At 41.2% G+C, this 111,181-nt stretch overlaps 1 protein-coding gene and 1 long non-coding RNA gene across 3 annotated transcripts; one reads left to right on the forward strand and one right to left on the reverse strand.

Moving 5' to 3' along the window:
- Nucleotides 1-1,318: 1,318 nt before the first annotated feature.
- On the reverse strand, nt 1,319-86,817 carry nova2 (NOVA alternative splicing regulator 2). Of its 2 annotated transcripts, XM_031739974.2 has the most exons (5): nt 85,934-86,817; nt 83,196-83,264; nt 66,162-66,305; nt 29,549-29,715; nt 1,319-11,178 (listed from the first exon to the last, which is right to left on the reverse strand). In XM_031739974.2, the coding sequence occupies exons 1-5, from the start codon at nt 86,088-86,090 to the stop codon at nt 10,156-10,158; spliced, it is 1,560 nt and encodes a 519-aa protein (XP_031595834.1). In that variant the 5' UTR covers nt 86,091-86,817; the 3' UTR covers nt 1,319-10,155. The 2 variants fall into 2 exon arrangements, with proteins under 2 accessions (XP_031595834.1, XP_031595836.1); XM_031739976.2 differs by lacking the exon at nt 83,196-83,264.
- On the forward strand, nt 5,019-17,746 carry LOC120443670. The gene is made up of 3 exons (XR_005615583.1): nt 5,019-5,095; nt 17,202-17,390; nt 17,489-17,746. It is a non-coding gene; the product is annotated as an uncharacterized LOC120443670 (long non-coding RNA).
- Nucleotides 86,818-111,181: the final 24,364 nt, after the last annotated feature.

Consider the following 111,181-nt stretch of genomic DNA (forward strand, 5'->3'; position numbering starts at 1 on the left):
TCTTTATTATCTTTGATGTAATTTTTATTTCGCTTCTATGGAACTATATCTGCCACTTAAAGGAAACATGTAGCTAACCATCATTACAGCTCAGCTGAAGTTAACATTTCGAATGTCTTGTCACAGGTAGATGCACGTTTCCTTCCACAGTTAGCAGGTGTAGTTTGGCAGAGAGAAAATACTTTCTACATAAAATTATTCACAATAAGTTTCTTGTATAACAGAGAAGGACATTGCTGTTTTTTGGTAAATGTAGCCTATCTCCTTCATTATTATTCAAAAGATATCGGACTTCTGTACAGCTAATATCTTCCAAACTGTTCAAGTCACATTCAAAATTTTTAGAAAGTTAGACAGCACCTGTCTTTTTGACTCTCATGGTGTTTTGACTTATCAGTCACAGAAACTACAGTAAAGCTGTTTGCAGCGAGGGTTGTGGTTTCCTCAGAAATATATGCACACAAATGTGAATTAAATCTACGTATGCATTTTTAATGCTGTGAGCACCACCACGGACTTAACTCTATTCACCTCCAGCGTTTTGGAGCATAAATTATTGACAGATATTGCACTTGTTGGGCAAACATTAAATATGGGTGAACTGATCCTTTAAAAGTCAAACAACCTGAGGGACACTTGCCTTGATTTAAGGAGCGCTAGGTAATAATCTCAAAGGTGAAAACACCTCGAATGAACGAAAGCAAGCGTATTTATCCCCAGATCTGTCAGCATGTAACAGTAGATTGTGACAGTAGTATGTTATCAATGGAGAACATCACATGGGGCTGACGTGGTGTGCAGCAAAGGATGGCGCAGGGGGAAGGCGGTAGTGGTGGACAGTGATTGGTTGATTTGGTTGGTCAGGTGACTGAAGGGGTTATGGACAGTCGAGTTGAGTCAGATCACATGATGAGGGTTTGCAGCTATAACGTCAGGAGGTTCCATCAGGAAGTATGGAAGCCTGACAAGTTTTAGCTTTTGGTGGACACTGGACACAACACCCACCCCGAACCCCCCCCTCACAGACCCAACAATCGCGCGCACACACACATCCACACAGACTCACGCAGATTCACACGTGTGAGCAGACAGACACAAAGATACAAGCACACGTGTACCGTATTTTGCATAGACACACAAATAAACACAGGTTCGTTAACTTACACACGTTCACGACACACGCTGCTCACACACACCCTCGCGCGCGCACCTCGATTCACCCAAACACACATTCGGTCCCCACCCTCAGACTTGCGATGTGTTACTGTGATGATGCAGAGTGTGGTGGAAGGTGAAGAATAAGACAACGGAAGACAGGTGATGCTAAAATGAACATTTATAATGACTGCTGTTGCTGTCGCAAAATAAGAATCCTTAAAAAAAGACCTCATATATATTAGCACTAGATTGCCCACTTCACTGGTAATCCACAAGTCAAGAAACACAACTCACTAGGTTTTTTTCTCTTTACAAACACAATGCTACAATTACATTAAATATTCAGTAATCTTTAAGTCAGTTAATGAATGTTGTTAAAAGCAACCACTAAATACTAAAAATAAAAACAAAACAATTATAATATTAATTCACCTTTTTCCAGTCGTTCCCTTTTTCTCGTTGTGTTGTTATTTATTAATAGTATAATAATAATAGTCTGAGAAATAAATAGCTCATGTGGTGTTCTCTGGGCAATGGGGCAGGCAGCATAAATCAAGAGTGGAGCTCAGAGCAATGCAATGAAATGGTGGAGTCTAATCTCACACAGTCACTTTAATACTTTCAACATGTCTTTGATGTGGAGGCGAAATATGGAGATATGATACAAGTTTGGTTCTGCAGGCAGCGGAGTGGTTGAGCGGCACCTGCAGAGGTTAATCATCTCTAAACTATCCTTCTATGTTATGTAAACTAGGACTGTATTGCACAAAAGTTAGCAGCTCATCTTCCTCAGTTTGTAGCCCGGGAGGAGCTTAATTTCTTCTTCTTTTGTTTTTCAATTTTCCTGTCTCCGCCTCCCTGTTTTTGTTTTTTTTCTCCGACTTGGAGGAGCTGAGTCGAGCCGTCTTCCACGATGATATGTCTCTAACATGACCAAGCGTTTTCAATCACTATGGCTTGATGATTAAAAAGATACTAGTGCCACTACAACTCACTGTTAAGAAACATCAACAAATGTACAAAAGCAAGCCTACGTTGAGAATGGCTCGGACTATTTCTCAAGATTAGTATTATTATTTGATGAGCACACTTATCTAAAAAGTTTGCTAGCCGACATGAACGCTAAACAGCGAATACAGTAGGTAAATCAACACTAATAACAACAGCACAGGTTAACACAGTAGAACTAGCATAGCCGATTATACAGGCAGACCTAAGTATCGGATACAGAGGATGAAAAGTGTTACGATCGTCTACCGCGTCCACTAGTTTCTCTTTATGCTGCCCGCCCCTTTCTGCTCAACACTTCTCTCTTTACACCTCGGCAAAAAATCTGACAAAATATTTACAATGAGAGAGAAAAAAAATGAAATTGTGGAGAAACAATTGTTTAGTGTTTTATCCTTTTTTTGTTTGTCTGCATTTTTTAAAATATTTTTTCTTCCTTTCATATGTTTTTTTTTGTTCTTTTTTGACTTATAGCTCAGAGAACTGTCCCCAATGATGAGCAACAAACAAACAAACAAAAAAATCCAATCATATCAGCTAGCATTGCACAGTCTCAGAGAGGTTTTGGGGATGGAATGGAGAGTTATCGTCCAAACAGTTGGATGAACACAGAAGGGGGGTAGGAGGAGGAGGAAGAAGGTCAATAAAGTTCATGAGGGGGTGAAAGTTCAAAAAGTTCAAGAAGACAGAGGATGGCTGCGCAGCTGACGGTGCGTAAACACTCCCCACACCACTGCACTGGGGGCGGTGCATGTGTCGGCGTGCGTGGTTTGGATGTTAAACAACAACAAAAAAAATCATCATTAGAAAATGGAGTTTTTTTTTTAATCTTTCCCATCGAGAAAAATCAAATGGAGCAAGAGCGAGAGGGGTTATAGAGAGAGAGAGAGAAAGGTGGGGTGGGGGTATAGAAAGAAGGGGGAGGTGAGGAGAGTGAAAGGTGCCCCCAACACTATGGCACACAATCAATGAAGTCCCACAGGCTGAAGAAATGACAGAATTAGGAAAGCAGCTGGCATGAGCGGTAGGGCTTTTTTTTTTTAAGGTAGGTTGAGAGGCAGGACAGTAGGTAGGTAGCCAACCTGCAGAAGGGTTAATCCTTGTCGGGTTTAGCTCTGTGGGGGTGGTGAGGAGGAGGAGGAGGAGGAGGTGGTGGTGGTGGGGGGCAAGGTGCTGTTCAGTTGAGGCGTCATGAGCGACATCATGTTATGAGGGCGGAGCATGCTGGCTTCATGGGTGCTTCCAGGATGGATGTCCGACACACAAGAACAACTCAAAGAAACGCTTGGAATGGTAGTAGTAGTAGTTGTTGTTGTTGTCTTTTTTTTGTTTTGTTTTGTTTTTTTTCCTCTCTGTTCTATTTTGGCACTCGAGAGAAGAGACTCGTGGGAGGCGGAGGAGGAAAGTGTGTGTATGTTTGGGCGAGGAGGAGGAGTGGGCAGTGAAAGTGCAAAAAAAGAGGGCATGGAGGATATTGTGTTTGTGTGTGTGTGTGTGTGTGTGTGTGTAGGGGAGGGTGGAGTAGGGTAAACAGGCTACATACAGAAAATGGCATTTTGTTAAAACTGGTTTGGGTTAGAGCATACAGTACAAATCAAAACCAGGAAAAAATAAACAGAGAAACGAGAGAAGGAACAGAAAAACAGTGATATGACAAATGCAGTCTACAGTTGCTGGTGCTTCGATGGGGCCCGAGTTGGGGGAGGAAGAAGGGTGGAAAAGGGGGTGGGGAGCGGGGTCCCAAAAGATGTCTTAGATGTTGTTTTGAAAAGGCGGTGGGTGTGGGTGAGAGTGGGTTTGTGGAGGTAGGCGTGGCGGTGGAGGGTAGGCGGGGGGCAGAAAACAAGAGCTGGGGACTATGTCAGAGAGCCACACACCCACTGAGAAGCAATGAGGTCACCTGGCGAGCAGGTTAGATTTGAGTTTGCATTCCTCTACAGTAAAAACAAACGCCAACAAAAATAAGACATGAATAAAACATGGCTAGCCGGCTACGCCGCAACACAGACACCACGGAGCGGGCCTAAAGCAGACAAACTCAGAGGGCGGGAGAGAGAGAGGAGCATGCACATCTAAATACAATGCTGAATGAACACCTACAGTAAGGCTACCATCTACAGTAGTCTCGCACACTGACCCCCACCTCAGCTCGGCGTGCCGTGCACTGTAACAGCAGAAGGTTTAGTGCAAACGTGTCACTGAGGAGCAATAATGGAAATCCCGATCGTTTCCCCATCTCAGTTAGTTTTGTGAGCAGCGGGCCACTTCCCATGACAATATCTGTCAGTATACGAAGCATGACCGCACTACAAATCCGGAGAGAGACTTTGGCAAAAAAACAAAAAAGTTTGACACCGAAGCCAATAGCATCTAATTAAACTGAACTGGGAAACTTAGGACAGAGAGAGACAGAGAGAGAGGGGAGGAGGGGGATCAGGATTCAAAACCCACACTGGCAATGTTCAGTGCTGTTTTTTTTCTCTCTCCCCGAGATCAGAGCCTTGGATTGCATGTTAAGGGAGTGAAAACACAATCTGTCCCAAATTCTGCAGCGAGTCACCCGAGGGAGGCAGGCGGTGCAGCACACAGCCTAGTGTGTCTCTGCGTTATTTTGGATTTAAAAGTGAGGGAGGGGAGCTTTCACCTCTTTCTCACACACTGTCTCTCTTTACGAGTCTCTCGCGACCACGAGGGGCGGGACCAGAGATGCTCCATGTCATATTTGAGGTCAATAAGGTGCATTTCAATGACAAGACAAGCCAGAGCTCAGAGCGTGGGGGCTCAAAGGACAGACAACATATTAATACTGAGAGCCTGACAGAGTGCGTCGAGGGGTTAGTAAGGTTAGATTACAGAGACACACTAAAACACATGTAAGCCTCTACTGCACGCCAGTGGTCAGAAGAGTGATATGCAAACTTATGGAGAGGTGAGTACATTCATGGACAATCTCAGTCTATTATTTGAAAATAAATCCAGATTTTTTTTTCTTCAAAAAATTGTTCGAAAGTTAAGTAGGAACTGAGAAGCGTTTAGTCCAAGCTCGCTCAACAAGTAGCAAAATAGTCTTAGGTTTGTTCGAGAGTTTTGTTCGTATCCCTCTGAGGAAGGTTAGACAGCTTAGCGACAAAATACTCACTCGGTCGTGACATCGAAATCAAACATCGTCTTCACCTGCAGCAGGTGGACCGGGACTCGACGCGACTGCATCGAAAAACAACGAACATCTGAACGCGTGTAAAACAATACCAAAATGCTCTACCCTTATCGGCATGCAAAGATTTGTCTCCGAAAAATGAACAACACACACTTCCTAAATGGTTTTTCTTTTTTTTTGTTTCTTTGATTTTTTTTGTCCACGCTTCACTTTGATATCATGCAATATAGACGTGCAAAAAAGATAACATCTATTTCCACAAAATACATCTTCATCGTAACTATAAAAGGCTGTGTTTAAGAATGCTATCTAGTCACATTTTTTTTTAGCATTATTATGCTAACCTATCGCTATATTGATACGTCTAGCCCCAGAGTCATAGTGCTGTTGCATCCTGGGAAGAGTAGTTCCCAGAGGACAGGCTAACACTTGGCTAACATGGAGGTCCCTCGTCTTGTGGCAGGAGTGAAGAGGGATTGAACAAACTGCTATACTGAAGCGCGTTGTCTGTTAGTGTACCTAGTTCTCAAAAACTGACCGCCTTCCTATGTATTGATTTATAAATATGGTTCATTTGGCACTTTTCACATTTTCTTAATATAAAAGTATGTCTCCTCTTACCTAATGTGATTTAAATCAACACATTTACAGTTCTGTTTTGGCACAGGTTTTACTTGTTCAGGTTAAAATTATGCTCTTATTAACTTATTGTCAGCTTATAACAGAGCGTGTATTACACTGCCGCTTGCAACTAGCCTCTCCAGCTAAAGGACAGTTTTCGATATGTTTTTACTTTGTATTCTTTTTCTTGTTATTATTATTAAATAGCAGCATCTTCCACAAATTGAAAAAAAAATTACTCGTGTAAACCTATTCAACGTCTACGGGTAAATCCAAAAGCTCCTACGGCACACAGAGGATAAGGGACGGGACGACACAACATGTATTGCTTCTAGTACTTGTCACATTTTATCTCAATCCCCTAACGTTATGATAACTAAAGAGATTAGCTGCTGTGTAAAAGACAGTCATCCTAAGGTTTAATTAATAAGATAAAAAAGAATTAAAGTATTAAATCAAATGGCACCTATATAAGGAATTTCAGTGTGGTTTTGCCATTGTAAACATACTGTGCTGCACAATTTCCAAGCAGGGGGAGGAAACACGGGCACGTGACTTTCAATTAATTCGCATTCGGAATCTTAATTTAAATTACCTGAGTAATTATTGTTTCCGCTAAACAACTACATGTGACAAATTGCTTGTTTTGTCTGACCAAGAAACCTAAAATTAATTTCCAAAATTGCTCAATAGATAGTAAGTCCATAAATAAGTCTACCTGCACAAAAAAGACAAATCTTACTCTAAATAAAATGGAAATCAGCCGACTGAATGCATTCAGCACAGTATATTTCTATAGCAGAGCAAAAGCACACTGGCTTCCTGTGATCTTTTATGAGGTTTTGCAATAAAATCCAGTCAAACCCTATCAAAGAGAAATTATTCCCTCAAAATATGTGTGTGTTTGTGCAATGTTTTCCAAGCTAGTAATGTATCTCACCACTGTTATGAAGTACAAACTACAAATAAGAGTGTTTATGCACTGTGCCCTGCCAGCTATGACTTCCTCTTCGGGTGTGGTTGTTTTCTGATGGTGTCGCATTTGGTGGCCCGAGCCTCAGCTGCCCGAGGAGGCAAAGAGAGAAGAGGCTCAATCTGTGGCGTTTGTCGGGGCAAGCAGCAGACATGCATTGATCGTAACACCAGACATAGTCACCCATGGAGCGATGTGGTAGGAGGAGAGGGGGTGTCAGGATGGGAGTGCACTGGAAAACTGAGGACGAGTGGGAGGGTGAGGAGAGTGTGGATGGTGTTAGATGGGAGTAAAGAAGCCTCCTTACCAAGCTGTGGAGATAAACCCTCACTGGCGCTCCAACAGAGAGTGACACATTCAAAAGCACAGTGGAGGATTTTGGGTCGGATTGGTTTCAAAAGAATCAAAAGGTCTGTTTATTTAGTCTTAGAGGTGTTCCCTCCCCTCACCAGGCTTTTAGGTCAATAAATCAAATGCACCCCCTCCTCATTTTTGGCCTTTTACATTCCGTCATACTTCAGCTACTGTTAGAATTAAATCTCTGTCCAGGGACTTGCCTGTTGGACGTGCAGTACGTGAGAAAGACACAGCTGCGATAGGATACTGAATTTAGAATTTGTTCCAGTCTCTTTAATCTGCTACTGGACACCTAACACTCCCCAACATCCTGCCCCCTAATTACAAAACACTTTCCCAAGATAACAGGTAAGTAGGATCTAATTGACCTCAATTGATTGATCCTCTTCATCGACCTAGTCTCTTTCACCTCCATCAATATTCAGATATGATGTGCATTTCTGGTGAAGTTCTTCATATGCATTCTACATATATTTCATATATGCGTATTTTTTTCCCTGCCATACAAAAAACCATCCAGTCAACGATGCCATCTATAGCACACATCCCTGACCTCATAGGTCGAGAGAAACTCTCCCTCGCTTCACAGTGCATTAAGACAAAAAAAATTCAGTGTACTCCGATTGTTAAAAAAAAACAGACAAAAATAACACGACACAAACAAAAAAAACTCAACAACAGAAGAAACAACAGCATCTTCAGCAGCCTCCTGGGTCTACAGTGGGCAGTAAATCCGTTTCTGAGGGAGACCTACAGCTTGCCAGAGGCAGAAATGAGCTCAGCTCCCAGGACATATGTTAAAAATCTCTCATCTGCCCTTCATCTCATTGGCAGTTGGACGGATGCATGATAAGAGCAAAGGTCAGTGAGCCTATTTATCTCCATTACTGATATGCACGCTGCCGTAAAAAAGCAAATCTACTAGCGAGGCTTGCAGATTCAGCAGTGGACCCCAGATAAACGACGTTCCTTTGTCATGTTTCAGTGTCACCTCCGACTAAATGTTTGCATTTCTCAGTAGTATCTTGTTAGTCTTAATTGCTCTCGCTCTATCTAGTCTGTGGTTTGGGTTAATCCGAAGGGTTCGGGCGTCCACAGGCCGAGCAGCAGTTTATCCGAGAATTAGTTTCAGTTCAACTGGATTATTCATTTTAGTTACAACTTTACAATGTAGGCAAACTGCAACAGGGCATATAAACAGCAGTGATCTTTTGCAGCATGAGCTAGGAGCTAAGCATGATAACCAGGGAGGTTAATGTAGCTGCACTGCAGCCTGTGGTACGAGACGTTTAGAGCTTTTCTTGCTAATCTAGAAGTCTTACTGCAGTCTGCATCATAGATATGGTGATTTCCCTTTCCTAGCACCAAATATGGCATCATAATGTTCTGTTTCACTGTGAAAACGTGTGTGTGTGTGTGTGTGTGTGTGTGTGTGTGTGTTCCCTGGTCTGTTCTTTGACTGGATATACAAGGTGATCCTTCACTGTACTGATCCTAATGCCTGGGTTGGCTTTCTTACTGGACTTAAATAAGACATATATTACACTATGTGACATTACTATTCATCTTCAATCCACTTAAATTAAAACAAAAGAATCAAATCAAAAATAGTCTCATTTACATTCATGTCAACCTGAATTCACAGATTAAAAAAAAACACAACTGAGCCTTATATGGGTGAACTCATTAATAAATAATGACGAAGGTAATGATTCCTATATCGACAATATAGTTAATAGAATTATCACAGCAGACTGCAAAAAATGCCATAGATCCTGTGTGTTTGCCGCAGCCTGCGCTGTGTCGCTCTTGTTGTTTATGGGTTTTTCACTATGTGAGGTCATTGGCGTGCGCTTCGCCTTTCTATCTGAGACGTTAGAGCCACACGTGGGGGTGGGCGTCACATGCTGTAACACCCCTGCAGCGCTGCACTGCTTGTGGGATACATCACAGGTATGGGAAGGTGTGCAAAAGAAAAAAAAGTGCCCGGTTGATTCTCTCTCCCGCACCTCTGCCCAATTTCACCTCACCCTTCATCTCCCAGACGGGGGGAGGAGGAGGGAGGTACGATCATATGCGGGTGAAGTAATAGAAGGTGTCGGCTGTGGGGGAGGAGTCAAGGGCATTTCTTCTCTCGCACACCTGGCTGAGGTTTGCAGTCTTGTTTGTTATAAAAACCCTTGTAAAAGGGAGAGGGGCGGGTCAGGGGAGCAAAAAGTGAGAGGGGCATTCAAGGGAGGTGGGGCGAGGGGTTTTGGGGTAAATCTCCTAGAAGAAAAAACAAAAACCCTACTGGAGGGTGATGGGTGTGGTCTGCAGGGGGAGGGAGGGCTAAGGGTTGTTTCCGTATTGGGTTCGGGGTTGGTGGAGGGCTGTACCCTGTAAACCCCAACCCTCCGCCTTGCCGCACCCATGCCCTTCCCTCCATCCCCCCACTTCCTGTAGCCTCTCAGGCAGTCGGCCTGTCTACATGGCATTCAGCTCTGTCCACACAATACACAAACAAACAGACAGCTTAATTTACTAAACGAAACGAAACAATAAAACAATAAACAAAACAATAAAAAATCCCAAAAGGTCAAGACGTTAAGTAATAAAACCTTATTTACATTTTGCACATTTTTTTCTTGGTTTTTCAGCGTAATAACTCGCTCCTCTCCCTCCTCGTCTTCTCAGCACATTTTTGCTTTGCGTCAAAAAAATTTTTTTTTAATAGAGAATACTGAAAACACGCAGAAGAAAACGGTGCGAACGATTCCTTCCGACATTCTTGCTCTCCTCTCCTTTTTCCATTCTCACTCTCACTTTTTTTATACTCCTCCCCCAAGCCCCCACTCTTTTTTTTCCTCTTTTCCTCCTCGTTTCTCATCGGCTGTCAGGTTTAGCCCACCTTCTGTGGGTTGGTGGCGCGTACCCCCTGCTCGTAGGTGATTCGCTGGCTGATCAGGTACTGTGCAGCCTGTGTGGCGGCCTGGGAACCTGTGATGGTCACCTTCCTGTTCCGAGTTCCAGGAATGAACTCGCCCTTCTTGGAGATCTGGATCCTGGCGCCGGTCAACTCCTGGTACTCCACTAGCGTCTTCCCTCCTTTCCCCAGAATGGCTCCCACTAGGTTTTCTGGCACAGCGATCTCCACCACTTCCTTTGCTCCTTCTGCTAGCTTCTCTGTGGCCAGTAGAGATGACGCCACAAGTGGTGAAGCAGCGCTTAAGTAACCATTGGTGGCCCCTGTAGCGGCAGCTAGGGATCCCAGAGAGAAGCCTCCGAGACTGGCTGCAGGGTGAGCAGCGCTGGTGGATGCATCGCTGGCATAGGATGCTAACAAATTAGCTGCAGCAGCTGCTGCTGGGTTTGCATTAGCCGCTACTGCGGCTAGAACCCCTGAGGCAGCAGCAGGGTTGAGCCCCAGGCCCAGAGAGTTGGTGTTGTAACCATAGCTGGCCAGAGTGTTGAGGGCAGAAGTGATGGCGAGCAAGTCGTTGCCTGAGAGGCTGGACATAGTGGTTGGGAAGGCTCCAACCCCAGCCAGGCCTGCCTGACCGAGCAGAGAAGAAGCCGTAGCTGCGGCAGCGGCTGCGGCAGCTGGCATGACCTCGGTTGAGTTGGCGTACGGTGAGCCAGTGGGGTTGGAGTTGGCGACTGGCCCTGTGATGTTGGAGTAGGAGATGTTGAGGCACGAGGAGCTCTGTGGGTCCTCCTGGATCTTCTGGACAATGATCTCCACTGCTTTCCGGTTCTGTTCGGGCTCGCCGCTGATAGTGACCACACGCTCCTGCAGGTTGATACCTTCTGGCTTCTGGGATAGCTGGACCCACGCCCCAGACTGTTCCATCACTGCCTTGACTGTAGCTCCGCCTTTACCAATGATCAAGCCTGCTGTACTGTTGGGGACGATCAGCTTGGCCTGGTGGGAGGTTGGGCAAAAAAAGAGATTATTTTAGTTATTACTTAGTTATAAAAGTTTTAAAGTACATTTACCCAGCAGAAATATAAGCGATAGATTTGTTTCTTTATTGATCAGGCAGTTAATTCGGCTACAATCCCAAAGGGAAGTATAAAGTCTTTCTGCACAAATGAGTTTATCAGTGTTACAGAGAGATGTTCCTGAAGTTTTACACTGTTCATGTTCAGCAGAGAGGGAAACGAGGCGATGTCTCACCTGTGATGTTACGATTACACATGCATGATAACATCCCAACTTGAATTCAAAATACAGAGTGGAATTATAAAACGAAGACGACATTATACAATTGACGATGAAGGCTCCTGTTTGCGAGATGCAAAACAGTGGGAGCTGTCTTTTAGAGGTGTCCTTATGAAGGACAGGAGACAAAGAGATCCAAAGAAGAGATGAACTGAGACTGAACGATGGCTGAATACAGAGAGGAAGAAGGAGAGTTTCTGATGCGCTGTGTTTGTGCGTGAATGTGTGTCAACAGTGTAAAGATGTCCTGAAAGGAGAAAGAGCTGACACAGCCATTGAATAATATGGACTGCGCAGGAGCAGATAACGAGTAAAGAGTGGTTTTTTTTTTCTTTATTACTTTGGTACACAATAGCAAAAGAAGAGAAGAGAAGCAATGCGAGTTGGTGAGAGAACAGGAGATGAAGAGTGGGAGGGAAGGATGGATGAGAGAGAGGGAGAGAGAGAGGGATTGCAAAGAGGCTACTTGTGTGGAAAAAAAATAACATTGACTCCCAGGGGTCAGCGTTGCCATGGAAACACAGCTCCAGCATTCAAAGGGTAGTGAAAGGGAGTGAGACACACATATGTACACACTCTCTTCACACCCAAACACGGTGCAGCATATTTAACTTATATGCATACAGAAATGAACTGAACAGTAATGCTCGCCAGTCGATGAATGAACATAACGCACTTCATTTAATGTTTTACAGTTAAAGGAGAATTGATTCACAGTGCATTTCTTAACAGCTGGAGCCCATTTCAGCCAGGAACACTATAGCCAAAAGATGATTGATTATTTTCATCTGCAGTACTTCATATCTGGCATTACAGCTTTGCTCTGGGACCTCCCTGTGCGTCCACAATCATAAAAAGAGAGCCAGAGGAGGAAAAAGCAGCAGCAAACCCCTTACTCACAGGCTGGAGCAGGAGTTAGTGATGACAGACACCACACTGAGGTGGGTTTCAAAGCAGCATGCAGGGTGCAATAACTGTAGGCTGACTAAAGCAATTTAATAGCCCCCTTGCATGTGAGATTTGCAAACTGGATGCATATGTCTGTGAAGGTTCTCAGTCATCCAGTCATCGTAGTCAGAGTTTGCAAAAGCGGCTTTGAGTTGCTTGAAGACGCCATCATCGAGAAGCTTCTTCAGTTCTGTTGCGAACTGAAGAAGCTTCTCGGATGAGAGGTGAACGCCTTCAAGCAACTCAAAGAAGTCCAGACGCTTTTCTTTGCAAACTCCTTTGACAAACTGGATGCATAGCAAGATATCAGCTGAAGCCACCAGCTGATGTGGGCCATCACTGAGATCTGTTGATCTGCTGGAATTGCAGCTTCCCTCTTATTCATGTTGTTCATGAGTGAACAGATTAAAATAGTCGTAGGTGTTAATGTGAAATTTACGGGAGGCGCAATGGTGGCATTGCTCCACCCCTTCCACAAAAAACATTTAACTATGTGGCTGAAAGTTAGCCCCGGTGGCAATTCTAGCACCTATTCTTCATCTTTGTAAACATGTAGCTAAATGTATCTGATTTTGAATGGAACTTGTTCAAGTGCTTTGCTGGGAGGAGCCAGAGACACTGAACATGTGGACAGGGCAGACTGAGCCACTAATGAAGCCGTTAATGCCTTATAGAGTTGAACAGCTGTAAAAGGAGTCTAGCTTGCTGGGAAAAATCCATTTTTAAATGTTATTTTGAGACAAAAGCAACACATTCTTTTTTTTAAGTTTCTATCAGCTATATCCGCTGATTCGCTGCACAGTTTTTTTTTCTAGCTTTTTTATGCCGCTATCTTGATATTACAGGTATGACCTTTTAAGTTGGACATAGAGACTTAGTCTTGTAAACCTAAAATAACTCTCTTATGGCGTTACCGAGAAGCTTGCCAAGTAGTCAGACTGAAAGTGAACACATTTCACTGAATTTGCCCTCTGTGATTTCTCTGGGTTTGCTCTAAGGTTAAATTCAGTTTATGGCAAGGACATTATGCAGTTAGCTATGAAGTGTTCCGTTTCCACTTTTTCAGGGACGAGTGATTGAAGTGATTCATGTTCATTTTGGAAAACAAGCTTACTTGTGCTGTCTTATATACACTGTTGGTTGTTCATATCGGTGGTAAGTGCAAAATGACATTAACACTCAAAAAGATAAAATTATCCATTATCTGTTTGTTTTTGCCCTCAGTTTAGTGGTGGATAATCAACAATAACACTTTTGTATGAAAAGGTTTACACGAGGGCTGTCTGCCACAAACAGATCTGATGTCTGCAGGGAGCTAAAGTCTGAATGAACTGCGTATATGAAGGGTTCACTGCTGCTCCACTGACGCAGGCAGTGAGTGACGCATCCCACTCTGCCGCAGCGCTGACCTCCATGCACAATAAAAGCGTCACTTTGCTGACTGGGAAAAGACCAGAGGAAAGTGTGAGACTCGTGTCAGCATTCAACAGCAATAACGGAAAAAGCCCTCTGCTGCAACTTGTTGCAATATGTGATCCTTTTTGTGCACACAAGACAACAGAAATAGAAACAAACAACCTGCAGCAGATGTTGTGGACTTCTGCTGCACATCAGCCACCTAGCAAATAAATGAATGCCCTGCCTGCACTGCTATCTATGATCTGTCTGAGTGAGAAAAACGCTTATAAGTGCAGAAAGAGAGATGTTAGGTGGGAGAAATGGGAGGACAGCGAGCGGAAAACATCACAGAGTTGGCATTGATGAAGACCAGGGGAGTAAAATAAGAGAAAGAAATGGCGGAAGGGGATTATTGATTCAACAACCTGAGATAAAACATTAGCAGAGCCACAATTTTTCCCACGTAGAGCACGATGGGACAAAAAGAGCAGGAAGACAAGGTAAAGAAGAATGTAAAGGCCATTTCATTTTCCCTGTCTCACACTTCTCCTTCTCCTTTACCCCCCAGCCCCCATTTGCTGCAGTTTTAAGCCGCGCAACATTGTGTGGAGGCAGCCTCGATTACAGAGGCTTGCTGCCACGCCGAATCGCGTGTGCTCTGCACTGCAGCTTTCTGTCAGGCGGGAGATGAATTTACATAGAAATAGAAAATTAGTGAGAAGCATGAAGGAGGGAGCCGATAACAAGAGCAAATTCAAACCTGCAGACGGCGTCACATTTTTGCTTCTCACTGCTTCAACTTGAATATTAGCAAATTATCTTTTGCCTGACCGTGTTTGTTTGTGAGACGTTTCTTTGGGATTAACAGGTGTGATTTTTTTTTTTTCTTTTGTCGGTTCGTCATTCCTCTCAGGCGGACTGGAAATTTGTAGCTAGTTTCTATTGATTAGCAAGCTGTTACGGCGAGGCACAACACAGCGATGCTCCTTCAACATGTCTCTTAGCGTCCTGCTGCTAACGGTGGCTTCGCTACAATCTGCCGTCCTGTGTAGATTCAGGAGAAGAGCAAAGTGCTAACAAAGTGTGAACACTGCTGAGGCAGAGCGATTTTAAGGATTCCTTCTTTACACAATATAGCTTTAATACTATAAAGCACTGAAAGAGAATGGGGGTGAAATCATTCATGAAATATTTTCCTTTATTGATTTGAATAATATTATAGTGAAGTCACAATAAATGTACTGTGCTATCATAGCGTTTTATGTGCTTTATGTTGTTGTTGCATCATCCACCCACTCACACCCACTCACACACACATCACTGGTGACTGAGCTGCAATATAAGGTGCTGGCCTGCCATTCGGAGCGTCAGCGTCTTCCCTGTGGACACTTCAACATGTGGTGCGTCTGGGGACAGAACTGCCGCATTTAGTAGAAAACCTGCTCTACCACCTGAGCCACAGCAGCCCGTGATACAAAATAATCAACCTGATCTGTAGTACAGCGCACCCAACTGTTCTACATTTAATAACTCACGCACCTCATTCATTTGGAGAGAAGTTAAGTGCTTTGGTTATGTCACAACAGATAATCTACAAACTCTCAGAGGTCACACAAATGTGTGCAGTTTTCAGTATTTGTTATTTTCTAATGACTGAAAGCATTTTGAAATTATAATGTGTCGTAATTCAGTCCAGATGTGCGTGTGATGGAAAATGATGAAAGTTTGAAAAACATTGGAAAGGCTAAATATGCAGGGATACTGTGCACAACTCATGAAGATCTCACAATCCTTGAATAGGAATTTAAATCTTTTTTTGTTTTGTTTTTGTTTACCAATAACTGATTGTCACTGACAATGAAGGCCTTCCTAAATGTCTCTTAAATGAGCCCTTGGGCAATCTTTTCACATGCATTTAGACATTATGTTTAACAGTATTTACTTGGCTGCCGTTTGGTCAAACTGTTTATGGTAACCATGATTTAAAATTTTCCTTCAGTCTAATCCAGGGATGTCAAACTCATTTTAGTTCATTAACCACATCCAGCCCAATTTGATATAAAAGGGAGCTCGACAAAATGCAAACCATAACATGATAAGCTATTGCAAGTACATTCTGAGCATGAAAGAAGAAAGTTTAAGGAATCACCCATTTACAAAACTGATGATTCACAGCCTGCAAAATCTTGAGAAAAACAAGCACAATTTTAACAATATGCCTAAGTTTTTCCACATTGACTCAGTTCACTGTCATTACAAAGAAATGCTACTGTTGTAAATCAAAGAAGCACCCTGGCGCTGCGCCTTGGCTACGCCATCCTCCTTCGGTGTGGTATGGCAGGCCGTGGGTAATGTCTTTTTCAGTAAGACGGCTGTTAGAGATGATTCTGGAGCCTCTGGTTAGGGCGAGATTAACAAATGCACTCGTGATGCGATCCTTTCTTAACAAGATGCAGGAAAAATCTTCATGGTGTAAAATACTGTCAAAACTCTGCAAACACTCATTCTAATCTGAACAGATGATTATGCTAATATCCACTGCTAATAAGTAACAGTCAAATTTTGGATGTAAACATTTGTGCAGATATCCTCTAAGCTGCCAAAGATTTGTGAAAAATTAGAAAAAATAAAATAAGATACCACTTTTTGGCACTGCCTTAGATTTCATACAGCGGTCTAACCGTACATCCAAAATGTTCCAGGACGGGTCTGTTCAGGGGCAGCGTTCTCCGGATGGTTGCTTTGCAGTGAGCAGATGAACCGGGTGGGGGTGAAAGTAAAGATGACGGATAAAATAATTAAGCGACAACCAGCAGGAGCACTGCAGAGAGGAAGAAGCTGAAAAGATTTTACTCATGAGTTCTTTCATCCTCTGCACTCTGCACTGTAACATTCACACACACACATCCACAGAGTGTCGGTGTAGAAGTGGGAGGATAAACAGTGGTGTACAGTGATGTCTGCATCCCTCCTGGTGCTACCGATCACATCTACCATCTTTATATCCGACTGATTCTCTGCTAATGAGGCTCTAGATTCGTCTCCACTCCTCCTCCGCTTGCTTCACTTTCTTTTCTCGCATTTATTTCTTTCCATATTGTTGAGGTTTTTTCCCTTTTAAGGTTTCACAAATGTTAAAACATCTGTCAGTCCCTTACAGCTGCGTAGCTGTGTACTTTTTGCGTCTTTCCTTATGTTGTGCTGTACTGTTGTAATTTTTCACTGTTCATTTCTTTCAATTTTCTGTGTTCAGTAAAGCAAAGCTCTTCCTCCAAGGTCAAACACAACTCACTCACACACACACACACACACACACACACACACACACACACACAGTTTTAATATGAAATCATCAACTTTATCCTGCTTTTATTTAGCTGACGCTGTTGCTTTGACTCGCTCCAATGACCGACTCAGCCAGGCATCCTCCTACCTACCCACAATCCCATGCTCCCAGCACCTTTCTGCAGAGCTGCCACAAAGAAGATTATGTGACAGTTGGCAGCACGCAGGCAATCTCTCCTACAGTGACAACTCTTTCATTATTTCCCCCGTTAGCCGCTCAGGTTTAAAGCTTTTTGTTAAGGTTTCAGTTTTTTCTACGTTTTCTGATCTCAGGTGTCTCCCGTTTTCATTTGATTTTTTTCCCCTTCTCTTTGAACAGTTTTATACTTGCTGGGAGAAACTTTCTTCCACAGAGCAGAGGAGGGTCTGGCTTCTATCCAGCTGCTGACAAGAACGTCCTACGGCTGCAGGTGCTGGGCTGAGGTCAAAGGTCAAAATCAATCTCCTGCTCGTGAATACACTCATGCAAAGGAGCAGGGATGCGAAGTGTCGACTTCAGCAGGGATGCCGGCTTAACAGATAAGTTCAAATCGATATTGGGATGATTGGATTCAGGAACAACTTGGAGCATGTTCAGAGTCTGACTGTCAAATAAAAAGTTCAATTATCACAGTTTCAAAACAAAAACACGAGAGATGTTTGGGTATTTTTCTGGAAGTGATTAGTTTGTCACACTGGAACAAATCCTAACTCGACAAGTCAGAGACATTAATTACTCTCCTTGATTTCCTTCTACCAGATCTGTTCTAGTAAGACTAGTAAGATTTTTCTTAAGCTCAAAATGTAGCTTTATTCATCACATACACAATCATACAGAGTACAACATGCAGTAAAATGTGTTGTGTCCGAGCTGCAGACAGAGCCGCGCCATTCCAGGGCTTGGTTTTTAGCAAGGGAGGGGGCTTACTGGATACTTGATGGGAATTGAACTTGCAACTCTGACTCCAAAGGTGTGTAGTCTTACTACTACAAAGAGAATAACCCCTCGAGTACGGCTGTACTTTCATCATCTGCTTCTACTTGTGCTCTTCATGCTTTTAAGCAATAAACTCCAATAAACCTTATACATTACTCACTGGATGTTCAATGGATATCTGTTACAGGAAATAAGTCTCCAACCTAATGTACAAATAACCAAATAACTGTACAATTAAAAATAAATTATAAAGTAGAAGACATAGAAGAAAACACTAAACTGAATCCTTCAGTATTTTGTATCCGCTGATGTTGCAGAAACCATCAGTGGTGAATGACACTGACTGAAGGGCTCGCAAACATTTGCCATTTAATATATGGACAAGTAATTACCAAGATCTGTCATAAAACATATTATATTGCTGTGATTATATCCAGAAGGAACCTTTGTAGCTACTAGGTGCTTTAATAAATCTGTTAAAATGTAGAAGATTAATGAAACGTTGACACAGCATAATTAAACGCCCTACAAAGATGTTCTTGCTTGCTGCGATATGGTCGACTTGTCTCCACGTCCTTGTGTTTAAGCAGGAAGGCTGAAGGAGACAAACGCTTTGCTTTGCTTCATCAATCAAAACGTGTCACTTCACTTTGTGTATCAACAAATGTGTGTACGTATTTGTTTTTTGTCTCGCATAGACAAGTAAAAGTGATAAGCTAACAGGGGTGCCGGGATCACCGAAGCATAACGATCCGACAGAGCGATGCTTCATTTCACGAGCAAACTTAAGACACATGTACGCACACACACACTGCACGTTGCAGTAGCTTGTTAGGGTTTGACCTTGATGTGCAGACATATTAACACGCAGCTTTTACGGCCAGCTGCCTTTCTCGAGTCATTCCCTCCTGTGTGTGTTCAAATTTCATGAAACACTAAATCTGCAAAATGGTTTCTCTGGAATCTCCTGAGATGGAAGAGGCTCCTGTTCCCATTCTGATTAGCCAAAACAAAGCCTGTGCAAGTTTATTTAGAAAAATCAGGGTTGTATTGTTTATTTGAGACTTTTACTTGTGCACCAACACAACTCAGGGAACAAAAAAATCAACTGAGGATTAAGAAACATCTAATAGCACGCCTGCTTTTCACATGTACATTTATCCAAATCCCTGCAAGAATTCACTTGCATTCATCCCGTCTGTTTACTTCTGACTGATATTATCCAAATGCCATTTATGAATGCAACACAACCTCTACCTGATTTTAGCATCCTGTTCCTTATTAAAATTTAGGATTGTCAATTTTAGAGCCGCCACGCCAGTAACGATGACATTGTGTTACAAACGTTGTGTTGCAGTCACAAGCAGTATCGTCAGTGGACGCTAACATGAACACACACACACATGGCTGCTCACACACATCATCATGCACCGATTCGCAGTGTCATCCATATCTATGTGAGAAAAACAATGACAGGCAAGCACACACAAACAAAACAAAACACGCATGTTCTGGGCGATCTCCCGTGAGCGCACAAAAACGCAAAGTGAGCGGACGGCAAACAACTGTTGAGGCTGCTGCAGTTTGAACTTTGAAGTCTTAAGCAGGGGACTTTAGTTTAATCTGCCTCCTACTGATCCACAGGCTTAGTCACCTCTCTCCCTGTGTCATCCCTCTTTTTCCACCGCTCTCACCGTCTTTCTTCTTTCATTCTCTGGCTCGCCCAGGAGCACAGAAACCCCCTTGGAGGTTAAAAATAACAGAATGACAGAAGAGCTGGGCTACAATGACCGACAGCAAGAGAACATGATGTTAACTTGGACGCATATACAGATCAGACTCCTATACATACCCACGCACATGAATTTAGATGATGTGGTATACGAGCTATAACTTTAAAAGAGCTCAGGTCTTGTTCTTGCTCCATGACGAGGGTTTCTCTGCCATCACAAGTGCGAGTGCAGAGGGAATATGAGCGCAACATGAAATTACATTACATTTTCTTGCTTTTAGAAAAATAAAGCTGCTTCAAGGACATTAAGCATTTTTGGGGGTTAGTTTTAAGCATCATTTTTTCTTTATTCGCCTAAACCCACTGCATGTTAGGTCACCAAATTGAAAATATTTCCATTTGCTTACATTTAAATGCAACACGTTCAAAAACGTAGATACAAAATGTACCGATGTGGTCTTTTTAATTTGTTTTTAAGCTTTTCGGGTGGGTGTCATGACAAGGGAGCTTTTGACTTATTTCAGGGGATTTAAAGGGAGTGTCTGAGCAGCAGGAGGATTATTCCTGGCTGTCATCCTGTCCTTCAAAACAGGTATAATGCAGAATTACTGATGTGCAATTTTAGTCATAAAACAGATGCTGCAAAATCCAAAGCATCCACACTGTGTGCTGTTATTCTTTTGCATTAATAAAACAAAACCGTCTAGTTAAGTTTTTCGTATATTTCAAAATGTTTTATTTAATTCTAGCACACGAGTTTGCAACATGTGTGTGTTATTTTTTTCTATAAGTATGATATTTCTAAAGTTCATGTTAGAGAATTAAAGCCTCTTGTTTACATTTTGGATGCGTCTTGATCACAGATAAACAATAAAAACACCAACCTGATCAATAATAAAGATTTGGCTGCAGTCATCTATCGCTGAACAGCAAGTGAGCTAAACCTAACTGAACAGAATCTGAATAAGATGGTTTTATGCATTCAGGAATCATTAGACATGAGGAATGGTAAGTTTGCAAATATTCATTAAATCCCCCTCAGAAGCATTACAAGACCATACCCAGAGATATTTTTTATCCTCCTCCACACAATAGACCAGCTTCAGTCTGCTGTTATATGAACCGCTTCTTGGCTGGAGGAATATTAACTCAGAAGCTTATACACTCAGAGAGGCCGTTAGCTTGCTACACTGGAGATGAAGAAGAAGGATTAACTGCAACTACTTACAGATAATGCAGAAAATGAAAAACATTGTTTTAAATGGGGAGAAACCACAAGTCTGTTTGTGTGCGGACCAATCAGATGACGAAACATGAGACGGGGAGATCAAACTCATTACGAAGCCTCCTTCTCTTCTTTTCTCCATGTGTGAGATATTTCCTTTGCAAGCACATCGCACCTTTTAAAAATCTTCATCTTTCTTTTTTTAATCAATTCACACACATATGTCTGAGGAATGAATGACATCACACCCTAACTTGATAATTCTCTGTCTGTGTGTGGTCTACACCGTGAAGTACAATGTGAATTTTGGGCTGAGATAATAAAACGCAGACAGTCATCTGTCTTTGGAGCAGATAAGCGAGACAGAAAAACAGAGACTGCGCCTGTAATCTCGCTGACTCGGCAGCGAGGCAGACATTGCAGATTACAGGACTGACGGGAGAAAAAAAACGGATAAATTGTTATGTAAGAAAGCAAATCGCAGAGTGTAAAATCCTGCGTAAAACATCTGCACCTTGAATTTTGACTGAATTTATCCCTAAACTAAAGCAATGACAGATATTTTTACAGCCTACATGAATACATCAACTGCCTCTTATCTGGGACACCTACATCGATCCCCGACTTACTGCAGTGGAGGGTTTTGGGGAGCCTGGATTTAAACATCTGTGAAATGAAACCTAGGAACCAACTCACCTCGCCAAGTGGTTTGTTCCTGACGTCTGAAATAACCAATGAAAAAGTCTGTTTAACACGAGTAACTTTTAACCGTAAATCTTCAATTTGCTTCTCTTTGTTTTCTCTTTTTGTCTTTGTTTAATCACAAAGTCATAGTCTGATTAAAAATAGAACCTTTAACAATGTTAAACATATCTAAATGTAATGGAAGCAGCATATATTTATATGCACTTATTCACACAGCCACTAGAGGCTGCTTAACTTTGAAATGCACCTATGAAAAGTAACAACAACTTGCACAAATGACCTTCAAGTTCATTTTCAAGGGTGGGGCCGTCACTAATAACCGTGGGATAAAAGCTGATGAGGTAAATCACGTCCAGTACAAAAGACTGGGTTGGGTTCCACTAACTGGCCGGGTTGAGTTCCTAAGCTAAACAATTCCACAAAAATGAAACCATTTGGTTTGTTACCAGAGGAATTAACAATAGATTCAGGTAAAACCTCAATGGCTAAAAATTAATCTTATTTAAAGTTAATTGACAAAATAAGAATGTGATCTTGTGGAGCAGAAGTCTGTTTACGATCACTTTATGATCACAATGCTTTTGTCATTCATGGTAGCCAACAGAGTGGTCAGCCTTTTGTGATGAAATGATCGGCCGATCCTATAATGCCAAAATCCCGGGTGCATTCATTCACTGATCAGCAGCAACAACACAGAACTTTTCCTGACTGTTGGCGTGTTTGACTCATCGTTTGGCTGAAGCTGAATTATTCCTTTCTTGCCAACTAAGCTGCGAGTCTTACACTCCACCTCTATCATCTGACTCAAAGTGAGCCAGGGGCCTTCCATGTTTTCCTCGCATTCACAGCACACTTCCTGTGCAGGCCAGCAATAACAGGAAGTAGGAAACAGGTGTTCGCGAAGGAGGTGAGAGATCAGAGGAAATGACCAAACAAAGTGGCTGCTGGGAAACACTGGAGCTGATGCGAGTAGAGGCATGTGCGTGTGTGTCTGTTCACTCTTTAGCGCTGCTGTTATTACAGCATAACAATGTTAAAAGGCTGCTGCTGTTTTCAGTCTGAATAAAGGCCAGCTTGGTCTGAAAATAGCCCCAGAAAAATACCACAACAAAACCACAGACCATTTGCAGATGATCTCACAGGGGACACAGCTCCGACACGGCTGCTTATATCTATACAGCATAATGCAACAGTAACAGGGGAGAGGGCATGCTTTACTGGCCGTATGAAGTAGGTGGTGCTTTACTACATCGCCCACAAACACAGTCTGGGGAGTCTCCAGGGTGCTTTGCCTTTAAACATTCACTGATGTTTACGTTCGTCTGCACAGGAAGGCTTTTGCGTTAAGAGTGAATCACTAATGCGCATGAGGAGGTAACTGCTGGTAATCTTAAACGTCATCTCCCACAAGTTATAATTTTAGCAAATCAACAAAATGTGAGAGACTGTTAGAACCACATTGTGAGAGGAGAAAATAGCACAAACACACCCGAGCTGTGTTGCCACCTTCACAAATCTACCTGCCTAAAAGTAACCAACATATTTAAGTGGGGATGCAATAGTGATTCTTTTAAATGGGTCATAAATAAAGTATTTATTATGGCTTGCTTCAACCCTTAACTGGATACGTGGTTAAGAAAATGGATGGATGGGTGGGTGGATGGGTAAATTCTAATCCCTTGCAGACTCCACAGACCTGTAGTTGTTATGATATTACTTTCTACTCTGCTTGGAGGGCACATTACATAAATGCTCAGTGGATCTGAGCGTTTATATAATGCTCGGATCATATTTTCCTTCTGGGCAATATCCCTGCACAGATTATCACACACTGTCCTTATGATCTTTTACAGATGAACTGCCCTTGTAGCAGAGAGAGGACACATGCATATGGCCTTTCATTTAGATCACTGTGATCTAAGCCCATCCATCTTACAGCTCTAAGTCTAACACTAAACTTACAGTTGCATAAAACGGAAGATTATGCATTTTGATACAAAAGAATGATAAAATTGATCAAGTGGATAAATTAAGCTACCCGACTCAGATACTTCAAGTATCTCAGCTCAGATACTTCAATTAATACTCCTCCATGTGGTAGACTACATACAATATACCTACTTGCTAGTGTGGTGGCTGAATTTTGACAGAGTAATGATGTTTTAAATCTAAGACAGCAGACTGTGTTTGCTAGTAATGAATACTGCAGCATTTGACTGTAGCTGTGATGCTAGCTAGCTACTTTAGTTTCACAACATGACAACTTGTCAAGCGTCTGAGCAATTCGTCTTCACTCAAGATATAAACATGAACACTGAACAATTCTTCAACACTCTTAGATTTAATGCCTGATATAATTCTGCCATCGTCACCAACGTGTGGCTAGCATCAGTGACAGAATGCTAGCTAAAAGCATGGCTTCCTCCTACTAGCTTAAAAATTGATTGATGCTACCCCCCTTCTGCACAGAAACCACTCAGGAGTGTATAATTCCCAAACACTTAACTGTTTGGGAATTATGTGCACACGCATATGGATGCGCTTCATGTAGCTATACTTTTCACTGTTAATGCACTTTATGCAATGAAAATAGCAAGTGGGAGTGTGGAAGTGTGATTGGAGATACAGCACATTAAGGCAGAGGAGCTAATCTCCTAACTGTGTTGTACTGGGAGGAAATAGTTGCTTATGACTTAAACTTTTGTTTTTAAAATAGGAGAAATTTCATTTATTTTGCTTAATGGATCAACAGATTCACAATAATGAGATTACAGAAAAAGCTAAAAATGTAATCTATGAAACTCCAACTTTATCTAAAGAGATATATTTTTTAATGTGGATTAAAGTAAAAAATCTCACTTGTTTAATATTTGTGCATCAACATATGTGAGTGATTTTTGAGGGCACTCACAATCTATGACTATTTAAAGTTGGATCAACACTGTCCATCGTAACATTAGCGCGTGCCACAGTGTGAAGAGGGGCATGGTGGTGTTTTACAAGAGTTGGAGGTGTAAACAAAAGCAAGCAATGAATAATAAAGGTAATGAAATCCTTCAATAAATTCTCTTCATCTGTACATCACTTCAGACCTCATTAAAAGAATTCACCCAGCTCATAAATCACTTCCTCCCTGGTCTGTCGTCCCGTTATGCGGCCTTGAAGTGCGGCGTGTTGTCTGTCGGTGTTCTTGTTGTTCTGTTTTTCTTTCTATCAGCAGCTGCTTCTTCCACCGAAGCTCTCTGTCACTCTGCAGCTGTCGGCTAACAAGAGTTCAGATCTGCTTCCAGCTTTCAGTCACCCACTCAGCCAGTCAGGCTAGCATTTTTGGCTCTGTTTGTCTTCTCCCTTTCTCGATCTATCTTTATGTCATCTCCTTTCACACTTTTTTTGTTTTCCCTCTTTGACCCAGTCTTTTGTTCCGACATTTTTCCTCCTTTCCTCCCACAGACACCCTTCGGATATCTCAAATTCTCACGCTGCTCCCCTCTTTTTTCTGTGCCAGCCAGTCCTATGGGGTCAAACAGTAAATGCCAACAGCAAATGCCACAACAGCCGCGGCCTCGACAAGAAGAAGGAGAAGAGGACATTTTATCCAAAACCAGAATAGTCGACACAATCGGACCGCACTACACGGGGCGCCAAGTCATCTTTCAGAGGCACATGTGTATAAGTGTGTGTTTGTAAATGAGATCCATTCAGCAGGTCAAAGTGAGTTTGTCTACAATGGTTTGGACAAGCGTTTGCACAATGACAGCCACGCTTTTAAAATGCTGTGAGGATCTACCAAGAGGTCTCATCTTACTAAGGACAACATTGCATTTGTGTGTATTTATGTATGGCTGTGTAGTGTAGTGTGTTTGGTTACTCATCCCTGACAAACTATCTTCCACGTTACATTTATGAGTATTTTTCTTAGATTTTTTTCAGTTTTAAAGACAGAAACTAAGATACACTGTTCAACTTTTGTTTGATTTATACACCACATGTAATCCTACCAATTATCTGGACTTGAGACCAGCAGTGATACTACACTAGCTTGTGATCGCACCTGTAAGCCACGAGGTAGAACACGAAACCTTTTGCTTGTTAGACAAATGTTTTTACGCTTACATTATAGAAACACATGCATGTTTTAGATAACAGTGTGTGTCCTCTTCATTTTTATTATAGAGTTATAGGATAGCAACATAGACATACCCGATATCCCTGACGGGTTAATGTGTAAAATGTGCAAAATTTCAATAGCGTAGGAGTTATCGTGTTTGCCTAACACACAAAAGATCCCCAGTTTGCAGCCAGGAGGAAACACAACCCCCAACATTGTGCCGTGGGGATCACAAGCTAGTGTAATCCCACTGCTGCTGCCAATCCTGGATAAATGGGAGATTTGTGTCAGGAAGGGTGTCTGGTGAAAAAGGACTGTGCCAAACCAGAAGTTTTATTAACCTCACAGAAAAATCGTAATTAGCCGAACAAGAAAATTCAAATTACCAGAACTAAATCGTAGCACAGACAAAAGCAAAAGTTGAGAAAATTGAAACAGCCAATGCAACCAAGTTGCTCACATGTTATGAGTTTTCTCAACTTTTTCTTTATTTACAGTGAGTATCCGGCATGGCCGAAAAGGCTATTTTAGTGAGGGTGTTCTCCTTCTATGTGTGAGAACATGTCTTTTATCTGTGCATTGTCAAATGCTGCCCAAGTCCATTTAGTTGCCTCTCTAACACGGTATAAATAGCCTAAAGAGCAACAGGGGGATTCGCCTTCTATTAGAAGTGTCTAAATATCAACAGCTATTAGCCTGCCTGTCTCCCTTTGGCTGCTCATATCATCCAAAATAGCATTACCCAGCTGTCGGTCAGCCTCCGGCTCAGGCTCATGATGCACAAGCGGCAAATTCGACATATACACTAACTGTATACGGAGGGGAAGAAGGACACTTCAGTTAAATAAATAATTCAGATTGGAAACTGGAAGCAGCTAACCTTGGTCAGTCCAATAGTAACAAAACCGCCTACAATCTGTGCAAAAACTGAAGTGGAGAAATTATAATTTGCCATTTCTCACCCAATAACTTCCCTGGAGCCTGCAATGGTTGCCTGGCCACGGAAACCTGAGTTTGGTGTGGAAAAACTTAACAGGCTGTAAGACCATCTGTCAGTTTCCTGAACTGCTGCACCGACTACAAGCCGAGTCTTATCGGCCAGCGTCAGTGGCTCGCTCACTTATGCTCTCCTAACTGAATGGGATGCTTAGGAAGGAGATAGGTACCGTGACCCACGGGTGGCGCATACTTTCGGACATATAATATGCCTTTCCAGCACTACATATGTTAAAATGATGAAATTAACTTTTCAGACGCAGGGAAACAAAACACCAGATGTGCTAATGTGCTTCAGCATCGTTATCTGCATGCAGCAGCTTTTAAAACGCAGCAGCCTTTTTGAACAATTTGCCCGTTTGAGTTCAACTCTGCTGGGTATGTGTGGGCTCGAGAATTCTCTGTATGAGTGTGTGTGTACCCAGAATTGATTAATTATGCATAAAACTCTCTTTATAACGGCACCTCAGAATTGTGCACTCTGCGAAAACACCATCTCTGAGGGCTTTGTTGTGTGTCTGTGTGTATAAAAGTCTGATAACTGTAATTATTCAAAACTATAAAGGCGTAGCGCTGCTTCCCCTCCCCAGCCCCCAAATTCTGCTCATGACAGAGGATGAGAAATCGCAAACAGCGAGGGAAAATGTACGCAACTCTAATGCAACACCCAGACTGAGAGCAGAAGAAGAAGAAAAATAGAAAGTTCTGGCACAAAAATACTTTTTCACTCTGCAGCACACATAATACACTTCGATTAGTTTTTTTAAATGTGTGGTTGCTTTAACAGCCTTTTAAGTATAGTTTACACTTTTTAGTGTCTACTGCATTGTGTGTGTGTGTGTGTGTGTGTGTGTGTGTGTGTGTGTGTGTGAGTGCCAACAGGCATGGCTGAATGCACTGTCTGACAAGCCTGAAGAGTCAATAGATGGAAACAATGCCAGACTTGACTAATCAATGAGACCAATCATGAAGAGAGAATGATGATAATCACTTAAACAGATTGGGATCATAATCAATGTGGCCACCCTAATTGTCCTCCATTACACAGCTGGTATTGGCACTCACATTTAGTTGTGCGATCGGCAGCGGACGGAGTCTGTGCGAAGCACTGAACTCAGAGTTTCTGGGCAAACAACAACTTAGTGAAATGGTGACACTTGTGCTGCTTCTGACTATTGAGTGCTGTTCCAGACAATATAGTGTGGGGCGATAACAGCAGTGTATGTGCTAAAACCACAGTCCTGCTTTTAATGCATTAACCTAATAATCAGCCGCGATGTGTTTGATGAAGACTGATGCATTGTGATCAAAAGTTATATTAGAAATGTCTTCTCATATCTGGATTTCGGTGGATGGACAGTTTCTTCTTACCGTCTCAAATAAAGTTAAAGCCTTTGATGCATCTCTGTACCACCGAATGCAATATTCCTACCACTACCAAAGTCCAGGGGTTTAAAATCTGTATGGACAGAAGCACTGAGCTACCTATGCATTACACCTAGAGAAGCTGCTTGGTCATGGAAACCCATGCCACGAAGCTCCTGGCGCACAGTTTTTGTGCTGATGTTAATGCCAGTGGAGATTTGGAGCTCTGCAGTTACTGATTCAGCAGAGCGCTGGTGACGTTTCTGCACTTGATCAATCCACTCTGTAACGTTAAGTGGTTTACTACTTTGTGGCCGACTTGCTGTGGCTCATATATGCTTCCACTTTGCAATAACACCACTTACAATTAATCGCAGAATATTTAGGTGGGAAGGAATTTCACACTGATTTCACATTGATTGCTGCAAGGTGGCATCATATGAAAATGCCATGTGCAAATTCAGTGAGCTCATTAGGATGACCCATTCTTTCACACATGTTTATAAAGGTAGCATGCATAGCTAGGTGCTTGGTTTTATATACCTGTGTCAAACTGGAAACATCTAGATTTAAAGATTGCACCCGGTACTTTTTTTCTTTTGCCAACTAATATTCTGAAAATATAACAACACACACAGTGAGAGCTAAGAACCCGAAATTACTCAGTAAGATTAGCTATAAGTCATGTTCACACTGTATGTATATGTGTGTGTGTGTGTGTGTGTGTGTGTGTGTGTGTGTGTGTGTGTGTGAGAGAGAGAGAGAGAGTGATCTGGACACTCGCTCACACTTCCTCCCTTAGCGGGAAGTCATTTCCTGTTGGGATGATTATTTAGGGATTTGGCATAGTCAGCGTGTGTGTGTGTGTGTGTGCGCGCGTGGTGGGCAGGCCTGCAGTTCATGTCACGTGTTCGTGTTCATGTCCCATAAACTGCAGCCTGTTATATGTTTGCATATTGCAACGAATCTCATCTAATTCACTCTCTTTTTGATCCTTCCACCTTTTTATAAATATTTCCTTCTAATCTTACCTTCTCTGCTCCCTCGCTCTCTCTCTTCCTCCCTTGTGTGCGTACATATCTGTATTGCCATCATTGTTTTCCCTCATGTTGTGCCTCATTCAACTTTACTCAGGCAGAAAATCATAGCCCATACACAGAAACACACACAGTTCGGCATTCCAGAGAAAACCAAGGAAACCACTTTGTCTCCTCCCTACCTTACACACCCAGCCGCCTCACACAAACACAACTAATAAACAGTTATTTAAAAGAAGAATTCATGAACATTAGTATTTTATTGGCTTTCCTTGCATCCTATAATGAGACTGACCTGTTTGACTCGGTCCGGGTTGACGGTGGTCTGCGGCTGCAGGATGCTCACCGGCTCTGTCTTCTGGGTGCTCTGAGGCATCTCCCTCACCTTCTCAGCGATGAAGTCATGGACACCATTCAGTGCCTCCACAGTCCCCTGGATCAGACACACACGCTCTGTTGTGCCTACACAAACACACACAAACACACACACAGATGGGTCAGTGTGTGAGCTTAAACTGGTGGCTAGTAGTATCGTGATTATCATTTCAAGCAAAGAAAGATAAATAATAATCATCACTCGTCACGATATGAAACCATTCAGTTGAGTACTTTTAATCTCTTGAGTACTTTTATGAATCAGCGTGTTGTGCAAGCCTGTAAAGCAGGGTGGCAGCAGCACACCACAGCTGAGCGCTACTGCAAAAAACATGCAGAAGAAGACGGCAATCCTTATAATTTAGTCAGCAGTTAGTTCTATCAATGTGACGCTTTTTTTCAAAAATGTGATTCCTATATTTACAAGATCTTTTTGAAATTATGACTGACTGTATCCCAGCTTTCTTCTCAGCATTTCAAAAAGGTTTCTGCAGCTTGGTGGGAAAGCACAGAGAGCAGGTAGAGGTTTGATGTAACACAGCTCTCTCAGTTTAACTTGAACGTTCAGAATTTTCTGTTTTCATCTTTTTTTCTTTATGCTGCTGAATGGAAATAAAACCAGCCATGGCACATGCTTCTATTCAAAAAATAACAACTGTGAGATAAGAAAAGATAGCAGGAAACTGTAATGATCCCCACTGGGAAATAACACTGCAGCAGCGGGAAACAGCAACAAAGAGAGAGGGGGTGAAAACACAGAACTATCAAGAAATAGAACAAAAGATCGAAGTAGAGAAAAATGAACTTTGTGTAGGTGCTGTTTAAAAAAACAACAACAGAAAACCTAATTACAAACTTGTAATTACACAAATAACAAATGAAAGTATTGATTTAATACATCGTGCGTTTGTATAATTGCCAGGGAGAGAGAAAGCTGTTCGGAGTCAAAGCTGATTAGCCGCAGTGTCCACGAAAGCTAGTAAAACATGATATTCTTCACCTCACAGAAAACATCAGGGTTCATATTTCCTCTCTCCTTCTTCTGAACATATCGGCATCACTCAGTTTATGTCTGTTTCCAGGATTTCGTCCAATCAGGAAATTAATCCCCAGGGCACAAGAAAAAAATCAAACATGCTGTAATAATTTCCAAGCTTCTGCTTCAACGTGTACACCACATGTGTGTGTGTGCATTAAAACTGTGCATCGGCTCCAAATAAGCTGGACAAAGTACATCACGCAAAGCTGTGGATGCACGGGGGATTCGCCCTCCACTACTTCAGCAGGAGAAGAAAATCAAAATGCAATCAGTTTGCTACCTCGTGTGAAAGTTTTAGCTTCAGTTTAATGACGTTTGCATCTGCTAAAGATTAACTGCAGAATTTGTAATAATATACAAAAAACCCACTTAGATGGCTTTTGACAGAATCACAAAGCACATCAGTTCTGGATTAATGTCATGGACATTATTACCGTAATGCAATTTTAAAGTGTAAATTAAATTGAAAAGCCTGTACTGAATTACCTCTTCACTATATTGTTTCTTAGATGTAATAAAAGAGGAGTCAATGCGTACGATTATGATGATTAATAAGACTGGACAAAAAACACTAATTCTATATGACTTTTTCTTCTGTTTTGTAATGAAATCTGATAATATAATGCAAGCAAAAACTTTTATTAAACTGGAACTCAAGCTCCATGGGGCACAAGATGACCTCATAGCAATGTGCTGGAGGAGCAGAACAATGAAAAGCAGATAAGTTTCTGCCTAATGAAAATGCATACAATTGCTATAATACATGCTGTATGCAGAGAGAAGGGCAGACAGACACAGAGGAGAATCTAGGCCAATGCAAAGCCTCTCAGACCGGCTGTATTTTAACAACGCACTGAAACTAAATCTCTTTCTTTCTATCATTTACTATCACTCTCTCCTCTCTTTTCTACTTTTTTTGTCCTCACACACACACTTCCTTCCTCACTCTCTTCCTCCATCCCTCATCAACTCATTTTATCTCCCTTTCTTTATCCCCATTTCTTCACCCTCTCTCATCTCTCTCTTTCCCCCTCCCCCCTTGAGTCCAGTACTTAGTAGGATCTGCTCTTATCTCGGCCCAGCAGCGTGTCATTTAGCTCTTCTTGTCCCTTGCCTCTCCCTGCATTGTTGGACCGTCTCGGTTTGGCCCAGCTCGGCCCTGTGTGGCAACACTGGAGAGGAGGGATTGTGGGTTTTAAACTGCTATATTTGTAGAAGGGTGTTGGGAACTGATGACATATTGCGGAAACCGAAGCGTCTTTAGCCAAGAGAGACTGTTTCAGTGCTTTTAGGATTTTGTTTGTAAAATTCTGCACAAGGAAACATTTTTAAAGGGTGAATATGTTAATTAGTGGACAGCCCTCAGATGAAGAGCTGCACATGCAGGATGAAGAGGTTGTGACAACTGACACTAAAAATAAAACACGCAGCACATTACGCATTTGCAGAATTTGGCTACCTGGCCATGCCGAACCTTTGCAATGCCTGTTAGCGATACAGCGGTATTACTTCCCATTCCTATTTTTACAGTTTGGTGACAGCAGTGACAAACAGCCTCTGATGACAGCAGCTGAACGCTTCAGTTTGAGCGTGACGACAGGCCAACAAATCTCGCAAGCTAAACATTGGCAGTTCTCAGTCGTAGCCACGCGCTACCATTGTGTTGGTGAATATTTCTTTCTGCTTTTTAGTGAGTATCAGTGAGCGGAGAGACATGACCATCGGAGTGTGTGTCTGTGTGTGTCTGTGTGTGTACGTGTGTGACGATACTGAGGAAACTGGGCCTCGTCTCTCCCTGACAGCTGGTGCCCTCTGGGTAATCTGGACCCGTCCAATCAGAAGCAAGGATTAGCAGGCCATTGTCTTGGCATGAGTGTGCGAGTGTGGGTTTGTCTTTATGTGTAGATTGTAAATATGGGTCCATGCATGTGTGTGTGTGTGTGTGTCAAGCTCAGTGTTACTGGAGGCCAAGGTATGTCATCTGCTTCGCTGTAGCAGAAAAGGCCATTCTGTCACTGGAGATCATATTGAAGCTGCCGTACAGCTGTGCTGCACCAACAAAGACCTGCTTAGTCCCATTACAAACATATTCACACAGAGATCAGTGAATATGCATTTAATACAAAACACATTGTGCTTTTCATTGCAGGCCAAGCGGATCCCAAAGCACTGCTATAATTTCTTGCACACCTTTTTTCCCAGCCTGGAATCAAGAAATAGTCCCTGAGTTATTTTTGTGTTAGCAAAATAAACTGAGGTTTTGAGTCCACTGTCAGAGGCCATAAGAAGATTTTGTAACCTTCACTAAAGCTGGTGCTATGCTGAATTCACACAATCAAGTGTGGACTAACAGCACTCTAATCACCATCCTTACCCTAACATTTTCTGGAAATAACACTCACATTGATTTTTTCCCCTCATTTTCTGGAATATTGGATTTTAAGAAAAGGATATAGTGTGGATCTAATCACCATCCTTACCCTAACATTTTTTTGACTCATTTTTGAGACTTTGAGGGAATTGAGCTGTGAGGCAAACAGGAAGTAGGCTCATATTGCAGCAACTGTTTCATGTATTGACATTAAACTTGGTGTTAAACCGCATAATTTGAAGCAATGGCGTTCATTATCACTGTGACACATTACCACTCATGTAAAGTTATTAAATGTATGCATCCAACAGATATGGAAAAATCAGAGCATCCATTTGGAGTTGTGTTATTTGAACAGTTTTTAGTCTTCTTTCTCTTTGGTCTTCAGCTCCTGAGATAAATTTATGTCTTTGTCTTCTGGTTGTTCCACATTCTTCTCCCAGCCAGTCAATAAATTAGACTGTCAGCAGGTAGTTTGTCTGATGAAAGACTGAGGAGAAACCAAAAGCCGTTCCCACACGCTGCTGCAGCCCTGAACCACTCTAGACATCACCAGGCAGACGCGCATGAAGAAAGCGTACGTCCGACTCGATCAGATCAGAAATTAACCTGCCCGCTCCCTGCTACAAAGTCTGTATGCTATCCGATTAAGCGCGTGTGAGAATCAGCAGGTAATTGTCTGGTGAATTCACAGCAAGGGAACAGGCATCCCGCGTCCTGGCTCCTGCATGCGCTATTCGGGCAGCTCCCTCGCCTAAACCAAATTGAGTATCTCCAATAGTGACAGTGTGTGTGAAGTGAACTGACTCTCGCCTGCTGTGTGCTACATATGAACAAAGAACAAACATAAGAAGAGAAAAGATGATAGAAAGATGATATCCTGACCTGATTTCTCCCAACATTATCCAAAGTTCATGTGCAAACTTTGTGTTTTAATCTAAACTTATAGAGCTTTAAACTTTAAACTGTACACATAGATTTTACCATCTTATCTGGAAGTTGTTATCTCACACAGCAGGAAGACTGAAGTTGAAAAAGATAAAAATATATATTTAAAAAAAATGAATTTAGCTGCTAAATGAAGAGAAACACGAAAAGGCTGCTCATTATGTTCATGTTTTAAGGGGCAGTTTGTGTTTTAATTATCATGCTCATTCTCGTGTCTCAATGTCTTATTTCCCTGCAGGAAAAACGCAGACAGTGAGCAACATACAAATGCCAAAACAGCGCCAACATAATAGAATTTATGCATCCCTCAGAGAGCGAGCTCTGTTGGCAGTCAGTTCCACGCTGGTGCAAAAACATCACTATGTGTTTGTGTGTGTGTGTCTTTGTATATGACTTGAGCATTTCCCCTTGTAAAATGAACCTCATCATTTGACATTTTAACGGCTGGAAGCTTTTTCCAGACTTGACATGCTGCAGCTGCTGAAGTAATATCTGTTCAATGTTGTTAAACCTTCTGTGTTTACATAATGTTTTAAGGGCATTTCTTAGACACAGAACACAGGGCAGGAAGAAACACAATAAAGTCCTTATTTATAGCATTGCTATTCATGAGTGTGGACATAGTGAAGTTGTGCTTTCTTACTACGGTTTAAAAACTGCAGGTGTTTCATACAGTGTTGTCAGGCCTTGTTGGTAAAGTTTTTCACATTGCTGCACGGATAATTGAAACAAGAACAGTAAAAAGAAAAACCAGTTACACTTGCAGCAACAACAGCTAGGCAGCACCACTGAAATGCATTTCATAATGAGATAATGTCCCCAAGTTTTGGAAAATGTGAGTGCAAAGATGACAAAAATCAAACATTTATGATTTATGAACAGAGCACAAATAAATAGACTGGCGCAAACCACAAAGGAGCAAGCGTTACAGCCTACGAAACACATCAGAGACACAAAGAACTAAGCTCCAAAGTTTCAGGTCAGGAGGTTGGTCAGTTCCTAACATGAAACACATGCAACAGTGCCAGCAACAGCTGAATGATGCCCCCGAGTTCGAAATAGCAATGGAATCTATCCACTCGTGCTGCTGTGGGGCATTTCTATTAACTAACTGGCAACTGTTTTTCTGGATGCAATTTACTGCACAGGTTGCAGCTACTAGTCTGGTGTCGCACAAACCGGCAGCCATAAAACACAAAATCCCAACAAGGTTCGTCCCCCGGAGCATTTACTTCTGAAAGAGGGTGACGGTGATTGGAAATGAAAAGTAAGAGGCTGTGAAATTCATAAGAGACGTGAACTTCACGTCGCAATTTCCACAGTGACCAAGTGACCCAACAGCATTTCGTTCAACACCAGAACACTCATCATCATCATCATCATCATGATCCAGGCTGTGGACTCTGGCAGTTGTTTTTATTAAAGTCTAACTAACATGACTCACTCCTTCCTCCACTGCTCTCCTCCTCCACCTCCTCCTCCTCCTCTCCCTGATGACCAGAGCGGCACCGTAGGAAGCAGACTGAAAGCACAGAGAGCTGCTTCTCCTCTGATTTCTGACTCACAGCAACATATGTATGCTCAGTATGGTGATGCATACTAAACTGTAAGATGACTGACACAAGAATGTCCCTCTGTGCTAAAAAAAGAGAACAATAACAGCCACATTAACGCGACAGAGATCACAGAAACTCTATCCTGCAGTGGGAGGGGACACGCATGTCCTCTGCTACTGGAATACTGAAAACAGAAGAAGGAAGACACTTAACGTTTGCTTTGTTTACAGTGAGAATACTTTGAACGAGGGTAATGAATATGAGATGAGGATAACTGTGCAGTAAGTATTGTGGGCTTGCACTGAGTACACTGATGTATTTGCAGTGCGTCCACTTTAGATGTCTCTCTGTCTGTTAACTGAAACAGAGCAGTCAACCTACAACCGGCAGCCATGATTCATTCTGTCCAGTCTTGTCCAGCTGGGGGTGGAGACTCGGTCACTTTGGGGCTACTGTAGCTGAAGGCACGTTGCACGGTGACTGAAATGTCACACTTGTTCCTGTGGCTTTAAAAGTCAAAGATGTTGAAAATGTGCAACCTCGGTAATGTCTTCTGTGGCTCTGGATTAGTGTTTTGAGCTTGTAGAGTCTTCACATTATAACGAGAAAGATGACATTATCCTCTCTCGGATCCTATTTACTTGCATTCTCAGAAATGAGCTAATTTGATTTTAACGATGTAGCGAAGGCTGGGGTAGTTTAGCTATTTTTATTGTTTTGTAAAATGCCTCCTGCAAACTTCCAAATGTACAAAAACCGTAAAAATCTGGAGGGCCAGACAATTCATTTGCTCATTTTGGTGAATTTTTATATACAAATGTGTGGCTTTGTCTGCAACATTTTAATGTGGAGATGGTTTTATATAAACCAAAGTGCTAAAGTCAGGCACCCACTGGCAATTTAAACTATAATGGAACATAATGCAAGTCTTTCAAGCAATCTGCATTACGTTTGAATAATTGTTTCTCTAGTAGATCGATTTTTGTAATTTAACATTCCTCCTGCGTTGGCATGAAAACCGACATCCTTTCCTCTTTGTTTGGTAAAGTAAGCTCTTTAAATAAGCAGCTGTTCACATCATCAATAAATATGTTTAGTTTCTAACACTGGTCTTCAATAGTTCATTTATTTTTCAATTTGTAACTGTTGACTGTATCAGTTCATTTCATTTTCAGCAAATAACAGAAGTAGGCATTATCTTAAGTTAGCCAACTTGTAAACAAGTACAAGTCTGCTGAGCAGGACCCATGCCCTGCATTTCCCTCAAAATCTAGGTCTATACAATTTAACTATAATTCTGTTCTGAATCTCTAATGAATAAAACAACAAATTAATAAATGATAAATGATAAGCAAAGCCTTAGTAAATCCGTATGAACTCAGTCAGTCCTCAGTGGATAAAATGTCCTGATCTAGTGAAGCAAATGTTAAATTAAGGCAGAGATTGGATTTAGGTTTGACAAGATGAAGCTGCAAACTGTGCCTCTCAGGAATGCTTTCTGTTAATAAATGTACAGATCATAATGTGAAAATTCTCCTTAAAAAGTGAGACAGCTGCCATGACCTGAAAAAACGTATTTCTTCTTGGTTTATTAATGTTGTTTTCCAGCTCTAGCAACCACTAAAGGCGTAAACAGTCTGGTTTCCACCACAGCTCGGCTGAAAACCGGCAGCAAGTGCGGTGAACGTGCGAAACAACTTGTCAAATATATTCTGGTAATTTCCTGCAAAGTGACCCATTTGGAAAAAAAAAATCCCCCGAGAGCTCTCTAGATCCCCAAAGTTCCCTGTTTGGAGAAAGTTTTCAAACTTTGAAAAAAAAAAAAAATTGAGAAACATCAGAAAGGAATAACAGACAAGATGTGACAGAAACGCCAGAGGTCCTGTGTTCACAGGTACACGATGTTCATCGCCTGCTGTGCCAAGATGTACAGCTTCTTTACTTCCAGCACCCCTCTGATGGAAAAAACATCAGTGGCAGAGAGAACGACAAATGATAGAAAGAGATACAGAGGTTCACACGACTTCTGTCACATCTGAAAAACATCAAGCGAAGAGGAGGGAGACGGAAAGGCAGAGAAATGGACAGAAACGCAGAGAGGGGGAGGCAGATCAGCACAGAGTCACGATGCCGATGTCAAAATGGAGTGACAACAGAGAAAGAGGGGGACAAACAGAGACGAGGAGAGAGACAGACAGCCTGGGATGCAGAGAGGGAAACCTTTGCGAGACCTGTCATAACAAAGTAATGTCAGAAAAACAGAGACTAGGAGAGACCAAAGGAGCCGGAGATTCTGCAAGATGTGCAGAGAAATGTTGGCTTTTGCTTTGAGCGTGACCTACATACGATTTATAATTTACCTGAACATCTATTTACGTGGACTCATTAAGTTTGAATTATCAGTTGATTAATAAATAAACAAATATCTCTTGTGGTTACTTATTTGCCTTTTCTCTCCTTTTGTCTTTTCTTTTTTTGTTGCTGATTTCTTTCATTCCTCTACAAAGACAAATTCACGCCACAAGCTAAAACTGAGAGGGAGACAGTTAGAGAGACACAGACAGGCACGAAATGACCAAAAGCAGGTATAAAGAGACAAAAACTGAGGCGAAGATGGAAAAACTAGATCCAAGAAGAAGGCCGCAGTCTGAGCGGGAGAGAGAAAGCGAGTATCCATCTCTTAATATAAATAACCTCTCAGGCTTCATTGGAGCCGATTGAAAGCACAGTGAGATGTGGCGCTGGTTTAATGTAAGCTCATTAAACGGATCTCCTTAGGCTGCGGATAAGCTCAGGTTAACTGGCTACCTTTGATCAGATCTGCTGGATTAGCCGTCTGTTAGGGGTGCAGTTTAACACCTTGTTGTTTTAGGGGTTTAAAGAGTATATAAATCAGCTTAGGAAACTACAGTAGCCAATATAGAACGACAGATGGAGAAGAATTTGATGGGAAAAAGAATAAAGTCAAAGACATGAAGGTCACTGACGGCAAATGTATAATTGAAGTTTGGTGCAGGAGGTGGTATCTGACCTCCAACTGGCCTCATGGATTCAATCTTTCATCGAAGCTACTCTGACATTACAAGTGAATGTCTGACGAAGTCTCATGCAAATGCGGTTATTAAAATTCTTTAGCACACCTTATTATGTGCCTGCTATTATTAAACCGATATCAGTCCATTATTAAAATCCAAAGATTCTAAGCAGCAGAAGTTTGGTGAGATACATTTCAACTCTGTGAGCTTTGTTAACGTTTCAGCGCTCAGTGTTCATGTTTAGTCGTGCATATTGCCACATGTGTTTTAAATGTATTGCTTTAAACTTTTGAACTTTGCAAACATAAACCTGAAGAGGCAGCTACTGGATTTTTCAGTAATTTACAACATTTTTCAGTTTTAATTAGTACAAAATCGGCATTTCTTTTAGCAATACAATTAAACTCCTTATCTTTATGATTTATTCAACATTTTTCCCATTGATCTGTTTCTTAATAGTCAGTGTTTCCAGTGCTATAAAGCATTAGAGTAACAGAGTAGCCTTCTTAAAGTTGCCTGACAAGCTTGTTAACTGACTCTCATAGTTTTTCTTAAAATTGATGAACTGATAATTTATGTACGTATGTCTAATTTCCTCCTGTCCCACAGTAAGACCAGCACTTTGAAGGGATAAAAGGGCTGACGCTGACCAGTAGGCCTCTGTCACAACAGATGGATGGATTCATTGACTGAAACCTTAATAAGCCAATAGAAACAACTGCACTGATCTCCATATTGAGTTACAAAAGGTTTATGGGCCAAACAGCTGTTCCAGCTGTGGGGGCAAAAGCAGAGGCGTGGGACGAGGAGGTAGAGGTAGAAGACTAGAAACTGTTGCAAAATGTTGCATAACTCCTCAAAGTTTTGTTCGAGTTGGTCTTCACTGTTTGACTGATCCTGCTCTGTCACCTAGGCAACTAACAGTATCACCCCGCTGACCGTGCACACACAGAAACGCACACTGTTGTGCACATACGCCAAACACACACTCTTTTATGCAGCTGGGCAGCTGCTGGTGATGTCATGAGTTGTTATTCCAAAAAAAGAGTGTGTGTGTGTGTGTGTGTGTGTGTGTGTGTGTGTGTGTGTGTGTGTGTGTGTGTGTGTGTGAGAGAGAGAGAGAGAGAGAGAGAGAGAGAGCATGACTGCATGTGCTGATGTAATCAGGGGCAGTAAGGAAACTTGGACCTGTTCTCTGCTGCAGCCAACCAAGTCTTCATTAAAATGAAGACAGGACAGAAAGACAAGAAGAAGAGAGAGAAGAAAATGGAAGGAAGGAAGGAAGAAATTATGTAAAGAAGGAAAAAAGGAAAGAAGAGCTGACATATGGAATAAGAAAAGACAAGGAGAAGAAACTGTAAACCAAAGAGAAGGAAAAAGTCGCAGAAAGAAATCAAAAGAAAGCAAAGATGAAAGGAAACCAGAAAAACTAAAAGTTTTAGAGAAACATTAAAGGACAGACAAAAATGAAAAGTGTGTCCCAGCACTGTAGCTTATGTGGATGAAAATGTGATGGTTGCTTTGTAACAAGCTGGCACAGAATCATCTGGTCTCCCCGAGTGCCCACGGGGCTGTAACACACACTCTCCCACCGGCCCCCGCGTTATTTACACCAGACAAAATCATGGTCAATTAGGAAAAACATATTAAATCCTGGAGTTACCGTGGACAACTAGCCTGGGGGCGAAGCTTCACTGGTCTTTATTGAGTTTTACTGGCTTTAAAACAGCAAAACAGGAAAAACTAAAGTTTTCATCAGGCTGAGGTGTGAATAGTCTCGACATAAAATGTTCTCTTTCCAGATTACGACGTCCACTCGAACTGAATGCTAGTTTTTGATAATAAAATCCTTTTGTTCTCAGGCGTGCTCGCTGTTAATACTACCAATCAGCACTAACAAGCACCCAGCAGAACAAAGCACGACTAGAGGTACCACCTTAAGTACAATATCCCAAAACACACAATAAGAGCAATCCAACAAGAATCTAAAGAGGTATTGTACAAAATGATTTGGAAACGAGAAAGACAGGATCATAAAAAACTATAAAAGCAACAAATGCTGCAGAGGAGAGAATGCAAGCAAATGAATCCATAAAAGGCCAACTTACACAATGTTCTCAGTTTTATAAGTAGTTACTCAAATTATTGCACCTAATAATTATTCAGCATTACTATTTTTTTCATAATAAACTCTGGATTGTGCAGCTCTTTTGTTTGTTGGAGGACGTACTCATAGAGTTGTGCCGATCCTTTCATCCATGTTCTTTGCTTTTAAAGCAGCACAAGGTACCATAAAAACATGGTTTCCTGTCATCCTCTCTCCCCCCCTCTCCCTCACTGTTTCTGCTCACTCATTCTCCCCCATCTCCTTCCTCCTCTTCGTCCCCCATCACCTCCACCCTTCCCCCATCTTTTATCTGTCTAGAGGTCCGGCAGTGACAGAGCACTCGGCGAGAAGACTAAGGCAACTCTTTCTAAAGAGTAACAAAAGAAGCTGGAAGAAAAGGCAGGAATTCCTCTGCTCTGATGTAAGGCTTTTCACTTGGAGAGACCTGCTGCTCTCCGTCCAATCTCCACCTCCGTGTCCTTCACGCCTCCAGTCCACAAAGTCCCTTTCCCAGTTATCTGCTGACTTCACGAACACTTCTTCCATCCATATTTTCAAGCAGCACGGCTCAGAGCTCTTTGGAAACATGGCTTTTGAAGTATTTCTAAAAATCTGTGATAAATGGGCAGCAGTACATTACTAACAGTAAGATAAATGAGGTTGCCACTGCTTGTTAAAAAATCCTTTAATAATAGAAAACCTTCAAAAGTTGTGATAACAGGAGCAGCCAGATGTTCGCTGCAGCAGGAATTTGAACTGTTGTGACCTTTATTTTTGCAGGAAACACTGTCACATTACTCCAGCCTTTCTGTGCATATGCAGGCACCGTTTACAATATAACTATAGGTTTAGCTTTATTACAGGTAAAAATATGTTTTGCAGATTTTCAAATGGTCAATACTTACATTAACTAGATTAGTCTGTACATTTCTCAAGTTTCTTTTACTTATATTTACTTCTCTTTCATTTCTTTACTGTATTCTTATTACTCTCTTTTAAACCACAAAGTTTACACTGTTCTTGAATGAACCTTCATTAGCTCAAACCAAGGCTTTTATTTTGAAGGCGTCCTCCTCTCAGATGTGTCTGATATACTTCTGGCCTGTGAACCTTCCTCTTTATTTATTCTCAAGTTGATCAAATTCTAGCTCCTAAATTCTAAAACATATGAATCATTGATGCTGTGCAGGATTCTTTTTTTCCCCAGCTCATTAAATCAAAGAGGGAACGTTCAGTTTGTTCTCACAAAAACAGTAACAGCTTTTCCTCACAGTTTGTCTTCAGCATCCACCCTCTCTACCTCTCCTCCCATTTCCAGTCATCCTGCCCTTCTTTCCTCTCTCCCTCTCTTCTCTTGTCTTCCTTTCTTTGGCAGCGGTATCGGTGTTGCCCAAGTGACCCAGCAAAGGCCAAGCAAACAGCTGAAAACATGCCATGACTGCCTCCCTTCCCAAATTTTTCTCTCTTTTCTTTTTCCTCCTTTTGACCCACTTTGCTTTTCTTTAGCCTTCGGCTATTCGGCCTTTCCTTTTCTCTCCTCCTTTTCATTGCTGCCTCTTTCTATTCCCACTTTTGCTCCTCTCTCTCTGTCTCTCCATCACTTTGTTGTACCTGCTGTCACATTCATCTGAGAGCTGCCAGCGTGCTCTGAGCAACAAGTAGAAAACAGAGAGGAAAACACTGTTCGAATTACACTGTGGTCTTCCAGGGAGGAGAGGTCTCTCTTCATGTACCAGTGCATGGGGTGGGCTTAGCAAACATACAAAGTACAAACAGCAAATGTGTCCTTTTATTAAAATTTCTGAGGCAAGCTTATTCCATCATCTTTCACTTGTCTGACACAGAAGAGGAGAGACAGGGTCTCTTTGAGTTGTCACCAAATATTACAAGGAAAAATAAATAAGATGACCTTGAGATTTAGGCCAGTTTCTTGTTTTGTTCCATAAAGTGTTTTGGAACCACTTTCACAGGAAAAAAATCAATCTCTGTGCCACGGTGTTTCCTTCACACATCCTTCAGCCTATTACAAAAACATGTACTGTATCTGAAATAATGGGGAAACCTGCTTGACTACATGATAACACAGAAAAGCAGGGAGGATCTCAGGTTTCATTAATGACAGAAATGAGTAGACAGAGACTATGAACTCAATTGGATCAGCAGGAGGTGCAATCGTGTAGTTAACACTACATGGACCAGTTGATGAAAATCACAGATCTCAGTGATTACACCCAGGTGAACAGGTCTGAAAAGTGAAGCCAGTGTGCAAGTGCATTGGCACAGAAATGTAATTCTTATGGCCAGCAGAGGGCGACTCCTCTGGCTGCAGAAAGAGGGCTATGGGAAAACGACTCTTGGTTTCCTTGATCTCTTACCTCGGGACTTCATTTTGCAGGTTAAGGTCACCATTAGAGTCGAAAAGTAGCACACGAGGACTGTTTCTCGGTCAGATCAGCTCCTTGCTTGTCACATCTGGATACATTAATCCAAGATTTTGATGGTCAAAACTTCCAGGCAGGACTTCACGAACTAACGTGTGATTTCAGAAAATGAACACCTAAGCCATCACCATTATTACAACGTTGTCACTTGGTAATTTAAAGTGACATTTTCGCAGCAGGGACATGTCAGCATGAAAGTCCAGCGGCTGTTCACTGACATAAAGACGATACTGAAGAAAGATTTTAAAAACTTGATCTGAGGACACAAAAATAACATGGACTGAGGTTGTAAAGTGGGGAGAAAAGGTAGTAAGGCATGCCCGCTAAGGTCCATGTGACTCAGGAAAATTCCTTTGTTGTTCGGAGGAGATGTAAGAAAATAAAATTGGATCACGTGGCTGTTTTCTGGCTGTATGATCGGTGATTTGCCTCCAACGGGTGAATGTAGAAATTCTATTAATGTCTTTCGATGAGCAGGTGAAACTAAATATCAAACAGGATACAGTTCACACAGGAAGTGATGGCACTGGCATCGATGCAAGCAGCGGGACAGCTGTAGAAATGTGTTCCACTGGGTCTTCCCCATAGACCAAACACACTCACATATTCTTGTCCCTTGTCGTTAAATAGTGACATTGCAGGAACCCTTCCACACACTTACACACTTGTGGAAAGAACGCAGATACACACACACACTATATACAGTTAGCTCAGCTATCCAGCTCTCTAGAAAGTCACACCTCTCACTATGTAACCACAGACAACTATATATACACACCTAATCACTCGCATACTCATCTGTCTTTCACACACACACAGCTCGTTTGTGTCCTCGGAGGGCCTGCGCGGTAACTGGACCTCGTGTGAATTCTTGGTCCACCCAAACGAGTTCAACACTGTTCTGATTTTACTCACACCTCACACACATGCACACGCACACACACAGAGATGCAGACGCATAAGCTGAAATGCAGACATCTTTCTCAAACACACACACTGAGCGACAGTCATTATAATGAAGTGTCATAAAGAGAGAGCGAGAGGAGATTTTCCTTTCTCTCATTCTGACCCTTTCGCTCTGAGTCGGTGCGTTTTCTTTCTCTTGTCCTCTTTTTCTTTTATTCTTTGAGTCTGCTTTGTTCCTCTGTGTTGACCACATCAGGGGCTTAAACTGTTTGGGGTTTTTTACCACATTTGCACCACAGATCCATTTTTGACATGTGAAAACACGTCACTCACTTTGCTGATGATCTTATCTGATCTGCTGTAGCTAAACAACTTAGCAAATCAAGATGCTGAGAATGGAACAGTAGACATAAATGCAAAGTTCACGAGTTCCGAAAGATTTTTGATTTTTGATGACAATTCTCAGTAAAAAGAATAAATGAATTAAAAAAAAAAGCAATCAACCTGCAATCAAGCTGATGCCTTGCTCATCAGCATGGATTTGTGTCAGCGTGAGTAGAGATGAAATCATTGCTCACCAGTTAACACACTGACCCTATGCACAGCTTGTTGTTCATGTTTGCCCCTTTTTCTGGCATCACATTCATGATCTCTCTCTGCCTCTCTTTCCTCTCAAACACACACAGAGTTACACAGATGCACACTTCGCCTCCCTTTCTCCAACTTGTTGAGTGTTATCGCCACTGTTGGTATCTGGTGTCACACAACTGCCTTGATAGAGCCACACCTGTCTCCCTTCCCAAAACACACACCCACGCCATCCTTCCACTCTTTTACCCACGAGGTCTTGGGACACAAGGCAGCAAAGTTAACTAAACAGTCGTCTGTAGCCTCTGCTCAAGCGTGCACGTGCGTGTAAGGTGTGGCTGTTTGTTGTGTGTATGTGCACGTATCTGTGCACAGTGCATGTGTGTTTTCTCAGTGTTTGGAGCCACACGGCGTGCTCATTTTTTACTGTCATTATTTTGAGTGTGCGTGTGCATCTATCTGTGATGTGGACAGTGTCAGCTGGCCTAAGCCTCCTTGTCCCCACCCTCTTATAGCCTCAAATCCCCCCAAATCCATCTCTACTCCCCATGTGACTACAACTGCCCCGTTACCCCGTCAGCTGCCCCAACTCTGCTGTCAGCCTCTTTTTCTCTCTCTCTCTCTCTCTCACACACACACACACACACACACACACACACACACACACACACACACACACACACACACACATTAAAAACACTATCTCTCTCTCTCTGAGACCTCTCGCACACTAGGAGGATGATTTACAGATTCAACTATAGATCCTGAAAGCATTCCTCAGAGGCAAAATGAAACATGTTGGCAACGTTCTTAGTGCATACTGTACTAATTTCAAAAGTACTTTGAGCATTACCTTAAAAAAAACCTGGAAGATCTTAAAGTCGCAGATTAAAAACAGAAGTAGACTGGGAACTGTGACCCCATATCACCCCTTATCTACTATACACTGCACTATATTTACTGTCCCTTTTACTTGAGTGTCCCAGTCCCTGGAGGGTAAACTTGTCCAGCATAATGTGGTCAGAAAAGCTCTTACTGGATGGAAAAAAACAGAAGTCTATGACGTGTAATAATCTCACAATGCACTAACATAATATCTAATGAAATATCAGAGAATATTTTTCTCGTCATGCCTTCATTCAGTCATTTGTTATCTTTAAAAACGCAGCAGTAACTCAAAGTGAAACATGAACACTTTTTGATGTATATTTTTTATAGCTCTTGCTATATGAATCCAGCATATATATACTGTATTCCTCTCTCCTTTTCCCCACATTCCTAATACTTCCTCTCATTTCCTTCCACTCTCTCTCAGTTGAACACACCCTTTGTCTTCTGACTCATGCTCCTTGGAAACACACACACACACATATGCACAGATAAAGTGGATGTCACTCAGAGTATCTTTGGAGCCAAGCTGAGACAAGCATTATGAGAATACTTGTCTCACTTTATCAGCATTTTCACAACTTTGCAGAGAATCAGGTGTTTGAATTTGAGCCTTCATACAATCCGCTCTCTCTTTAGCACCAAAGACCGATGTCTTGACATCACATTTGCCACGCAGTCAGCTAATGGAGCTCTGCAATGTTAGTGCCCTGCTCTGCTTATTAAGTTTTACCAAACTTTATAGTAATAATGAAAGAAAACTTTTTACTGAGGTGGCTAGACCTAAGAAACAAAATGATGAGTGGCACAATTTCCATACTTTATAAACACTGTAATGCAGCTTTAGTCTTTAAGATATACCAAAAAGGTTTTGAGTATCTAAAAGGATCAATAAGTGAAAGACCGTGGATTTAACAAAAGCACATTGTTTTGTAGCAGCAGTGCAAATTTGTAACAGTCTGATATGTTTAACCTTACATGACATGATATTGGCCACAATAACCTTGAGGAAAACAGCACATTTGTCAAAAGATGAAATTTGGTTTGTGGACTGAGTGTACCATTTTGACTATTTAGATGTGTTATCAGCTAATGCTAGCTGGCATGGCTACCAATCTGGATTCATAGACTGTATGAAAGCATCACACAGATCCCTGCTAATTAATGCTAAATAACTTAATAAATACATTACTAGTTTTTTAATGACCAAAACAGAACTGCCTTTTTGACCTCTGTTTAGTACAATCAACCTCATAGCCAGCCATTATTCTTCAGGTAACAGCATTAAAAATTCGTTAAAAAAGCACAAACACGGTTGAGAAGTTAATTTAAATGACTCGAGCTACCTGAGATGTCCCTTGGCAGAGTTGTGGTACAGTCCTAGAGCTACTCCCTGCCCGACTTCTCTTAATGCAAACTTTGGTATTTAAAAAAACGAGTTGCCTTATTAACAAAATGAATCTTTGTACAGTTACTGTGAAGGAGTACAAACAAAATTAACAAGACCAAAGCTGTTTTTTAACAAGGTTGTAAAAATTTTTATTTTTTGTGTAAAGGCCTATGAGTTTTACTAAAGGCTGCCTCAAGTGGCTATTTGAGAAATTGCAGTTTTTGGCACTGTGTTATTGGCTTCATTTTCTCAGCCCTGGAGGCTGCTGCTCGAGTCCATCATGAAAAGAGCAGAGGAAAGTTTTTTTGTTCCTCCGATCAGAAGTGAAAAACACAAATCAAACAAGCTTCATTACGTAATCATCTTTGTGAAACATAAACAAGCATTAGGAAACACGAAATGAACAAATAGGTACAGTGAAGAAAACCGATTCTGTCAACCCACACATGCGTGTTTCTGATTGACTGCAGCACCACATGATGAATCCTACAGGGAAACGACGAGAGCCGTTTAATAGCTCATGGCACGTGGACCAGGGTTTGACCCCACACACACACACACACACACACACACACGCACGCACACTGAACATTTACTCAACAAAGCTCGTCAACCATGGAGACCAGCATGCCTGGTCTTTTACATCATCATCGTCATACACAATCTGGTCCCCATTTGTTACAGCTGGGACTTCAGTGTGTGAGAGCATGTGTGCATGCTTCTGAGTATGTCTCTGTGCGTCTGACATCATGTATGCCCGTGCATGAGTGTTTGTGTATGTGCGAGCTGGGGCTTGGCTCTACACTGTGGACACGTAGCCTGAGAAAGTGAAAACTGTGCAAAAGTCTCACACACTAAAACATCCTCAACTATACTTGAACTCTCTGCTCCAGCTCGTCCCTGCATGCACTGCTACTCAAACTGCCCGAGATTTTGCACTCAAATGCACGCTCCCCTTCCAACATGACATAAATCCACATTGGAAAAACAAATAAAACTCTCTGGCTCGGGAGGAGGGCTCGTACTGTAACTTTAACCCAGCTTTTACGCTTTGAGAAATTTGATCAACGTCTGAGCAGAAGTCAGGTTGCTTCCTTTGAGTGAGCAGAAGAAACGGAGCCAAAGTGTGGACCATCAGTGAGGTTGCTGGCCAAGAAAAATTGTTTCTTGACTTCTATCCCATGTCATCTCATATCACCAAGAATAGTGTTGATTGGCAAAAACACAATGGACTCCAGCCACTGAAAGCTCCTGCTAATTTAAGCTCCTTTCAATTTCAGTTTCTTCTGGTTTAATGAGGAGAAATAGAGAATAATAAGCGCTGTCACCTTTTCACGATGTCTGTCCAAAACACTTATTGAGAACAGTTGGGAATAAGGTTTTATTATGTTGTTAAGAGGAAGTTTGTCTCATGTAGGGCAAACCACAAGGTTTTAGGCTGATGCAGATATGTAACACATGTAATTTGTGATTACATGAACACTGGTTCAAATCTCCATTGGTCTGTAGTGGTGCTTATTCATGTAGATGGCTTTAGAGAGGTCTTCTGTAAAAATGTCACCCTTCTCTTAAATAAACTACACATTATCCACGATCCATAAGCCAAATCTATTATGTGAATGCATACCAAACTTTGTGCCACATGCTGTAAAGACAGATGTGTCATGAGTGGTTAGTATGACAAATGACATCTGGAGGCCTGACTTGTGTCAAGCTAATGTATTATTAGCATCTTAGTTGATTGTTGGAAGAAAAAGATGGAATAAGACTGGAACTGGTATCGGCAGACACACGGTTGTGGTATCAGTATCAGACATGGAAAAAGTGCTACTGAGCCATCCCTGTTAGACAGAGTTACAGTTAAGCATAAACTTTTATGGGAATTAATGAGGTGAATAATTCTGGAGACACCCAAACCTTGTTTCAGCTAAAAGTTTCAACTTAAAAGAAGCTCAAAGAGGAGAGAAACGAGGGTGTACTCGATGAAGATACGATGGACACGAGCAATTAGAAGTAAATGAACAAGTTTCCGATAGTAGCAGAAGTAAAAAAACATCCCTCTGCTTCCTCTCTCTCCTTCTCTTTCACCGCGTTGTTCGTAAGTAGGCGGAAGAAAGTGGCAATTAGCAATCAGCTAAAACACTAATTAGCTCCCTCTCTCCAGCTTTCTATAGGCCACCCTCTCTGCAGAGTATCAATGTGGCTGCGCACCCGTGAGCGTGCGCGCGAGTGTAACGAAATGTTGTTTGAGCTTCAGTGTGCGTGTGAGCGTGGAGGGTGAGGTCTGACTGGAAGTGTGACCTCATCTTTATTAATGACAACCATATGGAACACCGTTGTATGATTTACAACACCACGTAGACAACAACAGACGGCTAGAGGCTGGAGGCAGATGAAAGTAGGAGTTTTATAGAACGCAGCTCAAGTTTATTGATGAGAGGACACACATGAAAGATTTGATAATTGCTGGGAAACACCGAGGCTGCGAAAAAATACGATGATTGAAGGTAACAATTGTGCAAAAAACAGGTCAAATTATTCTGTTTTGTGCAGCTCTTGTCATCAGTTGTGTTAAAATAATAAGCAACTGTTTGCCAAAGTACAGTTTGTAGTGTAATTGTTTTATCTTTTTTCATTAACTGTCGAAAGAAACAAAGGTTGCATTCGAACGAGCTTATTAGTTGACATTTATGGCAAAAAAGATGGTGAATTAAAAGGCAGAAACAAAAAAACAAAACAGAAAATATGTAAGAGACCATCAGATGGTGGACGGGGCAATCATCAACCTGTCGTCACTGCTGGATCAAAGTTCATCAACCCCATCAACTAGTCACGTGCACACCAGTGAACCCTGGTTGGTACGCACTGGTTACTGGAGAGGCTAGTACGTGCGCCATAATCAGGCTCAGGGGTTCGTAATTAAAGTGAGAGTCCAGCCAGCGTGTCAGAGAGACGATATGACAGCTGACGGCTTTGTGAGACCTCAGACTGGGAGGGGGGGCTGTCGTGCGGGGCGAAGAGGGTGACGGTGGTGATGGGGGGTGTATGTGTGTCGTGTGAGAGCGAGGGGGTGGGGCTCGGGTGTTGGGAAAGGGGAAGAAATTGGGGGAGCTTTCACTGGGGGATTAAAAATAATGGAAGTGGGGAGGGATGGGGGACTCGAGGCAGCTGTGGAACCAGCTCTTTTGTGAGGGAGAGATGTGTGTGTGTGTGTGTGTGTGAGGGGTTAAGGGGTCCCAGAGGGCTACCTTTGTCCCTCTGCCAGAGATTGTAGGTCTGTAAAGAAAAAAAAAGCGATTTCACAACTGGTTCACTCTCTTACTCTCTCTGTCATCAATGAGGGTCTTTGTTTGCCACGCTCACCTTCCTCCTCCTTAAAGAAAATGCCACTCCCACACAAAACAACACTCTATAGTGAAGGAACCTGCTTCTTTAAGTGCACACACACACACATATATGCACAGACATGCACACACACACACATCTGTGTTGGTGAGAGTGCATGCGAGAGGTACTCAGAGACATTAGCAGATTTAGACCTTTTAGATCTGACCCCTTTGTGCAACTAGAGGGATGTTGCTATGGCTACCACCAACGCTAAGTGTCATTGTTGTGAAGAGCCAATCGGGAGAGAGAGAATTTGTCTCTGCGTGTTTTGTGAACGTGTGTTTGATCTGCACGGCCTTTGAAATATTTCACCTACTGAATCAAAATGACATTTTCGGCGACTTTTTTTGTTTTCACCGTACGATCTCCGAATTGTCTCGTAGTTCGCTTAAATAAAAACATCTCACGAGGCCCCGTGAGCAGCTCGCCCAGAAAAGCTTTACTCAATGTTCCGCCGCATACACAATTTATGATGTTATTAAAAGCTGACACACAAATTACAGCCTGAACTTCCTACCGGCGAGCGCTGCTTATTTCAGCGACTCTCAAGGACAGAAGGCGAGAGGATCTGGAAGGCGACCAAGACGGGAAGAAAGACATCTCTCTGTCTCTCTCACTCTTACACCTGCTGGAGGAGCAGAGAGGGAGCGCGTGAAGGAGGGGTGCAGGAGGAGGAGGGGGTACTCCTCCTCTAGGAGAGCTGTCACTTTGATTCTCATCACCAAGGCAACGGGTGTGCAGACCCACAATCCTCTGCTTTGTCCAATGGGGGTGGGGGTGGGAGTGTGCATGTGTGTGTGTGTGTGTGTGGTAGCTGGTGTGCTGCACCTCTGCAAACCTGCAACAAACAGACACACACCGAGGCCTGGTGCTATGGTCATAGCAGCGAAACACCATGGTGACACAGAGACAAATCTAGCTATGTCTGCTATTTATGGGGATAGAGAGAGTGAAAGAGGAGGCAATATTCTGCAGCCAAACGAGCTGAAATTGCAGCGTGTTTGTGTGCGTGCTGTCTCCCCACATGATAAAGATGTTTTATGAAGAGGCCCAAGTCATGTTGCTGAGCCAAGCTCCTCACACAGAAGGGTTTTTTCATAAGAACTGGGTGACAGGAAAGAGAAACACAGAGACATCCATCAGTTGAAGTCTGCTGACTTAAACTCAGCCGGAGGCTTTGTTTTTCAAAGTCTGGGTCACAAACCCACCAGAGGGTCATGGAATATTTGGAAGGGTTGTTATGGGGTGACGTTAAAACCACTTAAACAACATCTGCCTGTCTTCCTTTCGGTTAAAAGAAAACAATTTCCCTCGTGTAGCTTGAAAAGATAAGCGCAGCTGCTATTTTATTACAAATCGTCATGGTATAATGCAGTAAAATAGTAATGACACTGTACTGTTAATCACAGTTAAAAACATATCTATGGATTTATGCTGCAAATATGATGAGAGAAATGTATAAATGACACTAAAGTACTGACAGAAAAAGTAACAGTTTTTTACTGGAAAAATATACAACTAGTTTCCATTGTACTGTTATTTTAGTGTTCCTACAGTAATGTCCGTAAACAGTTTACTACTGTTAATTATAACAGCATGGGCTCACTCTGAATACAAGTTCCTCTTTTTTTTTTAACTATGACAAGACATCAACTTCTTTCATATTTTCCCTGCTCATTGCACCACAGAGTTCTGGGAATGCTGCTGTATTCATCATTTTACCCTGAAGACGAATGCTCTGCACTGGTTACACAAGCTCCAGAAACCACATCACAGATTCACAAGAATCAACGTCTAAATTTGAACTGTTTATCCAGTTTGGGGTCGCACAAAGGCTGGAGTATATCTCAACTGAGCATGTGCAAGCAGCTGTAATTAAATAAATAACTTAAAATTCAATATTTACATTCCTATGTTTATATGTCTGTAAAAACGTATAGCAGCTTGCTCTTAACATGAAATGTTTTGGGATTGTGATCTCAGTAGGACTTCCTGATAAATAGCATAATTTTCTTCACAGTACTCATGTGTTGTGTACGGTATGTATTACACTGCATTTTGAAGCCAATGCATTGTGGATGAAAAAATCTGCACTGACCAAAATGGAAAAGTGAATTTTGAGAGCAGATTTGCACACAGAAACTTGAAGAACATGACAAAACTCAAGCTGAAACTTCGTCTGTAACGGAGACGTATTCGCTTTCTGAAACACTGAAATGCAGAGAAGTGCCCAAAGACATGAAGAGAAATATGTAAATGCGCTACTCAAGCATACACAGTTTTGCCCACACAGCGCAGAGTACAGATGTACACACTCTCTCCTCTGAGACAGATGGGGACACCCTCCCTCCTCCTCCTCACACTGTCGTCCACCCCCTCCCGCGAGCTTGACCGGGGTCAAAGAGCCTATTGTCATACAGAGCGCCTTGCCTCCAACTATTGTCTGCGACAGTTGGAAACCCTCAGAGCTCATACAAACCTCTGCACACTGAACTGTTCCTCCTCCTTCTGCTACTGCCCTCTCCTTTCTCTTTTTTAATTTCACTCTCTCTTTTGCTTCCACACCCCCTCTCACAGCCCCTTTCTCTTTGTGCGCTGACTGGGCTCTACAGTGTGTTGCACACACTGACACAGCTGGACCAGTGCAGACACACACGGGAAGGAAAGGAATAAAAAAAAAAACTACACAAGAAGCAGTGCTTCACATTCTTTCCCAAACAGATGCACATTTCTTACTGACACCGCGTTCATTCAGTCTGATCATTAGATCGGATCACATCAATCGTTAATGATTGTTGTGGGAAACTGCGGTCGTTAGAGAAACAGGGAAATAAGAATTAGCCACTAAAGATAAGGTAGAAAAAGCTGCTCATGTTAAACTAAATATGAAGATATTTATAAACAGACTGAACTTAAATTTTTCACAAATATTTATTGTTTTCATTTAAACTATAGTCTGTCTATAATCAAATATATAGCAGTGATAACCTACAACAAGGAATTCACTGTAAGAAACTTTTTATGACCTAAATATTTAGCTGTAATCAGATTTTAGTTATTCTGATTATTAAACAACTGTAAGTAACAGCAATTTTATTGGTAAAAGTCCCTGCTAAATCAGATAAAGATTGACCTGCTGAAACAATATGTGTGGAAAAATCTCTTTGAACTAGCTGTCAGGAGCCGCTTTCTCCCTGGAAATGACTTTTCCACATCTTAAACAGACCTGGATGCGGATCAAGTGCATCACTGTAAAATGAATTTAACAGGTTCGACCAGAAATCCTGCTGCCTCCGAGCTGCGTTTCCTGTCAGGTCGCGGGCCTCGGTGGAGCCTCAGAGCGGCGGTGGCTCCCTCACCCGGAGAGACGCACCTCAGCTGGGCATGACAGAAGCAGGAAGAGCTTTAAACAATGACGCTGCAGTTTGAGCGGCTGCAGGGCGCCATGATGCCGTGAGTGGCAGGTGGAATCGCTTTAACTCGTGCACATGCGCACAATGCTCAAGTCTCACTTCAGCCCTGCACAGGATATCTTCACATCCCATTCCTCCTCCTCCTCCTCCTCCTCTCCGTTACATAAGCAAAAAAAGTCATTTCACACTCCAAACTGCTCCACATCAGATCGTCGTCATATCGCATCAAGTTGTCTCCAGAACGCAGTCCCTGATATTTCAGGCATTTGTTTCAGACCTGACTTTGATGCCTGCATGCCAACAATTCTGAACAACACAAATCAAACAAACATTATAATAATAATATCAGAAAAACTGATATTGTTTTGCTTGCAAAACTGGTGATTTGGGAATTCTTCATTTATTGTAAGTGAGGCCGTGAACAGCTGCCAAATATGAAAACAAACAAACAAACCCTTTAGTCCAGTGAAGTGTGGGCTTTTTTTGTCACATGAGGACAAAATAAAATTAGTTCCCCATTTTATTCAGAATTGTCTTCAAGAAAATAAACGACTGTTACTGTTTGGTTGCGAGCATGTGCCCTGAAGGTAGCCCAGAGCCCGTCTCTGTGTATCTAATATTAAAGTACGAGGCTTATAAATGTGAATCCAAGTGAATCCCATTCATCACAATGGCTCTCAAACAGAGGAGGGTGGGGGGAGGACTATGATTTATGGATAATAGAGCCAATAAATTTGCTGGGTTTAATATAGTTAGAAAGAAAATAGAATAAAAACATTTTAGACTATCATTTGGAAGAAAAATTAACTATTTAGTAGCAGGACTAAGTGCAACTTTTTTCCAACAGTGCTCTGTTTGCCTGAAGAAGCTTTTGTAGCACGTGCCAGCACGCCAAATATCTTAAATCTGATTTCCTGCAGGTGGAAACTTGTCAATAACCATCTCTGCCCAACCTTTGCTTCTCAGCTACAAAACTGTTACATCTAATTATGGATTAAATGTTTAAAAGTTATCATTGCTGAGAAGGTAACTTTGCAAACCCTTTAAGAGAATTTTGGTTAGCTGGTACTCATGGCATGTCTCTGCACTGACCGTGTAAAGATAAATGAAATGAGATTCAGGTTTTTTATGTCCGTGATCGTCTCAGCACACACACACACACACACACACACACACACACACACACACACACACACACACACACACAGATCTGCAGTGGTGATCAATGGTGATTATCCCAAAGGCGGGTGTGTGCTTGTGAGTGTGTGTCCACTGTGCAGTGAAGTGAGGCATTGAAAGTGTTTGAAGGGGTTTACGACCGTCATATTTCACTGACAGAATGCATTATCCCGTCGCTTCCCAAGGACGCACGCTCTCTCACGCCTCGTCACACACACACCGGTCGAAGAGCAGTCCCCACACTTACAGACAGGGTTGAGAGCTGAGAATCTTGCACATACACATGCACACACATGCACTCCCACTGCAGCATTGATCTGCGGGTAAAGCCGGCCATATTCCTGCTGTTCTATTTACAGTTGGCCTCGCTGGGACCCTCAACACTCCCTTATTAAAAGTCTAAACACAAAGACAGCAAATGGAGAGACGGAGAAAGCGCCGAGGTGAGGAAAAACCAATATCGATCAGCAGCTTCTTCATTTCTACTGATCAGTCACGCTGCTTTGAATCCTGCGGGCTATCACAGGCGGAGACAGAAATACAGAAAAGATAGAAAAGGAAAGGGAAAACGAATGGTCGGGAAGGAAAACAAATCTGAGAACAAAACAGGTCCACTGCAGGTGAGTTTACCCCGACGCCCTGCCTCACCCCTATATGTGGCAGATGTGGTGCGCAGATTGATTAGCCATGCCTGTCTGCAGGCAGCAGTGTACTGACTGATGTGACTGCAGAGCTGCAGAGGTGCAGAGTCATTGGGTGAAAGAGGAGGGCTGTCAGTATGATTCAGGGTAACCGTACTCCATGTGACAATCACCCTACATGCTACAGTACACCTGTCCTGTCTCATCTGTGTGTTACTGGGTCACATGTAAACATTTCAGGTATCCTATCCATGAAATTAGATTTACTCCCCGGAAGTCAAAGTCAGACAAAAACGGGAAGAGAAACCTTTGAAAAACTCCTTCCTTCCTTTCTGGTTAATCACCAAGCCGTGTTGGACATAACATACGAAACAAGCGACATATGGAGGCGAAAACTTGGCCGCTGGCTTGATGTGGTTGACAGAGCTGTGTGTCAGTGAGGTATTAGCACCGCTCAGGTTTGACGGGTCTCATTCTGCATGACTTCATGTTCATTCTGCCAGAGTTCAGGGTTCAGCTCCCAGCGGAGCCTCCGAACACAGAAACACACTCAGAAAGGCACTTTAGAGGAGAGCAACAAGCTCCCACCACTTTTAATTTGACCTTTTCAACTGCGCAGCGTCTCTACTCCAAAGTATAGTAGAGAAAAGGAATTCATCAAAATTCATTCATATTTCTAAAATGTAGCAGATAATCAAAAAATACACATAAATAGTTACTTAAAGGTTTTAGTGACATGCAGCAAGGTCAAAATTGACTCTACAAATCATTTCTCATTCATAAAAGTAAGAAATTTAATTAAGTTGCATGACATGCAAAAAAGAAACAGACTGTAACTGTAAAACATCATAAGACAAACATTATAATAAGGTGACGGTTCAGTCAATTCACTGCATTTAAAGCAGATGATTATCTTGTTTTTTACCTTTAAACATGCCTAAATAAGAAGACGTTAGTACCTACACTAAACTTAAATATCTCTGCCACTTATGGAAGTCAAACTTTCTGCGAGTTCTGCGATATGATCGCGTGTCCGTCTGCCTGCACGGCACTGACTGGTACAGACGCGTTACTCAGCCTGTGTACCAGCTGACTGACGTCACGCACAAACAAACATGAAAAAAAAAAACAGTGCCGTCAGCGTTTTTTCTTCATTCAGTTCTTTATCACTATCCTCAGCTACAACTGAGCGAGATTCTTATTTATTTTCATTGCTTTGTCATGTTCTGCACCAACAAATTCACTGCAAATATGTATTTATTCATATATATTTATTGACATTTACAGATTAACACAATATGCATTCTGCTGGACTCATATTTTTTGATACTGAGTACTTGCTACTTTTCTACTTTGTACTTTTTTTGAAAAGAAGTGAAAACTTTCAGCATGTGGCATCAGGGAGCTCTTCAAACTAAACCATAATTCAATTAAACAGAATACTGAAACAATACAAGCAGCCCATAGCAATAACTCATTTAGCTAATGGTGAGATTATCTCCAATAATTGGTGTGATTATGATGTAAAAGTGCCAGTTCTTTTCTCCCAAATGGGTCGTTTTTGTCTGCAGTCACCAGGTCTAGGATGCAAGTCCAGAAAGTAAAAAGCTGCTGTTATTTCTGAATGAAGACAGAACACAGACAGGTTTAAATTTAGGGCTGATCGGCTGCGAAGCTCGAGCTCAGACAGCCTGCAGACGCTTTAACTGGCGTCAATTTTCCTCAGTAATTTGACAAATTCTGATGGAACCAAAGTAGGAATCTAATTTGGTGGAAATCATCTCGTTATAACTGATAAGCAGAAGACATTTCTAATGAATAAGTCGCTTAATTAAGAAGGGAAATAGCCGACAAACAGGAAAATCAGTCATGTGAGTGTGTGTTTGTGTGTGTGATTTGTAATATTGCAGTTTTCCATCTCTCAGTCTGAGAGCTTAGAGCTGCATAAGAGGCTTTGAGTGCTGAAATCAGTAATGTTGATAAAGGCTGGATGCACCGTGTGTGTCAGTGTGTGTCTGTGTCAGGTGTTGTGTTAGCTCGTGTGGCCTTTTGCGACAGATGTGCGCCGGTTTTGTGTGTGTGTGCATGTTCGAGAGGGATATTAAATACTGAAAACCACAATCTTACTGTGGGATTAAAGACGGTGCTCTAAAATGGTGGCACGCTGAGGCAGAGGACAGACAGAGGAGACAGAGTGGCAGAGACAGACTGCAGGGGGCAAAGGACCGAGAGAAAATGAGCAAGAAGGGCCACAGAGTTCGATGGATTGACAGCGACTGAAGAAAAGTTTGAGATAAATCCAGATTTAGACATAAATCCAATTATTTGTTATGCTTTCCATTCTCACTCTGACAGAATATTCTGGAGTGTCAACATACTTGTGGCCGTAGCGTATAATCAGCTGGGGATCAGGGTCTATTCATTTTTACATGTGACATAATGTCGCTGCAGTGTTTTCTCAGCGCCTAATGAGAAACTAATCGGCTCGGTCGTCTCCTCTGCAGTTGTGTGAACGTGAGTCAAATCTAAACATGTGGTCCCCGTCCTTCGGGGCGTCTCATTAACAATCAGATTCGGTTTAGATCAGGCTCATTGAAGTGGGTTATACGTGGTAATGAAGTCACCACAGCAGGAATGTGTTCTGCTGTGGGAGGGGTACCATGCAAACAGATACGCAGTCAACAAACACACACAAACAGAAAAAAGGTCATTTCTCTGAAGTGTTTACACTCTCGAAGTCGCATTTCTCTGGTATAAATCCAAATTTTCGACGCGTTTCTGTATCTCTTCTGATTAAATAGGTTCATGTTTCACAGTAAGACATGAAATTTGAAGAGACAAATGAGCTCAGAACGGACACGTTTACTGGATGCTTTGGTAGTTTGTCATACACTGAGGTCAGAGACTTTGGCAGTTGAATCGTAAAACAAATGTGGTTCCAGTTCCCTTTAGCTCGGAAAGAACTGCATTAATAAGACTCAGTTCTCTGTAGAAAAATCAAATCAAATTTGTTTAAAGTTAGTTTCATGTGTATGCAAAAAATATATTATCAATATTATTGAATTTTTTAAAACAAGCCTTGACGAAAGGTTTGGCTCGCTTGAAAAAGGTTATTTATTGGTTAACTGTTCCAGATCATGTTCTCATTTTTTAACCTTCCTTCTCAGGCCAGTTCTGCAAGACACACAAATGTTGCAGAATGTGATGCTCCAAAAATCATTTCACTAGCTGGGCCCACGTCCTCATTTTAGGTTTGACAGCGTTTTAGTAGGTAAAGGTGAATGCTTGGACATGAATTGAGCTGCGGTTTGGGGAAGGCCTGAAGGGGACTGGCGATGGTACCCGGGCCTGGCAGATCCCCATGTACTAAATAGGAGTGAACAAGTTAAAGAATTGAGAACAAGGAGGGAGGGAGGGTGGGGCACGTAAACGAGAATGAACAGTTTGCAGAACTGGGGGGAACCTATGACAACCGGAAGGAGCGTGTTTGGAGGCGTGGTCCCGCTCCTGAAATTCCGATACATAATCTCCAAGAAAAAAAAACAACCCTGGTCAATGTTCACATCGTGACTTCATCCTGCTGTAACACTGCGAGACGCTCAGACCCAAGGCTGTAAAACTGAACTACAGCACTAACACCACAAAAGGACACAAGGATGCTCTGGATGCATCAATACTAACTCGTTTCAACCTTTAAGTTTGTCTTCATAGCGTTGTCTCTGCGTCTGACCAGTCAATAGCTCAGTGCAGAGCAGAGGAGAAGGAACGAAGCGGGTCGATTCTAATTATAAAACAGGTGTTGTGAATGAATATTTTATGTAAAGCGGCCGCAGCTTTGTTTGTTCTCTGGACAAACCGATCCACCAACGGATGCTGCTGATGAACAAGTTTTATCTAAGGAATGACAGCACTTAGCAGCAGCAATGAAAGTTCCTCCTGCATCCACAACGCTGACATGTAACTAAACAATTATTAATGGGCTTGGTAACCCATCATACAGTCTGCCGACTTAACCACTGGTGCAGAAGACGGGGACCAAGATTCCCATTCCCATTCCCGAGTCTGACAGACCTCAGTCTGTCAGACTCGGCCCCCACCTGGCCCCCACCTGTCCAGCACCATCACACTCAGCACCGGGTCTCCACAAGGATGTGTTCTGAGTCCCCTCCTGTTTACGCTCTACACATCCGACTGCTCCCCTACCCATCTCTCAAACACCATCATAAACGGATGACACCACTGTGGTTGGACTCATCTCAAGGGGGATGAGTCAGACTACAGAGATGAGGTCAACAGACTGACTGAGTGGTGTTCAGTTAACAACCTCCAACTGAACACCACAAAAACTAAAGAACTCATCTTGGACTTTAGGAAGGGCAGAGCAGACCCGGCCCCACTTTTACATTCACGGGAACTGTGTGGAGAGGGTACACTCCATGAGGTTTCTGGGCGTGCAGATCTCTGATGATCTCTCCTGGACTGCAAAACCACGGCGGTGGTAAAAAGGCCCAGCAGCGTCTCCACTTTCTGAGAGTGCTCAGGAGGAACAACCTGGAGGAGAGGCTGCTGGTGACATTCTACAGAGCCACCATAGAGAGCATCCTAACGCACGGCATAACAACATGGTATGCAGGGTGCTCAGCTGCAGACAGGAAAGTACTGCAGAGGGTCATCAACACAGCCCAGAAGATCACTGGCTGCTCTCTGCCCAGCCTGGAGGTCATTGCAAACTCTCGGTACCTCAGCAGAGCTGGCAATATCATCAAGGACCATTCTCACCCCAGCAATCAACTGTTTGAACTATTATCAGGCAGACGGTACAGGTCACATAAAACCAGAACAAACAGATTCAGGGATAGCTTCTTTCCCAGAGCTATCACCATTGCAAATAAGCACAAAAACAATTGAACCTGCTTAGCCATACCATACTGTCACTGTCATTATATTAATGCTGCTATCCTGTAAATATCATACTTACTTTTGTTTGAGTACTTATGTTTGTTTTATTGTACCTTTTATATCTTACTATTTTTTATTTATTATATTTATTATTGCATTTTGCACCAAGGGAGTGGCACTCCAATTTCGTTGTACCCTGTACAATGACAATAAAGGCTATTCTATTCTATTCTATTCCATTCCTGGAAAAAGTTCCTGCTCTAAGACCGTCCGGCTCTGGTATCAAAAGTCTTGTCTCTTTCCTACAGAGTCTACAGCATATGAATCCACTTTTTTCTAAATGTTGAATGCTGCTGCATATCATCTGTGTGAAATAAATTTCACCCTTGTTTCATGAAAGTCATTTTTAAGTCCTTGTATAGATTTAAAGGTCTAGTAGAAGGATAAAGTCTCACTAATACATATGTAAATGGAAAGAGCTGTTTTTAATCGCTCTCTTGCTGATTGCACTTGTGCAGATGCACAGTTAAATATTAAACAGTGTTGTGTCCTTCCGTTTTCAGTTAACTCAGGAAATAGAAAGTGAGAGAGGGTAACAAATAAAAAGAGCGAGCAAGACTGAGGGGAGCTATATTTGGAAGCGGCACTGCCTTGTACTGTATGGGTATGCAATAAATCTGTTGTGCCATCATAGTGAATGGTGTGTCGCATAGAGCTCTGTGTATGTGTGCGCGCGTGTGTGTGCGAGGATGAATGGTGGCCTGTCTCGTCCGCCGGTACTGCTACTCCTCGCTAATTGGTCGTCGGCTTAAGTGCTGCTGCTGCATTATTCTCCAGATGGGATGAAGGGAGGGACGGAGGGAAGGAAGGGAAGAGGAAGGAGGGAGAGGAAGCAAAGAAAGTGAGATAGAGGGGAAGGGAGAAATGACTGATGGGTGAGATAAAGCTGGATCGAAGGATGCATGAATCAAAAGGGGGAATGGAGGGAGAGAAGGAGCTGGAGGACAGAGGGTGGAGGAATGTAGGCTGAGGAAAGGAGAGCAGAGTAAGATAAGGTCATGTGTTTGAGAACAGTTTTCTAATCTGAATGTTCTTAAGAAAACCTTAATACTTGAAGGAAGCTACATGTGCTTCAGTGCTTCCTCTAATTTGACCCACCTTTAAGTTCTCATTGAACTCTCGCTTGTTTACTTCCTGTTAGGTTGATTTTTATTGTGAGGTTTTCTATTTTTAGCCCAGTGTTGTGTTTTTCTTTTGAGTCTCAGTGCTGTGTCTTCTCTTGTCACATTAGCTTTGGTGCCACAAATTCTGAATTTACCCCAAGGGGCAAGTACGGCGTTTATTTTTTTTTAAAAGTACCCATTTACTGTGAAAATCTAATTTAGTTTTAAAGTTTTCATCTTAACTGCATCTTTCAGCAGTTCCAATCTGCACGGCCCTGCTTGCGATGTCTCCCAGTGCTCTCTGTAGTGCACAGGCTGCCAAACAATGTTATGGCTTTGCGATAAAAAAATCTTTGTAAGAGCCAGAGGTGATTTATTTTAGTTCAAATTGATGATTTCATTTGGGAAAGAAACTCACATTTGTTTGTGTCTGCAGTTTTCTCGTTTCTGGATCAAATGTTGTTCTGCAGCTTTTACTCCTAGGGACCCAGGCAGAATTCTTAACATTACTTTAACTGTGCTGTTATTATTTTCTTTACCGTCGCTGCACATGGATACACCCAGGAACAGCTTTTATTTTGAAAATATAATGAATCTTAAAATTTGGGTGGCACAAGAAAGCCGCAATGACAGGTTTAAACTTGTCTGTGTGGCTCTTTCATTGTTTTTCCAGGACAATGAAATGAAGTTCCCCAGTGACCCCTAACAGGTTTTCCATGTGGGACGTACTATATGAGTGTGCATATGTGGGGGGGAGAAGAGGGAGGAGAGCTGCTAATGTCTTCTGAAGAGTGAGAAGAGAGGAATGAGATGCTTTGGCCAAGACACAGCAGTAACTCTCAACTCTGTTCATTAGACAGGCTGCGTTATTTCCCCACACACACACACACACACACACACACACACACACACACACACACACACACACACACAGACGGGCCCTTGCAGCAGGTGGGCCTTTTGATTTGTCACCCAGGAAGAACCGTGTCTCATTTGCATACAGATGCCCCCTTCAGAGCAGAGGAAGGGTGTGTGCGCGTGCACACATCCACACATGTCCTCCTCTCCTCCCCTTCAGACCAAGGCTCATACAACCCTCTCTTTCTTTCTTTTTCTGTCTTTCACTTGTCTCCCTTCCTCCCCTCTTTCTATCCCGTTCTTGTTGGCTTTCTCCCAGGAGATTAGAAGGCATGTCTGTGTGTATATCTGGGAGTGTGTGCATGGCTATAAATATTTTTCTCGATTTTTCATGCACATCCTGTGTACAAGGGTGCAAATGTTCTTGGGATTTATCTACTCATGTATGGTTTTTTTTACAGTATGCCAAGTGCATGCATTGTGTATTAGTGCATGTGAATTCATGCGTGTGCATCTGCGCGTGTGCATAAATCTCGGAGACTCCTGCACCTTGCATCTGTTCGAGCTGGCAGAGCTTTCAGGAGTCTCGTGTGCCGATGTCAAACAACGGTGGCTTGTTTGCAGACCCCTGAAAACACTGAACTGATACACACATTCAAACACTCCTCAACGCACACACCAAGACAACAAGAATGAGAGCTGAATTTCAAACCAAATAAATACTCGGAGACCACAGTGGAGCTTAAAGCGGCGGGGGAAAAAAGAGCGTTAATGCAGCTGGGCTGGACAGAGCACAGGATGATGTGAAATTAAGCTTTACAAGGACAACTATTCACAGCGTAGATGACTGTTATTTCCATAATGCATCACACTGAAAGCCACAGTCAAAAACCTTTTTATTTATTTCAAAGTAAAAAACAAGGCTCCACAGCTTCATTTAAGCTTTTATTTGTTTTCTTCTGTTGTTAACATGAACATGAAATTTTTGTTTGGGAATTATTATTTTCATTTTAAGCTTTATTGATGTCAAAACCTTCTTTTCTCTAAATTAAAGAGAGTCCTGGTCAAAACTGCAGCGCAAAACACACACCACTAAAAACACGGAAAGTTGTGCATCTGGTGACTTCTTTGTACAAACGTTTACTTCATATTCTTTCTTAAATGGTTATTTTCTTTGCAGCAGCCAGTTTAAATTCCGATTCCCATTGAAACCAACAGGAATATTATAATGAAGCTCTGAAAAGTACTCAAATGCAACACATTGTGCGCCCGATAAGTCTGATGAGAAACGTCATGCTGTGATTGGCTCTTGGTTAGAGATTACATCAGAAACTCCACGGGTGCAACCACAACACTGGGAAGTTGCTGCGAGTGTTTAGTGTCACTGCTAATGCCTTGCTTCAGTGCAAACACGTGACTGTACGGTCATTTTATCATTAGTTGTAATTTTACTTCTTCCAGGATCCCTGACTGTTAATATTATTTTAGACAGAAAGATATACATTGTCGTAATAAATTTGGGTCATAAAAATATATTTCATCCACTCTGATACCTGCAAACCTGCCACTGGGTACTCAAAGCTCAAACGGACACATATGAAAGCACTTAAATTTTGACCCAGCACTGTTTTTCCACGTGCTCTGAGGTTATGCAAAGCGGAGGCAGCAAAGGAGTGAAACCACAGAAAGACACATGCATGTTATATTTCAGTGAATATTCATCATCATCAGCTAAATGTATGTTGAAAATGTGCAACTTGTAAACCTCTCACTGTCACTTAATGTCATTTAATGTTTTTCACCAATGAGATCTTGCAAATAAAGCACAAGTAATGTTTTATGGTTGGGTTTCGGCTGCTCTGACGACTTGTTTGGGGTTATAGAACGTTTGTGGCCTTGGCTGAGTAATTTAGAGCATTAGATGGGACGCCCTGGATTTTTCTGTGTTTAACTAAGCCAACATTTTCCCCGAAAATGTAGCCAAAGTTCTAGTACCATAACTCTTATTCATCTCGTACATTCTTCCTACTATTTCTTGTAATACAAGGGTGTCCCAATTCTAGAAACACAGCAAAGTACAAATAAAAAGGTTTGTTTTCCGTAATTTTGTGTCCCAGTCAAGTATTTAGTATGGAGAACATGAATGCTGCAATCCACTTTATGATTTCACCAGCTCAAAACAACAACAACACCTCACAGCGGCCAGACACACAAACATATAGACACGCACACCTGCGCACACAGATCGCAGCGTCCTCCCCCTCCTCCTCACTGCTCGGGCCACATGTCACGTCAGGGCAGCATTAAGAGTTTAGACAAATACAATTTCACCCCTGATCCTGTAATCCTGATCTCTGGTGGGTTGTGTGCGCGTTTGCGTGCGTTTGTGCGTGTGCATGTATGTGTGTCGGTTGATGGGGGATGCAAAGTAAACCCAGTCAAGGCCCCACTGTCCCTGAGGACTTAAAAACACAGACAAGAGCCATTAACACATGAGCAAAGGGAGAATGCCATTTTTTTTATGAATAATCTATTTCACAACATCGGGACTCTTCTTAACTGTCAGTTTCAGTGCAGCGACTTGCAGAATGTAGCGAAACGGCTCACTCAGATGCCACAAAGCAAAAAGACTCAGCCTTAAATATCGTGTATGTGTTTAAACATCATGAAAACATTCAAGATGTAAAGATAATAAAATGGTTTCTTAATGGTTCACAACACTTTCTACTGATGCATCTAAATAAACACAAATTTTATTTGTCACATACACAGTACAACGCGTGTGTCCGAGCTGCCGCCGTGCCATTCCAGGGCTTGGTTTCAGCATGGGGGGTCTAGCCAGGACCCTTACTGGATACCGGGAGGGAATCAGACCTGCAACTCCCGCTCCAAAGGTGCGTAGTCTTACCACTACACTATCCAGCTGTCCGACTAGCCTGTCAGACACACTTCATTTCTAAATGGATGAGTAAATAGATCCATCCATGTTTCATTTTCTGGTTTACATGCCTCCATTTCTGTATCATTAATCAATCGCTTCTCAAGCATAACAGCACACACTTGTAATGCTTAACCAACCAGTAGAATTCAGGATTTTAAGAGAAAATAGCTACAAAACATCCTAAACATAAACATTTAAATACATTTTAACCATGATCTTTTCTTTTTATTGCTGGCTTGAATTCATTAATCATATCTATATCTATATATATGTATCTTTATCTATCTACCTATATACATATATATATACATATATATATATATATATATATATATATATATATATATATATATATATATATATGTATAGAGAGAGAGATCTAGATCTATCTATCTATATATATCTAGATAGATAGATATAGATATATATTTATTTTCAGTGCATATATATATATATATTCATTGACCAGCATATTAACAAAGATTTTGCATTCTGAGTTATATCTCAGTGAACTGCACTGAAAATAAATACGATACTGTAAATAGAAAAATAAAATGTAAGCTGTAAATAGATGCTTGTCTGCCGGTTTAAAAATAAACTTAAGGTAAGTCCCCTCAAAAGTTCATTTCAGACAGTCCTGCAAACAGTGGTATATTTTGTCTCATTATTTCACATGATTTACTTTGAAGCTTTCCCATCATGTAAATTCTAATTGATGACATTTTCCTTTGTTTTCCATACTCCAACATTCATCCGTATATAGCAGAGGTCGTGGTTTCTTACCGGGGTAGAAGTCTTTGGATTTGGACAGTTTGATGGTGGCGCCAGTTTCTTTCTGGAGCTGGACGATGGTCTGACCTCCCTTCCCGATGATTGAACCCGCCGCATAGCTGGGAATCAAAACCTTCAGGAAGTACTCGCCTTCCTCTGCAGCAGGAAACAGGAAACAGGAAAGAAAAAAAAAGTCAGAGACAGCTACTGCAGCTCATGTTGTTTTAATACAAATACAAAGCTGTAGAAGAAGAACATTACAAAAAGCTACAGTATGCATTTAGCCTTTTTAAACCTTTGCCCTCATGCGTGCCTTTTGATTGTATACTTTTCTTGCAGGCCAAATCGTTACTTCAGACATCGTTATGTGCCCAGGATTTCACAATCAGTGCATCACTTGTGTAAACTGTGAAGTGGAAGGAAAGTGTTTGTCAGTAATCACAGTCTGACAGAACAGATGCGAGCCGGTGCCGCATCGCTACGCCAAAGCAGAATTCTTTGTCTTTCATCTTTCCTCCTCAGCTCCTTCCTAAGCGACCATCCAAGGCTCCCAAAGCTGCATAAATCCACCCAATCACATCAAATGATGACTGTTATCCATGACAACTAATTATTTCTATAATCTGATGAGTCCGTGCCAGTGTTATCTCTCCCCATTCTCTGTTTGTCCGATTGCACGAGCCTCTAAACACTCGCCCCAGATTGGTCTGATCTAATTTCAGCGTTGGGCCCGAGGAATCTGGTCCTCGTCACCCTCTTGGCACGAGGAGGGGGGAGAGCCGTGGAATACGCTGCACGTCGGTTTTGTTATTTAAGCTAAACAGATTCAAACGATGCCTGTGGATGCATAGCACCACATGGCTGCCATGACAGTCACACACATGCGCTGATTAACATGTGCAGATAAGCTCATGTAAACAAACACAAAGCGGGCCAACGCAGATCCAGATATTTTATTATTTATATATTTTCCCTGCTTACGCTGAGCTGCACCTGCTTCAAGGGATACAGTGTAAACCGTGGATATGAAAAGAAGATGTCTTCTCTTTCATCTAGCCTCATGTCGACTGATTTCAGCTCAGAGTTTTCTGGAAAAATGCATCTGTCTCATCCGCCCGAAGGTGGAAACGGAGGCAGCAACAGAAAAAACAGTAATCCTTCATTTTAAAAGGGCTTCAAACAACAAGCCCCCATCAACATTTCGAGACCGATACGGTCGTTATTGTTCCTTCTTCAGACTGATGCTTTGGTCTCCTTCTATCTTTATTTTCTTCACTGATTCATGGAAATAATCATTCATAAACTGTTAGAGTTTTACACATAGTTACTCCTAGTTTTAATATCTTTGCCTTGGCTCCTCCCCCTGTGTTTTTATATTTGACATGTAATTTATTTAAACTCATCGGCATGTTGATTTAACCTTCTGTAAGCCTAATGGCTGCCTCTAACACTTAACATCTGGCTAAAAGTGCCAATAATGATGATAAATGATTATTTCTTGAGAGGCACTGTTTCCTTTTAACAGATAAAATCTACAGAGCAACTCTGAGAAACAGCATCAACTAATAATTTCTGGCTCTTTAATAAATATTTGATAAGCACCATCATTAGTCAAGAGTGCAACTGGATTTTAACATGTAGGTGAGCAAACACGAACACGAAGCGAGGCACGAAACCAAAATGTACTTCACCTGAAACCTCCACAGTGGCGGTCTGTTGTCACAGAAATGTTATATTTGCATGTGAATCGAAAACAACCTCAGCTCCAGGTGTGTTGAATTGACTTAATAAGGTCTGACATTTTCAAGTTAATGTTTTGGGTTTGTGAAAAATCACAAAGTAAAGGAGAAAGGGAATAAACCAAAAGGTCAAAGCACACCTTAATCGATTTGTGTTCATTCAGAGCGGGGATACATTCACTGACACGTTGACCTGAACCTTCAACCTTTTCCATGCAGCCTGCAGCTTCTTTGACAATAAAATGAGAGAGAAAAAGCAAGAGCAAGCCATTCCTCCCCTGCAAAATACGGGCCTTTGCTTTTCAGTAGTACCTACATGCTGTGGGTCAACTAAAGAGTAGCACTACCTCACACTTGATTCTTTATTCCTTTGTGCAGAGACATGAGATTTGTGTTAAAAAGAATTAAAGTCCAGCAAAATTCTTAAATCAAAATTTGTCCTTTAAAATATATTTTTCAACACTTTGAGCAGCAAAAACAGATTTATATATAAAAACTAATACTGTCACATAAATTATCTTTAATAGCTACTTAATGAAGATACGTCAGTAATATTAAAGAGCTGCAGATCACATCATATTCTCATACTGTTTCCTTATTCTTTCATCTTAGGCCATTGATGTCATTTTTGTACAGAAACACTGAACACGCTTCCAAAAACATATATAAACAAATATAGTTAAACGCATCTTTCTGAGTCATGTCGGGGACTTTGTTTGCAAATTTCTCAGAGTGTGAGAACCTGCTCAGGGACATCAGTTGGCTTAGAGGTTAGGAAACATACCACATGGGTATGAATAGCATCAGCAGGGAGTCCCTGGCTTCTTTCTTAACTGGTTACATACCAAATGTCATTCCCCAGCTTTCTTTTTGGTCTCTCCTTACTATCTGCACTGTGCCTATTTAATAAAAGCTGAATGCAACACAGTTTTTCTGTAAAGAGAACCTCTTTGTTCCCTTTGGTTTTGCACATTTTACACAATAATGTTTTCTTTTCATTGTCCGAGAAAGTTCTAAAAAATAAAAGTGCTAATCTAAACTGTTCAGAGAGTTTTTTGGAAGCTTTTAGAAAACAAATAAATTTATATTCGTATGTTTGTTATTGGAGTACCATCAATCATCTCAAAGCTCGTCCCAGCTGCCTCCAGTAGGAATAAAGGTATTTTTGGTTTCATGCAACAAAACAATGACTCTTAGGAATAACTGTCAGTAATTATAAACTGATTGTATAACCACAATAAATCAAATTGACAATGACTTAAGCCAAGAGTTCTAGATTTAGGAGCAATACACTCGCCAGATTATATAATCCTATTTTTTCAGTCTTTAACATCGACGTTATGAGACTGCGAATCCATAGCAGCTGTTCTGTCATCTCTCTCTTTAAATTACCTCATTCAGTGTGTCTGTGCTCCCTCCCTAGCAGTATTCTTCATATTTGGTAATCCAGGACAGATATCCTCCAGAGACAGATTAAAATAGGATTACTGTTAGGGGTGCACTTTCTCACAAGGGCACGGCACCTTGTAACTCCACTTTACTTTGTCTTTCACCCAGGTGAACAAGTGGAGACGCCGAAGTACAAACACGGACTTGCATATAAATTATTACAATGCCATGCTCTGACAATGAGGCATAAAGACGAGAGCTATCTGGACGGAAGATTTATTCCATGCAGTCCCGCTGACTCATATTAAGTGCCTTTTTATAGTTCTAATTCCTACGATATCCCTGTAACACAAAACAGCAGTAGAAAGGAGGCGTTTGCGACACCTAACTATAAATAAATGTAATTAGTAAAGTGCCCTGCAGACCTCCACAGGTGTTTGCAGTTTATATGGCTGATCAGGTCCCTGCTCAGTTTGATTAAGTGCGGTCGTTGAGGAGAAACATAATGCAAGTTTGCTGAGGTTTCAAGAGTCCGCACAGCAAAAACAGCAAAGAAGTTTCCCCTCTCTAAACAGGTGCAATAAAAATCACATCAAGAAAGCGATAGGAATACTAATCGCACCAGATGGATCCTGGTTTTGACTCAAACTTTCCTTTAAGATTGCAGGTGAGGTTATATAATCTCAAACTAATGATTTTAACACCCATGTTTCATCCACACATGTTTTCACTTACTTTGGACAATTAGATTAGACCTCTTCTCTCCACTGTGCTGGATGCACAAGCTGGACTCGGATAATTCCAGACTTAGGTCAAACAACAGAGATGGAAATATTCACAACTCTGAGCGGCTGGGCTGCTCAGTGACATTTAAAAAGACAGATAAATTGGTCTAATTATAACAAACGACTGACTTTTTCAGGCACTTTGTGTTAGTAAGTGTCAAGTCAGAAATAATTCAGAAAAGTTCCCAGTTATAATTATGATTTATATGTTGGCTTTGGCATAATTTACAGCTCGGAAATTGGTAATTACTATAACTCGATACTACATAAATGTGGAATAAATGCAGCTCTGCTCTGTTTGCAGACTACTCTGTAATTTAATTCCACACTGTAAAGACAGCAAATTTGACTATGTGTTAACACTGATGTAGTCACAAAACAATACACTGAGAATGAGGTGAAGCTGAGATCAGGTGTGAGAAAATTCCCTGTCAAGTTAATTAATAAAAGTGTGCTTACTCTAACAACGAATAATGGTTTCTTACTATAAGAAAATACAGTACAGCGCTGTATAGCATACAAGCTGACAGCATACTGTTATTTTAGTGTTTAGTAATCTCTGAGTGATATATTATTCTAGAATGTATCTGCATATCATCTCCATGAACACAGTTTCTCATTTTTCTTGAGCTATGATGAAACATCAGCCTTACTGCCGTCCTCCTTCCACACACACGGTTATGGAAACACAGCATTCAACATTTTGTGTTGTATCCACCACAATGTCACAATACTTTAAGATGCTTTCCTGAATTTTTATTTAAATTTGTCACATCACACACTCATTAATTTTAATTACCAGAAATTTCTGAGAGCCTGATTTATAATTAATCATTTGCTGTTTTTGTTAAACAGTGAAAACCGATTACTTGACACCAGCTCACACACCAAACGTCCCCTAAAGTTTTGCAGCTACTATTTTTTCCAGAGTGGGTGTACTTGCTTTGATACTAAAATTGTTATCTCTTTGTTTGGTTTGGTTTTTTTCAATCCTTTGTCCTGTGCTTCAACCCATGTGAGTTTGCAAAATGATTGTAGTGTTACTGGGTGGGCTCTGTTCTCGTCTCTGAGTGTTCAGCCAAGTCAAAGCATGAGCACACAGACAGGAAACCTGAAACTCCCCTGCCCTTCCTCAGCTCTGCTGGTGATGAAATACAAACTGCAGACAGCTCACACATGGATCCAGAGGAGAGCAAAACCAACCTTACCTCAGTTTACCCACTTTTGGGTTTGGTTACTAACAACCAAATAAATAAGATGAATGAGGTTTAACCTCTTCTTTTGAAATCCTGTGCAATCTGAATTCCATGTTGTGCATTAGCAAGGCAACATTTTTGGTGTTTATTAAAGGATCTTCTACTCAGAACCACTAAAGTCCAACATCACGACACCTGCTAGTAATGGTCTCCTTATCTCTCACTAATCATCCTCACTTCTTCATCAGTCTCCTTAGTTTATACTGTCCTGCTTTACATTTAACTTTATATGATCTATGTGCTTGTACCATCTCTCCCTTATGTTCTTGCATCTCCTAAGCTCTTAAAGTTTTAGAAATCTTTATTAGAAGCAGAGCAACCTCACACAAAATTACCTGATCAGTTATAAATCTAAATAGGTCAAATTTAACACAGCAAACAATTAAAAAAAGTGGGTCTGGCTATAGTTTGGTACTGTTTGGCTGAAAGGTCAGACCCTAACCAGCTAATGAAACAGTAATAATTAATCTCCGTAACACTAACTTCTTCTGCAACCTTCTGCTTTCTGCACATTGACTGAACAGAGTCATACCGTAGTTGTACATTTAAGGAGTTTTAGAAAAATATACTTGCGGTAATTTATGTTCAGCATCTTCTGCCAGTGAAAGTGGCTTTATTACTGCAGCATGTGCTGCAGCACTCATTGCACCGTCTGCAGCACATGTGGAACAGAAGCATTATCGCTGATCAGGTGTTGCTGCAGAGTCAAATGTTGTGTTCATGGTGGCATATGTAGACTATATGTTTATATATCCATTAAAAAATATTTATTTTTTAAATATTAATATAACAAAATCTATATATCAGCCCAAATGTTTCCTTTTAAACTGATGTTCCCTATTTTTATTCAGACTACATGCTTCACCACAAGAGTCTTACAGTCTTACAGTTTTCTGAGGAAAGATGTTTCATAACACAAATTTCAAACATGAGCTTGTTGCATAACTTTGTCTTGTCTGTCTTAATATTTTCCTTTTAGTAACAACCATATCTTGAGTATCTCATGCAAGCTGCGTATCAGTAATTAGCTGCAAATAGCAACAACAATGATGTAACATTTATTCTTGCCATCTTCAGCTCGAGAAAATGTCACATGGTCGTGTCCTAAAACTGTCTTTTGGTTCCTCCTCTTCGCTTTTTTGTTTATCCCTCCTCCCCTCCAGTGATCTTTTCTTTTCCCTCTTTCCCTCATCATTTCCTTCCTCCTGTATCTTCTCAGCTTGCCTCTTTCACAATCCCAGTCCTCCCCTCTCCTCTCCGTGCTGCAGTGACCCACTTTGAGTACGAAGCCTTGAACTGACCTGCTTTAGATAGAGCCTGGCTAATTATAACCAGCTCGTATTAATAAGGCAGGGGAATTGGTAAATACGCACACACACACACACACACACAATGCCTTACACACACAAACAACAAAGGATCACAAAGCAGGCAGAAGCACACACTCAGAATCACCTCCTCCACAAACAGATCGTTTCCGACGTCCCATAAACAAGCCTACACACCTTGGCAACGTGACTCATCACGTATAAGAGGACGTAATAAGAGTGACTCACGTTCATCATTTGTATCTGTTGCATGGTAACACTTGTACCTGTTACCATGGCAAGCGTTAGAAAAAAATTATTTATATATGCATAGAACAAGATCGCCACCAAAAAAATTAAAAATGAGACTGTCATCATCATTTATTATCACACAGATATGTTTTCTACTAAATGGCTGCTTTCCACACTAGCAATCTGTTTTAAAAATATAAACCCAGTGCACATGTTTACAAAACCTGCCCAGTAAGTTGATGACATATTGCTGTATCATTAAAAGAACTGCAGAGCTGGTGTTGATTGGTAAACAGGGTTATATAACACGAATTGGATCGCACTTCTGGAAAAATCTTTTATCAGGTTTGACAACTGCTGTGACTCAATTTTCAAAAATATGAACTTCTAGATATGAAAAAAGAAGCTTGAAATCTGTGCAGAGCTACCTGCCTCCTCCTCCCACGCTGCACCATAGTTTACAGCAAAAGTTTTATGAACATTCCTCAAGTTTTAACTGCTTTTTAAAAGCACATAAACATCGACAAAACTTGAGAAGCTGTGCATCTTTCGCTGTCTTTCTCTCAGCCTCTCAAAGCCGTAGCTCTTAATGCACGGCATAAAGAGATCCTTCCATAGCCGAGACACATTAGTCTCTATACTCTGCTCTGTACTTAAGGATGTGATGTTTTGACTCAGTATGCACTTACCAAGCTCTTTCATACGAGACTTCACAAAATCGTTTTGACAGTTTAAATATAATTCCCTGGTAAAAACTAAAAGCGAACCACAAATGCACAATAACCCTGATTCAAAACAAATCACACTTGGCTATTTATTTAGTTATCTCATGCTACTGGTGACCCTGCCCACAGAGATCAGTTTGGTTATAGTCTTAGTACAGTACAACAGTACAACACTGGCTTCAGTGTCACTCTGCATCCCAAAGATACAGGTGAAAATCCTGTGTGCTCATTTACTCAACCATAACAAACAGCTGGAGGCTCTCCTGGCCATATCTGACCTACCAGTGTCGACCTCAAACTCCAGCAGAGGTCACGCAAAGCTCACCCACGCGTTACAGCCTCTCAAAGCTCAGCGAATTAAAAAGCGGTGGTAAAACACTATTAGTGGGTGTTTTGTTTATTCGCTGGAAAAAAAGGTAACAGAAATGCTTCCAGAAAAATGTTTGGTTTTCTAGAAATCGCTAAAAGCTCACTGGGTTTGCTGATGATGCTAAAGGAGCGTTCCATGGCAGAGCCAGGCCAAAAAACACGCCAATCAAACCAGAGTCACCTGCTGAGGTTAATGGCGACTCGCGGCAGCGTCGGGGTGCTTTAAAATGCCGATGTCTCGGCATGATGTCAGACTCATTGTTCTCTGCTACTATTTTGTGCAATTTTTGAAATAAAGAATCATCAGAGATACAGAGTCCCGGCCCCCTTCATGTGCAGCGCCTCTTTCATGCTGACAACATAATGAGCATGTAAACTTTCAGTCCAAATACGAACAAGATAAACACCGTAATTACAGCTGTGGTGATTCTTACTGATTAGTTCTTACTGTTTTATCTATCAGAAAGTACGGAGGGGGGTGTTCTGTGGCGTTCCTAAAAGGCTACACTTCAGGATACCGTAATGACCTTAATGTCATCGAGGGAGAGCTGCAAGCGATTAAACGAGACGTTTATAAGTTTAAACTTTATTTGAACACAGCTGGAGTTTGGCAGTCAAACAGCAGTGTTATGCGGCAGCTGCCCAGGTGTGCAGAGGTCTGAATTTGGGGAAGGTGAACATTTCACTCGGTGCTCCTGTTCCTCATTTGTCAACAACAATCACGAGCAACACAGTGAATAGGAGCGTGAGTCAAGGACTTGTTCTGGTTGAGAATCAGCTCCAGGTTGCAAAACTCCATCAAAACCGTATGTCTCAGTACTCGTCAATTCAATTCATCAACTTACTCTGTTCACATTGCGCAACAATGACCTCAAAGTCGTGGCAGTGGCGCTTTGGCACCAGAACCACATGCAAGTATTTTTATTACACTTTTTCTTTACCTGCAGTTCAGATAATAATACAGCTTTAAATCTGAAAATAAATTCTATAAATCTTTTTTTTTTCCATAACAAAAATGTTCAGTGGTCACAAAGGGGATCAGTAACAAACTGGGTCTGTGAGCAGAATCCTTTTCGGTATAGGTATCAATAAAATCCCTCGTAATGTATGCCTTAATTTCCATTTCTACAGCACTTGGTGACAGTGGGAAGGAAAAACTTCCTTTTGACAAGAAGAAATCTCCAGGAGAACCAGGGAGGGGCAATCATCTGCCATGATGGGGGGTTGTGGGTGCGAAATAGTCATCTCAGGCTACGTCTACACTAATCCAGATAAATTTGAAAACGGTGTTTTCGTCTAAAAATGCTCAACATTTTCATCCCCACTGTAAACGCTATGTTCCTGTTACTGCGCATGCATGAAACGTAAGACGATTAGACCTGCATCATTTCTGTCTGCTGTTTATTTACTTTCCAGGCTCCTTGAAATGTTGCGCCAGCTATCTGGAGCATGTACAAACTAATATTAATCTTTAATAGGGCTGTCAAAATTGAGAGCAAAGAAAACAACTGCTGTACAATGTCGTCCGCCATCTTAGTTGAATTGGTCACATGACTGCATCATATGACTAAAATTCGTGATTGTTTTCGAAAGTATCCATTTTCGCAGTCCACACTGCGACGCTAAAACAGCGATTTCAAATTAATCCACTTTGGAGAGCTTTTTCATAAGGGATGGAAGGCCAAAACGGAGAAAAAGATGTGTTTTCAAACGAAAACGTATCAGTGTGGACATGGCCTCAGGTATACAGCTCGAACTGTAAGGAGCGAAGCCCCACCCACCTGCTGTTCACATTTTATTATCTTTGGAAGGGGAACCAATTAGAAGGAAATTGTCTTTAAAGAGGTAAAATGGTTTGTTAGAGACAGAGGATGAACTGAGGGGCTGGACAGAGGCACAGTTCAAGGAAACTTCAAAAAAAGTATCAATTTGCATTGTGAACTATTCTAAGTAAAATAGGAGAAGAGTCTCCAGCATTTTTATGGTTTTCTAAGCGAACCATCAGTAAGTCACATGACATTTTAGTTAGAGTTGACTTATTAACTGATACAAGTAGCCACAGTGTGACTGAACAGAGCAGTTTGTATAAATGAGCACGTGCTCAGTTGGTGCTCAGTTACACTCAGTTTGCTTATTTGCAATCCAGCATTTCTATAATGGGCTGATATGGCTGATATTGGCCGTGGAAGGTTAAATGTCTACCAGTCATGCTTCCTTTACAGAGATACACAATCAAAACAGGAGAGCTTCAAGTTTAGACAGAGCAGGCCATTTAAAACAATTTCTCTTTTTTCCCCACAGATACGTCTAACCCCACAGCTGCAGAGATCCACTTAGTTTATGTTAGGCTACGAAGACCTTAAAGTTATTTTTTAAAAAGTGTAAACTTGCATGTGCGTATTTTTCCACCGATGCCCTGATTCACACTGATAACTCATTCCCGTTCAGCTGTTGTGTTATGTAAACTGTACATAACACAAAAGCTGAATAGGAATGAGTTAAATACACGCCTTAAAATGGCAGCTAATAATCCGTTTAATTTTTGTATTATTAGTTTAGTATTTCTGCTTTACTGTGTACATGGTTTTTTCCCCAGATGATGTAAACTTGCAAGCTTCCAGTGCTCATGAACCCACAGGATTCCCTCAACACAAACCACAAACCACAAACACACACAGTTTTAAAAAGGAAATTAAATCATTTGGGCTAGAAAATGGAGGGATTAAAACTTTAAACCACTGGCTACTAAAGAACAAAGTAGATAATGGTGAGTGTGTGTCTGTGTGTGTGTGTGTGTGTGTGTGTGTATAGATGTGGGTGTGTTTGTGTAGATGTGCAGCTGAGTAACTACAGGGTTCCCTACTGGTTGCTGTGATGAGGGTCTTTGTTTTCACTCTGCAGTTTAGTTACAACACACACAGGAAGTACACACGCTTTCTTTTACGAGCCAAAAGGATTTTTTGATTAAAGACTTGCATCTTTTTTTCTGTGTGACTGTGTGATATAATAAAAATGTGGATAACCCACGACACCCCTAAAGTTTGTCATCATTAAAGGAACCAGCAGGCCTGACACTAAGGTTACATGTGGCCGAACTGGCCGGCTGTACAGCAGTGTCCATTTCTATAATAGTAACATGTTTTTAAAAAAGATATGTTTAGGCACGAGCGCCACAGAAAAACTAGCGCTGATTAAATTGTGCAAAATCTCTGCATATGTTCAGCAGGTCAAGAAAGGCCAATCTCAACATGTATAAATAATAAATCCTTCATCACCATGGCATATCTGGATGAGTAAACAGTCCAATCTGTTGCTAAGGCCCCTGCAGACCCGCCAGGCCCAGAATAGGCTCTCCATGCTGGGGGATCGGGGGCTCAAATCCCAGGATCTGGTGTCCACAGGCCTGCACAGGCAGGGTAGGAAGGTTGAAGATCACAAAGCCTTTCTCGTATTCTTTTACTTTTCCTCAAACGCTTCACTCAAACAAGCACACTTAAAGTCACCACTTAACTGAAATTTTAGTTTGTAAATTACATGTCCAGTCATTTCATTATTTTGTAAGTGTTTGGCAGCTCTTTTCTTCTGGCACTTGCGCTCTACTCCCCTGATACTTGGTCATATTCTGCTATGAATATTATGCAAAAACCTGACTTTTGGAAGTATGTAGAGAGCTCCTGACCAAAGGCTTTGGAAATTCAAAAAATGCACACGAGTGCCTGTTATAATTCAGAATTAAGAGGTTTGTTGTTACAGAAATGACATGATTGGAGTATACTCTATCTGAAGAATCACAATTATGAATGTTACACTGCTGAATGACATTTGTCAGTAACTCCCTGCACTGGTATCCGCAAACAAAATGTCTCTGAAATAACCAATACCAAAACAATAGAAAGATTTCAGGTATATAGATATATCTGTTATAGTCTTCAATTGTAGGACCGATGTTCATTTATTTAAAAGAGAAATATTTTCTCTCCATCTTTTTCACCACTTTTGTTGTTTTTGCTTTGCTATAATTCAGTTTCAGAAACCTGAATCTCTAATTATCAGTATTAGTAGATTTCAAAAAGTGAATTCAAAATGTTAATTCCTTAACCAACACTTGGATTTAAACATTAAAAAGATCAAATGTAAATTAGATTATTTAAGTGTGTCATATTTCATACATTAGTTTTTGTGAGTTTTTGACATTTCTACATCATCAGTTTGACTTTTCTTCCCTAAAAAAATAAATAAATTGCACAACATTTGTAACGGAATAAACTGAATGTTGCAAATTGGATACAAATTAAAAGTCATATATGCAAATTTTGTTTTTAATTTCATCGGGAGGTTCACTAAACACTCACTTTAAAAAAAAAGCATTTTCTGGCACTTTTTTCAATGGTTAAAATATGTGTATAATTTAGGAGCCACAACTTTTTGATATACCTTTATGTGAAGGGTTTAATCAGAATTAAGTCAAGCATAAAAATAAGGGTTAATCTGGATTCCAGCAACTAATTTTCCAGTACAACAATGGCCTCAATCCCCCTTTATATATTTTTTCCACTCTGACAAGATTAAATATCTAGGGGAACTTCTGAAATCCAACGATAATGACAGATATCAGTACCAAATACCACAATCTGTCTTTATAAAATAATATAGGTCAAATGTAAATATGAAACCCACATGAGGGGGAAATGTCTTAAGTGTAGCAGTGTGAACACAGCCTTGGATGAGGGAAAGGGGGGCTCTGGTATGGAGGTTCACAGCTCTGGGGACTTGGAAAATATTCATCTCCTCTAAGCAGGGAGAGTTAAGGGGGGCAGGCTTTGTCTAACACACCCCCTCCAGTCCTCTTCTCTTTTGTTGGAAGGAAGCATTCACACACACACACACACACACACACACACACACACACAGACGTAAAGCACTCCAGCAGTGAGGCTCTGACCAGCTGTCTTCATTCTGAGAGATAGCCATCGTCGCTCATAAACACAGAGAACTCACAGAGGAAGGCGAGCAGGAGGAAATGTCTCTATTTCACCTTTTCTTTAATTTCACTCCAGCATCTGCGTCTTTCATTTTAGCTGACACTTCCGCAGCACAGAAGGAGCGTTCATTATTTTAATTGCTTGCTTTAGAACATATCAATATCTCATAAAGTTTTTACATCTAAAGTTTGAAGTCAATATCTAAAAAATCGCACACGAACATCCCTAAAGGCATCGAGACGATTCCAACGCCAGCAGCATGCAGATACTCTCATTTGTTTTTGTGCCAGCAATCGCGTAGAAGTTTGCAGAGAAGCAACATCTCAATTTAAAAATGATGCCGGAGGGGCTCGGGTTACATGCAAACAATTTCGCAACAAAAATTAGAATAAATTACAAAATTATAAAACTTAAAAGACGCCCAACTCGATAGAGCAACACCTGCAGGAGGCAAATAATTATAGAGAGAGAATGGGTTCCTCTACCGATTTATCACGTGCCTGAAAGAGCTTATCTGAGATAAGAGAAACATCGTGCTGCAGAGTTTCAGTTTGAATAGCGATTTGGGGAGAACCAATCAAATGCCTGCATACTGCCTCCATATGTGCTGTCATCAGGGCGTCTGCGTAGAAATCGGAGCAGACACGGCGGCTACGCTAACAAAGATAGCCGAAGCCGCCTTCTTTCTCTCTCTTCAGAGTGTGTGTGAAAAGTGGTGTGTATTGTTCATACACCGAGGCTATTTCAAAGCAGGGGGGCCCTTCCAGTTGTCCTCCCTGCATCGGCCCTTTCATCGCTCCCTCATCCATATTTATCGCCGCTCAGCTCTCCTCACCTATCAGCGACCAGCTAGCTGTGACCGATGTCTCGCTAAACCAATCACATGCTTCCCTTTGTGGGAACATTAGCACCTCTCAGTGCCTTCACCCCACCCTGTACAATGGCTTTTTTTTTTTTTTTTTTGACGCAGTGGCTTAAAAAAAAAAGAAGAAGAAGAAGAGGAGAGAATAGAGGAGAAGGAGAACTGCAGCTACCGGTGGCAGATTCAAGTCGATGGCGGCTCCAAATCGATTGACAGCCTCGGAAACAGTTGCCGAGTGAGCGTCGTCAATAGCAGCCAGCAATTGATGATGGGGGAGTGGGTGGGGGATGAAATGATGGGAGGACGAGGGTGAAGGAGGACTGGAGGAGGAGGAGGGGGAGGAGAGTGGAGTCATGATGGTCTGAATAGAGCATGATTAGTATGGATGAAGAGGAGAGGAAGATGGAAAGAATGAACCCGGGAGAGAGGAGAGGGAGCGAGCGAGGAACGCTTACGAGTGAACAAAACAGGCGTGTCGCAGAGGAGAACGCTGTGTTCTGACTCTCGCGCTAAAGGACGAGCGGGAACGCTATCAGTCGTTATATTTACCAAAAATATCGCCTTGAGTTTAACGGCAGGAAAAAATACAACTGTGCATATTTTGTAAGATAGCATCAACAGTTGTAACGTGTTGATATTTAATTTAAAATATGAGCTTATTGTCTTCAATCTGGCTCAGAGTGAAGCAGTTTTAGCTGAATTTAGGAGTGAAACTCGGTCTGGGTGGTGTCGGGGTTTCTTCCTCCTCGACCAGACGGCCGATCAATGTGAGGAAGACTGTCCTCCTTTGTATGGATGGCCCAAAAAAGGATGCACAGCTCAGCTCCAGGAGCAACAGAAAACACTCAGATCAATACCATCAAAGGCCTTGTCTCATATAGTCAAGGCTCGAGTCACAGCCTGACTCTAGGTCTGCTACTGTAACTGTGCAGCGCAACATATCATTTACACACCACCTCATCTTTTTCGTTAAACTTCATCTTTGCTTTTTGTACCTGAAGTCAAATGTAACACACACACACACACACACACACACACACACACACACACACACACACACACACACACACACACACACACACACACACAGACACACAGAAAGCTTTGAGTGTACTGCTAGTCTAGTCCCCTAATGTCACTTGGCAAGGGCATTTCAAGCCCCTCCTTCTTCTTCCCAGCACTGGCTTGCCAGTCCATCCATTTACTAAATGAATGTATTATATCTTAAAGGCAGCAGAGAAGACAAGGAGGAAAAAAAGAGGAGAAAGAAGAAAAAAAACACTAAAGGCTTATAATTAAAGGCCTGAGAATCTCTGTGCACCAAGGTCAGCAAACTTATCCAAGCTGATAAACCTGCACAGCTCCCACACAGTCACATGTTGGTTTCCTGATCACCTACATGAAAATCAAAAAAACAAAACAAAAAAACCCACTCCAGTTTATTTGGTTTGTGCTTACGTAAGGCTTCTTAATGGCTTATACAAGCAGGTTTTTTCCCCTGAAAGCTGCATTTGTTTTCAGTGGACTGAATCAGAGTAATTTCTTTTAGACTGAAAGGCTGTTCCTGGGTATTTGTATGCACTGGTTCTTTGCATTAGCCCAAACAAATCAATCCGGTGCTTTAACCTATGGTGCTGGATTCTACATCTTACTTGGATTAAAATGAATGAAAAACATGCAACTTCCAGGACGCTTCGATAAAATATTATAATGCAAAGAACATTCTCTACATATAGCACTGGAAAATATTTCATCTTCTAAAAAGCTTTTTAGTGACTTATGGATCTATTTTCAAGTGGCTACAGTTCATTGCACATAACACAAATAGTTCAAATTAATAAAAGTATATTTCTTTTAAAGCTAAGCTGAAAAAATTAAATGTAAGCCGTACATCACACATAGCTGATGTAAACAATATCAGTGAATAACAAATGCTGAGAATTACAATGATTTAGTAAGATGTTTAGCATGATTTAATAATTCTGGCTGCTTTATAGGCGTTTGGCTCCAGACCTATTTTGTTGGTTTTAGGATTATTCATTCAAATTATATATATACAATTAAATGATAAGAAAAGACCAAAACACATGAACACATTGAAGTAGTGAACCCTGAGTGGCACCAAATGTATAAATTATGAAATTACTGGAAGATATTTATCCTTTGAATTCATCATGATCAAGCCCGTCTTTGTAAATAATCTATTTAAACATAGGAAACTGGATTAAGCATGAATGAGCTCATTAAACGTCTCTGATCATATATGTACACGATAAAAGGGAACTCTGAGTTTCTTTAATATCCCGAAGAACCCTGCTGGACGCGGTGAGGGGAGCGGGAGGCGCAGAGATAAGAATGGGCTCGGGCTGGTGGATTAAAGCCGTGGTGGGGGTGGGAGCTTGTGAACAGCAGCGACTGCAGCTCCTCATTGATCTTTCCGTCTTTAAGACCCTCAGCTTTTTTATAAGGCGTAGCTGTGATTTATGACCCGCAGGGCTATAGCTGTCCCATGTTTTCCTATCTACAGTCTGACAGCAGACCAGCTCCTTCTTTCTGTCGCTTGCCTTTTTCTTCACTCCCTCTCACACACAAACACACACACAGATATTTGGATAAACCCTGGACACTGGAAAAATCCAGGTCCATCTTTTCTCATCATTTTTGACCCAAACGCATACTCTCGCTTCTAATGAACGCAGCAGATCTGATTGATATGAATGGAAATGCCCTGGCATTAAAACCTACATCTGGACATATTTATAAGCTGCAGCTGTTGGAGGAAAAAAAAAGACTTAAAAATATTTTAAAACTTTGATAAAGATAAATTTCTTTGATTTAAAAGTTTTCTTCCTTCTTTTTTAGGTCTACTCAATAAAGCTTCAGTCTTCCTGTTGTGCGTCTCTTACCCAGCAGCAGCTGCACGGTGCACGCTGCAGCCATCATTTGGCACATTTTAACCACAGTGAACAGTGAATGAACATTTCAACAATACATCAGCGGTCGTAAACCCAAATGCTTTGATGGCATGGCTAGCATGAGGTCAAAGGTCATCATCTGAGCAGCAATGTTGAGTATCATGACAAAAGAAACACTGGATTTGTATAAAAAGCATGACAATGAATGTTATGGAACTGGTAACATACAATATAAAAAACATCAGCATGCATTATCCTGAATCATGAGCAGGATATGAGGGTGTTAAATGTTGCTTTAAATCCTATTTAAATATCAGGCCCTGCAGCAGTCAGACCACCTTGTTAAAAGCCCTATATCTTTTATTTTTACTCCAGGATTTTGCACATTAAGTCTGTGTTGTGAATCAGAATTTCACAGTAAAGATTATAAAACAGGTAGAAGATCAAAATCAAAGTCTCTCTTACCATGAGTCTCAGTTTCTTGGTGAGGGAATACAATGCCTTCAGTTTCAAATAGGGGCTGCAGGAAGGCCACTACAGAGAGAGGAAGCACAGGGGTGGGGAGTGTGTGGTGTAAACTAATCATACATAAAAACAACCATTATTATGATCTCTTAGCACCACTTTGATTTCTAAATTTACAACTGCAGCGTGGGTGCAGCTTAAAAATATCAAATACAAAAGCATGTTCTCTGTGAAAAAATACAGCTTCTGCTTGGCTAAAATCAGCCATTACATGGTGAATGTTTTCTCTCCATCAAGAGTCAGGCATACAAACACTTTGCGTATCTTGATCCAAGTAAAAATCTAGGTTAGGCTCAACGCTGTTATCCAGATAATTCTAGCTTTAAATCAACAAGACCAAATTCTCAGATTAAAATTCAAACAAAAATGCATTTTCAGAACAGAGTAGAGTTTACTGTCAGTGCAGAATTTGTCACAACAGACCCACAACCAAGCTCTGATTCCTCTTTGTTGCTGTAGTTTTGCATGTGTGTGTGTGTGTGTGTGTGTGTGTGTGTGTGTGTGTGTAGGAGCTACTTGTTCATTTTCAACCAAATGCTATCGGATCATCGGCCTGATGTTGCTGGCTGAGCTGGCAGCACTGCAGCCGTCCTCTCTGCCTGAGTCTGTTTAGCTGTCTCATCATCATCATCATCATCATCATCATCATCACTGTTCCAACCTTTTCATTTGTCTAAATGGACAAGCGGCCTGAGCGTTACGCAGGCAGGAAGAAAGTCCCCAGAGGGGCCGCCTGGGCTTTTTACGTACAGTGAGGAGGAGCCTTTAGTGCTCTGAGTGCTGCATCGATCTGGAGTTAAACACTGCTGGCGAACCTGCAGCTCACACCTCCTCAGTCGGACTCTCCTCGCTCGCTGTCTAATTATTACTCCTGAGGATGGCTGTCATGTTTCCTGGCGGGACCTGAAGAATCTGTTATAAATGGCCGTCCTGATGTTTTTTTCCACTGGGGCCAGTTCATGCAAAGATCTACCAAAAGATGAATTTCAGTAATCCAGAGGAGTCTGTCGCTTAGCTCGCACTAAACACAAGTTTGTTTTCAAATTTCACATTATGCCACCTGTCATTGTCATCCAAAAGGAACAGGGCACTTAAGCCCTATGGATCTGCGAGAGTTTATGTTTAGATCGTGTTACAGCAGCCATAACAGTTGCACTAACTGAGCAAAGCCAAATCTTCTGACCATTTCAAATCAAGACTGAGAAATTAGGCCAACAATCACAGCTCAGCCATGCTTACCCTCTCTAATACGATGGAGGTTCCTCTTTAATATACCGGCAGAATTACCTGCAATGAAAATTACATTCCCTGGGGGGGTTTTGTTTTGTTTGTTCAGGGAATTCAGTTTAACACTGAAGACATTTCAGAGTTTAAAACTAAAATTTTAAATGCTGTTTTCAATCTTTAAGGCCCTGGTGAGAATTACGGTTGGGACTAAACTCTAACAAACTCCACATTAGAGAACACGTTAGGTATCTTAACCTTAAGCATATAACTAGTCCTCAAATCAGTCTAACTGGCATTACAAATATTCAGTCTTCACAATCATAGTCAGACTGAACTCTCTGCACTAAAAGATCAGGTCCCATTAAAACCTATAGAATCTAATTATTTAAGCATTTTAAAGGGTGTGTTGGATCTACTCCCAGAATCTCCAGCAGCATTTTAAAAAGTCTCCTAAACCTTTATCATCTTTTTGCTGAGTATAAATAGCACATTTAAAGGTGTATTGTATGTCCAAATGTCCATGATAGGGTGCATGGCCAGGATAGGCTACTGATGGTTGTAATGATGGGAATGCTTGGCGCATGACAGCATGTAAACAAAAACCAAATATGGTGATTACCATGGTGACATATCCATATTTCATCAAACCAGAGAATAATGAAGAAATCATTCATCGAAGAAATTAGTGGGAAAAAAATCAGCTTTCCCTTCCAGCCGCAGAATATTAAAATCAGGACAACAATGAATGATAAAAATATCCTCTCCCTGACACACTGCATTAACACAGACTGTCGCATTCTAAACTGCTCTGGATTCCCCCTGTTTTCCCTAGCTCGCCACAGGCCTGCTGTTAATATGAGTCCGCTTGTTTATCCGCTTGTGTAATTGTACACAAAGCGGCGATGGTGGCTGATGTGTGAGATTATCACAAGGTCATCCGTCGACGGGATGAGACCCTGCGATCACGTACTAGCCTGATCTGGCTTTCACTTGTTTACATCCTCATTTTGGCTCCAGCATGGCCGCTGTGGCTGCGCGTAAATCTTAAGACGCAATAAAAACACCCAATTCGGCTGATGTAAAGAGGCTAAATCATCCAGGATGTGCAAGAGGGGAAGCGACGGCTTCCCTCCAAATAACACCCCCCACCCCCAAGTCCCTCTCATTGTTTCCTTTCCATCAAATGCGGCGACCCGTGATTATTTTAATACTGATGGAAAATGACTGTCGCTTATGACGAAGCGAATAATAAAAAAAAAGACGGTCTCCCTAAAATTTAGCCTGTATCATTTTATTTTTAATCCCTAAATGTGTGAATTTGCCCTTCCACCACGCCATGGTGCACATCAAGAATCAGATCAACCTGCTCTGCTTTCTCTCTGCCTGCCTCAAGACGAAGCAACATTCACCGAAACCCGAACAGCTCCCGCATCCCCCAGCGCCGCTCTTACCTCCCGTGTTTGTGCGTTTGGTGCTGCTGGCCTCCGTTGGGGTCTCCAGGGGTCTTTTACGTGAGTCCGGGGGATCGGACTCCATGTGTGGTTGTTGATTGTGATGGTGAGGATTTGAGAAAATGCCGTTTTGTTGTACTGCTCCGCCGGCCATCATTTTCGAGCTTGCTCTTGGATGCTTAGGCTGCGTTTGCGTTTAAATCCCCCCTTTCCGTTTTTTTTACGCAGCGTAGCCGTGCAGATGAGTCCTTGGAGAGGGTAAAAGCGATTTAGGAATTGCAAAATACGCCTGTTTCTTACGAACGGGGTAGGTTAGCTGCGCGTTTCTCCGTGGTGCGCCGTGCGTACAGAGAGATGCTGCGCAGGGGCAGAAAGAAAGAAACGCTGGAGCGGCTCAGAGAGGGAGAAAACAGGAGACCTCTGCAGATGGAGCGACTTCTAGGCTACTAAAAACGTGCCAGTGGAGCGTCACAGTTCCATCAACCTTCAGATAAGCGGGCTAGGATATGTGTATCATTCCGCTGCAACCAGTACTCATGTCAGGCGGTACAGGATGGTGGCGCTCCTCTGCAATAACCAGCGAAACGGAACAGTAACCAAAACAAAACAAAAACACAACGCAAAGCGCAAAGAGGCGAAGTCAGCCGAGGAGAGAAGAAATGAAAGGGTGATCGGTGAAGCAATAATAACAATAATAGAAAAAAAATCCGATTCTTAGGCTATCAGAATTTCGTTCTTCTTATCCTTTCCTGGCTCCAGTCGCGAAGACACCCAGGGGTGACGGGTGGGTGAGAAGGGTCCGGAGACTCGGAGCTGGAGGAAGACAGAGAAAGAGACGTTTTGTCCTGCTCGTTCTCTCGGTGAAGATGCTGCAGTCTTGCGTTCAGAGCATCCCTTCGCTGACTGGCTGCTGGAGGAAGCGCAGGGGAGCGGCTGACGTCACAGGGCCTCGTGATACCTTTCTCGTTTTCTGCACACTCGGATTTCCGACGTTTTGCCAAAAATAAGTGTTGCTTTTTTACGTTGTTCAGTTCCCCGTTTCACGGGACAAATGTCCCACTTTGCAAAATGTGCACGTTATTTAAAAAAAATCTTTTTTATTAATTATGAACAATCAGCCGCGCTGTGTTACAACACTCTTCACCATCTCGTGATCCGAGACTCAAATTTAGTTGCAACGTATGAGGTCAAATTAAATACAGTAAGCAAAAGCTTTAGCCGAAGCTAAACAAGCCAAAGAGAAACGATGCGTAATGCGCTCAAGCAAACAGACAAAATCGAGTGCGCGCGAAGCTCAGAATCGCTGATTTTCGACAGAAAGTGAAAGCATCACGAGAGAAAGCGAAAAACTGAGAGAGGGAGAGAGAGAGGGAGAGAGAGACGCCTCCGCCGAGACGCGATTGGCCGAAGGTGGAGGCTGAGTTAGTCCAGAAAAACGGAAAGGACTCGGATATGCTCTGCCGGCGGAGTCACGTGGCGGAGAGCGAAGGATGCGGCGGCGGCGGCGGGTTTTTACTCCGTTACAGCGGCAAATGCAATTATGGCTGAACAGGAGCTTGAAGGTCCCGCTGCGGCTGTTTGAAGGTCTGTAAAGGCCGAGGGAGGCAGCCTCGGACACACGTGGAAACCTGCAGCTGATTTCTGCCTTAAATTTCAATCAGCGAGTGGAATTCAACTGGCAAGAGCCTGAAGGGTGTTTTTTTTCTACTTAAGAAGGAATGACATGAATAAGAAGGGTTTTTATAAAATCTGTTTTGTTCATATTTGTTATTGTTTGCCAGATTTTTGTGTCCAGAGAGCTTGGACCAATCCAGATGACCCTGGCCAGACTGTAGGCCTGTTCAGCCTACTTGTACTAAAAAAAAGAAGAAGTCTCCTCCCCCTTATTTTCAAATTTTTGTCAGTTTTGCATCAATATTATTGAATAATAATTATTAAAAACGGCTGACAGCATAGGAATTACATAACCTGAGCTAGGCCCACCTGTCCCCTCAGCTCCTCTTTATGACCCACCTGTGTGTGCTGCGCCTGACATCTCTGCGTCGCTGTGCCTGGGTCTGAAGAGGGATCCTCCAGCACTGTGAGCTGTGAGAGAGAGCTATACCCGCCTCACTGTTTCTCCCTCTCTCACGCACACACACACTCACACGTTTGGCAAATTCTCACACACACTCAGAGAGACACGTAAATATCTTCAACCCCCGCTCTCCTTCTCCGTCCAGAGCTCTACAGATGCCGATCGTCCTCGGTGCCTCCTGTAGATTGTAGTCAAGGTGACATTGTCCTGCTTGATCACACGCACGAGCACACGTGCACAGAGCAGCCACTCACACTATTTCACATCACCGTGAGAAGCACACCGGTGAGCCAGACTCCTGCTCTGGAAATACGTGGCAAATCCAAGGCAGATGGATCCCAAGCTGCAGTCTGAAACAGATTCCGCACCACAAATAGCAGGAACTGCTCAGAGGTACAAAAGGCCTGGATGCTGCAGGCACCTAACTGTATGAGCTGCAGCGAGCATCTGAACTGTATCACAGTTTCAGCTCCACACGGACATTTATATATTTGGAGCAGAGGCAACATTCGCTGGAAGCAGAATTTTGAGGGTCCTGCACAGCCAGATCGCCCATGCTGCTGCTGCTGCATATGGAAAAAGTGAAGTAACCCCATAAGCAGTAAAGCACACAGACTAACGGCATTCTTGAGTTTTTATTAGGTTAGGTCTATGAGCAGATGTTAGGGAAACGGTTTTCAGAGACTTGGTTTTGCAAACTCCTCTTCAGCTTTGGGTACTGACCAAACACTTCAAGCAGTTGCCACAAACTTTCCCGAGCAACACATGCAATGTGGAAGGACAAGGTTACTGTAATTTCCCAGTTTTCCCTCTGCGTCCTAATCTAAATGCAAAAGCTTCATTTTAGCCAACAGCAAATCTTATTTGGACTCCCACATGCAGTTTTCTTATGGAAAAAGTTACCACTAAGATTATTTTCTTCATTTTGGAACCTAAGACTGGAATTCCCTGTTGTCCAAAATGTTATGTAGTCACTTAAGGACAAGAGACAAGAACAGCTGAGACACAAGTCAGCTGAATACTCCACTGAGAATGTGTAAAAGGTCTTAAATTTGATATAAATATTTAATCCTGTAATGCCATAATCAGGCTCCTAATTAAAAAAGCCTGTTTTCCCTCTGTCACTTGAAATAGACACAGTTTTTTTTTTTTTTTAAAAGAGTAAATCATTCAAAGCAGGTGTAGCTGGCGCACACCTGCTTTCCCTGCAGGGTCTGGTAGTGTACATACAGTAGGCTGTTCTGGCTTTTACTCTAACACTGGTTAAAAGGTTGACTGCAGCTAAATGGATCATCAGGGTGTAAAAGCGGCTCTGGTGCCTCAAGTGGCGGAACATTGGTGCCACCTTGTGGTAGCATGACGAAGAGCAGAAGTGTTGCTGCTCCTCAGTAAACATGTTCTGGTGGATTTCATGGATTCCACAGTCTATTTCTTTGGTTTTTGGCCCTGTTAGTCATACATGGGTTGATAAAACGCGGAGTGACAAAGTGTCCTAACTAGTGGTTTATTATAGCATGTACATAATGATAATAATCATAATATAACGTGTTTGCTATGGCTCATAAATACAGTAAATTGTGTATTTGTACAATGGATTTTTGCACTTTTTTGAAAGTTTAAAATATAATGTACTTTTCAAAATTCATAATAATGAATCTTAAAGAGCATAGTTCATTTAATGTTGATAGTTTTTTTCTTTCTTTCTTTCTGCGATTAAGCAAAGATAAGTTTAACATCACTTGGGATGAAAGGGCCTGTATGAAGAGGAAAGCCAGCCGATTAACTCTTGACAACACTATGTATATATGTCATTTTATATTTAGTTTTCTGGTGAACTAAAAGTATAACGTGAATCATAACTGTTAAGAACAAACCTAATATTTATTTATCTTAAATCTCATTTTTAGGCTTCAGCTTCAAAAATAAAAGCAGGAATTTAACCATCACCATCCGATTGAAGTGTTAACTTCTAAAATCTTTTAAAAGATCTCCTAGAAGAAATCGTCCTATGCAGAGTTCTGCAAACCGAGTAGCACTAAGAGTGTATGTGAAAGACTTCTCCCGAAAGCTCAGTCAGTCTCCTCCCACTCCCACTTATGTATAATTGTCCTCCCACCCGGTATTCATTCAATTTCATCGCAAAAATCAATAGGACAGTCGATGCAGAGCAGGAGGCTCAACCACTCTGTGAGATTGAAAGGAGACAGATGTGATGTGTTCCTCTTTATTTTTCTAGTGGCTGCCCTGACTCATGCCATCATACTGAAGATTTATGAGTGAAACTAACACGACCTGAGTGCATCAGAGGAAAGTGAATTGTAGTGATATGTTTAAAGACTTAATTACTGTTTCAAATCAGTGCCTGTTTATTTTTAGAAACTGCAGCATGGAAGCACAGTGCCAGCTGCCTTTAGAAGACAGCATTACTCGTTGTTTTACTCAAGATATTTTCAAATGAGGGTGGAAACTCGTGATTGTTCATGATTCAACTTCTCAATAGGAGAAATGGCTCATTTTATAATGGCCAGTTTATCTAAAATATAATGCAATAAAAATGAGTAAAGTGGTTAATAAAAAAATTTTTTTTTTCTGATCCCTGGACTGAACTGCACACACACAAAAAAGAAATAAAGAGAAAAACATCCAAACAGGGAGCCTGGAAGGAGAGATTGCAGTTTAAATCTGAAGCTGCGTGCTTTTTGGTAATTTCTGACAGATGGTGGGGGGTCGGCTGGGTGAACACCCATCATTTCACCACGTCTGGAGGAGGTTTATGAGCTTCCACATAAATCTACATTATTCTCTGCACGCTGTGCTTAAACTGCTGCTGTGTGTGTGTGTGGCTGCACATATTTGAGAGGGGCGTTCTCCACTTTGTGTTTTTCTGCCATGATCATTCTTGAGATTCCAGATTTATACATTATCCTCTGACCTTCAAACTGCTAATGTGTTCATAATCACTCATCTGATGCTCACTGCTGCTGTTTTTTTGCACTTGCATTGCACTTCCACGTGCTGCCACTTTGGATAATTTTCTGCTAGAAACAATGTTGCACTGCTTAAGTTTGTGCTAGAAAATGAGAGAGAGCAAAGCGAGTGAAAGAGGGAGAACAAGAATAAATCGTTGCCGCCTTCTTTGAGATTTGAACCTCCAAAAATGAATTACCTTCTCATTGTGTCCAGTTATTACAAATGAAAATATAGAGAGCAGTGAACTGTGACAACCAAGTATTTGGGCTGTTTCACATGATTAATTATTATAGGAAGTCAAGAGGCAAGCAAAACAGCCATTATTTCACAATGAGACTGGAAAAATAGAACACATTTCCATATTGAAAAAATATGTCTTTTCAGTCAGTTCCCTCCTCGCTGATGGAAAAGGGAGAATTCAACGGCAAGCTGCCATTACGGTTATTGTTCTGCTGCAGACTGATGAGCGCGCACACATCTGGTCAACTGGGAATTTTTTTCCCCCTCTTTCTAATATTATTTTCCTTTGTGTGGTGAAACTAACATCAGGTCTGCTCCATTAGATATCAATATCAGGGCTGATTTCAGCAATTTTGATAGAAGCCTTTTTATCGTTACATCACAAATCTATCAGATCATACAGCTGTCTATTATCTAGGAAAATCCATTTGGGGATTGGCTATGGACAATACAGAGTCAATCCCATATATATGTGGCTGAAATGGCAAAAAGATTTTTGATTGAGATTGAAAATGACAGATTTAGATCATGGAGCTTTTTTTTTTTTTTTTCTCGCATTAGCAGCAGTAAGTACTGCCAAGAATATACAGCACGTCCTGCATGTGCTTCATACTGATGATGGCTGTGAAAGTACTATAATACAAAAACTGTAATCTTTCATTGTTATTAGCTAATCCCATCTATACTGTACTGTGTTATAAAATGTTTCTAATTAAGATTTAAATAGAAACCTTTAATGGGGTTTAAAGAGGCAACACTTTAAGTCAGTACAGATGCATACAGATATACAGTGTATAGTAATATCTGTAGATTTGTATGTTATTATTATTATTATTTAAATTTAGCTGGTCAGCATCGCGGGGAACTGCAGCATTTTGAAGCAGCATACCCTTTAAAAACTAAACTGCACATGATTACAGAATTTTAATTATTGCTACATAAACCATTACTATTGTCACTACTGCCACTGTGGTACCATCGCAGAACAACTGCTGATACTTCTGCCACAACCACAGTCTCAAATACATCAACGTCCTGGAGTGACTGTTCTGTGGACGTTTGACCTTTTAAATAAATTTAAATTCATGCTGAGAAAAATTAACACAAAGTTTTAATCAAAGTCAAGTGGTCATTTTGCTTTGCACACACTAGATGGCGTATTTGTATTTGTCCAAACTCCTAAACAGAACCACTGAGTTCAGCATCCATGAGTTAAAATGTTGTTTGTTTGTTTGGGGTTTATTTTTATTTTTCAGGGGAGGAGTGATTATTGATTTAGCAGACAATCCAACAAATTTAAACAAACTTAAATTTTAAATTTAACAAATTTAAAAGCATTATTATTATTATTATTATTATTATTATTATTATTATTATTATTATTATTATTATTACTATTGAATAGAAAATCTTCCTTCTGCCAGATCCACTGTATTACAAGCATATTTTCCATATTCTCTGTAAATAGAGTTTATATTTCATTCCGACAGTGTTATATTTGTAGATACTTTGATGGGGATACTACTACGTTAAGCAGTATAGAACAATATAGGACAAAATATAAAATATAGGACAATTTGTTGGTATTTAAAATAATTCACACACTTGTTTATTTGTATTTGGAATTTTGGGGTTCATTTTTAAACAGTTTAACATTAAATAAATATAATCATATTAACCCTGCAGGCCTTGAATACAGTCTTGCTAACTGTCAAGTGACTCGTCTCACGTCTGAGGATAAAGGGTACAACTTGCCCATTGCTCGGGCTGAGATCCCTGAGGTAGTTTAACAAGTCCTTGGTGGCAGGAGCACTGGGGTGGAGGACTTTCCCTGGAGCTCCTAAAGGCTGTGAATGCCTCTGGGGCTGTTTTGGTTGACACACGCCTGAAACATTGCTTGGATGCCTGTGAATTGGCAGATTAGGGTGATGGGGACAGGAGGGGTGTGTTTCAGGTTGAGAGGAGGGTCCATCTGCTGGTCAAACCTCAGATTCAGGAGGAACTAAGAGGGTGCGGGAGTCTCCCCGACAGGTCAATATGTGTTTTGTGGACTTGAAGAAGGTATGCTTTAAGCTGTCCTGTTGGTAACGGGTATCTGGCCCATTGTTACGAGCTATTTGGTTTGCACATAAATTAATAACAATGATGATTAATTTCAATCTTAACTTAAAGGCCACAAAACAGTCAGGAATGCACTGATCTGAGGATTTCTTAGACATCTTGCATGTTCATATCCTTACATTGTAAACAACAAAAAGAATTATAGCCTCTAAATTTGCATCAACTTAAAAAAAAAACTACCGCAATGCCATTTTCATCTTATAAATAACAGTAAATAATTTTAGAAAGGGAAAAAGGCTGAATCACTGATGCCCATTCTCACTTAGGCTAACAGGAAGTATGGGACTGAGCTTCTCAGAATAAGAGAACGAGGAAGACAAATGTACTCTTCTAAATATCCCGTTGCCAGAAACAGCCTTCCCGTTCAGAAACATCAGACTTTAAAGCATCAGAAGCCAAATAAATATAATTATCTCACTTGCTGAAAAAACGGCTGGTTATTGATTTAGTGATTAGATCATTCTGCACTGAAAACAAACCAAAGCTAAGTCAACGGTCTGCAAATAGCTGGAGCCAGGCTGAACAGAAATAGGAGGAGAAAAGGGAAATTTTGTTTGTAAATAGTGAACTGGAGAAGCTTTCTGCCCAGCTCACTTACAGATGATATAAGCTGTTTGTTTTCTCAAGCTGAGGCTGTTTACTTTGGACGTTCTCCTCTGTGCCTACTGCTTTACATTGTTTCAGTCTGAGGATATCCCTGATGAACCCTGTGCTCCTAGGCAAAGATTAGAGTTCTGCAGAGGTAATAAAATTAAGACTCTTGCCCTGAAAATAGAAAGTGCTGCACAAATCCAGGTATAATTCTCCAAAGATTTGCGTTTATCGCCCCACACTCGCTCTTTAAGCTTATCACTTTAAATGCCCATCGTCTCCTGATTGGCTGGCTCTAGCCTTGTTTGAGAACCAGGGGCACATTCAATCACAGAACAGCATGCATTGTTTTTTTGTATTGAACAGCATGTTTCCTGGTTGCTCTGCAGGGCTCTGCAGCACCTCTCATTTGCTGGGTGTGTCAGAAGTGTTACCCATTCAACAGCAACAAGTATATAAACATCAGTGCATTAAAAAAGTAGAGCACACAATGAGAGAGTGACCTTAGGGGCAATACTTAACATACCAGGGAGTTCAATGCACCACCGGTTCAATTTACAGAAAAAAGGTTTTTAACCCTTGTATGGTGTTCATATTTTTGTTACTCAGCCAGTGTTCATGGGTCTGGTGGACCCGCTAGAGTTTTGGCTTTCCAATTAACACTATCAAACAATTTTATGTTAAATTACTCAACAGATGTTTACTTTATCCCAATTACGAGCCATGTGAACAGCAAACATGGTTAATTTTTTCCTTTTACCTTTGTTCGATCACATTTATGAATTAATGTGGTTCTCGTTTTTTGTCAATAAAATGTTATAAAAAAATAAAATCAGTTCTAATCAAGTGTACATATCCTTATACCATATTTTGCAGGTTTTGATGGTATATACTGCCTAAAGGGGCAACGGCCTCTAAATGGCATGGGTCTCACAGACCCGAACACCATACAAGGGTTAAAAAAGGGAGAATTTTAAAGAGCAGCTTAGCTAATTATCCCCACAGAGTCACAGAATTTATCAATACAAGGAACATTTCAGTGATTTAACATTACTTACAGCTTTGATTTTCAATTCTTAAACACTGTCATCTTGTAGTACAGGCATAGCTGGAAACCTAGCATCAGCTGCATTCTGTTAACAGTTCCTCTGGAATGAACCAATACTTGGCTTTAAAGTCCGTTGTTTCAAAAGAATAAAAAGCATCTAATGCTGTCTTGTGTTGCCTTTTCTGGAAAATCTAAACAAATATAACCCTTGCTCCATTTGTATAGACACAATTTTATGATTAATCTCTGAAAATTTCTAGAGAACTGCTAAGTACAGGTTGCAAACCCTTTCTGAGAGGGTTGGGGAGGGTGGGATGGTGTGCTGTGTGCCCATGTAAGGCCATGTAAGAAATCGCTGCACAGTGATTTTAACCAGGCCAAAAGTACAAAAAGTTTTTTGAAATTGAGAGATATTCAGAGTTGTTTGAAGCTTAAGCCTGTATTTCATGTATGTTGCTTCAATAAACACTAGCTGTATAGCTGTGACAGATTTTATATGACAACATAAAATATGAAAACACATTATATTGTAACTTTATATGAATAAATAATCATCTTTTAGAAAAATACCAAAAACAGTCTGAGTGGTCGGATACTCTGGCAAGGTAACTGCATTTAACCCCACTGATTTAAATCTTCTGTTCTGAGTGAATCACATCCAGAATCCAGCTCCACAATTAATGCAAAGAAGTGATTTACAGGAGAAGTTTGTTTTTCCAACTCTGACACAGAACAGTGCACAAGTTGGCTGTCCCGTTTGAGTGGTGCTAGCCAAATAAGGCAGAACCACTTGGTGCTAGTGGACAGTATATTTTTGGTTTTAACATAAAGCTCAGTCTTGCAGACAGGAACAGCACAAACATGATCCTCTTAAACCTATTTTTAGTTTTAGTGCCATTATGTTCTATGTCACGAGTTAGCTAACCAACTAATGTAAGTATTTGATGTAAGTCTTTAAGTCATTAGCCGTTTCTGGGTCCAAACACGCCTTCTGGTCCCAAAGTCAAACGAACACTGCGGCATCACTGAGAGTCACAAACTGTCTAAATTCTTTAATGTTTAATAAAATAATCGGTGTGGCTGCTCTGGTGTAACAATTAAGTTTAACATCCAGGTATCCAACAAAACAGTAGAAGTAGAAGTTTATCGGAGTTCAAAGTTAGCAGGGAGTTAGCTCGCTAGTTTCCATCTAAAGATGACATACGATGTTCTGACTGAGGGATTCCTGAAATATTAAAACGTACAGCTCTGCTATCACTTCCGACACAAATGAAGACAGAAAACTAAACAGTAGTGACGTTTGTAGGGTTACTGAAGTTAGCATGTATATAATGATGTGCTATGTGGTGGCTAGCTACACAGCTATGGTTAGCATGATATAAACACATTAGCACAGTGAAGTTAAATTTGGAGGATGAATCTGCTTGAATAAATGCTTTGAAAACTGAAAGTCTAATTTGAAATTTTATTCCACTGAAATTGAAAAGTTATCCTTTTAAAATTCAGCTCGAATAATTTCAGCTCAGGGTTCCCGACAAATGCAATCGCATGGCAGGATGCTGTAAATGGACCAAACTTCAGTCAGGAGAACAACTGAGATAATTCATCCACGATATGAGGTTAGTCATTAATATACAGCTGCATGGGCTGGGCTGTAGTTACACCTTAAGGTTTTAAAAACTGAGCTTTGAAACGTGCTGCTGATGAATACTGGTAATAAAAGCTCAGAGAGGCCAACAGTGATCACTAGCTTTTCTGGATTAAATAGAACAAGATACAAAACATTAAACATGTTAAAAACACAACAGCCTTAATACACACAAAGTAGTTTGGACCCGGAAGCAGGTTTCATACATCATCACTTAACAATAGGATTAGCTGCCGCAACCAACCAACCAACCACAAGACGCCACGTTCCGTACTGACAGAAGACGGCGCTAAACGTTTTTCCGTGTCTGACAGAAGACGGCGCTAAACATGTTTGTAGTGTTTCATGTTTAAGCTGATCCATACATTTAAAAAGCCAGGATTTTAAAATTGTGTCTGAGGGAATTCCAACAAAAAATCAGGATTTTAAAATTGTGTCTTAAAAAAATCAGGAAAGCTTTCATAAACAGCTGCCAGAATTGTAAAAGCCATCAGTCACTTTTTATATGTCGTTGAGTCTCTGCTGTAGCTGCTGCACCAACAGCCATGGCCTCTCATCCAAGAATGAACTCTAAGCTCGCAGAGTAGGAAGTAATACCTGATATTGATGTTAGAAATCAGATGTGTTGAAACAATGATGAGAGTCTAATGTTATCACTGGCAAAGTGTACCTTCAAATAGTGACACATTCATTTATTGTTCATGTTTATTGATCTCACACTAAATTTCTATTCCCTCTTTGCTCGTTTCTGAGCCTGTGCTGAAATCTCTAGTCCCAAATCTAGGTCCAATCTCAGTTCAATTGCCTCAGAGCGGGTCCCCAGTGTATAGTCCTTCATGTCCCAGTCTTTAATCTTATCCTTGCTTTCCCAAAATTCACAGACCCTACGGTAACACAGCTGGACTGAAACTCTGTCATCACCTTGGGGACTCTCTGTCAACAGGAAGTACAGAGACTTTATGCTTCAGGTCTCATTTTCGTATTTCCTCCTCGACCCAGCCAATCAGAGCAGGATTCACATGCAGAAGCAGACTGCCAGCTCATCAGACCTTCAGGAAACATCTGCAAGGGTTAGCAAGGATGTGGGACACATTTTAAGACCCAGATAAGTGAAGCTACTGGGTCAACACCATGACCACACCCAGTGATACCAGCGATACTTTAAAAATTGCCCACTACACTGAACTGTATAAAATAATTAAAGCTTTTGATAAAATTTCAATATCACTCAAAAAGAAATATATTACTGCTTTATATAACATAGGGCACTGACAATAATTTGTTGTAATTGTGGCAGATCACACAGTGTATAAAAAATGGATGTGGATTTTGGTAGGTGTGGGAAACAAACGTGGCTTAATATTAAAATACGTCAAAGCATAATCGCGGTCATCAAAAGAAAAGCTTTATTGTACATTAATCAACTAAGTACAAAAGTACAGAAGCTTTGGCAGAATGCATCCTTGCAATTTCAAACAAAAGGATATAGATGGACAGCCCAAGTTTTATTTGCTAATCCACCCCTCCACAAAGTTCAGCCTGGTAATGTGAGAGGCAAGGTACACCCTCAGCAGGTCAGGGCTAGCACAGCCGTAAAACCAAACACCTACAGCCAGTTTAGAGACATCAAGTAACCTAACAAGCACATCTTTGGACTGTGGGAAGAAACCGGATTACCCAGAGGAAATTCACAGGCACAGAGGGAACATGCAACATCCACACAGAAAGACACACCCAGTCAATCAATGAGTCACTGTCCCTTCATCCTACACTAAGAGGAGTTGGTGAAGTGAAGTAAGAATAAAAACACGCTGCTTAAAGTTCTCTGTCTTTGCTCTGTTGTTTCTTTTAATTAAGACTGATCCATTGCAGCACAATAAGCTCTCGTGTTAAACTAACATCGACTAAGTCAGTTATCCTCCTTCTCATATGAAACAAAGAGAAGGTGGTGTCTAAAATCATGTGATGTTAAAATATGCAGTGTAGGTCACAAGATAATTACATAAAAATCTCACAAGAAAATGAGTCATAGATATTAAGAGACAATGAATGAATTGTTAATTATATGAAAACTGGTTTGATTTCCATGAGAATGAAAATAAATAACCTTGTGAAGACCTTTAATAAAGTGCTTCTATGCACCTTTTTATTTGCATGCAATTAGTAGATATTGGATTTAAAACATGATTTAAATAGTTTTAGGTAAAAAATATGTATACTTGGATATATACTGTATACCTAAATATGTATATGTATGTGTATAAAGTATATACAGCCACCATTGAAGAGGTTACACTGTAGTTTCAACCCCCTTGTCTGAGGTTTGAGTAATCATCTGTCAGCTCGCCTCCAATACTTTTCTGTCTAGATTTGAAAAACTCTTTAAAATTGGTCAGTAGTATTAATTTAAAATACTACTGTAAAAAGAAAAGAGAACAATCATGTAAAAAAAACAACAAAGTAGAATATATATATATGTATTTTTTTAGTGCTGTTAGCGTTACTGTATTTTCTGTCAACGCGGAGTTTTGCCGCGTGAGATTAATGCTGACAGCACTAAATTTTTTGTTATATAGTAAAATAAATCATGCCTAGGGATGGGTACCGGTATCTGGTGCCATTATGGCACCCGTTCTGACATAAACGGTAGTAACCAGACCGAAAAGCAGCGCACATTTCGGTGCTTTATTTCGGTGCTTTTTTTTTCGTGAGATGTCATACACTTTGGATTCTAGCCAATCATTTTACCTTTGCAAGCGTAGTAGGCGGGCCCAGGTACGTACGTTCTTTTAGAGCAGAGCTACAGATTAAAAATGCCCAAGGCCAAGTGGTCAAAGTCTGGCTGTACTTCACAGCAAAAGATGCAAACTCAGCTGCCTGCAACAAGTGCTTTAAGCTGATACTGTGCAAAGGAGGTAACTCCTCGAATGTGATGAAACACCTGGTGACGCATAGCGTTTTTTTAAAAGCCGAGAAATGCACCATATTTGATAGCTTGCTGCGAGCCCTCACACCGTGCACATCTACTGCGGGTGTGGTGCCTGTTATCGGACCCGGAGTTAGCGACATCCCCCAAGAACCCGAAGAGTAGAGTCCTGGCCCCTAGCCCTGCCAGTGTAGCAGAAATGATGATGGCAGCAGCAGCTGTTCTTCTCTGCGTGAGTAGCTTCATGTTGTTCGTGTGTAATTTACGTTGAGTAGGCTAACCACGTTATTAATGTAAGGTGAACTAGCAAACACCGTCGTAGTTACATGCGGCTGTCTTCTTGTTTGACGGCAGATACTCCTTCACCCTGGCCAAAAAGGCTAAAATGACCAAAGAAAAAGTGGGAAACAGCTGAACATGAGAGGTTTTTGGACAAAGTTTGTGTTTTTTCCATTGTTTAAGCACTGCTTCCAGCCAAGAGTGATACCATATATGTCCTATAGCTGCAGAAAAGGCTAACATTGTTATCTTTTTACAAAAAAACAGCTGAACATGAGAGGTTTTTGGACAAAGTTTGTGTTCTTCATTCTTTAAGCACCGGTTCGAGCACCGTTTAAGCACCGGCACCGTTTCAAAAGTACCGGTTTAGTACTGGTATCGGATAAAACCTAAACGATACCCATCCCTAATCATGCCTGTACCAGGTGTACCAGTATAAAGTACAGCTTTGCATTATTAAACAGAGCGATTGCTGTCTTGTCTGTCACACCCTCCTCAACTTTTTTGTGACAGTTTCAAATCTAGTTTCCACTTTTAGAATTAAATGAGAAATACGTAAAAAACTTTCCATCTTATGATTCAAACACAGTTCAGTGTATGTGCTGTGCATCATGTTTCTGGCCCAGATTGTGTAACTGTGCACTGAAGTTGGGGTGAGGCGGTGGACTAGATGATGATTGAGCTTCAATGCCCGATGTGAGTCAGACTTATGAGCATTATGACTCCATGAAGCTGAAGCACAAACAGCCATTGTTTCATTTCCCATTCCCTCTTTTCTTATCAAATGACACATCGCACACAATAAACTGCCCAGACACGTAAGCATGCACAAGGGTGTATGGAATCTGTGTAGTGGCGGGATCTCAAACAGACACAGATGTGGGTTCTCAGTCCAGTCAGAAAATGGTATTTTCAAAACCTAACCTTAACTTTGCAATTACAATATGCCATCGGCGTAACTTTGTGCTGAACATTGCGGGGGTCAAGATCTCTGTCTAAATAAATAAATCTGGGTAAATTCCCAGATGATTAAACATGCAACTATTTTGGTGGTAATACCTGAAACGAAGAAGAAAATCAACAGGCTATTTATGCAAGATAATTCATAATTTTATTGGGGGGGTTATATTGGTTGGGTCTGATTATTTTGGAAATTACGCCCCTGCAATTTGACATTTGGCTTTTACTTCAACCACAACGTATACCTGACCTCATGGTACGGCGCTGGCCACATAAATGTCTGACTTGGGTCATTTTCAGTCCTTGTAAAAACAATAGTACACAGAGGACTGATGCCACTGCGTATGATTCTTTAGAATTGGGACTCAGTACTCAGAGGGCAAACTATAAATCACTGAAGCAATTTCACCTTTATGTGGACATGGGTCTGTGCATAGCTGCGATCAGCAGGAATCTATCAAGGCTTTAGACTTTTTGGCTGCTACAGTGTCCCTTTAAATATAGCGCTGCCTTTTCTGCAGATACAGGACTGTTCTGACGCTTCCATTGTCTGATGCTGCAGATATTTGCTCTTTGGTCCTTGCTTGTTTGTGATGTTGCTCTAATGGACTGCATTAAATGCAAAACTAATGCATCCTAAAAATAACAGCTGTTGTTAACACACGAATACTGGCTTAATAAATTATTTTGTCCCAACTTATGGATACAATCTGGCAGTCTGCAGCCAGACAATTGTGTTTGTTTTTCTAACTCGAATCTAAAATCTTGCCCACATTGATTAAAAAGGCAGCCAGTAGCTAATCTACATCTACTGAGGGGTCTTGCTTTTTTTGGTACGTGGTCAGTGAACCGTGGCGGGCGCCAGCTGTTTCCTGGGTTTTGTTTTGGTTCATTTGCTTTAGTCTTTCCTTAAAAACAACTGTGTTTTACAGCTGAGACTTAAGAAATCATTGAAATACAGTAAAACAGGCTGAGTGAGGAAAAGTCTGTAACTGTAGGGTAACTGTAATAGGGTGGAGAATCTAACAGCTATAAGCTGCTAAATTTAACTTTAACCAAGAGGGGGCAGGATTTTAGCTGAAAGTTGTAGTTGTAGCTTGTGATCCCTGTGGTATGAAAAAGCAACTAACATGTTGTGACTTCAACATCACACTCAGCATCATCACTCATTTTTAGAGACCAGTTTTTAGTGTATTCCCCAACCGATTGTGAGCGGTAACTGGAGGTTGCTGATGGTCACTGTGAAACCATTTGCTAAAGCCCCGGTCACGCAGATCTATAGTTTTGCACGTGAAGTCATGTGCACATTTCTTAAGACCATATTGGACGTAGCGATCACGTCCAATCACTCATACATGCTTTACATAGAAATTCACTCGCTGGGCCCAAGTCCTCATTTGAGGTTTGACAGCATTTTAGTAGATAAAGATGAATGGCTCGGACATGAATTGAGCTGTGGTTTGGGGAAGGCCTCGAAGGGGACTGTCAGATCCCCATGTACTAAATATTATTTAAGAAGTTAAAGAATTGAAAAGGGGAGGAAGGGTGGGGCATGTAAATGAGAACGAACAGCTTGTAGAACTGGGGGAACATATATAGATGAGAACCGGAAAGAGCGTGTTTGGAGGCGCGGTCCCGCTCCTGAAATTCAGATACTTTATCTTCAGTTATCATTACTGTTTTGCCCTCACAATGACAATATTCATCATCAAGGACAGATAGAGAATTTTTTTGATCACTTTTCTGTTGTTTCAGATAGAAGAGTACAAAACAAACAAACAAAAACAATTAGTGATACAGGCATCAGGTAAATAGTATATCAGTATAACAATTATAAGTTACTTGACTTTTTAAAATCATCAGTATCTGTTTCAAACAATTTAACATTTTTGCATTTATATTTTCATCTTTATCTGTATTTCTCATCTCCTTCATCTGTCTCCTGCAGCACTCCTCTTGCCTTCTCATCTCCATCTCATCCTCTTCCTCCGTAATTAGTTATTGTTAGCAGATCAGACATGCGACCCTCCCGTCTCTGGACATCTGAAAACAGATGGCTAAGCAACAACATAACATTCAACAACAACAACCCCAATCAGACCAGGAGTGACATGTTTAGCCGCATGTTCTCCTTAAATTGCTGGCTGTCTGAGTGGTGTCCCAGAAACGATGTGGGCTTCATAGATAATTGGCAAACCTTCTGGAGGAAACCTGGTCTTGTTAGGAGAGACGGCATCCATCCCACTTTGGATGGAGCAGCTCTCATTTCTAGAAATATGGACCAATTTATTAAACCCCCAAAATATGACTATCCAGAGTTGGGACCAGGAAGCAGAGTTGCAGTCTTACACGCCTCTCTGCAGCTTCTCTCCTCCTGCTACCCCCAAAACCCATCTCCATTGAGACTGTGTCAGCTCCCAAACAGACAAAAACAAACTAAAAACCAGCAATAAACAACTTAAACATAAAAATCACAAAGAAAGAACAATACAGTATCCACATCTGAACCAAAGAGTAAAACAGTGAAATGTGGATTATTAAATATTAGGTCTCTCTCCTCCAAGTCTCTGTTAGTACATGACTTAATAATTGATCAACAAATCGATTTACTCTGCCTTACAGAAACCTGGTTGCAGCAGGATGAGTATGTTAGTTTAAATGAATCAACACCCTGAGTCATTCTAACTACCAGAAATCCCAAGCACAGGCCGAGGGGCGGTGTGGCAGCAATTTTTCACACCAGTCTATTAATTAACGAAAGACCAAGACAGACTTTTAATTCATTTGAAAGCCTGATGCTTAGCCTCGTCCACCCCAGCTGTAAAACTCAGAAACCAGTCTTACTTGTTATCATCTATCGTCCACCTGGGCCTTACACAGAGTTTCTCTCTGATTTCTCAGACTTTTATCTGATTTAGTGCTCAGCTCAGATAAAATAATTATTGTGGGTGATTTTAACATCCATGTAGATGCTAAAATGACAGCCTCAACATCGCATTTAATCTGTTATTAGACTCAATTGGCTTCTCTCAAAATGTAAAAGAACCCACCCACCACTTTAATCACACTCTAGATCTTGTTTTAACATATGGCATAGAAACTGGACATTTAACAGTGTTTCCTGAAAACCCTCTGCTGTCTGATCATTTCCTGATAACATTTACATTTACAATAATTGATTACACAGCAGTGGAGAGTAGACTTTATCAAAGTAGATGTCTTTCTGAAAGTGCTGTAACTAAGTTTAAGAATATAATCCACCCACTGTTATCATCTTCAATGCCCTGTACCAACATAGAGCAGAGCAGCTATCTGAACGCTTACTCCAACAGAGGTCGATTATCTTGTTAATAATTTTACCTCCTCTCACGCACGACTCTGGATACTGTAGCTCCTGTGAAAACTAAAGCCTCAAATCCAAGTACCTGACTCGTGGTATAATTCTCAAACACGAGCCTAAAGCAGATAACTCGTAAGCTGGAGAGGAAATGGCGTGTCACAAATTTAGAGGATCATCATTTAGCCTGGAGAAATAGTTTGCTGCTTTATAAGAAAGCCCTCCGCAAAGCCAGAACATCTTACTATTCGTCACTGATTGAAGAAAATAAGAACAACCCCAGGTTTCTCTTCAGCACTGTAGCCAGGCTGACAAAAAGTCAGAGCTCTACTGAGCCAACCATCCCTTTAACGTTAACTAGTAATGACTTCATGAACTTCTTCACAAATAAAATTTTTATCATTAGAGAAAAAATTACCAATAATCATCTGACAGATGTTATATTATCTACAGCTACTCTTAGTACCATTGATGTTAAGACTCAATAACTTCAATAATTACTTCCTCCAAACCATCAACGTGTCTTTTAGACCCCATTCCTACAAAACTGCTCAAAGAAGTCCTGCCATTAATTAATGCTTCAATCTTAAATATGATCAACCTATCTCTAATAATCGGCTATGTACCACAGGCCTTCAAGGTGGCTGTAGTTAAACCTTTACTTAAAAAGCCATCTCTAGACCCAGCTGTCTTAGCTAATTATAGGCCAATCTCCAACCTTCCTTTCATATCAAAAATCCTTGAAAGAGTAGTTGTCAAACAGCTAACAGATCATCTGCAGAGGAATGGCTTATTTGAAGAGTTTCAGTCAGGTTTCAGAGCTCATCACAGCACAGAAACAGCTTTAGTGAAGGTTACAAATGATCTTCTTATGGCCTCTGACAGTGGACTCATCTCTGTGCTTGTCCTGCTAGACCTCAGTGCTGCGTTCGATACTGTTGACCATAATATCCTATTAGAGCGATTAGAACATGCTGTAGGTATTACAGGTACTGCGCTGCAGTGGTTTGTATCATATCTATCTAATAGACTCCAATTTGTTCAAGTAAATGGAGAGTCCTCTTCACACACTAAGGTTAAATATGGTGTTCCACAGGGTTCAGTGCTAGGACCAATTCTATTTACATTATACATGCTTCCTTAGGCAGCATCATTAGAAGACATAGCATAAATTTTCACTGCTATGCAGATGACACGCAGCTCTATCTATCCATGAAGCCAGGTAACACACACCAATTAGTGAAACTGCAGGAATGTCTTAAAGACATAAAGACCTGGATGGCGCTTAACTTTCTGCTTCTTAATTCAGATAAAACTGAGGTTATTGTACTCGGCCCTGAAAATCTTAGAACTATGGTATCTAAGCAGATTCTTACTCTGGATGGCATTACCTCGGCCTCCAGTAACACTGTGAGGAACCTTGAGTCATTTTGACCAGGACATGTCCTTCAATGCACATATTAAACAAATATGTAAGACTGCTTTCTTCCATTTGCGCAACATCTCTAAAATTAGAAATATCCTGTCTCAGAGTGATGCTGAAAAACTAGTTCATGCATTTATTATTATTATTATTATTATTATTATTATTACTTCCAGGCTGGACTACTGTAATTCTTTATTATCAGGATGTCCTAAAACTCACTGAAAAGCCTTCAGCTGATCCAAAATGCTGCAGCAAGGGTACTGACAGGGACTAGAAAGAGAGAGCATATTTCTCCTGTTTTGGCTTCCCTTCATTGGCTTCCTGTTAAATCCAGAATTGAATTCAAAATCCTGCTCCTCACATACAAAGTCTTAAATAATCAGGCCCCATCTTATCTTAATGACCTTGTAGTACCATATCACCCCATTAGAGCACCCTGCTCTCGCTCTGCAGGCTTACTTGTTGTTCCTAGAGTATTTAAAAGTAGAATGGGAGGCAGAGCCTTCAGTTTTCAGGCCCCTCTTCTGTGGAACCAGCTTCCAGTTTGGATTCGGGAGACAGACACTATCTCTACTTTCAAGATTAGGCTTAAAACTTTCCTTTTTGCTAAAGCATATAGTTAGGGCTGGACCAGGTGACCCTGAATCCTCCCTTAGTTATGCTGCAATAGACGAGGCTGCCGGGGATTCCCATGATGCATTGAGTTTTTCCTTCCACTCACCTTTCTCACTCACTATGTGTTAATAGACCTCTCTGCATCGAATCATATCTGTTATTAATCTCTGTCTCTCTTCCACAGCATGTCTTTATCCTGTTTTCCTTCTTCACCCCAACCGGTCGCAGCAGATGGCCGCCTCCCTGAGCCTGGTTCTGCCGGAGGTTTCTTCCTGTTAAAGGGAGTTTTCCTTCCCACTGTCGCCAAAGTGCTTGCTCATAGGGGGTCATATGATTGTTGGGCTTTTCTCTGTATTTATTATTGTGCTATCTACTGTACAATATAAAGCGCCTTGAGGCGACTTTTGTTGTGATTTGGCGCTATATAAATAAAATTGAATTGAATTGAACATTACAAGCTAACTGTTTTGATGCATGCTCAATCATCCGGGTAAGGAATTTCCAAAAAGCTGATTCTGTTCATCCTGACGTAACGTTTCGTCACTCATCCAAGTGACTTCTTCAGTCTCAGCTGACTGCAGGTTTCCCCAACCTTATAAACAGAACCACTCTCTAGGACTGTGACTGAGGCTTTGCCCCTGTGTTTTTAAAATTTCTTTGCAAATGATCATGTTTTTACTTTTTTTGGAAGTTAATGCTGCTCATGAACATAGTGGTTTCCAGGAGCTTCAGCCACTGTTAGCTGTCCCACTAGAAATCCTTTTATTTCACATTGGCATAGGTGCTTCCTCATCCTCTCCATGGGTATGATATCCTCTGCTGCTTGACTCTGAGCAGACAAGACACTACATTGATTCATCGTGGAATAAAGTATTATTCCACAAAACTTTAGTTGGCGCGTCTTCAACACAATAGACAGCCACAGCTGTTACTACAAAAAGAATTTATAATAAAACCTTTAAATTCTACTGGAAAAAGGTCTTAGCTCAGCTAGCTAATTCTAAATAAACACACAAACACAAATGGTAATGTAGCCTATTTATGGCACTTGCCTGTAGATTCCCACATTCATGGAAATGTCTTGACCTTAAAAGTTGAGACGAACAACCAGGTCTGGGAGCACATGAATTATGGATGGTCATTTGCAATTCTTCTTTGACCTCTTTCAACTTACCATGAATCCAAATCCCAAAGCTAAAGGCTGTGTGTGATTCACTCTCCATGAATTTGTGTTTTGAATGAGAAATAGTTCTGGATATGAATAATAAGGCTTTGGATTATTTGAATAAATATGGTCTCAGTTATTGAGGGGCTGGGGAATGACTTTTAAGAGTCTAGATGGCCTCACCTTATTCAAATTAGATAAACCAATATGTGTGCTAATATAGACTGTTATGAGCTATGGATAAAATTGGAAGTGCCATTCACACTGCAACAGTAACCTTAACAATGACAAGCCTTTACCTGCTCACGATTTTTGGATTTTTTTAAATTGAGTGCATTTGGCATAGTTCGCTTTTTTATATCCATTTTTAACAATAACAATTTTACATGCTAAAAAAAATGAAAGTAAACTAAAGCATCATGTAAAATGTTAAATACAGTATATTATATTTTTAGATGCAAAGCAGTTCGATCGTCTTTGCTTCAGCAAAGCAGCAAAAAATATGAAAATTGCAAACATCAGTGGCTACAGTGTAGACAGAACACAAACATAAGTAAATACATAAATACCTACAACAATAAGAAGAGGATGATCATGTGATGACAAGCATGGGTGTCTTTATTTCAAAATGTAAGTATGAGACTCCCTGCTGCGATTTCACATGTACTGAAGGTTTCCATGGTCATTTATAGCTAAAAGGATTTTCATAAGCCCACGAGGACCCTGAATGCATCACCAAACATGCAATAACCTTTGAAAAATACATTTTTGTCAGTCAGAAATTGGGGCCATTGTATTAGGCTCACAATACGTGGTCAGCATCTATGTGCAGTGGGAGTTTTAGCTGTTTTTTTTAACTGTTCTGTATATTTGTCCAGGCTGTTTGTCCTCTGCCAGGATGGAATACAACTGAATGGGCTAATGAGATTATAACATGGATCTTAAAAGGATCCTGGGTCACATTAGACACAGTTTTAAGAGGAATATAGCTCACTCAGTCATCTGTGCAGCACAATTTTATTATTGCTTGAGGTCAAGGTAAATGAATACACTTTTGTGAGTGTTGTGATTTCACCTTTTATTGTAGACTGGTTTCTGTTGCGCTGACCCTCTGCTGCACTGACCGTTATTATCATTTTACCATCTAAAGTTTGAATATGTCACATTCACTAACATTTGTTTTGAGGGATTTTTTTAAATTGTGTTGTTACATGCTAAAGAACATAAGAATACAAGTTTGTTGTCGTTTGGGTATCTGTGGATATATCTGTATAATCCTATGAGCTACTGAAGCTGGAAAAACTTTTGTCAATAATATAAAACAATAAATAAATAATTTAAAAACACAGTATATCTATAGTAAGCTTCAAAAGGCAATATACACCTGCCAGACACTTTTAGTTACAGCTTGCTAGTTTGCGGTTGGAGCCCCTTTTGCTTTCAGCACTACCTTAGTCTTTCGATTTGATAAGACACTGGAAACATTTTGGTCTGTATTGACATGATATCATCACACAGGTGCTGCAGATGTGTTGGCTGCACATCCATGATGCAAATCATTTCAACATGTCCTAAAGGTGCGCTGCTGGACTGAGATCTAGTGAATGTGGAGGCTGTTTGAGTACAATGAACTTATTGTTACGACTTCCCTGAAATGTTGAAGAAACCAGTTTGACATGATTTGAGCTTTGTGACGTGGTGTGTGAGAGGATGGCTGGATGGACGTGGTCAGCAACAATACTTCGGTAGTCTCTGGAGTTTAAACAATGCTCAAATGGTACTAAGAGGCCAAAAGTGTGCCAAGATTGTATCTCTCACACCATGACATCACCTGTCACTACAAGGTAGAATGGATTCATGCTTTCATGTTATCCATGCCAAATTCCAACCCTTCTATCTGAATGCCACAGCAGAAATCAGACTCTTGAGATCAGGTAATGTTTTTACAGCTGAACTGGCCTCGCTTTCCTGTTGTGAGCTGACAGGAGTGGCACCTGGCCAGATGTTCTGCTGCTGTAGCCCATCTGCTGCAAAGTTGGGACTCTGAAATGCTCTGTATCAGTATATATCAATTTCTATATCAGCTTAAAAGATAATATGTTAATGTTGTGTTGCACTGCTTATCCTGTCCTTGTGTGCCTAAAACTTCCACAGAATTGTTTGCGTAACAAAAAGTTTCATCTCTCCAGCTATTTTGTAGCTCTTTTACCTATTATCTGCCTATAGAAATAGATATAAATATTGAATGCAAAAAGCCTGCACAACTGTTCTTTATATCCCAGCGGAGTTTCTTATCGGATAATAAATCACTCTCATCATCAGGTGAGCTGCTGGTAATGACAGCGTGGCCTCTGGTGAGCTTCTATATATAAATCTTTAGTAGAGGAACTTAGTGACGCATAGAGGACAAGAGACAATGTTCCCTCAGAGAGAGAGTCTGTCCTTTCTTTCCTCTTAAGAACATAAAGGCATGTGCGACCGCTCGGTTTCCTTTTGCTTAATGCTGTAAAACACAAATGAAAAGTACACGCACACACACATTTGTGTATGTCACACGAATACATCTGCCTTTTTTCCCACATCTCATACTTCCTTGTTTAGGCTGTCCTGTTTTGTATAGGACATTATGAATGTGTCCATCCCTGTGAGGACAGGCTGTAAATATAGGGTTGCGTCTAAAGCATCACAGTGGGAAGGACGCATCTCACACTGTTAGAAAAAAAAACACACACACACACACACACACACACACACACACACACACATGCAGGTTGTACAGCATGTCCTTGATGTTGTTCATTAGCTTTACAGGAAGGCTGGAACAAGACAATGTGAAGAGTGAAGAAGGTGACTTTGTGTTGGCAGGATCCCAGACTTGCTCTGTCTGCTGGTCAGTGATCTGTTACCAGCACTTGCAGGGTTCTGTGTACTGCAGACGTTTTGCTTACCTGTGCAAATAATTTTGACCTGGACTTTTTAAAGCTCTGCTGCGTGGAGCTGTCTCCTTTAACACTGCCAAGTTATGGTTGAAATCTCATAAAAAAATAAAAAAAAAACTTTTCCTAAGACACACAGAAATGACTTACCAGAACTTCATGTTTCTTTTGAGGGTTCAATAGGACTTTATAATAATTTCACACTATTAAGCATTAGTAAGGTATTTGGAAGTGCTTAATTAATTATTTATATATCATTACTCCTCGTTAGTATGAAATTTATAAATCCAGCTATGTTTATCCATCTGTTACCGTTACACATGTACAGCTATCAATGCTACTACAGTAAATCACTGCATACGTATAATCACAGTCATAATAATATATCTGTAATATCTGTGTCTTGATAATTTGCACAGTAAGGACCAGTAATGTTATATATATGATGATTAAAGAACTTGCTAATACCTTACAGATACCTTAATAGAAAATGCTTAATAGTGTGACATTGTAAAGTGCTTAAATCCCCCTATTTATTATTCTTATCAAATAGAAGAGGGGTGTGTTAATTGAGAATTAAGGCATAGTTAACATAAATGTAAACTGTCAGACTTGAGCTTTAACAGCTCCTTGACTTTGGGCAATAACTTCTCTCTGACCCTTAGTTGGTCTTTGAGATGAACTAGCACGAGCTGAAACTCACTGCTTGAACAAGCTAAAAGAACCACATGATCCACAAAAAGCAGAGAGGTGATATCGAGAGAGTGGGAATCCTTCACTACCTAACTATGTCCATTTTATGAACAGAACTGGTGACAAAGGGCAGCTCTGGTGAAGGCCAACTTAAACAAGAGTTTGATCTACTGCTGGTAATGTAAATCAAGCTCGCTGTGGTTAAACTGGGACCCA

This window comes from Oreochromis aureus, linkage group 14, assembly GCF_013358895.1.
Source record: "Oreochromis aureus strain Israel breed Guangdong linkage group 14, ZZ_aureus, whole genome shotgun sequence".
Classification (NCBI taxonomy): domain Eukaryota; kingdom Metazoa; phylum Chordata; class Actinopteri; order Cichliformes; family Cichlidae; genus Oreochromis; species Oreochromis aureus.

Excerpts from the sequence above, each read along its gene's own strand:
- nova2 (XM_031739974.2), bottom strand. The coding sequence starts at position 86,090 with ATGATGGCCGGCGGAGCAGTACAACAAAACGGCATTTTCTCAAATCCT. Across the intron at positions 83,265-85,933 it reads CAAACGCACAAACACGGGAG|TGGCCTTCCTGCAGCCCCTA; the intron begins GTAAGAGCGGCG and ends CTCTCTCTGTAG. Across the intron at positions 29,716-66,161 it reads ATCCAAAGACTTCTACCCCG|GCACAACAGAGCGTGTGTGT; the intron begins GTAAGAAACCAC and ends GTGTTTGTGTAG.